The sequence below is a fragment of the Pseudoliparis swirei genome, chromosome 18 (genome assembly GCF_029220125.1).
Source record: "Pseudoliparis swirei isolate HS2019 ecotype Mariana Trench chromosome 18, NWPU_hadal_v1, whole genome shotgun sequence".
Classification (NCBI taxonomy): domain Eukaryota; kingdom Metazoa; phylum Chordata; class Actinopteri; order Perciformes; family Liparidae; genus Pseudoliparis; species Pseudoliparis swirei.
The window spans coordinates 18672012-18800403 of record NC_079405.1 but is presented as its reverse complement, the minus strand read 5'-3'; the positions used below and the strand labels follow the sequence as shown (position 1 = coordinate 18800403).

Sequence of the window (128392 nt, the reverse complement as noted above, 5' to 3'; positions counted from 1 at the left end):
ACATTCCGTGACTCAACAACAGTAGTATTTAGAATGTACAGACAAGAATGCATAATAAACACTGTTCGTCTACAGGTCCAAGTGCTAGGGATCGATTGCTTCCGTCTTGCTCCACGACTTGACCAATCCTGTTTAACAATGAGGTTCGGACCACCCCAGTTCATTTGAATATACGGACACGTAAATGTCACACATAAATAAATGAAGAAATACGTGTGGACACATAAATAGAGATATAAATAAATGAAGAAATACAGAAATGTAGAAATACATTTATTTAATGTCCTGTTGAGTTATAACTTATATTTATTAATTTCTGTATTTATTTCTGTATTTATACATTTATTCTTGTATTTATGTATTTATACATTTAGTTAAGCATTTATTTATTTATTCCTGTATTTATTTATACATTTATTTAAGCATTTATTCATTTATTCTTGTACTTATTCATGCATTTATTTATTTATTTATACTTAAGTCATTTTAAGTCCTCCATACAAATAGGCTACACCCCATCCCAAACTTATTTTTTTTATGAGCAGTGAATCATCCGTCCTATAGGTTTCTCGATCTTTCCTGTCTCTTCATTACCTTCGCATTGAAAATGCCGGAAGGTTATGTTTTGATCGCCGTGTATTTATTTATTTATTTATTTGTATGCGTGTTATTCGCAAATCTCAAAAAGTATTGAACCGAATCGCATGAAATTTGGTGGGATGATTGTTTATTATCCGGGGACCAGTTGATTAGATTTTGGGATCGATCGGGTCAAAGGTCAAAGGTCATGAACAGGTCAAAATCTTTCGCAGAACTCAAAAAGTATTGAACCGAATCGCATGAAATTTGGTGGGATCATTGTTTATTATCCGGGGACCAGTTGATTAGATTTTGGGATCGATCGGGTCAAAGGTCATGAACAAGTCAAAATCTTTTGCAGAACTCAAAAAGTATTGAACCGAATCGCATGAAATTTGGTGGGATGATTGTTTATTATCCGGGGACCAGTTGCCTAGATTTTGGGATCGATCGGGTCAAGGGTCAAGGTCAAAGGTCATGAACAGGTCAAAATGTTCTTGAATCGCCTGAAATTTGGTGGGATGAATGGTTATTATCCGGGGACCATTTGATTAGATTTTGGGATCAATCGGATCAAAGGTCAAGGTCAAGGTCATGGAAAGGTCAAACTCTTTTTTTTACCATAGCACGATACATTTTTGTCCAATTGGCATGCAACTAATGCCAAAATGTTCATAATTCAATGCCCAATCTTGTGATATGCGAAGGTATGCGCTCTACCGAGTGCCCATTCTAGTTCACACTATACTTTGCTTCAGACTTCTGTGCTGCAGCTGACAGGAAACTACAGTCAGCAGTGATTGTGCTTCCTCCAGGCTACAAACTAGTTGGGCTGAACTATACTGTCATATAATTACCCCCTTAACCCAAACCAGGCACAGCACTAACACAGGGCAGCTTTAGCAAAGAATTATGAGCCCATGAACCTTATGTTTTGTCCTTAATAATAGAACAATGTAACAATTGTATATACTCACTCAAAATCACTTGGATGTATCATATACATATGTGCCCAGCTATAGTTACCTTCGCATTGAAAATGCCGGAAGGTTATGTTTTGATCGCCGTGTATTTATTTATTTATTTGTATGCGTTTTATTCGCAAATCTCAAAAAGTATTGAACCGAATCGCATGAAATTTGGTGGGATGATTGTTTATTATCCGGGGACCAGTTGATTAGATTTTGGGATCGATCGGGTCAAAGGTCAAAGGTCATGAACAGGTCAAAATCTTTCGCAGAACTCAAAAAGTATTGAACCGAATCGCATGAAATTTGGTGGGATGATTGTTTATTATCCGGGAACCAGTTGATTAGATTTTGGGATCGATCGGGTCAAAGGTCATGAACAGGTCAAAATCTTTCGCAGAACTCAAAAGTATTGAACCGAATCGCATGAAATTTGGTGGGATGATTGTTTATTATCCGGGGACCAGTTGATTAGATTTTGGGATCGATCGGGTCAAAGGTCATGAACAGGTCAAAATCTTTCGCAGAACTCAAAAGTATTGAACCGAATCGCATGAAATTTGGTGGGATGATTGTTTATTATCCGGGGACCAGTTGACTAGATTTTGGGATCGATCGGGTCAAAGGTCAAGGTCAAAGGTCATGAACAAGTCAAAATGTTCTTGAATCGCATGAAATTTGGTGGGATGATTGGTTATTATCCGGGGACCATTTGATTAGATTTTGGGATCAATCGGGTCAAAGGTCAAGGTCATGGAAAGGTCAAACTCTTTTTTACCATAGCATGATACATTTTTGTCCAATTGGCATGCAACTAATGCCAAAATGTTCATAATTCAATGCCCAATCTTGTGATATGCGAAGGTATGCGCTCTACCGAGTGCCCATTCTAGTTACAATTGTAGACAGGGTTGTGTGCCTAAACTGTAACCACCGATGGTGGCGCTAACACCGGCCGTTGGCTTAAATAGTAATAACCTCAGTTAAGTTTGACTGCCTTTCACAGGCGGGAGCGCTGTCTTGTGGCTGCACAAATATGATTATTTTCAGCTTGCATGATTTGTTACGTACAAAATAAAAACAAGTAAATGAAGGCGCTTGAGTGGTTATTTTAACACCAACAACAATCTTTTCCTGAACCTAACTTAGTATTTATTTTGCCTAAACCTGACTAAGTATTTCACAATCTATTCCTAAACCTCACCAAGTAGTGCTGTTGCCTAAACCCCTCCTTGTTCAACCCGCAGGTCTGTCTCCATATACATGTTTCATCCAAAGCTCTCTCAAGATCTCACAGCTAGGCGTTTTCAGATGGGAAAAGGCTTTGGTGGACATGGCACCCAAAGAGGCGATGTCAATCCACTACAACTAATTTGAGGGAGGGGGAATCAAAACTAAATCTTGTTTAGGGTCACCAATATCTCGGGGCCAGCCTTGATTTTAGCTATATCCATGCCATTGTAAGTCTCTTATAATAATATAACAATGTTGTTTGTCGGGGGAAAGGGTTCATTGGTTACTTGTTGTCATCATTTTTTGTTACTTGTTGTCATAATTTTTTATATCTCAACTGTGAAGAGATACATGTTACTTGTTGATGAACTATCTTGTAGTTATGTCACTGTTTTCAGTTTACATGTCGCTGGCTGTGACTCACTGTGGGAACATTTTCTTTATTCATTCTGGTGTTCACGAGACCTTTTAATATTTCATAGCACAAGACCAAACAAGATCATGATTCATAAATCATCCTAATGATGGTAATTGTGCATTCAACAGAAATGACAACCAAACTTATAAAACACCTTCCCACCTTATACCCTGTATTTGCCATTGACATCCGCTGTAATAGTACATTTTCATGTCAAAAGCAGAGGTAGTGACCCAAACTTACCATGCATCATTCACTGAAAACTTTGTTTCAGTAGCTTCAGTGTCATGTGTATCAAAGGATCTGGTATTCAGTTTTTAAGACTCTTGATACAACATAAATAAGAACATGACATTTCTAAAAATACTAGATGCATGTAGTGCATTTTAATTTGTAATAGTTTATATTATTAGGTTATTAATTTGTATAGGTTGTTAGCCACCACTAATGATTGTATTAAACCTGTTTGTCTAATTTGAAGCCAAATGTTTTTTGTCACTTTTTACAATATTCTTCTGACAAATTAAACCATATTGTACATAACTTTGTGTCGGGTATTATTGGGAATAGTCAACTTATTGATATGACAAACAAGAGGAATATAGTACATGACTGACATGCCTTGTCTGGTCGTGCCATGTTGACACCTGGATGTTTTGGCTGATGAGAGTGTTTTCAGTGATTGATGTTTTGGGGCGTGGCAGCAACATGCGATAATTCACAGTGGTGACTCTTCTGAGGCCTTTTCTGAGACAGGCTTCCTTTTTGCAAACAACTAGATGGCCTCCTATTCGATTTGTGTGGACAATCACTCATCTGAGACAGATTGTTGTATGATTCTTGCCATGTGGAGGCTGAGCGTCTGTCTGGTCAAAGCAATAATTAACAGTTAGAGAGATGGGAGTTCCAGTAGGATTGTGTATTGTCTGTTTGTCATTTTGTTTGTGAAAGATATTTGGACATACTGTTCTTTACCAGAACAGCTGGGTACTACAAACCAACATCACTTTTTGATCAAGGTATTTTTGTTACATTGAATTCTTAAAGATATCAAAACAGATATTCTTGAGAGGATGTCCAAGTATAAATGTTACAGTCGCATGGATGATTTTAACAAAGCCTACCGCTATACAATAAATGAGCAATGGTAGCATTTTAAAGTCTCTTTCATATCAAAAAATTTCAAATACATGCAGAACTTTCTTCTTCTTTGGCTCTCTTCGAAGGCGGTCGCATTTTCTCTCCCTCTCCTCCCCATGACCTTCCCTTCCCTGCTTGGCTCCTATCGTCATGTCTTGTCTTGTTTTATACTTGAGAGATTCTCTCCTCATCGCTCTTCGAACTAAAAACCATGGACCGATCAACTGATCATCTGATCAACTGGTCTCTCAACGCAATTGACACCGTCTTCTCGACGAGAAGCTTGGGTTCGGGGGAACCTGCCCGTCCTGCCGGGACAGTTGCAGCTGGTTACATGATGGACGCGTGGGAGCGTTGGCATGTCGTGTGCCTAGCAGCCCTTTCCGTGGAGGACGTAGAAGACATCTACCTATTCGGAAACATGATTACAGGATTTCTGCTGTTTGGATTTGCCGTTGCCCTGGCTAATCGGAAAATTGAGGAAGCGGTGACAGCCGTTAAGAGCCCCCTATGGCTGCCCGACGAAATTGGATCGATTTGAAATCCTATTGGGAAATGGGAGGAAAATGGAGGAATAGTAGTTGCGCAAATTGAATGCAGCTACTGGAAGACCAAACAATCCCAATCTTATCTGCTTTCGGCTCCCTCTACCAGAACGGGACTTGGCCAAGGCCGTTACTGGAACAACAACTCCCCCGAAGATCACTGAAGTTAGAATCTCTCTCATTCCCTTCCCCCTATCCACAGACACCTGTGGTTGTTTTCTCCCCAGGACCCTTCAAGGCTATCTCCATGGCAACGACCATCTTGCAGACTGAGAACTCTGTCCGTTGTGGCTTGGGGGAGGACGACGTACCAGGCCACTCACACACGAACTTCAACACACTGATATGCATTCACTACCCCCCCCCCCCCCCCCCATCCCACGCCTTCGCCTGCTTCTTAGCCCCAGTGTGACAGGACGGGGCTGTGGCTGGCGCCGTGAAAGGCTGCTGGACCGGCTGGCTGCTTGTCGGTGCTGGTTACCTTCTGCCCCCAATGGATGGGCTTAGATCACCCAGTCTTTGGATTACCTCCCCTCCCCCCTTCCTACTCGTTGCAAGTCATGTCTAAAATGTATGTGCTTATGTGCTAAGGTGTTTTTTTCCTGCTCCCACACTGTACCCCTCTCGGGGCATAGTCGGGGGGTTGTTGTTTTTTTCTCGCCTTCTTCCCTCATGTTATGCTGTAATCTTTCATCCACCCTTTCTTGCAATTTCGATGCTTTTGTACCTGTACTCTAGCAAACGACAAATAAACCATCATCATCAGAACTAAATCTTCTTTACAGGATCGTAAAGACTACTCCCAAATTGTATCAACTTAAAATCCACTCTAAATTCAACTAATTTATAGGATTCCAATTTGTTGAAAGTATTAATGAGATAAATTATCATCTCTAATCTGATATCATCACATCAACTCGAACTGATGCCGTACAATTATGATAGAAATAGAAGACCCACATATATAAACTGAATAGAAACTTCAAAAGACCCTGAAGACCATTTAAAATTACATTGTGGCTATGTGTGGCTGTGTTTGTACAGGATTCACTCGCCCTCCTATTCCAGCACTGAAAAGTAGAGGGATATTATTGTCATCAGCATCCTGAAAAGCTTATGCTTTTTATCCTCTTACATCTGTTTGTGACTTCTTCGCTAATGGCTCTCTGCAGTACAGTCCACTTAAATGTATGTTGATTACTTGGTATTCATAGAATTACTTAAACACTTCTGTTATTCAATGATTATTTAATTTTAAATGTATTTAATGGTTATTTAATGTTTTTAACACATTTGTCACAGAGTAAATTTGCTGGTGGCCTTTGTTCTAGTTCCACAGTAATTGGCAGTTTTCTGTCGTGGTGAACGTCTTTGGAACGTCCAGAGTCTCGTGTACCAAGCATGACAGTGTCCTTTCACATTCCTTACCTCCAGTGCTATCAACTATCAAATCAGCTGTTAATGCACACACAGGCACATACACGTACACACTCACAAGGAATACCTCGACATTAAAGTACAGTAGTTTTCTTACGGAGTTAAATAGAAGGTTGCCACTCTGACTGCAGAGTAGATATGAAACAGCTTGGCTTTATCAAAAGGTAACAAAATCCCACCTACCATCACCTCTTTGTTTAATCCATAATCCATAATACAGAACAATTCAGTGTTTCACAGAGGGGTTATGCTAGGAAGTAAATGAAACCCGGTGCTGGTGTTGTTTTGTTGTTAAGCTAATTTTTCTAACAGTATATGGGCCAATGTTTTCTCTCTCACACTCACCCACCTCACTTATATTAAAGTTAAATGTAGTCATGGTTAAGGCCGTAAAAGGTTGCTAGCTGCTAGTTGTCTCCAATGCTGCATTATCCAGGCCAACCTCAGCTAAACCTACTATCTATCTCTTTGCCATTTGGAATTAGCTGGGCGTTATGCTGGCTCGTCTCTACAAAGATGGCAAAGGCCAAACCTAACCACTTTGAGCTTTCAGAGCCCAATGGGTGACTTCATAGAGACTGCGTCCATGTTCATAAAGTCTAAGTACGAGACATGACAGTGATATTGTTCTTACAATGACAACTGAGTCTAGCTCTGACTCTAGCTAAAAGGCCAATTTTAAGTACTAATGCATACGGAAAGTTATACGGGCAACTTTTCCTCATAAAGGCAATCAAGTCAAGCTTCACTAAAGTTAAAGCATTTCTACCTTTGTCACAGCACGCAGAACTGTTATTTGTTTGGCTTCAGCCTCTGAGGCTTCACTGGATTTCCAGTCCACTGAGATCCGGCAGAGAAAGAGCAGGTTGCCTTCTCAAGCTCGCCAGAACTGGAGACTTGAGGTGAGAGCTGCTCCACTCCTCCAGGACTTCTGCCCAGACTGCATTAGATACGACATCCAGAGCTTTTACCCAGCATCAGATCAGCAGACAGGCAGGGTGGGAGTGACAGGCAGAGGAAAAGTAGAGATTGAGAAAGGGAGAGAGTCCAGCCAGAGGAAGAGAGAGAATGTGTATTTGCAGTGTGTGTACAGTGTGTGTAGGTGAACTGGAGCCACATGCATATGCACGAGTATCTGCGTAGACTGTCTCCGAATATTATTCTAAACCTTTGACGTTGATTGTTCAGTGGTCTTCAGAGAGAGAGAGAGAAAGAGAGGGTGAGAGAGAGGAGGCTGAGAATGTGGTTCCAATCACTCACAAAGATGCTTTTGTTCCATTGCTGGGGCCCTCTCTCTCTCTCTTGATTCAATTTGGTTCTTGAGACCCAACCACTGAGAAGCTAGTTTAGTTACCTTTAAAAACTACATTTTTTTATATTTCTGGTGTTAACCGCCTACTGTGCGGATGGAATATCATTCCTGCAAACGAGAACAGTCTCTCAACTGGAGCTGAAGAGGGAAGGGTTGTGTTGAATCGAACAAAAAGGAGCTTGATAAGTGGGTACTGCTGCACTCTAAAAAACAAAAAGTTGAGTCAACTTAAAAAAGTGAGGCAACCAGCTGCAAAGCCTTTTTGAGTTCACTCAACGAAGGGCTAATGCGTTGTGTCAATTTATGATAAGAAGTTCACTCAAAGTGATATCTTAAGTTTGTCAAACGTAACATTACTATTCAGACGTACTTATGTATTTAAGTTAACACTACTTAAAATATTGCATTTGATAGTTACATCTAATCATGTACTTAAGTTCAGAACACTTATAAAACTTATACAAATATTAAATTGGAGAAACTTTAAATTGTGTGTTCGTGTAGATTAAAAACATACATCAAGAGCACTTAACATTTTTTGTTGAGAAATGTTTTGTTGAGAGAACTTACTTTTAACTTAAAATGTTTTGTTGAGAGAACTTACTTTTAACTTAAAATGTTTTGTTTCTAAATTTCACTGCCCATTATTTGAGTACACTCAACATTCTTTGCAACGTTGCCTTCATTTAAATTAATTAAAAATGTACACCGTTTTCTTTGGAAAAGTCAACAGTTAAAGAAAACAAACTTCTTCAAACACAAAATGTTTATTAACAATAACTAAACATTTGTTTGCATAACTATATGAATTCCAGGTGTCAACACTTGAACATAGACAGCAGAGGGTCAACATCCTTAAAAATCAAAATGGCTGGAAAAAAAAGAAAAAAATCTGTTTTGTGAATCCAAAATCAAGGCCTTGAAACAAGCTTTGGAACATGGTTGTGACACGTGTGTAGCCTTCACGAGTAGGTCCCCACCCCCCCTAAAGCACCAATAAGCAACAAGTAGCCAGAGGGATATTCGGTAATAAGGTTTATTCCAACAGCAGACTGTGTCTCTGCTCTCCACGCTCCTCTCATCTCCTGTCTGTCCAGCTCCTTTATGGAGACAGACTCAGATAACCAACACAGATCGTTATCAGCTGGACTGATTTCCAATCTGATTACCAATTAGTCCAGCTGATGACAATCAGACACCGTTCCCTGAACCACACCCCCGCTCCACCCACTCTGCAGTATTCCCAGTTCAACTCCTTTCACGTAAGATTCCTCCGGGTCTGTATTCTACACAAAAACAAGCATACAGAGACTATAATAAATATTCACCGCCTCTTTTAAATTTTCATTTTTTTTCTTCCCATTCTGTAACAATACAATTTAAAAGTCAAAAGACATTTTTATGCAGATTGTAAAAACTCAAATATACCACTTTCATACAAGAGTCACATCCTACACATTAGTATTATAGTATTTCAATCTTCATAGTCTGTTAAATTAAATAAATAAATTGAGCAAAATACAGGGAAACATTTGCTCTCACGGTACAGGCTCCCTTTAATTCAATAAGTGACAAAAACCTGAACTGGAGCAAATCTGCAATTAAACAATGGACAATATCCTTTCAAATCTAATCCATATCTTAATATAATAAACAAACAATGGTATCAAAAACCAATGTATTTTAAACAGGGGCTAAAGAAAATATTTTTATATTATTTTATTATTTAAAATATAGGATTAAAGTAGTATATATATGTATTTACATATATATATGTATTTATATATGTATTTGTATATATATATATATATATATATATATATATGTGTGTGTGTGTGTGTTTACTGACATACATGCGCAGTGGCCTTAGTTACCTCAGCAGATGCCCAAACCACTATATTAAGTTTTCTCAACTTAACATTTTAAGTGGATTCCACTCTTTATTAATGAAATTGACATTTTGAGTCAGCTCAACTTTTTTCAAAGGCATTTGTTGACTCAACTTTAAAAAATGTGTTAGGACAACACATTTGAAGTTGGGCTTTTTAGAGTGTGAAGAGAAAGCAGGTCTTTTCTGGTGTCCTCCAGAAAACGAAGGGTCTCTAACGATGGCTTTAGACTGTTCCCATAGCTGTTACAGTTCAAAGGCGGGGTTTTAGACTATTTTCAGGCTCAAAATGAATGACATACAACTAGGAAAGTGAGGGAGACCCGGAAAGAAATTAGTCATCTGGTTATATTATATGACGATTTGAGGACTAAAGTTATTATTTTGTTGTATTTTACTGCTTTTGACTGCTGTATATGGATGTATTGACAACCTTTAGTGATATTAAGTGAAATAAATAGCATGTTGCATGAGAAAATGACAATGTTACACACAAATCAGTGATGCTCCATTTTTTTATTCGCCTCAACTAAATAAACTAAACAGGAAAAAAAATTCTACTTCACTTAATCAAACTCAAAATGTTCAGAGAGACTGTTAACATCGTCTTGTAGGTGTGTGGAAAGAACGAAGAGTCGAGTAATTCTGCTTGCTCGTGGTCGTTTATTTTCCTTTCCAACACCTGTGTTGTTATTCTCTACTTCCTGGTGCCCTTTAACCCCCCCCCCCCCCGTCACCAGGGCAACGCCCCTTTCCTTAAAGGGCCCTCGTGAATTCGTACATCCCTACAGTCTGATATTTTACAGTAGGAAAATAAAGCTTAGCTGGAAGTTTTTTCTAAACTTTTAGCCTTCTGTAATTTTTTTCTTATTTTTTTCTGTGTTCTATCAACATCCAATAAACCATTAACATATATACTGCTATATACACATCTGAACTAATCACACACGTGTTTTATGTGTATTATGCCATTTAAATTATTCAAATAGGCCATAATTGGAAGTTAGCATGGGTATAATAACCATTTGTTGTGGAAAACAGGCTGGGGTTCATTCTGTACACATTCAATTCAATTCAGTTTATTTGTATAGCCCAATTTCACAAATTACAAATTTGTCTCGGAGTGCTTTACAATCTGTACACATAGACATCCCTGCCCCAAAACCTCACATCGGACCAGGAAAAACTCCCAAATAACCCTTCAGGGGAAAAAAAAAGGGAAGAAACCTTCAGGAGAGCAACAGAGGAGGATCCCTCTCCAGGATGGACAGATGCAATAGATGTAATGTGTACAGAAGGACAGATTTAGAGTTAAAATACATTCAATGAATATGACAGAGTGTATGAATAGTTCATAGTAGGCATATTCCACGATGGAGACCTCCACGATCCATCAGGCAGATGGCGGTGGGGAGGAGGAGTGGGCGGAGTCTCAACAGTGGGCGGAGTCTCAACAGGACAGTGGCGTAGTCAGGAGCAGGAATTCCACGACCCAGACCTCGATGATCCATCAGGCAGATAGGATCTATGTCGTCTCATAGGGTCCGATGACCCCATGAGACGTGAAGTCAAAAGGACTCCGGGGAGAAAGCAGACATGACATATAGTGCTTCTGTCCACACGGGGAGAGGGATTCTTCTCAGAATCAGAATCAGAATTTATTAGCCACATGGCCAATAAAGCTGATTCCATGTACGTGCACACATATGTGTGCACGTACATGGATGTGTGCACGTACATGGAATTTGACTCCGGTTACACGTACGCTCTCGTCGTACATACATGTAATTTACAAATAGCAGGATCACATCGGAACAGGAAAAACTCCCAAGAAATAGAAAAAAAAACTTTTACAGGGTAAAAAGGGAAGAAACCTTCAGGAGAACAACAGAGGAGGATCCCTCTCCCCGGATTGACAGAAGGAATGGATGCCATGTGTACAGAAGGAAGCATTTCAGAGTTACAACACATTAAATGAGTATGACAGAGTGTATGAATAGTTCGTAGTAGGCATGGACCACAATCCAGACCTCCACAATCCTTCAGGCAGATGGAGGTAAAGAAGAGGAGTGGGCGGGGCACATGAGCAGGGCCATGGCATCAGACCCAGCCAATGAGACGTGAAGTCACAAACACTCTGGGATGGAAGCAGAGTTACTAATGTGCAATGGAGAGATGACAATTCATCCATAAGGAGAGAGAGAAGAGGTGCTCAGTGTATCCTAACATTTTCCAGAGCAGCCTATAAGCCAGGGGTCTCAAACTCAAATTACCTGGGGGCCGCTGGAGGTAGACTCTGGGTGAAGCTGGGCCGCATCAAGTATTCCACAAAAAAAGGGTTTCAAGTATTCAAAAAAAAACGGACAACTGATCCAATCTTCTCAATCTTTACTAATAATAAGTCAGAACGTGCAGAACATGAACGGTTCTTCAGAACATAAGCTTAACTTACTTCCTCCTACTCCTTGCTGCCAGAGACTTGGCAGCGCTTCCTCTCACACAGCTGATCCACATTTGGCTTGAGGGAGGAAGCAACTGAGACCCTCAGTATGGCTTTAAGATGGTCATCTTTAAGTTTGGACCTGAACTTTGACTTATTAAAGTTCATTGTGGAGAAGAGCTTTTCACACAGATAGGTGCTGCCAAAAAGGCACATGATCCGCTTAAACATCCTGGAAAGCTCAGGGAAGGTGGGGGGCAATTCTCTCAAAAATTGTCCAAGCTTGTCTGTTTTTCCACTCACCTCTCTGAACTTGGCTTTGAGTTCAGAATTGCACTGCAGGTCAATTAGCTCCATCTGAAGCATCGAAAGAGAAGGGGTCAGCAAAAATTTGAAAAGTGGCTCTGTGTGTCTTGAAGTCTGCAAACCTGTTGTCAAATTCATCCTGTAGCTTTCCAATGGTATCAGCATACTTCTCACCACTGAATGTTGTGCCTGAATCCATGAGTGCCTTGCATGCTGGGAAATGGCAGAGGTTTGTCTGGGAAAGCTGGGCTTTCCATAATACAATTTTTGTGGAGAATGCTCTGACATTGTCATATGCAGCACTTACAAGCTGGCCCTGGCCTTGTAACTTCTTATTAAGTACATTCAGCTCCTGTGTGATGTCAACCAGAAAAGCTAAGTCCATTAGCCATTTGGGATCACTTAGTACAGGAACAGTCATCCCATCCTTCTCCATGAAGGCTTTCACTTCTGCTCTCAACTCAAAAAACCTCTTCAATAGATAGATAGATAGATAGATATATACTTTATTAATCCCCAAGGGGAAATTTGTCGAGTCAGTAGCAGCAACACACAAGAATAAAAAACCAAAACACAAAATATAAGAAGGGTTAGGGTGATCTGGCAAGAGGTGAACTGTTGTAGAGCCTCACGGCAGGAATGTTCTCCTGTATCTCTCCTTGTGGCAGCGGAGCGTGAGGAGACGTCTGGAGAAAGTACTCCTCTGTCCCTGTAGGAGGTGGTGGAGAGGGTGGTCCGGGTTGTCCAATATGGACACCAGTTTCTTCAACGTCCTCCTCTCCACCACCTGTTCCAGGTGCTCCAGCTGGCACCCGATGATGGAGCCAGCCTTCCTAACCAGTTTGTTAAGACGGCTGGTGTCACCGGCTCCGATGCTGCTCCCCCAGCAGACAATGGCAAAGTGCAGCACACTGGCCACAACCGACTGGTAGAACAACTCCAACATCTTGCTGCACACGTTGAAGGATCGAAGCTTTCTCAGGAAAAAGAGTCGACTCATCCCCTTCTTGTACACAGCGTTGATGTTGGCCTTCCAGTTCAGTCGGCTGTCGATGGAGACGCCCAGGTACTTGTACTCCTCCACCATGTCCACGTCCACTCCCAGGACACTCAGAGGTGTAGGAGCTGTCGCCTTCCTCCTGAAGTCCACCACCATCTCTCTGGTCTTGGCCACGTTCAGCCGCAGGTGGTTCTCATCGGCCCACTTTACAAAGTCACTCACCACTGCCCTGTACTCCTCCATCCGTCCATCCTAATACACCACTGCAGAATCATCAGAGTACTTCTGCAGATGGCATGACTCCGTGTTGTACTGGAAGTCACTGGTGTACAGGGTGAAGAGGAAGGAGACAGAACAGTTCCTGTGGGGCTCAACATCACTGACCACCGTTCCAGACAGCACACGGCCCATTCTGACAAACTGTGGTCTGCCTGTGAGGTAGTCAGTGATCCAGGAGATGGTGGACAGCTTCTCACTCAGCAGCAGTGGCTGGATGGTGTTAAATGCACTGGAGAAGTCAAAAGTGACTCTCACAGAGACACCGGTTCCATCCAGGTGCGACTGAGCTCGTTGCAGCAGGTAGATGATGGCGTCGTCCACTCCCACATGAGGCTGGTAAGCAAATTGCAGAGGGTCCAACGATGATTTCACCTGCGGCGGAGGTGGGCCAAGACCAGCCTCTCCAGCACCTTCATCACATGGGAGGTGAGGGCGACGGTCGGTAGTCGTTGAGGCCAGATGGTGCTGACTTCTTTGGGACAGGGACCAGGCACGACGTCTTCCACAGCACGGGACTTCCCCAGCCTCAGGCTGAGGTTGAAGAGGCGCTGCAGGACACCAGACAGCTGGGTGGCGCAGGTCTTTAGGACCCTGGGGCTGATGCCATCAGGACCTTCAGCTCTGCGCTGGTGTAGTTTCTCCAGCTGTCTTCTCACCTGGTCAGTCGTCACAGAGAGAGGGGAGAGGAGCCCATTGTTATTGAGGGCTCGGTGGATGTGCAGCTCAGCAGGGGGGACAGAGGGGGAGGAGGTGTTTGGGAGGTGTGATGTGTGGAGAGGGCTGTGAACTGAACCTATTGAAAAACAGTTCAGCTCGTTGGCCCTCTCCAGGAGCCTGGCTGTCTCCCTCCCACCTTGAAGCCAGTTATCTGCTTCATGCCAGACCACACCTCCCTTGTGTTGTTCAGCTGGAGTTTGGCCTCCAGCTTCCCCCTACTAAGCCAACGTACCTCGGTGAAGTAGAGCACGTCCTCATATGCTGAATCTATTTCCTCCAAAAAAGCGCGAAACTGCCGGTGCTTTAAACCCCTGGATCTGATATGGTTGATGAATTTCACAACGTCAAACATCACATTGTCAAACTTCAGGCATTTGCTGCAAAGGGCCTGCTGGTGGATAATGCAGTGCAGAGTAATGGCCTCTTCCACACCCTCCTCTTCCAGTTTTTTTTTAACAAGTGCCACCAGTCCATTTTTCCTCCCTGTCATTGATGGCGCTCCATCAGTTGTTATTCCAGCAAAACGCTTCCATAGTAAGCCGGCATCCACAATGGAATCACACAGCTGGCGGAATATTTCCTGACCGGTGGTCTGGCCATGCATTGGAATCATTGTGAGCAACTCCTCCGTCACTTCAAAATTATCATCAACACCACGGACATATATTGCGAGCTGCGCAGTGTCAGTGACGTCTGTGCTCTCATCAAGAGCGAGTGAGAATGAATGGAAATGTTTAGCTTTCTCACGCAGTTGATCGTAAATGTTTCCTGACATGTCAGAAATGCGCTCTGCCACTGTGTTGGCTGAAATGCTAATATTACTAAACTGTCCCTTTTTTTCCGGGCAGACTATACTTGCAGCCTGTAACATGCACTGTTTGATGAACTCGCCGTCTTTGAATGGCTTTCCTGCCTTAGCGATCATCTCACTCACCACGTAACTAGCTTTGACAGCCGCATCACTCTCTTTGCTTGCTTTCTTGAAAAAATCTTGTTGCCTCAGTAGATATGTTTTAAGTCTGGCGACCCGGTCCTCTCGCTCATCTCCCAGGTATTTTGCATACTCCTCAGCATGTTTAGTTGAGTAATGCCGTCTGATATTATACTCCTTGTGCACCGCAACTTTATCCGTGCATATTAGACACGTTGGGATGCCCCTGTGCTCAACAAAAAATATTCCTCCCACTTCTCCTGAAATTGTCTGTGCTCATCGCCAACTTTTCTCTTCACAGCAGGTTTAGAAAAAGACATGACTGGGGCTGGGTGAAAAAAACCGTATAGCACTGGGTGACAGGATATATTTTCCCTCCACTCGGTGACAGTCCCGAAATATGTTACAAGTGACCAATTGCTAATTTGCATTGTTGTCACGAGCCTGAGCTATGGTAGCCCACAAGTGTTAAAAAAAATAGAAAACGCCCAGATGGATGTGAGAAAAAAACGCGCGAGCTGCACTAACACCAAGCTTTGATTTCAGGCAGGGGGCCACAAAATATCGTTCCGCGGGCCGCAATTGGCCCGTGGGCCGCGAGTCTGAGACCCCTGCTATAAGCCAATAGCAGCATTTCTAGGGGCTGGACCATGGCAAAGAACAGAGTAGCAACATGTATGTACAATATACTAAATACTTCCAGGCCTCTCCAAACAGACAAGGGTTCGTTGGCTGAATTTTGTCAGTGTATTCGTGGCCTGGTTGATCCTGTCCCGATCTCTGTAAGCCTCCTCTTTAGCCCGATGAAGCTGCCTGAGTCTTGCAGTGCACCAGGGTTTATTGTTGTTGTATGTGGAGAAGGTTTTAGTCGGCACACATACACTACCGTTCAAAAGTTTGGGATCACCCAGACAATTTCGTGTTTTCCATGAAAACTCACACTTTTATTTATCAAATGAGTTCTATTTCATCCTTCCTGACCGCCAGAGGCGGTGCTTAGCACTGGATATCTTCCGTCTTGCGCATAGCAGGTCGAGTATTAATAACGACAAAGTCACCCGTGACCTCGGATGACCCGCCCACCGGGTATAAGTTCCGGTGTCATCCCGAGATCAGTTATTTTTCATCTTCTCGCAAACGCAGGCTAACGGAATTACGTTAGCATCAGCTAAAGCTGAAGTTTAACTGAAGCTCGTCGCGGGGAGCCTTGTGACCAAATGGTCGGAGTTGCGATCCGTCGCCCTCCAAAGGCGTTGCGTTCTCTAGGGCGGACCGTCGAGGCGGACCGGAGAACGCACGGGTTTTTCGCGGTCTTCACCAGAGCACCTTCACCGCGAAGCTTCAATCGGGTGAGATCGAATACAATTGCTGTCTATGACGGCATATCCCACAGGAGCAGAGCTCGTTCCTGCTAACTGTGTGCTAACGAGAGCGCGTCCGCTCGGTGTCGCCAGGCTGCTACACCGGCGCGACCGGCTCTCTGTAGCGATTGGGATAGCGTGTGTGTTGACTTTAGTAGCATTGCCGCCGTGCATAGCTAGCAGAGTGTGTCCACTCAGGCTAACGGAGCCTACGCTAAATCCGACAGCTACCTCCTGTTCCACAGGACCTCGGCCCAAGTAGTGGAGTGCTCTCGCGCAGGCTACTGTTGAGCGATTACAGCGCTAACGAGAGCGCGTCCGCTCGTTGCGGCTGGATGCCACACTGCTACACCGCGACCGGCTTCCAGTAAGCAGAGCGTCCCGCTCAGGCTCACCGGTGGGACGCTAAGGAGGCTATAAGTCGATACTGATGCATACGTGCATGTACCTCCGTGACATCGCTGCTGTTGCAGCTAGCAGAGCGTCTCCACTCAGGCTAACTAATGCCACGCTAATGCTGACAGCTACCAGATGAGTGAAGTGTGTCCTCACTCTCTCATTAGACATGCTGTTTTCGTGCTCACGGGATCAGCGTCTACACTAGCGTAGAGCTCTCGCTCAGGCTTACTGGGAGGACACCAGTAAGTACAGTGGTCATACTAGTGGAGAGGGTCCTCGAAGAGACCTGCCCTCTCACTACGACTGTTTTCACAGGACCTGCTCCCCCGTAGCACAGTGCTTTCGCCCAGGCTACTCGTGGGATGCTTGTAATTACAGCTACTGTACTAATCAAGCGTGTCCTCACTTCCTCTCTCTAGAGAGGCTGTTCTCTAGACCGCTTTCTAAACTGTCTCCACGGAACCCGTTTCCACAGTAACAGAGTGCTCTCGCTTAAGTTTACTGATAGGACACCAGTAATCACAGCTACTGTATTGAAGAGGTGTCCTCGCTCTAGACGGACTGTCTCTGTCCTGCTCGACAGGACCTGGGCCACAGTAGCGGAGTGCTACTGCTGCGACCCTAGCTGCTACAGCTACTGTACTAGCGAGGCCAGCGTCCGCGCTCTACCCTCGCTAAACGGGCTGTCTCCGTCCTGCTCCTCAGGACCTGGGCCACAGTAGCGGAGTGCTACTGCTGCGACCCTAGCTGCTACAGCTACCGTACTAGCGAGGCCAGCGTCCGCGCTCTACCCTCGCTAGACGGACTGTCTCCGTCCTGTCCTACAGGACCTGGGCCACAGTAGCTGAGTGCTACTGCTGCGACCCCCAGCAGCCACAGCTACCGTGCTAGTGAGGACAGCGGTGGTTTTGGGGCACCCTCACTTCACTAGACGGACTGTCTCTGTCCTGCTCCACAGGACCTGGGCCACAGTAGCTGAGTGCTACTGCTGCGACCCTAGCTGCTACAGCTACCGTACTAGCGAGACCAGCGTCCGTGCTCTACCCTCGCTAGACGGGCTGTCTCCGTCCTGCTCCACAGGACCTGGGCCACAGTAGCGGAGTCATACTGCTGCGACCCCCAGCAGCTACAGCTACTGTACGAGTGAGTGCAGCGTTACGCTCTCCCCTCACTAGACGGGCTGTCTCTGTCCTGCTCCACAGGACCTGCGCTGCAGTAGCGGAGTGCGCTCGCTCTAGCTCCTGCTAGGACGCCAACAGACAGGTCAGGTCAGCTCCAGGCCAGCCGACCAGTTGCAAGCGCCGGCTAGGAGCCGCAGGGGCTCCCCTAGCATTTCAATCGGGCATGCTAGCTTATAGAGTAGGTCTGCTGACCGCAGAACTTGGTCAGATAAGTCGCCACCCTAGTCTTCAGGGGCATTCCCGGCCCTGCCACCTTTTCAGTCTCCCCTCCAGAGACTATCTGAGGGGTTACCATCTTACGACAGATCACCGAACCCCGGCGTCCATGCAGGACATGGCCAAATATGGCCTTCGTCCCATGCCATCCATTGAGCTGACTATCGCATCCATCGGTTTTTCCCCAAAACCATTTTACCGTGCTTACTACACGGCAACTCCCCCTCCTATGTCATACTTGACTACATCCTCAGTGATGCTTCGCTGCAGGCATTTGCACTTACGTCAAGAGAACCTGGGCGCCTAATGCTCTCCAGGGTTCAGACCAGCTGTTTGGCCGGCGCAGGCACCCTTGTCGGAGGCATGTAGGAACAACCTCCCTACTGTCCCAGTGAAATCAGGGGACCTGCTCTACAGGCGCAGCAGCGCACGGTGCAAGCCGGTTAGACCAGGCAGCAGTTATCTGGTCTTCGCAGGACCGTGTCCACACCCCGCAGACTCGGGGGTGCCACGTCTTGACTTTCTCATGCTGAGCACAGCAGACATCCTTCGTGTGGTCTCCAGAGGAGATCGGCTCATGTCTGTCGACTTAAAGGAGGCCTTTTGTCAGGTTCCTAGAATGCTTCACAGACGGTTGCTCTGTTATGCTTTCCAAAGCCGTTATTCCCAGGCTTCTTCCATGTGGACTTCCCAGGAGTTTGTACAAAAGGCGTTACTGCCGCCTGCAATCACCAGGGCGTGAGGAAACTGCCATCCTGGGCGATCTGGCTGATATGTGTGCCATACCCATTTAGGGCCACACAGTGCATTACTTGCACTCTCTCACGCCGCCCGGTTGGGCCTTCGTGAACAAACAACTGTCTGAGCCATTCTCAGAGCATAACCTTTATTGGTGTAGCTCTAGATGCAGCCACTAAGCGGGCCTGGCCGTCACTCAGACAGGTGGACAGCATCCTCTGCAGCCTTCCCTCTCTGAGGGGGCAGATGGCTGTCTTTTATCCTCTCTTCTTGCCTATCGGGTAAATTGACAGCAGCATCAGCTGTCTTACACTCTTTTCTCACGCTGCCCGGTTGGGCCTTCGTGAACATAAAGAGTTTTCTGAGCCATTCTCGGAGCATAACCTTCATTGGTATAGCTCTAGATGCAGCCACTAAGTGGGCCTGCCCATCACTCAAGCAGGTAGGTACTCTCTGAGGGGGCAGGCAGTGGTCTTTTATCCCTTTTTTCCTTGCCTATCGGGCAAATGCTTGGGCTGCTGTCGCGGCGCCCTTCGCATGGAGGGCCTAACAGCCTTCGCCAGGGGCCACAGGCACAAGATGGGGGTCACAGTGGTGCCCTCGGCTCTATCCCGTGAGGGTGAGAGCATACCCGTCAGAGGGTATCCCCAGGAAGGGGTCCGCCCACGGAGTCGCCACAGCAGACTCCCGCCTCTCAAGGTGGGGCGCAGTCTGGCGGTACAGGACTTCCAGAGGACAGTCTATTTGCGACACTTGGGTCTGGAGCCACAGGCCATGCACCTAGCGCTCAAACAGTTCCTGCCATACTTGGGAGGGAATATGTACTTGTTGGGCGAGACATCGCCTCAACCACGCGTTGGCTTGAACCTCCAGGGGTCTCTAGGGCTGCAGAGCTGCTACGGAGCTCCCGTGCCCTTCTGACTTTTCTTACTCCAGTAACCCTTCACCTGACCAATTGTCGGGCGAGGTATCGACCAGGAGAACGGAACCAGGGCGTTCTCCACATTTCCGCTGATCTTGCAAACTACTCGGGGTCTTCAACAGGGCCACCGAATTTTGCTGGTAGCCCCCTTGCGTCCAGCCAGGACTTGGTTCCCCTGGCTGCACATACTTCGCTGTGAGACGCCTCGCTGACATGCGGGACCCTAGCACAGCTAGATGGTGGGACCTGCCATCCCGATCCCGGCCGTGCCCAACAAAGGGCTTGGCCGCAGGAGAGCAGAAGCAGCTGAACAGGATCAGTCCAAAGGACTATTCTAAGCGCCAGAGTGCTATCCGTCTACAAGACATGTGCAGACCGAAGCCGCTTCCCGACCAGCGGACGGAGGGACCAGTACGGTGCCTTGTGCCTACGGTACTCACGCCTCCGTCATCCCTTCTAGTTAAGGGCATGTCTGCCTCTATCCTGAGGGCCTACATAGCTGCCATTTCATGCCAGCAGGCTAAAGCCGACAATGATGCGGAACAGCCACAAGCTGGTGTCTCTCTTCATAAGGAGGGCCTCAGTGACTATCCCCTGAGCCCCCCCCCCCCCCCCCCGAGGGCTCCTCCAGGGGACTCGCCCGTGGTACTGGACACCCTATGCTCGCCTCCCTTCGAACCCTTGGCAGAGGCAGAGCTGTGGTTGCTGTCGGCAAAGACCTTTCATCCTTGCCATAACTGCGGCAGAGCAAGTAGGCAAGCTACACGCCCTGTCGGTCAATGAGCCTTGTCTGAGGGGAACTCAGATGGCTCGGGTGTCACACTGCGGCCTAAAGCAGTGGCTTCCCCCAAAGGTGCTGGCACGCTCGGGTCTCAACCAGCCTGTCCAGCCTGCACAGCTTGACCACCATAACTAGTCAGTTACCTGTTTCCTGATGGCGCCGCGAAAGGTCGCCTCGGTGTGTTGGTGCGCGATGTTTTTTATTGTTTTCGTTTTAAATACTGTTTTCTGCTGGGATTCCCAGAGCTCTTTCACCAGAGAGGAACTCTTGAACATAAGGGGAACAACTCCAGCGGATTTACTTCCAACGTTTTTAACTTCTGTGGAGTTACTGGACATTTTTGTAAAAGGTGTGCTCACCGGCGGAGAGGGAAAGCGTCGGGATCTCGTACAGCGCTGCGGGCATATTTCTCTCCAACGTCCGCTCACTGTGCAACAAACTGGACGAACTCCAGCTGCTGGTGGGGAGACAGAGACTTCTCCTCATCCTCCGTACTGTGTTTCACGGAATCATGGCTTAGTGGCACGATACCAGACTCTGCGCTCCAGCTCGCTGGCTTCCAGCTGTTCCGGCGGACGGGCCACGGAGCTCTCCGGTAAAAAAGGGTGGAGGAATCTGCTTTTACCTCAACAACGGCTGGTGCAAGGTGATTCTACAGCACTGTTCGCGGACCTGGAATCTTTATCATCCACTGCAAACCCTTCTACTCCCCGTGAGTTCGCTTCATTCATCCTGGCGGAGTTTACGAACGTGAACGTGGCACAACAGACACTCGCTGAACAGATACGGCGTGTGGGCGGACCTTCGGACTCTTTGGTTATTGTACTGGGATTTTAACAAAGGAAACCTCAGCCACGAACTCCTAAATATAGACAGTTAATTAAATGCCCTACCAGAGAAGAGCATTCTGGACCACTGCTACACAACAATCAGCAGGGCCTATCACGCCGTCCCTCGAGCTGCACTGGGAAACTCTGACCACGTCATGGTCCATCTGATTCCCTCATACAGGCAGAGACTAAAGCTCTGCAAACCTGTGGTGAGGAAGTTCAAGAAGTGGACCAGTGAGGCTCTGGAGGATCTGGGCGTGCTTTGACTGTACTGACTGGGATGTCTTCAGGACTGCTACCAACAGCCTGGATGAGTACACAGAGGCTGTAACTTCCTACATCAGCTTCTGTGAGGACAGCTGTATTCCATCCAGCTCCAGGGTGAGTTATAACAACGACAAACCCTGGTTCACAGCGGAGCTCAGGAAGCTAAGACTGCAGAAGGACCAGGCATTCAGGAGTGGGTATTTGACCTGTACACAGAGTCCAAATACAGGTTTAGCAAGGCGGTGAGAGATGCTAAACGACTGTACTCTGAGAAACTGCAACAGCAGCTCTCAGCAAACGACTCTGCTTCTGTCTGGAGAGGGCTCAGGCAGATCACCAACTACAAGCCCAAATCACCCCACTCCATGAACAATGTGCTTCTGGCAGATGAGCTAAATGAGTTCTACTGCCGCTTTGAAAGACAATGGAGCAGTCCTGAGACCATCCTCCACAGCCCCACCAACAAGCCACAGACCATCAGCCCACCTCCCCAGCCCATCAGGGGCTCACACCTCTGGAGCACCCTCCATCAACTCAGCGACGCCTCGTCATCCTGGAGAGGCGTCAACAGGCTGTTCAAAAGCAGAACCCCAGCAGCGGGCCCGGACTCCGTCTCCCCTCCACCCTGAAGCACTGTGCCGACCAGCTGTCTCCGGTGTTCACCGACATCTTCAACACCTCCTGGAGACATGCCACGTTCCAGCCTGCTTCAAGGCCTCCACCATCATCCCGTCCCAAAAACCCAAGATCACAGGACTCAATGACTACAGGCCCGTCGCCCTGACCTCTGTGGTCATGAAGTCCTTGAACGCTGGTCCTGTCACACCTCAAGACCATCACCGACCCACTCCTGGACCCCTGCAGTTCGCCTACAGAGCCAACAGGTCTGCAGACGATGCAGTCAACATGGCCCTTCACTACATCCTCCAGCATCTGGACTCCCGAGGAACCTCGCCCAGGATCCTGTTTGTGGACTTCAGCTCTGCCTTCAATTCCATCATCCCGTCCCTGCTGCAGGACAAGCTCTCCCAGCTGCACGTGCCCGACTCCACCTGCAGGTGGATCACAGACTTCCTGACCGACAGGAAGCAGCACGTGAGGCTGGGGAAACACGTCTCAGGCTCCCGGACCACCAGCACGGGTTCCCCAAGGCTGTGTTCTCTCCTCTGCTGTTCTCCCTGTACACCAACAGCTGCACCTCCAGTCACCAGTCCGTCAAGCTCCTAAAGTTCGCGGATGACACCACCCTCATTGGACTCATCTCTGGCGGGACGAGACCGCCTACAGGTGGGAGACTGACCACCTGGTGACCTGGTGCAGCCAGAACAACCTGGAGCTCAACGCTCTGAAGACAGTGGAGATGGTTGTGGATTTCAGGAGGAATGCAGCCCCACCCGCCCTCTCATCCTGTGTGACTCCCCGTCGCGCTGTGGAGTCCTACCGCTTCCTGGGCTCCATCATCTCCCAGGACCTCAAGTGGGAGCTGAACATCGGCTCCATCTCCAAGAAGGCCCAGCAGAGGATGTTCTTCCTGAGGCAGCTGAGGAAATTCAACCTGCCAGGGAAGATGATGGTACAGTTCTACACGGCCATCGTTGAGTCCATCATCTGCTCCTCCATCACCGTCTGGCACCCTGCAGCCACAGCCAAAGACAAGCGCAGGCTGCAGAGCATCATCCGCTCGGCCGAGAGGGTTATCGGTTGCAATCTGCCTTCCCTCCAGGTCCTGTTCACTTCCAGGTCACTGAAGCGGGCCAGAAAGATTGTCGCCGACCCCTCCCACCCTGGACACTCCCTGTTCGAGTCCCTCCCTTCGGGAGGAGGCTGCGTCCATCATGACCACGCCCTGCCGCCACAGCAATAGCTTTTTCCGGCGGTCGGGCTCAACAATGGACCCGGGACTGACTGACTGTCACCCCCAGGACTACCACCTCTTCTTCCACCTTCCTCTCTCCTCCTTCTTCCCGCTCCTTCCTCTTCCTCCTCCTCCCTCTTCCTCCCACTCCCCCTCCCTCCTTGCGTTGATTGTTGTTTGTCATGTCCAAATGTTGCACCTTCCACCAAAAAAAATTCCTCGTTTGTTTGTGAAAACATTCATTCTTTGGCAATAAACCTGTTTCTGATTCTGATTCTGATTAGGGTGGATCTAAGAAGGGCTATGCCACTGCAGAACAGTGCCTGTTCCACTAGATAGTGGAGGCCATTGCCTGTGCATAGGTGGTGAACGTCCGTGCTCTGCCATCTAGAGCAGGGTGTTCAACAACAGCGTTCCCACATCACGGGCGACCCTGAGAGGTATGCCCGTAGGGAATATAGGTGCATATGTATGCAACAGCCTCAGGGGCATCGTTGCGCACAGACTGAGACTACAGAGTGAACGGGAACACCCTCCATGCATTGCAGGTGGTTCTCCGTCCAAATCCTCTGCTTGAGTCATATGAGGTAGTTTCCTTGGGATTCCTCGTGACTCTGTTGATATAAGTCATCCAGTGCTAAGCACCGCCTCTGGCGGTCAAGAAGGATGAAATAGAACGCAAGTTACGTATGTAACTATGGTTCTATGAATCCTGGATGACCGCCAGAGTTCTTAGTCACTCGGAATCTCGTGAGGTCGCGAGAAGATTCCGTAGAACTGATCTCGGGATAACACCGGAACTTATACCCGGTGGGCGGGTCATCCGAGGTCACGGGTGACTTTCTCGTTATTAATACTCGACCTGCTATATCCAGTGCTAAGCACCGCCTCTGGCGGTCATCCAGGATTCATAGAACCATAGTTACATACGTAACTTGCGTTGCAAAATGTATAGAAAATATAGTCAAGACATTGACAAGGTTAGAAATAATGATTTGTATTTGAAGGATTAATTTTTTTCTTCAAACTTTGCTTTCGTCAAAGAATGCTCCTTTTGCAGCAATTACAGCATTGCAGACCTTTGGCATTCTAGCTGTTAATTTGTTGAGGTAATCTGTTGAAATTTCACCCCACGCTTCCTTAAGCACCTGCCACAAGTTGGATTGGCTTGATGGGCACTTCTTGCGGACCATACGGTCAAGCTGCTCCCACAACAGCTCAATGGTTGAGATCTGGTGACTGTGCTGGCCACTCCATTACAGACAGCATACCAGCTGCCTGCTTCTTCCCTAAATAGTTCTTGCACAATTTGGAGGTGTGCTTTGGGTCATTGTCCTGTTGGAGGAGGAAATTGGCTCCAATCAAGCGCTGCCCACAGGGTATGGCATGGCGTTGCAATATGGAGTGATAGCCTTCCTTATTTAAAATCCCTTTTACCTGGTACAAATCTCCCACTTTACCAGCACCAAAGCAGCCCCAGACCATCACATTACCTCCACCATGCTTGACAGATGGTGTCAGGCACTCTTCCAGCATCTTTTCACCTGTTCTGCGTCTCACAAATGTTCTTCTGTGTGATCCAAACACCTCAAACTTGGATTCATCTGTCCATAACACCTTTTTCCAATCTTCCTCTGTCCAATGCCTGTGTTCTTTTGCCCATACCAATCTTTTCTTTTTATCGGCCAGTCTCAGATCTGGCTTTTTCTTTGCCACTCTGCCTAGAAGGCCAGCATCCCGGAGTCACCTCTTCACTGTCGACGTTGACACTGGCGTTTTGCGGCTACCATTTAAAGAAGCTGCCAGTTGAGGACCTGTGAGGCATCTATTTCTCAAACTAGAGACTCTAATGTACTTGTCTTCTTGCTGAGTTGTGCACCGGGGCCTCCCACTTCTCTTTCTGCTCTGGTTAGAGCCCGTTTGTGCTGTTCTCTGAAGGGAGTAGTACACACCGCTGCAGGAAATGTTCCGTTTCTTTGCAATTTCTCGCATGGAATAGCCTTCATTTCTAAGAACAAGAATAGACTGGCGAGTTTCACATGAAAGTTCTTTTTTCTGGCCATTTTGAGAGTCTTATCGAACCCACAAATGTGATGCTCCAGATAATCAACTAGCTCAAAGGAAGGCCAGTTGTATATCTTATATCTCCAGCATAACTGTTTTCAGCTGTGCTAACATAATTGCACAAGGGTTTTCAAGGGTTTTCTAATCATCCATTAGTCTTCTAAGGCGATTAGCAAACACAATGTACCATTAGAACACTGGAGTAATAGTTGCTGGAAATGGGCCTCTATACACCTATGGAGATATTTCATTAGAAACCAGACGTTTCCACCTAGAATAGTCATTTACCACATTAACAATGTATAAGAGTGTATTTCTGATTGATTTAATGTTATCTTCATTGAAAAAAACAATGCTTTTCTTTGAAAAATAAGGACATTTCTAAATGATCCCAAACTTTTGAACGGTAGTGTACGTCCTTACAAAAACTGATATATGATGTCACAGTGTCAGTGAGCTCATCGATGTCTATAGCAGCCCCAAAAACACTCCAATCATTGGAGGCAAAGCAGGGCTGTAGCTCCAGCTTAATGTGCTTGGTTTCTTCTCTTTTTTGGGGACTTTTTTCCTGATCCGATGTGAGGTCATGGGACAGGGATGTCATATGTGTACAGATTGTAAAGCCCTCTAAGGGAAATATGTAATTTGTGATTTTGGGCTATACAAAATAAACTGAATTGAATTGAATATGTTGTGTTGTTTTGAGTGAGTCAATATACTGTATGATGGACAGCCCACTCCTTCAGCCACAAATACGGAGGAGAAGAAGTGCGAGGGACAATGACAGTGTGTGAATAGGTAGAGGTATGCTAGTTCTAGTTTGGCTCTCAGTAAATTTATTTTATGACTCACAGGGTCTGCCTGGACCTCAATGCTCTCCATGCTAGAATGAGCAGCCTCCACCCCCCCCCCCCCCCCCCCCACACACACACACACTCACAAACACACCTACAAACACACACACACACACACGCGCATATTGATTTAGCGTTGCAAGTCAATGCACATGCACAGACAAGCAGATCATAAACATGTATACACATCCAGGTTTGCAAACGTACACCATAACACACATACCTGCAGAAAACTATTGCTTACTCTGTCCACAAAAGCATTAAGAAATATATTCAGTGTTTAATGTCAAACACTACTGTCATGCCAAGAATAACCTCTTTCTGTGTTGTTCTGCACCCTGGTACATGTATATCCGTTTCTGCTTAGTATTCATGATGTGTGCATGCCAGTGAGTGTGTTTCTGTGTGCGCGTGTATGTGCATGTGTGTCTGCATTAAGATTAAGATGGGGTCTATCCCAAAATCAAATGTCACAGGGATTTAAGCGTCAAGAGTGAGTTTCGTCCCAACTGACTAACAGAGAAGTTCACTAAAAGCACAAGATTAAACAAAGTTTCAGCTTTCCAAAATACATCCAGCCAGTTTCCATTTTTTCTCCCTGTGGCAACATATCCACCATGTATGCAGTGCACAGGTTTAAAGATAAGCTGTAGGGCATGTGCCAAACCTACGCGCTAGACAGAGGTATGAAGGAAAAGGAATAATGAAAGGAAGTGAGTACGAAAAGTACGGATAGGTCACAAAAACTAGTTTCTACCATATACAGCACCTACTCAGCCACCACCTGCAGCCATGTAATTCACTCCATCACACATACTACATGTAGTTCATTCAGCCTGCCTGTTCTTCACTCTCTGGCCCACCCTGTTGGTTGGACCATGTCAATGGACCACAGTGACGTTTGTTGCTGGGTTTGTGTTTATGAGATGCTGCTTGTGTTGTCCGGTTTGTTTACTCCTCCTGGTGGCCACTTTATGTATCACAACACATGCTGACCTCTGAAGGCTCCGCATGGCTGACACAGGCTGAACTTGTAACTCAAGGAAATGTTACCATTTGAGCAGTTTGTCATCAAATAATGGTTATATAGGCTTTATTACCTACTTTAAGGTGATGACACCACACACATTATTTTACTATTATTTATTCTTTAAATGCTATAAATGTTTGTATATGTTTTTGATATCAAGAATATTAACTAAAAGAAGAGAAGTTTCTTAAAGAAAAAGCTCACAGCCTTAGCTAATATTATGGAAAATTATCAACTGTCCTCAAGACAACTCCGTGCATAATGAACCTTCACCAGCAAACAAATTAGGACAGTGGTTGTAAAAAGGTAGAGGACAGCTGTTTGGATGAAACTCTTACAGTTTTTACAATAAAATAATTTTTGGGGTCACATTATGAGGTGTAAAATGTTAATTTAATTAACTCACCATCTGCAAGGCTCTCAACAACGTGGGCCCCCCAAGCCTCTTTGACCTCCACAAGCACACACGTCCTGATGCCAACATCCTGGAAATCTCAAGGACAAAGCGCCAAACCCGGGGTGACAGGGCATTTTCAGTGGTCGCCTCTTTTTAGTGGAAATCATAAACAAACCACATCATAAAGTCCCCCATATTGTCATTAAACAATAAACCTAACTCTTTTTTTTATCACAATTGTATTCTAATCTTTTCTTGCACTTTTATGTCCGTATTAAGGAGGTTAACAATTTTGGAGTGATTCTTGAGAGAAAAGCAAAGATTAGAGGAAAGACGGAAAAATATATAGAATGTTGTGTAGCAGAAATGTATCTTTTTCTTCCTTCCTATTCTGCTATATACCTCTGGAGAAGAAACAACATGGATGCAGCAAACAACAGTGTAATAAGTATTTTATTGCATTTTATAATGCCATTGTCAATAATTAGTACAGATTACATGCAACTAGACCTACTGTACAGTTTTTTATTGTCTGCATGGACAGACACAAGAAGATTCAGGTTACAAATACACAGATATATGTGTGTGTTTTTATACAGCATGAAGGAAAGGGCAGTGACTGGCATTACATGGCTACCCGGGGTGGAGGGTCAGAGGGCTGGGCTCCACTGTCTGTCTAAAGCCACCACCCAGTCCTTGTCCCCGCCTCTTCCTCAGGTCACACTTTCAAATAACAATAAACAAAACAAAAACCAAAGGATAAAGAGAGGTAAACAGTTAAACTGAAACTAAGAAACGATACAGAGAGTCACTGCTGAAAATGTACACACATTCCTTAGGTTTGACCAGAGGAGAGCTGAAGTGGTAGTTCCATCGGATTCTGGCTGTCTACTTGATAATACCGTCAGGCAATGCATCCACTTTGAGAGTCCTTTCCCCTCACATGACACCTCAGAATTGTCCAATCACAAGTCAGGATTTGGGCTCCATGTGTCCTTTGAGTCAGTCACCAGCCAATAGGATGCAGGCTGGTCCTACAACCCCATTAGGTGGATGTAAAAGAGATAACAGCTATCAGTAAAGGTGATCAGTGAAGTCGATGGAGACTTTTGGAAGTAGCTTGGTTTTTGTTTGGTTAAGATTGTGGCATTGGTTTGGTTGCAGTTTGGTTACAGTATAGGAGTTTGGACTAAGCAAATGGTTGCTTTCAATGCCTTTGGTAGTCAGAGGATGAGCTGCATCTCTGAGTGCCATTCCACATTTTGGTATTGGGACTATGCAAGAGGTGGAGTATCAAAAAATGCAAGTGTCAGGCTTTGATCTGCCTCTGTGGGAATGGGAGATGAGGTTTGTGACTGGTCACTACCAGCCAGGTGTGTGACTCAGTGACACCCCCATGGCGCCTGCAGATGATTGACAGCTCCGGGTCAGAGTTCAGCACAGGACTGACAGGGTCAGGGGTCAGAGGGAGGGGTCACAGGGAGCTGGGACACATATTGGCACCTGAGAGGACCAACAGCAATATCTTTCTAGAGCTCCGCTGTTTGTGTGTTGTTGTTGCTTTATTTAAAGCAAGAGAGGGGGTACATATTCTTACATTTTTTCTTTTCAGAGGTTTTGGTCCTGTCTTTGAGAAAAAGTCCTTCTGAGGTATCAATACATAATTAAGTAACTTTTTAGTTTGTTTTCCATTTGTTTGTTTTTCTTTCCTTAAAAATGCATAAATGCAGTACAGAGACAAAAAAGTATCAAAATAGACCTAGCTAAGATAAATATACAAACAGGTGTTACCTAAACCACTGATCTAACTTTTATTCTTTTCCATTTTTTAGAGATAATACACTTAAAAAATCAGCGTCCCAGACGTTTTATGAAGAACTGAAAAATGGAAACAAAAAAACAAAACAAAAACTAATAAACCAAGATACCTGCAGCACTTAATATGATAGATACATATAGTTCAGCATTAGCAGTACAGTATAGGAATCAGAGCTTAAAGCTTTACAATAGCTAAACAGGTGCAGAAAATAAAAAGAAGAGACAAAGGTCAAAGGACAAAATGAGAAAAAATGTCCTGGAGAGATAAGTCAAGCATTATTATACAAGAATACATTGTGTTATGCCAAGCTGGAGAAAGAACAGAAGTGTTACATGGCGACCTGTGAACAATCTACATCTTTACAAAAAAAGCTTTGTTTACAGGTGTACCTTAAAACACAAGTCAGAGATTATCTATGTACTGTATGCAGCAGTTCCTCTTGGTTTGGATATTACTAGTAGTGACGAGTTTCATTACTTGTGTGTTTGTCCTCTCAGCGCCTCTGCGAGTGTTTTGGCAAAGCGGGTGCTGCTGTGTTGTGGGTCTTTGGATATCTGGATGGTCAGCGCCTCCGTTGTAGTAACCCATAGCCCTGCTTCTATGCTTCTGTTGTACCCCTTTGTGTGTGAGTGATGTGGCACTTATATAGTCAATCCACCATTAACCCCTACAACAGCTCCCTCTAACACCACATAACCATTACTGTTGGTGTAGATGATAAGTATGTACACATACAGTCAGAGCAGACAGTTGAGAGGCTGCTCACATAGCTCAGTGCTAATTGGGTGCAGGAATATGGTCAGTTTTTACACAGCTGACAGAAAACATTTCATTTTGACAACACACTTTGAGACATAGAGAGTGCTTTAGATGTGGTTTAAGGAGAGGTAGTCATTTTTAATTTCATGGAAAGTGAAACATCTCTAAGTTTTTGGGCTCAAGCAGATGTGTTAGGGAGTCCGGATGGCTGAATAATTTTGTTTATGTCGGTAATAAAGTAAGTGTAACAACAGTTTTGGCATTCCTTATTATCATCAAGGAAGAATGGAGGAAAAGAAAATATTTAAGAGAGTTCAGTCTCCCATTGGCTATGCGTTGAACTGTTTTGAAAAGGAGGTAGTGTTATTTTTGGTTTTTATCTTGTTTCAAGATGTCTGTCTGCCACTTTGTACTTTGTTATAAATCAGTCTCTAATGTGACAGGAAGCAGTCCTGTTTGAACACAAAGTTATCAGAAAGGTCTTTCATTAAATAAGAAAAATCGTGCAAGAGATAGTATGAAAATATGAACCCAACTTTCAATTACATGATGTCCCTTGGTTGTTTTCCTCTTACATTGGAATATTTTTTCTATTATTTTGAGTTGTTCCCTCTTTATTGTCATATATATGTTTTTGGAATAACTCCTCCCTGTCCAAAGATGTGACCTTTGAAACCACATTACAGTACAGGTCCTCTTCCTGCAAATACTACATACAGACCAAGAGGGTGGGTTTGTTCCCTAGTTTGAAAAACTCCAAATGTTTGTTATGACAGCACCAGAACAAGTATCCTGTAAAGCAAAAAGTGTTCAAATGCCTCACGAGTGCCTGCCTCATTTTTAGGCCTGCTCATACCGTAAGGCCAGTCCGAGGATTGTGTTTGAAACACAGTTTAGCCTGAGCTTGGGAGAGATAGGATTTCACCTCTAAGTGCTTTTTTCTTTTTTCTTTCTTTTTCTTTTTTTCTGAGGAACTGTGCGAGGTTTGATAATACTAGTTTGTGGCCTCATACCAAATGTGAGTCATTCGTAACCAACCGCTTATTATGTAAAAACTTTGATGTCTCCAAATTCAAGTTTGCTTTACACACTTTGGTTTTTCGGAATGGTGTGCACTGTAAGTCATGTATAATTTGAACACAATATTGAATACAACACGTATTCAAACTCCTGGTTTGTTGTCTTTTGGCCAATTCTTTAAGAAGAAAAATAAGAAGAAACTCAAAAAGGGCAAAATAAACTACAGGGTTTTTGGTTTTCTACATATTTCTTTGGTTACCTGTAACACAAATAAAATGGGAATAAGCAAATAATAGATTACATTTTTTTTAAAATTTGGTATGGCACTAGAGAGATAAGTAATGCTTTTATGCTTACGGAAAACAAAAAATAAATCTTACGTGCTATTTCTTTAACACAAACTCACACAGTGAATTGCAGATAGCTTCTACACAGTAACTATTACAACCATAGAGCTGAGCAGAGTTGCCACATTTGGTATCCCACGGAAATAATTCCCCCTTATTTGTTAATCAATTTGGACAGAGTTCCAGGAAGAACCTTTGTGGGATGAGGTATTCTCTGACTGAAGTAATAATATATATATTTTTAAAGCATTACTTATATTTCTCAACTAAATACACAACCAAAAACAAGTGAATGAGAGATAATTAAAAACAGGATTCAGCTGTTAAATAATCTGTCTGGATAATGGCAACTTTAAGTGCTATTTCCAAATTTTTTGCCTGCTACACTTGGGACAGAAAGGGAAAGGGGCAGAAGCTGAGGGGGTGGGGGTGGGGGGTCGGGTATCACAAGTTGGGACAATACTGTGCTTTCTCTTCTTTTTTTTGCCAATACTCATTTGGAATGGTGTGAACAGCCAGAGTAAATCAAACAGTTTATCATAAAAAACGAAAACAGCATCCTTAGAAAAGGTACGTCAAAACAGAACGCCACCATGGAAATATTGATCCTCAAAAATAAACAATGATAATAACATCAAATGAAAAAAGGAAATGACAAAAGCTAACACACTTTTTTTTCTTGTTATATTCCATAATCATGAAAAGATTTCTTTTTTAGTCACAATATTTCTGTAGACGATTCCATCCTCATTTCTCTCTGCTTCCCCTCGTCTTCTCGTTCTCAAAGTGTTCCAAGCTTATCGCTACAGCCACAGACGGAGGAGAGGAGAAGGACAGCACCAAATGGTCCTATTCCTGCAGTCTTTTTGGGAGGGTGTGTGTGGGGGGGGGGGGGGGAAGGGGGTAGGAAAATGTATTTTCTTTCTCTGAGAAGCAAAGAGTTTAAGAGACGTTTATCGCTAAGTGTCTTGCTGGGGGCAGAAGTATGGACAGGGACCAGGGCCAAAGCATAGCAATTGGCTCACACATGGACTTGAAGACAGGAGCCAGCTCTGCAGAAGTGTTGGAGCACTGCTGAGCTATCAAAACACACTTCCTTCCTTCCTTCCCATCTTGTAGCCCGACAGTTTCATTTCAATCCAATAAAAAAAAATGAAAAAGCAAGTGATTGACTCAAAGAAGGGGAAGAAGGAGACGTACACCTCTGCACATCCCCTGGTGACTGCTCCAAATCTATATACATATGATCCTGTGTGTGCGTCTTTGTCTTTCGAATACACAGACACATACTCACAGGCACCCACACTTGTGTGTCTTCTCAACTGATGAAATGGCTAGCCAGGCAGCCCGCGACAACAGCAAGGAGGACAGGGCGTGTGCCGAGTGGTCGAGCAAAGAGTGTATATCCTAACCTCGAAGGATCTCTACACAGAAGCTGATTTGACCAGGGAGGATGATAATTATGGGTAATTATTGTAAGTGTGTGTGTGTGTGTGTGTGTGTGTGTGTGTTTGTGCGTGTGTCGGTATGCATTGAGTGGTGTTACACCTCTGAGCCAAGTTTTGGAAAAGAAACACATGAAGGTAAAGCAGTGATCCACAGTCTTGTTTTTGGGTCTCAAAGTAACGGAGGTCATCTAACCCTGTTTGGAGTTCCTCAATGTTGTCCTTGGTTGCTTGCATTTTCTTTTTAACAAAAAAACCATTCTCTTTTTTTTCCTCTTTTCTTTTAAGTGTACTGGAGCTATCTTTTCTTCTTCACGCTGACGAGAGGGCTCAGGGATTGATCTCGCTATGTCTTATCCCTCTGTTCCATCTGGGATCTGTCCTACTCCAGGTCCTCAGTGGGAAGATCCTCATCCAGATCACGCTCGTCGCTCGGCAATGGCAGGTTGTGTGTAATGCCAGCCATTAGGGATACTGAACGACTGTCCTCATCCAGATCAGTGGGCTCCTCCTTCACATGCACCTGGTGGCTGAAGGAGAGTGCAAACCGCTGTTAGCAGGGCAAGGGGTAGAGTTTTAGAGGAAGTTGCCAATTGCATATCTATAAATAATTATATATATATATATATATATATCACTGATTCGTTTAAGTGTCCATGTGTACCTGTACTGGTGAGGGCTGAGTGTGGGGCTGCAGCTACCGTTACTGTTGACCTGCTCCACAGTAGAGCTAACATCATCGTGGCCCACATGCAGCATGTTGAGGCTGGCCGCAGATGGGCTCATCAGGGAAGGGCTGTTCAGCAGGGACAGACTGCTCTCTGCCAGAGCCGCCTACACGCAAACACAAAGTGTTGTACAGTCACATTAAATGATGACTCGGTAACATTCATTCAAAAAAAAGAAATAAAGAAATGTGATCCATTACATAAGAAGAAGCTAAATGATAGTGGCATCGGCGGTATGTACCAAAATACAATAATCTGTTTAATGTTCTCTTTCCAACCAGTTACGGTGAAATCTAAATGTTACTTATACATTTAACCTGTAATGCTCATAGAGTTTTTGTAAGTTCACACATTGTGAACTTACAATGCTGTAAGACACGTTAATCACAGTATAATAAATGTTCATCGCCACAATGAATGATGGATAGTTTTTCTTTATACACTCTTCCATATTCATTGAATGTGCTTTAACTCTGTCATGATTCCTTTTGTACACATGATATATTTTGCATCTGTCCATCCGGGGAGAGAGATCCTCCCCTGTTGCTCTCCTGAAGGTTTCTTCCCTTTCTTTTTCCCGTGAAAGTTTTTTAAAATATTTATTAGGAGTTTTTCCTAATCCGATGTGAGGTCCTGGGACAGGGATGTCGTATGTGTACAGAATGAAAAGCCCTTTGAGGCAAATTTGTAATTTGTGATATTGGGCTATACAAAATAAACTGAATTGAATTGAGAGCTCTTATAGTACATTGTAATCCAATAACTTGCTAGTAAACTTGACAAACCACTAGGGGGCACTTATATACAGTGCCTTTCCCCCATCATGGCTTGTGCTTGTGCTTTTAAGTCAAGCTTTTAAGTATTCAAAAGAAAGTCTCAACAGGTATGTTAAGTAAGACTGATCCACAACCTCAATTTAGCCGCACACGCAAAAACGGCGAAGCATCAATGTCTGCATAAAAGGAAAAAACTGAACCAACAGGGGCAGCTTCTGTCACAGCTCACATCCAGCCATTTGTAGATGAGGCAGGTTAGACACTAGCTGAGACTCACCCCACCTCCCTGCTCCCACAGGAGAATAAAAGACAAAAGGAAGGGAATTCTCACTAGCTAAGAGATGAATTTTCTGGGACAGGCGATAATTTTATGCGGTAACCTTAATTGACAACTACTTGACACTATAAATCATCTCAGTGGCAAAATTGCATGTGTGTGAGGGTTGGAGTGAAGAGATGGATCGAGTAAGTCCTAATGTTTGTGTGTGTGTGTGTGTGTGTGTGAGTGTGTGTGTGTGCAGAGTTGGCACATGCAAAAGTGAGGTGGGAGGTGAGAGTGTGTGTTGGAGTGGGAGGAGGGAGGTGGCATGAACGTCGTTAGGGAATCAGCTAATTATAAGAGGGAATTGATATTAGTGCCCTTGATTGCAATTGGCTGCTATGTGTGTGTGTGTGTGTGTGTGTGAGTGAGTGGATCGAGAGATAGAGAGAAATGGGGGAAGGAGAGGGCATTCTTTACCTGGTAGCTGGCGTTTAGGGATCCAAAGCCCAGGCCCGAAATCATGTTTTTCACCAGAGTGGGACTTCTGCAGACACACACACAAAGAGAGAGAGAGAGAGAGAGAGAGAGAGAGAGAGAGAGAAAGAGAGAGGGGTGAGAATCACAGTTTGAGCGCACATGTAAAACGATCTGCCAAAGCCCTCTGACAAATCTCACAAATATGTTTGTTACAAGTAGAAACATACACAGACTGTAAACATATGCTAAAACACACACATGTTAAAGTGTCTAATATCTGGCGTGCAGGTGTGTGTGCATGTGTAATTGTCATTGCTTTCTCTGGCGGTTGGAGAGAACATCTGTTTACATACGTTAACAAGGATTCTTTCCTCATCTGACACAGCTGCTTACTAATGGTGTGGACAAACAGAGAAACACACACACACGCACACATGCATGCAGTAGAGTAAAGTGCGTACACGATAAGCCAATAGCCCTTTTTCTCTTTTTTTATTATTGCTGAGTTGGCCTCTTGGTAATAATAGAGGGTCCATTTCGGCAATCATAGTGCCAGCACCCATAAGCTCACACATCAACCTCAACTGTGCACCAAGAAAACATGTGTGTGTGTTCTTACCCGGTCATCTTTGGTGGTCTCCTCTTTTGGTATTCAACTTCATCCACAGTCCACACAGCCCCTTTCACGTTCTCAACGCGAACAAAACACTTGTGCAGACTCAGGTTGTGGCGCACAGCATTCTGGGATAAGGGAGAGAGAGAAAAAAGCATTAACATAAATAAGATAAGTTAACAACTCCTTAGCATGGGTATACAAGTATTATCTCATATGTATTATTGTTATACTTATATATTATATTTAACTAAGTTTTTACATATTTCATTTTATCACAACCCTTTCTTCCTTTTCTGAAGAGTCTGGCTTGTAGCGATGAAAAACACCTGAAAACCAGCATGCATACATTGCAAAAGGCATTCAGATATTAATCTGTAAAGTGACACATATTATCTGGTGTCTCTTGTTAATTTCAGACATCTATTATCTTAAATAGTCTGAGTTTCACATCTTAAATTGCCATAATATTCCATGACATCCATGAAATTCCAGCGTAACCTTGAAAAGAAACTCAACACCAGCTCAAATTGTTTTTTTTGTTCCTTAACTTGAATTCTCACTTGTTTGGAGGTACAAACACTCACTTATGTTGTTTTTAGAACAAACACTTCTTGGTGTTAAGATGCCTTTTAAGTAGTGTGACCTGAGGGGCATCTCTTTTATCAACGCACACATATTGTAGCTCCATGTATCCAATACAGTGTAACTGTTCTCTAGTAACGTTATTTTAGCAGATTATTTTTCTAATCAGTCACCATCAGGACACACACAGAAACACACACACACACACACACACACACACACACACACACACACACATACACACACACACACACACATCCACAGGAGCTCAGACAGGCATGGAGGCAGGCATACCGCTATCTCCGTCTCACCCCCCAGGGACAGGCCTCCCTTTTCATCTGCTATTTGTAGTTTGTTCATGCCCAATTTCATTACCAATTTTAATTCGTCTATAATTAAATCCTGCATATTCTCCCTGACACGTTGTTCTAAGCCGAGAGGGAGGGACAGGCCATGCATGCATCACTCCTTTCCGTAATTACACAGGCAGATACACACACATGCACACACACACACACACACCAACACACATACACGTAATTACCCAAGCCATAATCAGCGGAAGAACCCTTTCTCCCCCGCATCCCCTCAACCCCCGAGCCGTGATGCTAAGTTTTGTAAATGAGTCTGACCCCAATCTGTGCCCGCCACCCTGACAGTGCAAACACACACACACACAAACACACGCACACACACACACACACACACACACACACACAGACAGACTAGACACCATAGACATCAGTGCTATTTGCATTCGTCTCCGTGATGAAAGCATAATTCTCCCAGTTAAAACATTAGCAGTCATTTACAGTGGGTCACAAGTCACAACACATGTGCCACTCATCTTCCCTCCCTCTTGCAGAGAAAAAGGAGGTAAGGGGGGCAATTGAAGGTAGAATTTTGGAAAGAAAGAAAAGAAAAAAGTCACAAAACTAAATGTATTTAAGTTGCTACTAGAGGTGTGGATATCTTCATATTGTAAATATTTGAGCATCATGATTAGTCCAGTTGTGTGTCTGATGCTGCCTGATGCATATGCGGGATAGGCTCCTACCATATGATTCTGTGTATATATACTCTATTTGTGAGCACATACGCAATTCATTTGTGAGTATGTATGTGTTATTATTAAAATGTACTTGAAGTATCTAAAGTAAAAGTTTTCACAATGCAGAACAAATGACCCTGTGAGTGTTGCTATAATATATTACATAATTGTATAATTAGTACTTATTATTATTGTTATTATTATTATAATACAATTAATGTTGTAGTTGGTCAAGTCAAGCTAATTTTAACAATTTCATATTATGTTTGGCAGTTTAATCACATCTTTTACTAGAACATCTGGGCCCTCTCAAAAATAATGTCCACCCAACCATCAAAAACCTCGGTATTCATTTTGACCAGGCAATGCTGCTGGATAAACACGTCATGACTCTGAGTCGCAATTGCTTTTTCCACCTGCGAAACATCGCGAAATTGCGTTCCATCATCGCCCACTCTGAGATGGAAATGGCTATACATGCCTTTGTATCCTCCAGACTGGATTATTGCAACTCACTGTTCACCTGTCTAAACCAGGCATCCATAAACCGCCTCCAACTGGTTCAAAATGCAGCTGCCAGATTACTCACCAGGTCAAAGAAATCGTGTCACATTACCCCTATACTGGCTGCCCTACACTGGTTACCAATCCAGTACAGGATCCAGTACAAAGTACTTCTCTTTACCTTTAAGTCCATACACGGCCTCGCCCCCAGTTATATACATGACCTCATCATACAGCACACCCCCAGCCGGTCCTTACGGTCAGCTGACCAGGGGCTCCTGGCAGTGCCGCGCACACGATTAAAAACAAAAGGCGATCGGTCCTTTGCTGCAGTGGCCCCACGCCTGTGGAACACACTTCCGCAGGTGTTGAGAGCAGCTCAGTCCGAAAATAGCTTCAGAAATCAGCTAAAAACACATCTCTACAAACAGGCATTTCTGGGTTAGGTTTCTGTGTGTTATCGGTTTTCTGCTCTCTATGTTTAATTTATTGTTTGTTGGTTTCTTCTACTGCGTTTGTGACTGCTCAAAAGTCTTGTGTACTGGAGGTAATGCACCCGCAATTTGTGATGTAGCACTGGCTTCAGCACCTTGCTGCTATGCTTAACATGATGATATTGATGATGTTGTACTGTTTTTACTGTTTTTATTGTTTTTATTGTAAAGCACTCTGTGTATTCGTACTGCGAAGGGCGCTATATAAATAAACTTTTACTTACTTACTTACTTACTTTTAAAACTGGCAAATAATTTAGTAATTTAAGCTGTAAAATAACTGCAGAGTAATATAATGTATAATATTTAGAGTGAAAATATAAAGTAGTTACTTGAGTACATTTGTTACATTCCAAGTGAGTCCAAGTGAAGCATCTAATAAATAATCTATATTTTCTATTTTCTATTATTGTTATTTGTTATTCTATTCCAATGTGTGTTAGATCACCCCACAGGAAAGATGTTTTACCAGGCATTTGAAGAAAGAAAAACAGAAAAAACTAATCGGACACTGCTATTATCGTAAGTAAACCAAAAATAAAAGTTATTCTTTAAGGCCTCCAAATCATCATGCAGCACCTTGAAATAACTCGGCACTCATTTCTCACCCTCTCTCAATTATCCCTTAGTTATTCTCTCTCTCTCTCTCTCTCTCTTTTGCTCTCTCTTGTCTCATCCTCATTCATTGTCCCTTTCATTTCCATGATCAATGACTTCCATTCCTTGACAATGCTGCTCTCCTCATGAAATATAACGATGTATTAAAGGACATTCATCTCTACGGCCCTATTTGACTCACAGAGCTGCTATATAAATACATAAGGCCATGCCGTGCTATATTTAAAGGTCTGCGAGGCCAACGGCACAGGAAGCAGACACCAGACATTAATAGTTAAAATTCATAAAAGTCAGATCAGGAGGTAAAGATATTCCTGGCTGCCCCATCTCTTAACCCTCTCTGCACCTCTCCCTCCATCCCTCCATCATCACCCCATTCCTCCCTCCTTGGTTTAGGCCAGGGCTATTAGAGAATGGACGGGGTCTCTCCTCACCCTCCTCACATAGCCTCTCCCACTCCTCCTTTGCTCATTCCTTCACTTTCCCTCTCTGGAGGAACGGACACTCAAATTAGCGTGAGGTTTCTGTAGAAATGGGTCAGCACCTACAATGGTGGGATCAGGCCAGGTGTGTGTGTGTGTGTGTGTGTGAGTGAGAGAGGGAGAGAGATGAGTAGGGCGAGGAAAATAATTCAATGTGTGTGATCATGAGCAGCATGTGTGTCAGCTTTTTATGTGCATCTCTATAATGAGACTGTATAACGGCTAGTTGTGGCTCTAAGTGGGGCCGACCCTCCACGAGCGAAAAGGAGGAGGCGAGAGAATTGTTCACGGCTGAGAGTGATGAAGAAGGAGAGAATTAGAACAGTAGTGAAGTGTCTCATAAAGGACAAAAAGAGCCAATACCTGTCAAATTTGTCATATTTTTAGGACCTTAGAAAAGTCCGCTTTAAAACCTATGTTGTCACGTGTGTATGTGTTTTGTACATTGTACACTTCACTTCAATAATTAATGCTAAATGTAGGCCTTCAAAGTGATTTTCTGAAAAGTGAGGTCATTTGGCCAAATCCACAGGTTTCAAATAACACAAAATCCTGCCTGCAAATTTAGTTTCTGTCATTGTGGTCCCAGTCGGCATCTGCTCTGGGTTGAGGGTTTCATCAGTGGGCACAGACCACAATAACTTTGCAGTCAATTAGATAAGCTTTTATCCAGTCAGAGTTGTTTACCACATTTGAGTTTGAGTCAAAAATATTTTGCTTTGATTGAATCAGCTGAACCAGTCAGAGCTGCAGTTGAAACTTTCATTTTTTAAATCCTGGGCTGTTTGTTTTTGCCATCATCTAAACAGTTTGCTAATTGGTCTGTTTTCCATCTTCCGTCAGTTGAGTTGAGTTGAGTTTTTACATTTAGAATATGCCATAGTGAGATCCAGACAATGGAATGTCCTAAGAGGGGTAGAGTACAAGGGAGAGTGTGTACATCGTAAGCTTTTACCTTCCATGTGGCTGTGTTTCTCCTGAAATAGGCAAACTTGCGTGTAAACCAGTTGTAGATCTCATTGAGAGTCAACTGTCTGTCTGGGGACTCCAGAATGGCCTGAGGACGGGGAGAGAAGACACAACAAGATTTAGAGGAGGAGAAAACAGATGGAAAAGAGATGGTGCAACTGGATCATTGGAGAGACTTACATGACGTATAAGAGAGGCGTAGGTAAAGGGTGGCCTGACATCAGCGTTCTTGTAGAACTCACAATTCTGAGCCAGCTCTGAAAAAAGAGGCATGACCATATTAAATTAACCGATGTGTGTTGGTGACACATGTAACATTTATTACAAAAAGGATGTACAAATTTAAATTAGAAGTGTGAATCTATATGTTTGATATTATTCTCAATGTTAGTATTAAGAATTAACATTATAATGGAAAAAAGTGGTGAGCACAGCTTTGTAAGGATGCTACATTTTATTTTAAGAATATTCTTCTTGAGAAGCCAATCATATATTCCTTACTTTTTACCATTTAAAGGCATGTAATTGGAACAAATGAAATTTAATTCAAAACCACATACACAAAATAAATATTTGATACCTGGATTTAAAACTAAAATGTTCTATTGAAAGAAAGTTAGGAGATGGCAGCGCTTTAAACTATGAATGCAAATGGTTTCTGAGGCTATATTTCAGCACTTGCAGGGGAAACAGATAATAGCAAGAAGAGCTACTTGAAGAAAAAACTAAAGCAGTCATTGGATCAAAAAACTAATAACATTTTAGTCAATTATAAATGAATAATTAGATAAAGCATACTAATAATAAAATAATAAAATGAAAAAGGCAGGCACTGAGTGTATGTTTCAGTCTACCTGAGGCGATGGGGGTGCAGTACTTGTCTGAGTTGCGCCGACGTATGGGCCCAACACCGTGTGTGTGGGAGTGGGAGTGGGAGTGTGTGTGCAGGCTGGAGGAGCTGATGACTGAGGGACCCTGGCGCAGTGGGGTTATAGGGGTGGCAGCTGAGGTGGGAGGGTGAGGAAGACCCTCTGGGTAGATATCGCTGTCCCGCTTTAACAGAGAGCCACTTGAAGCCAGGTTCAGCTAAAGAGAAACACACATAGATGCATTACGGTTATTAATTCAGCTTTGTGGCTTTTTAGACAGTTTTGTTCACTTGTGAGGTTGTAATTTTTGACACATTACATACAACATATAACCCCCAACATTCCCAATGTATTTATGCCCCTACAATTTACCAAATGCATTCTTGCACAGAAACACACACATACACATGCACGCACGCACGCACACACACATACACACACACACACACACACACACACACACACACACACACACACACACACACACTGAACATGCACACTGAACATGCACATATACTGCATTTATACACACAGCACTGGCTGCAATTAACCCTGCGTTTACAGATACAAAACCACAAGACAGCATGTTTGTAAGAAGGAAACACACACATGCACTCTGTGGTGACCAAGTCTTCACGGACCAATACGGCCCAATTAGGCAGAGCCCTGCACAAATACAAACACACGCGCACATGCACACACACACACACACACACACACACACACACCAGTACTCCCCAGTCTCTCTGGGACAGCCGTTGCAGGGTTGCTAGTTTAGGACTAATTAAAACCAGTGTGTGTATGTGTGTTGTCTTAATGTTTGTAAAATGTGTGAATCGTCTTTTTTCTACTCTCTTAGATTGTGGACCATTTAAGTAGACTTGAGGGGGCGGGGTTGTTTAACAGGTACTTCATTAATGCTGCAACCCTACCACATCACCACGGCAACAGTCGAACCCCGTTAATTGAGGCCAAGCTTTGTTTCCATTCCTTACGCTCCTCCCCCACCCGTCCTCCTCCAATCCCTGACCCCGAGGCTCGTCTCCGATCGTGACAAAACACGCCTCTTCCTGATTTCCCATTAAATGTTAATAGCAGCTGATCCCCCAGCGATCAACGCATCATTCAGACACACAAGAACACAATAACACATAGCCACTCGGCTGCACCCATTTACAGCCCCTTAAATTAAGACACTCTACCTCTAATTGACAATTAATTTAAACATCTTCATATTTTAATAAGAATCCTCGTCAATCTGAATAATGAAATATTCATTAGATACCTAATAACAACCAGTGCGGGCACACAAATACACGCACACCTACACTCACTTACACACACACACACACACAAACACACACACACACACAGACACATACACACCCATTGCATCAAAATGTTAACCCATTTAGTTCAGACAAAAATAAAGAGAGAGACCACTTTGGCTCTCTCTCTTTGTCCAAAAACCTGAAAAATTGCAATTAAATGCTGAATGAATACAATATTTACATTTTCTGACTTTCTCTTTAGGATAAGAACATTATGAAGGGGAAATGACAGACGGAAAGTAGTCTATGAATTCTAGTTAACACATTAACCCTCAGTGGTCAATAGGGGGCGTAGATACCAAGCTAGACAGTAAAAGAGGAACTTGAAATCCCAAGAAGGTTTAGGGATAGTGGGGGAGGAGCATCAGGAATGGAAACAAAGCTTCAAGTTTGTTGGTGACAGGGTAGAAGAAAAGGTCATGTAATCTGGGATTTTGGGGTGCCAGTGTGTACTCACAGGTTGGTTAAAAGGCTTTGGCTCTGAGGGGCGCATGTGCAGGTGGGTCATCATGGCCTGGAGTCGCTCGCTCTCTTTCGTCAGCTGTGAAACAAACAAGAGTGGTTATATAATGCGGTATTGACACTGAATTACGATTACAATTACACCTCAGGCAGAGGAATGAATATTAAAGTCAGCCACCTCAGCACCCGGAGCTCTCTCAAACACTGACACTAGCCTGCAGACACACTCGTTCCCGTTTGACATTGTTAACTGCCTTTTAATAGGTGCTGCTACAGCCTGTGGAAACGCTGCATCCTGCGTGTGTTTGTGCATGAGTACAGGCGTACACACGTGTAGCCTCCAGAAACAACGGATCTACTCTAAAATAGATAGCGCCATTAACATACTCACACACTGAGATGTGCAAATATGAGACATTTACACAGTGACTGTGCTGTTGTGTGTCTGTGTGTTTGTGTGTATGTGTGCTGTTGGATGGTAGAGTGGCGGGCTGCCTGTGGACTGCCGAGGGATGAAGTGACATGTCAGAGAGACGGCCGTCCTGATGTGATGTGACATCAGCTGCCTCTCTGTCACTTTGTGTTCCCTGGCGATGGCTTCAGGGGCTCAGCTAAACGCTGTTTTCCACCACCACCAAACACAATGCCAACCCTAATGCTGGACAGCACACACACACAAACGCAGTAATGTGAACGGCTTATTCTGAAGTGTTTCGGAAACTATGTCAAGACGTGAGTGAAGAGGCATCCTTTGTAGTTTCACTTTTCTTCCATATAACATTTCACTTCTTGTCCACTGTTCAGATGTTTCAAGAGCATTGCGTGAACCACTTTGAGAATAAGAATGGCCATGCAGCCTGGTCCTATGCTTTCTATCTCATGTCTTTCTCTTTTTCTCTCCTTCTTCCCCTCTCAGCCGTGCTCTATCTGTTGCTGGTGACCAGAGGAGCTTTATAATTAGAGCAGCGATGGTGGCTTCCCTGCCGACTTCTCCTTTTAAATTACAAGCTCCACTGCTTTCCATAAACTCTGCCCTACATTAGACATGTTATTGACATTGAATGGCTGAAACGGTTTTCATGAATTTGCTTGTGAGTGAAAATTAAGTGTGCTTATGTGACTCACCTGAATCTCCAGTTGTTGAACCACCTGCATCTGGACTCGACACTGAGCAGTGCTGCGGTCATCTAGGGCGTGCTCATTGTTCAAGTGCCTAGAAGTGAAGAGAAAATGCAAGAGTGTAAATTGCTATCTACAAATAAGAAAAAGATCAAAGCACTGATAAGTTCCAACTCAAAGATAATTTCTAAGCTTGAAGAGAATACTTTTGAAATAAATTCACAGGCCATGAATAATAGAGTAACTAAACCCAGCTCTTTTACTTCAGCGCTACAAAATTAAATCATAATCTTGGAGGTTTATTGTGTCTAGTGAAGAACGCAGCAGCTGTGTTTTGTGTGTGTATACTTCATTGGTGCTCAGTGAGCCACGATCCAAGACAACCACCTGGATATGAGCTCATGTGTTATCGCACAAAGCCTTATCTTAAGACTTTCTGTTAGCTGAGCTCCACTCCACTTATTAACACTGGTGCATGTGTGTGTGTGTGTGTGTGAATGGTGGCGCTGTTTGTTTCCTCCAATGTGGGAGGACCCGGGACCTTCTGATCTTTCCCAGCCCAATCCCCCCTGTCTCCCTTCCTCCATCCCTTTCTCTTTGCTCTGTCATCGCCAAGGTTATTCACAGGTTGCTGCTGCCTGCTCGGCATGTGTGTATGTGTATGTGTGTGTGTTGAGTATGTGTGCTCGGTATTTGCTGGTGTATTAGAGTGAGTTATATCCTGTTGTGCAAAGATAAAATCTTTTTTGACTTGTTTATTGTGAAAACGTGTATTATTAGCTATGTTTGTATGGTGTATGGTTATTTGAATGTTTCTAACGTGTGTGTCTTTAACAAAGCGGAAAGTTAGGCAATACCAGCCAGAGACCAGAAATGAAACAAAAACAATGATGTCATGGCATGGCTAATCTTGTCAGAGAGACGGCTCAACACAAGTGGATGATAATAATAACAAAAACATGATTCTCCCCCACCCCCTCTTTTTAAGTCTTTGTTAAGCTCTCTCGCCCTCACTCGCACTTTTGTCCACTCTCCCCTTCACACTCATCTTCTCCCGCAACTCCCCAAATGCCTATGATTCACAGTCATCCCAACCAAATCGGCCCCCTAAAACTCTCCCCTCTCTCTATAGCTGGGCCATAAACAGTAGCAGGTTTTTTTTTCAATGTGTCCCAACAATGAGGCTCTGTTTACTCCTCTGAGTGCTGGCAGACAAGGCTTTAACCCACATTACACACAGCTCCACCGACCACAGCCAGAGTATTATACCAGAGGACGGGGAGGGAGGGGAGGTGGGAAGAGAGAAGAGGAGAGAAGAAAGGCCCGAAATAGTGGAGTGTCTCCCTCTGTTCTTCTGCTCTACCCTTTTCCCTCCTGGGGCGATGACTAAGGCTGGCTGGAAGGGAGCGCACTGTCGGACTGACGGCATTATCTGTCACTGCCTCTATTTGTTTCCATCTGCCTCTCTCTCTTACTCACATACACACACACACTCTTTCACTCTATCTCTCTTTCTCCTTCCATCTGCCCCGGGGCTATGTGAAATGAGACACCAAACAACAGCTTTCCTCTCCAAACTTTCCCAGCCTGCCTACACGCTTTGATCTGACTGTTCGATGACATCACAATCACCATGCACACTTATAGGAGTACATATTTCATCACCGCGGCTTATTAATATCTCCATTGCTCAAACAGCTAGGAATTCCACACCAAAAATGAGAGTGAGTTTGTTTAGGGCTTCATTAAAAGTCTTGTGAAGCCTTCATTAGCAGCCATAATGCCACAGGGAAGTCCATTGTACTTTATGCGACAGAGAAGGAGATGGCAGAATGTCAAGGCCATCGACTGCACTGATATTTCCCAGTGACTCCAAACTGGCAAGCAGCATAATGGAAGCAGAGTGGGAATGAGTGTCTTTACTTTTGTTGTGGAAACAAAACAATGTGCATGCGGATGAGCCAATTAAGAGTCATTTTCTATTTTAACACAGAAACAATGTGTCTGATCCTTCAGAGGAAAAGCATTACAAAATACAAACAAACACCAACCAAATGAAGGAAAATACTTTGTGACAAATACTAACACAGGAACAAAGAGGAAGAATAGTGTTTTAGGAACCCAAAGGATTCCTCGAAAAACTGACACTGAGTTTATTTGTGGTGTGTGTGTGTGTGTGTGTGTGTGTGTGTATATGTGTGTGTGCGTGCGAGAATATGCCTCGGAACAAATGTGATGTAATAGATTGCAACTGATGAATTAGTGAGCCAATGCAAAACACCTCTGATGTTTATGACTGACACTCCACATTTAGCACAAACTATAGCATCCCTTTTCTCTGCTTCATCTTTTGTGTATGCTTCATCAATTTCTACCATGCTACTAGGGACTAGCATTGTTGAACCTATTTAAAAACAGGTGTGTTTCTTATCAATTAGGGAGGACATTTTAGGGAAGTTTCTAATTTGGTCTTAAACCAGGTTTGTGATCAAAGAGAGACAATTTGCATATTTGCTTCTGAAATTGAAAAGTAAGAAAGTTTTGAACTTAGAACAATGGTCTCTTGATCCCTCTTAATCCCTGGAAGTCCGAGTGAAATGAAAAATGTTTCCCAGTTGTAATCCTGTCATAATTGTTAATTTATCTCTTGATATAGGCTAAATATATGTAAGACAAAAGATCACTGTATGAGTATTTTTACATTAAAATCATGATTACATCCTTGTATTTTCTTTTTTGTAAAACGGTTTAAAATGTTTCGTGACTGATCCTGCATTTATAGAAACTCATCCAATCAAATGATTCTTTGGGCTTCTAGCTCCCCACACCTGTCATATAAAACCCCACTTTTTGATTGTAGTATGTAGCAAACATACTCTACATAAATTTGAAGAGAGACGGGAAGCGATGTATGTTTGGATATCAGTGGGCAAAAACGTTGTTTTAATTTCCTTATTCATTCATGAGACTTTCCAGATGTTCAACTGGCTCTCTGTCACTGCCCTTTTGGGTGGTTAACTTACTTGATGAACTGTCCCATGTCCTCACACAGTGCTTCACAGCCAGGCCACTTGCACTCTCCATGGCCGTAGAGAGGATGGGAGCTGGCATGTTCCTCATGACTGTGTGGTGGGAAAGGTAGTAAAACAGATATTACATTTTTCATATGTTGTTATGGACATGAAATATACAGCACATAAAATAAATTACATAATGAGAAGCAAAGCCTTATTGAGCCACACTTTCACACGCAAATGCAAAACTAACTTTAGCAGCAGAAGCAACAATAGAGCCATCTGAGTCTGGTTAGCAGTCATTAGTTTGTACAGTTCACGAAGCCAAGTGCAGAGAGAGGAGGATAGAGCAGATTGGGGTCAGTTACAGAAGCCAGGCAAATACGGGACTTGGTCCAGGAACCTCAGAGGCACATTCTTAAGTCCATGACCTGTCTGTTTCTGTCCTTGGCATATGTGTTGTGCGCGTGTTAGTGTGTGTTCTTATGTTTCAGGAGTTGACACAGAGTCGGCACAGGACCAACCAGCCATGACTGATTGGCGGTGGCTGCCGTCATGTGCTGGTTGTTCTTTTGTGGTGTGCTGACGTGTGCGTGCGTTTGTGTGTGCATCTGTGCATATTTATGAGTGCTTGTGTGTTTGTATGTCTGTGTGGTAATGAAAGACTGGGCCAGGTTTGGTTTAAGCCCAGCGTAAAATAACTGTGACTGTGCATGCATGTGTGTGTGTGGCATGTCCAGTAGCAGATGTGGTTCAGACCTGGAACTTCGCTGGCGACTGCTGTCTCCCCATATATTTACTTGACTGTGTGTATGTGTGTGCGTGTGTGGGTGTGCACGTGTGAGTGGGGACTGGGATGGGGAATCTCCCAAATCAACATCAGAAGGTTGTCTAACAAAAAACATTTGTCTCGCAGATGGAAACATGTCTCTCTCCTTCTCCCTTTGCCTTTTAGTCTCTTCCTGATCATGTGTGCTGGCTGAAGTTGGAGCTTGCTTGTGTGCGTGTGTGTCTTTGTGTGTGTGTCTTTGTGTGTGTTTGTTGGCTGTGGTTGACTCAACTCAGAAGCAGTTCAGACAACAGACATGACAAACTGCTGGAAACCACATTCTCCTGCACATCAGCCTTGCATTAACTTAAGGCTAACACACAAATGCAAACCTCTTTATGTTTACTGAAGCCAACTCTGTAGCTATAGTGTGACAGCATGTCACGTATTTTGATCAGCTAATAGAAGCTCTTGATTGTAGTACGTAGCAAACATACTCTACATAATAGTTGTTGCTTGATAGTTGCACATCCTCACTGAACCCCTCTAAAATGAGGTGAGTGCTCCTGAAGCAAAGACTGAATCAGTGCCACAGTGACACCATCTAGTAGTGTGTCTTTCTGGCTCCGTCTTGTCCACTCATGTTTGTGTGTGGATGGAATACTCACTGGCTGCTGATGGGATGGCCGCCTTTGGGGTAAAAGGGGACATGGTCATCTCCGCTGTCTGACTTGGTGAAGCTGGATATCCACTCAAACAGTCTGGCTCTTAAAGACAAAGACAAGCCTATGAGCAGCCAACAAAGCCATCGGACAACACAACCCTCAAACATTTATCCCCAAAATATTAACAAGGAATTTCTGTCCACATCTATTTCAAATCCAAAAATATATATAACGTACAAATAATTCTCAAGATGGCCTGTATCCATCTTCTTCTCCTCTACACTACATTAGCATGTGGTTGACAGCATACTGGCAGAACATAATGAACCCAACACACCTCCTATCAAATGAGCTGAGAGACGTTTACACCCTGGTGATGTGTGATATGCTGCATGTGCATGTGTTGTGTTTACGTGCTTCGGTATGGAGGAACAGCTAAAAGCTAAAAGTGAAATGCCAGAAAATGACATGGCAGGAGTGTGTCATTTAGAAATATTGCAGGTCACACAAAGGACAGATATTTTAATCATTTCGACATCCTGCACATCACTGTACCTGTCTCGCTTTGGGGTGTGGCTTTGTCCGTTGATCAGGCTGTGCAGTGGGATGTGAGCGCTTGCAGCTTTGGGGAAGGCTGAGGTAGAATTGGAGCTGTTAGTGCTCAAGTCCAGGCCCTCTGCCTGTTTCAGGGCTTCCTCACTGCTCTGCACCCCCGAAACCTCCTTCCACAGCTGTTGGAGGTCTGACGGACACATCGCTGCAGAGAAGGAATGCACAGTTAACTGTACAGTTAACTTGTCAACCTTACATAGTGGCTCGATTTCACGTGTTCTGCACAAATACGATTATAGGATATTTAAGTTAAGTCAAGCTAATTTAAAGATGAATAAATGTAAGCAATAATACCCACCTAAAGACACACTGTAAATCAACTCAGGTCACAGAGAGCTGCGACTAACTATTATAAACACACATGCAACTATGATAGTCCCCTGGGTGTGGTTAGGAAAATAGGACAAACTAAAACCGACAAGAGGTTACATATTTTTGTTTTATTTCCAGATATCCACTATTCCTCAACTATTTCTTAATCTCTGTTGGCAATTGCTACTGTTTACCAGCCCCACTGCTCCTGTTACTACCACTATTTGTCTGAACAGGGTGGGTGCACACTTTGAGTTCTTTCTTTGTTATTTCTGCTTCAATTTCACAGTAAAAGAGACGCCTAAAAAGCCACAGCCTACTCCAATGGTTTCTTATTGTGCACGTAAGCTTGCACGCACGCAGACCCCCCCCCCCCCCCCCACACACACACTTTTGCACATACACACATATGCACAGACCTCGCAGCAATCCAAATATTATGTCTGCTTTGTCTGCATTCTTCTGTGGTCCCGCCAAAACAAAAGTTCTCACTCTGAAGAAATGAGGCAGTGTGTGCAGAGAATTATTTACATGTGTGTTTGTGCGTGTGTGTGTGTGAGTGTGTGTGTGTGTATGTGTGTATTATCCAAGAAAGCTTACAGGTTTGTGGACACTTTCAGGGAGTGAAAGTGTAAAGTAGTAATTCCTAAAAAATACAAGAAAGAAAAGGAACATTTCTGGATTCTGGTGAAAGACAGCTGGTAACAAAGGAAACTAAACTCAAACTGTAAGTAGCTGAGAGCAGAACGGATTTGTGAACAAAATCCTCACTTTGTGTGCATTCGAGAGAATGTATATACTCATAATTTCCCTTAGCTAGTGTTAACACATACAAAGTATTTGCGTGGATGAGAGTGCTTTTGCTAATTGCTTAATGTACACAGACACATCTGGCTGCTAGGGTCATATTTATTTTGCATTACTGACATACTAGGAAGTAGCCTTATGTTACTAAGAAGGTGGGGTATAACAGGATGAAGTCAAATCTAATGGATTTATTTTTATATACGAGAGTGAAGAGAGTGCGGAAACACTCTCTCAATGATTGATCTGTGATTAGAAAAAAAGCAGTTAAATTATCAAACATAGTGGTTTAGTGCTCTGTTTTTTGCCATGACCTTAGAAGAATGGTAGTCATGAGATTCTACAAAGTGCCTCCGTCTTACAGTTAAAGAAATAAACAAAATCCACAGCAGGATGCCCCCTCAGGGTACCCCACCCACCAACTACCCACCGGACACAACGGCCCTTTGAGGCAGGGCAATAATGTGTGAAGTTGTGTGTGTAGGTGCGAGTGTTTATGCATGTGTGTTTGTGTGTTTGTGTGGCATGGCTGGTCAGAGGAATGCTCTGGCTCACGCCTGGCTGAGCCGTCACAATGGACCGGCTCTTTCACACTGCAGGGAAATTCCACTCTGATACGGAGGGAGAGAGAGAGAGAAAGAGAAGGAGATGCGAAAGCCAACTGTGCAAATGTCTAAAAAACAACACTCTTTTATGCAAAACTGTGGCCTTCTTCTTTTCCTTTGTTTTCAATTTGTATCTACTTTTTTTTCTCCACTCTCTCTGTGAACGGATTATTCCACTTACCATCCGGTGGACACACACACCCTCCCTCTAGCACAGGCCTGGCCAATCCGTTTCTCCCGAGCCGCATGCCTGGTTTCATGTGGCTCTTACGTTCATATCGAAGGTTGGGTTGTGTTTGTGTTTTTTTTAATGTGCGTGTTCAGAAACCTGTCTGGTTAAATATGATATTTGCATAAAATGCGCATGTGCGTGAGATGAAAATACCGCAAAGTTTCCCAGTAGGGGCAACATCATTTGAGTAAACAATTTGTGTCTAGATCGCTCTCAAAATGTCAGGGAAAAAATGCACAGCAAAAGGAAAATATGAAGATAAACACAGGACGTTTTTAACAGAGAGTTTATATTTTTTTGTTGAACATAATGGCAAGCGATTCTACCTTATATGTTAGCACATTTCAAAGCTTAAAATCTTCAGCTCACTCCATGCTAACATCAACTAGGGATTTCCAACAGGGCCTGAACTATGAACTATTCATACACTCTGTCACATTCATTGAATGTATTTAAACTCTAAATCTGTCCTTCTGTACACATTACATCTATTGCATCTGTCCATCCTGGAGAGGGATCCTCCTCTGTTGCTCTCCTGAAGGTTTCTTCCCTTTTTTTCCCCCTGAAGGGTTATTTGGGAGTTTTTCCTGGTCCGATGTGAGGTTTTGGGGCAGGGATGTCTATGTGTACAGATTGTAAAGCACTCTGAGACAAATTTGTAATTTGTGAAATTGGGCTATACAAATAAACTGAATTGAATTGAATTGAACTTCGTAAGCACAAGTTGGTCCCTTTGAAAAGTCAGGCAGAAAAGCAGATACAGTTTTTCCAAAAATGTACGAAGCACTCAGAGACTGTAACGCTTGCATCGTATCAACTGGCTTGGAACATTGCACAAGCTAAAAAGCCATACATGAAGGGGAGTTTGTTAAAAAATGCCTCTATGACGTTGTTGAAATCTTGTCTCCTGAAAACGACAAACTAAAACGAATGGTATCAGACGTCCAACTGTCCCGCCACACTGTTGAACACAGAATATCGGACATTAACACGGCTATTGAATCACAGTTGCACTCTGACCTTCAAGCATGTGAGTATTTTAGTGTCGCATTGGATGAGAGTTGTGCCATACAAGACAAGCCTGAGTTGGCAATATTTGCACAGCCTGTGTCTAACAATTGTGTGATCAAATGATAACTCCTTCACATTGTGCCATTAAAAGACAGAACCCGTGTGATGTGAAAGAAAGAATGATGGCTGCATTTACGAAAGCAAATCCGTCCATCCCGAAACTAACTGCAATAGCCACGGATGGAGCGCCAGCCATAATCGGATCTGTGAACGGACTTGTGGGTCCGTGCAAAGCTGACCAAACATTTCCCGAGTTTTGTAATTTCCATCCACAGGGAGCAGCTCTTGTCTAAATTATTGAATTTAAATAACGTCATTAAGCTTGTGATGGAAATCGTCAACTACATCCGCACACATGCGCTTAACCACAGGCAATTCAAGAATCTCATCACTGAGCTGGACCAAGGGCTTCCAAGTGACCTGCCGCTGCACTGCACTGTGAGGTCGCTGTCGAAAGGCCAGGTACTCTCTCGCTTCTTTGAGCTTTTGGATGCCGTGAAACTGTTCATGGAAGAGAAGGACAAGGACTATCCCGAGCTCTCGGACTTCGAGTGGATTATGGATCTGGCCTTTTCGGTTGACATGCTGTGTCACTTGGACAGACTGAACCTGACTCTGCAGGGTAAGTTAAAAATGCTGCCAGACCTGGTGCAAAGTGTGTTTGCGTTTGTCAACAAACTAAAGCTGTTCAAGGCACATTTTCAAAAGAGAGATTTATTGCATTTTCCCACTCTGCTAAAAGCCAGCGGGCAAGTCACCAGCGCCGCCCTGAATAAGCAAAGAACCAGATATGCAACACTGATTGAAAACCTGCACGAAAGCTTTCTGACCCGGCCACAGATTATGTTCCTCGTCGACCTATTTAATGCGGAGACGGACTGTTTGAAAGCCCAGCTAGTCACAGATGAGGCCGCGGCTGAGTTAGAGATGATCGATCTTTGTGAGGAGGACCAACTGAAACCTGCTTTAAGGGAAGGGACCAATGAGTTTTGGAAAAGTGTGCCAATGGAAAAATATCCCACGGTCAAACGGGCTGCGCTTAAGATACTGTCAATGTTTGGGTCAATGTCTGCGAGTCTGTGTTTTCTACCCTGAAACACGTGAAATCAAAGCATCGATGTGTTCTGACTGACACCTATGTGAAAGAATTGTTCAAGGCAAGGAATGCCAGAAGTCCCACTAAGCAACATGCATAGTAAAAGAGAAACGCTATTGTAAATTATTATATTGTTGTTTGTGGACTTGGTTGAACTGAGAGTTTGTGTGTGTGAGACACGCACACAATGTTCATTGTTGAAAATGATTGGCCTGTGGTCTTAGTACTGTAGAAGTCAATTTCTGTCATTATCATGTTGGTGTGTGACATTTACAATAAATCTGGCTGAGCAGAGGTCTGTATGTGTGTGTCTGTGTCTGTGTGTGTCTGTGTGTGTGTCTGTGTGTGTGTCTGTGTGTGTTTGTGTGTGTGTGAGTGTGTGTGAGGAAGGGATGGGGTGATGTTCATGTGTGCCCATGTGTATGATGTGGCTCTTTGCACCGGTAACACAGTAAAAAATGTGGCTCTAAGTCTCTGACTGGTTGGCCACCCCTGCTCTAGCACATGAACTCACAGATGCAAAAACCAAACTTAAGTTGTAAAGCAATTCGTGAGTGTTTAGGTGAAATTACCTTTTTGAATTACATTGATTTGATTGAGTTTATTCTAGTGTTTTTCAAATTCAGACTATAAAGACAATAAAGTTCACACTATGAGAGTGTGAACTTTTCTATGAGAGTGTGAACTTTTGAGTGTGACTGCGCGTGACTGCTCATGAGAGAAAGATCGAGATCAGACGAAGGGAAGGAAACTGCTCTGTTTGCTCAACTCAGTCAGCGCTTTAGCAATGTTACGGCCACTTTAGAGCCCCTAAAGCATTCTCTGCGTGTGAGGTATTGTGTATAAGTGTGTGCATTTTACATTACAGTGTACAGATAAAAGGGGAAAAAGACACACATAAGCACACACGTTTAATAAAGGCGAGACAGTCAACATTTATGTTTTAAAACCATGCTGACAAATTGAAGAGACTGTGGGAGAAGTTACATGCAAGAATAAAAATAAATCTTGTGGGCACAGCAATAGCAAGACGATGATGTTCTTGTGTCTGGCTAATCTCAAGTACAAACACACACACACACACACAGGCTTACACACATTCGCGCAAGCACATGCACACACCTCCAAGCAGGGGGCTTAGTGGCATATTTTACTTATTATCCAAATGAGTACCTTCCACAAACCCACCAATCAGGTTCCCTTTTATCTTTTATTGGCTGATTAACTTAACAGGCTTAACTGTGGGTACAGGCCTGTGTGTGTGTTTGAATATGCGCTCAGTTATGACCCTGTGTGTATGTATGTTTGTCAAGGTGTGTCTGTGTGACTGAGTATTGTATGATTAGGGTTGTGCACTCCATATTAATGTGTTTGTGTGTGTGTGTGTGTGTGTGTGTGTGTGTGTGTGCATGTACCTTGCTGCAGAGACTGCATGGCGGCGGTGGGCTGCAGTGGGACCAGGCCTTGTCTCTGGAGGTTGAGGATGTGCTGCTGCTGAAGCTGCTGCATCTGGATCAGCTGCTGCTGGAAGGCCAACTGCTTACTGCCTAACTGCTGGGGACCAAAAGACAGAGGTTAGAACAGTTTTCAAGTCATGTATTACTGCATGGTATCTTCAACCAAATCTTTATCAAGTTTGTTTGTATTCAATCATTTTATCTAATCTTTTAATTCTTAAATTATTTATATTTCTTTTAAAAATAAATCGCTAAAAGCAATATCTGTAACATTTCAAAAAAAATCACCCACTGGTCCTTGTTCAGATAGCAACCAACTAATTTGTTCAACATTTTTTAAAATAATCCCTCTATCAGCCCTGCTAATTTTGCCACAAAAACAGGTTAAGCCATGAAAGAACACATGCAGATATATGCTTGCACCCATTACAAACTCTGACAAGAATCACATTTTGTGAAAGTGTCACATTTTATAATTATAGTTCTGAACTAAATGCCATATTTAGACAGCTGCCCTTGATTTTTTCTTTTCTCTTTTACATCTAAAAGGGAGCCCTTCCCTGTTCTGTTATTATAATTGAAATTGGTCTGCTTGTCCCATTACATCATTCAGTGTCAACAAATTCAAGTATAAAGTCAACTAACACCATATCAAATAAATAAAAGTCCTGTATTAAAAGGGAGAAAATCCCAAAACCAAGCTGTGAGGACCATGAGGATAAAGAGAAGGAGGGAGGTTGAAGGGAGAGTGGGAGAGACTACATGGCATTTGCCTTTCCTGCCCTCACAGTCTGAGGCAAACCTGGTCTGTGCTGCGCTGTTTGAAGTCCCACTCGACAAACCCCCAAGAGAGATGGACTTTATCTCTTACAGATAACTTGTGGAGAGGAAAAATAAATAAATACAACTTGAGGAACTGCTCATTGTGTTTGCATGTGTGTGTGTCTAAGCGAGAGAGAGAGAGTTGCAGCCTGGAACTCTTTGAACAGAGAGGATCTCACAGGAAGGGCATATAAGTCACTTCCTTTCAGAATTGGTGCCTAGAGAGAAGAAGTGTGATGGCAGTGTGTTTGTGTGCGAGAGTTGTGCCGTTTGGGAGGTGTGAGGGGGTGGAGAGAAGAAGTACACCAACTATTCTTTCAAAAAAATTAAAAAAGGGGAGAACACATTTTTTTTCAATGCACTGGTTGAAAGGCATTTGGTTTCACTGTACATTTTCATTTTAATAGAAAATGTTTACTGTATTTTCTGGATATATGTGGCTACAAGCAATAATCCACAATAAACTAAAAGTGGTGACAATTCTAGGATCACAGAAATATTTTTTTGAGGGAACCCACCATATTGTGTACTCCTTTGACCAGTGCAAAATTTGTCAAAGGCAAGAGATGTTGTGGTTACAGACATAATCTTTGTCACGCTTACATGATTCAGTTCTTTGAAGTGTTGCAATAAACGGTCTATCATGATCAAAATGTCCTGACTGAACCGTTTCCTCCCGCTTTGCTATTTTTCCTCTCTTTCTAGTCGTCTAGCCCCTCCTTTTCTCTATTTGTCTGTTCATTTTATATCCTCCACTCCACCCCCCATTCTCTCTTTCCCTCCTGAGATATTGCTACGGTTCTTTAAAACACACATTGTGTGTGTGCCTGTGTTCTGTTTACATTAGCTGTGGCTGAGTGGCCAAAGCTAGCGCAGTAACAGGCTGTCAATGTGATTTATGAGCACATCACACACTGTCTGAGCCTGCCAGTCACACAGATCCACACACATACACACACACATATAGAAGGCCACTCGCAGACAGACACATACACGCACACACACACACGCACACACACACACACACACATGCACACATCTCTTGTTGTGGTCAGAGTCACTTCATTAAGCTGACTCCTGACCATTCCCGAAAGCACTGGCGACACACACAAACACTGACTCAACATGCACACATATATACTCTTTCTTTCAATGCATCACTTCCACACAGACAAGAAAGTGACGAAGAATTGCAGAAAATAAGGAAAAGTGCATAAAGTCACCGCCACTCAAGCACAATTGGCAAGGAGACTTTTTCTTATTCATTCTCCTTCCTTCCTCCACTATCTTCTTTGTCTCTTCCAGTTCTCTTGTATTCTGTGTGTGTTCAGGCCTGCTGGAAGTTGGTTAAAATCCTTATCCACAAATGGGTCTGCGGCACTACCAGCAGTTTTTAGTTTCAGAGACAATATTCTTAGCTGAGTGCTGGTTATCTTGCACTGTACGACAGACTTACAAACAGAAAAAAAATTACGTGAATGAAACACACCCCCTGCTTCAATATCTGACAGCACCTGCTTAACCAGGAGAGATACGAGAGTTGACTAAAAAGGTGTTTTTGGTTTTGATTGAGGGTTTGCTGCGACTGCTGGAAATGGCCTTAGTCATATCAGCTGTATGCAACTCTGTGGGGACGCACATTCCCTCAAGTGTATGTGTTTGTGCAGTGAACCGTCACACATCAAGCCTCTCCATCTCTACATGTATGTGTCGTTGTGTGACCAGTATTTGCACTTGTTTAGTTGTTACAGTACAATAAACCTGAAAACTGGGACAACAGCGAGAGGGAGAAAGGGAAAGCAAATCAGACACCCTCTCAACATGCGAGTCAACCACAACTGGTTTGCTTTGGTCACGGTCGAGTTGGTCGACCGCTGTCGACGAGGTGTTTGTGGGGCGGGTTGTGGGGAGGGGGGGGGGAGGATCTGCCCACTGGGAGAGGGGGGATGAGCAAGAGGAGAAGATATCTAGGATGTGTCTCCTCATGCGTCTATCAGAAAATGACTCACAAGGCCCTTCTCCCTAAGTCGGTCTTCTGCATGGTTGTCATCTGTCTGTTCGGTAATTTTGGTGAATGACCATTTGTGTAACACACATTTTTTTTCTTATACGCATACAGTACACACACACACAAACAGATAGACACACACACAGAAACACACACAGACGCAAACACACACGCACAGGTGATGATTGATTGAGATCCTCTTTATTTGATCCTCTGATATCCTACTGTACACCAGCAGTGGTTAAACATGGTACAGTGTGTGAGTACTTATGCATATTTGTTCGTGTGTGTGTGTGTGTGAGAGAGACAAAAAAGAGCAAGGGAGGCTCCTAATGCTGCCAGGGTTAATTGACAATTAAAAGAGTGGCAGACCCTTCCTGCAGAGAAATTTCTCCTCAGGTTGAGAGCTGAAGGCATACAATGAATGCTTTGGCAGGGTAGTGTATGGCTTAGCCCAACACTCCATCGCTGCCTTGACATGGCAAGCTGTTGGAAGAAATTTAAATCCATATTCACTAATTCTTGTATTAAGACAAGCTTATACACATAACACTAATCTAGAGAAAAGGAGGTTGAGGAGAGAGAAGGGAAACCAGAGTTAATATATGTATTTTATACATTAATTAACTGCGTTTAAGGGCACTTGTGTACTTCAGAGTGTACTTGAGCTGAGTGAGTGTGTACTTGATGAAGTTCACCTCTTTTGCCGCTTGCTTCCCGGCCTGCTGCTGCTGTTGTTGCTGCTGCTGCTGCTGTTGCTGCTGTTGTTGCTGCTGCTGCTGCTGACTCAGAAGCTGGAGATGCAACTGCTCTTGCTGCTTTTTATAGTACTCCTGTAACTAGAGACATACAAAGAAAGGGGGGAGACAGGGGAGAATAGGAGATGGAGAAATATGAGGCGAGTGAGTCACAACACACTTTGTATCAAGCTCAACAATACCAGTCGTGCAACAGTGAAACGCCCAGCAATTGTCAGACATTGTAACTTGAATGTGAGTCTCAAGGAATTCAGTAGCTTTCTATTCCCCTCAGTGAAGGCTGCAGTTTATTGTTGTGTGACCGCGTGCGATTTATTGACAAACAGACCTAACAAGGAAGACTGCTGAAGAATATTATGACGCTATTATGGTGTGTTGATTTGTGTTGGAAAGGGATCCGGTGTAATGCTTAACCTGCTTGGATTATTTAGCTCAAACACACACACACACACACACACACACACACACACACACACACACACACACACACATTGGCCACAGCTTTTCTGTTTGTTTGAGCTACTAATCACTAATTTATCCAGGAAACTCAACAAGATTATAATCTTGTTGAGAGGACAGCAAGGCTGACAGGAAAACTCACACTGACCACAGTGTGTGTGTGTGTGTGTGTGTGAGAGAGGGGTGGGTGGGGGTGAGGGGGCATCCTCTTGAGAACAGCCTGTACATGTGTTCGTCTGCAGTTTTTCTGTGTTTCATGGTGCGTCAAATGTTCAAAGAGGCTTTTAAGCAGAAATGACTTCACAGTGCTGCAGTTGTTTCGGTCTCTCATCCGTCTAACCCAGACATGGGCAAACTACGGCCCGCGGGCCACATCCGGCCCGTTAGGCTTTTTAATCCGGCCCGCCGAACTTGTCCAAATCGCAGCTTTGTTTACTTCCGGTGTGCGTTGGCGCGGAAAGTACTCGTCACACGAAACCCTTCACCATGATTTGTCAATCCGTTTGTCTGTCAACATTTTGCAAAAAAAACAACCAATGAACACTCAGTAAATCACAAAGGACCCGCCCACCACACAGGTGAAGCTCATTTAGAAACAGCCGCAGTGATTTTGGCGAGCAGCACGGAGCCTGGAGGAGCTGCGGAGCCACGAGGAGGAACACGCAGCCAGAAGAGAGCCACTTGGACCGGGTAAGAGTCTTTACATCGTTACGTGTCCCGTCACGGTGTCCGTAACGTGTGCACGGTGCTGACTAGTATTGTATTTTACAGAGAGGATTCACCAGCGCCTGCAGCTCCACCTGCAGCTCCACCTGCCCGGCCAGCAAAGAGGTCTCGTGCCCCGGAGGACCACCAGCATGACACGATGACACGATGACATGATGTTATTATAGTGAAGCCATATTGTAAATAGTCTGTGCCAATAGTTGTGTTCTGTTTTCTATTTTTCAACATGTATATAATGTAGTTTTATTTATTTATTTATGTACAATACATATTTATTTGAAGAAAAAAAAATGTAATGGTCATTTTTTATTTGCACACACCCCATGAAGATTTATCTGCAATATGAAGTAATTTCTCAGTCCCATCTTTATCATTTTGGTGAATGTGTGACGGACCACATCATTTTTACTCAAAAAATGATAACTCATTTAGTTTTCCACATTTATTTACATGTATCTAGCATTGTATTCAGATATTTCACTGCTTTTGTGAACCTATGACCTTTGGTAAACCAATTTCAAACACCAAAACAGTTCGTCCACATGATTAAAGGTGTGGTTTCAGAAGAGATATGAAGAATTTTTAAAAATCGAACTTCAATTTTCAGCTTTAGGGCCATATTTTCTCTTTCCACTTGTACCTGAGGACAATTGTGCCTCATTATATAGAGAGCTGAGACAATCCGTCCATTATTTTGTGGGGTTTAAAACAAATAGAAATTATTGAGCTTGATTATTTTGTTGGGTAAAAATATGTTTTGAATGTTGAAAGTGCTTCCATTGATCTTTTTCCAGTAAATGTCAATTTCTTTAACTTTGCACCTTCAATTGAAATGTATAAAAATCAGACGCAATCTCCAGGTTTAATAAATTACATTGCGTGTCCAAATGCTCCTGGCCCGGCACCTATGTCAAATTTTAGAACCGATTGTGGCCCGCAAGTCAAAAAGTTTGCCTACCCCTGGTCTAACCCCACAGTGAGCAGACTACAAACCGCTGCGCATCCACTCACAGTTGTGTAATATGATGGTCCTCCTCTTTTTGTGCAAAGCTGTTTCACATTTCCAGTTTCAATCTTAACCCAGCCATATCTTAAATTTAACAACATTTACTGTTCTTTTTTTCAATGTTTTCCTTCATTTATTTAAATGCACAACTCCTTCCTTCTTGCAGCTCTTTCTGTTCTTTTCTCTCTGTCTCTAGTCTCTTTTATCGCTCCTTAGGCCTGAGTTAATCTCTCTTTTCCGCGTCACTAGCCCTGATCGCCTCCTCATCACAAAGACAAATGCATATGCAAGCACACACAGTCACATGTGCACACACAAATTCTTGACTGGAGAGTGGTGAGTTGAGGAAATAATTAAGTGTTAAGGTCTTTTTAATGATTTGATTCAGTGGCTCTGTGCATTAAGAGTATGTTTAAGTGAGGCACTCACCTCTCCAACCTATTACCATGACCTTGACTTTAGTGAAAACACTAAAAAATAAAGGCAGATTAGCTGTAGCATAAGTAAAGGTTAGAGGAAACTTAAAGGTTAAAGCACGCACACGCAAATCCACAAATGAGTGCCCGTACAAACACTGCTGCTGTGCTGCAGTGAGCCGTAAACCATACTTACACACTCTTACACAATGCTGTATTGCCATGGGATAATAAAATGTAATGCTTCAGTGAGTGATATGTTGGTTGATGGTTCTGTGTGTGTGTGTGTGGGTGTGTGTGTGTGTGTGTGTGTGTGTGTGTGTGCGGTTAAAAGTGCCTGATTTGCAGATATACACTAAGAACAAGTCCATACTGTGGTTAATTAAGTGGTAGAGCAATGTATAACTCGGTGGTGTAATGTGTGTGTGTGTGTGTGTGTTTTTGTGAGTGTGTAAGTGAGTGAGTGAGCATTATAACCCCCCCAATCTCCCTTTTCCTCATTAGAGAAGAGCTGGTGAAGAGGTTCTTAGCCATCTGCATGTCTGTTTCCAGAAAGCCAGCATGCTTCACGTTTCCATTATTATGATACACGTTGTCAGCTCTTACCACTGCAAATCATACTTTCTCCTTATTAAATCTGGCCTCGCCTGCATGTGGGTGGACACCTTTTCTAGACATCCCCTATGCGGTAATTACTTCTATATCCCCACTTTGTTAATAGTCCTCTTCACAGCCTTTACAAGGTTGCATGAGTGTTGGTGGAGGCAGAGGTCACAAGTTGCTGCGGCTGGGTATTTGACAGATCGGTTGCAGATGAAGAGTGTTTATTGGTTTGTGTCAACATAGCAACCCCTCTCTCACCTGCATCAAAACACACACACACATACACACACACACACACATGCCTGAATCACTGTGATTCACTGAGTAATGCTAAAAAGTGTGTGTGTTTGCATATGTGTGCAAATGTGTGCCTGCAAGCGGGAGCATGCACATTCTCCTAGCAACAATGCAAAAGAGGAGGGACTTGAAATTAAAATGTGTGTGTTTATAAGTAGATATTGGGATGTGTATTCATCTTCAAAGATCTCATAGCATTGAATAAGTTACAATCATGCCAAGTGTGTGTCACACATCCTGACATGTCGGTCTGGTAACGGATCCAACATGAGTGTGTGTGTTTGTGGGGGGGGGGGGGATTACCTGCTGTAGCATTAGAGCCTGCTGTTGCTGCAGAAGGGCCTGAAGCTGAGGGGGAGACAGGATCTGTTGCATCTGCTGAGGAGTGATCATCTGTGGACTCATCATTGCCATGGACACAGGCACCTAAAGACAGCACACAACATAGACATTTTAGATTATTTACACTTACATTCTAGCTTGCAAAAGCAGGAATTCTCAATCAATGGGATGGGTTAAGCTTTGTGTGAAAAGGCTCATACGGCACAGGGAGCTTTAAGCATGACTGTGCCTGCAAATGATTGCTCCTCTCAAAACAAACACTGTGAATGGAGTTTGTACAGTATGCTGGTATAGACAGGTACATTTGTGAGTGCTGTCTCTTATTCTATGTTGTTATTCACTGCTAAGAAAAGCTGACGACATCATACACAGCTAAATAGACAGACACATCTCAGCGACACATATTGTTGACACTTTCCTCCACAAGGCTGTCATTGTTACAAAAAAAGAAACTGGCAATTTCTGTGACAACAGGGAGATAAAAGGACAGCTATGCAATCTTCCAATAAAATATAAAATCTTATCTGCTTTTATAAATACATGATTAGGACGGCCTCCGATTCTCTTTCCACACAGTCAAGGCTGGATAAGAAGAAAGGAACAACAAATAGACATCTCATCAGACAGAGCTGCAGGCAGGCAAAGCCTGAGCAACACAGGAAGAGAGAGAGAGAAAAAGAGGCAGTGTGAGTATAGAGACATGTGGAGGATCTTGCACATGTGTTGTGCAAGCACTCTTAATGCACATGCATTCTACACAGAGATGGACATCAGAGATGCAAATCTGATGACAAATTAACCACATAAATCCCAAACTGAGACACTCACATGAATGCATAAATACAGACCGTATGAATGTAAATCCACCCAAAAAATCCTGCTGAAAAAGTGCGTCTGTATTTATTAACTAAATTCAGGTTTGAAAAAACAATACAGGATATTAAAGAGACAGAGAAGTTCAGACACACAGAGAGATATTTAGGTAAAGAAAGGGAGTGGGACTGACTGAGTCTGTCTTCTCCCTCTGCCGACAAATCAATAAACTATCCTGCCTTCTCAATACAAATACTCCTGTCTGTTAAGAGGGGATGGCTACTTTACAGAGAAGTACAATAGTGAGTTATAACCTCTTAAATTGGCCATTTATCTATGTTCACTCTGTGGATAAATATCAAGCTCTCTCATGGTCAAATTGTGTGTGTCTGTGTGTGGGCATGCACAGGTGCCAGCATGTGTAGAAGCTCTGTTCAGAGCAGTCTATCTACTCACCACCTACGGAGATGGCAGGTAGGGAGGGTGGTGGGCAGAGGGAATTGTGGAGTGCAGAGAGCAAGAGAAAAGATGAGCTGTCACTGGTAAATTAAATCTGTAAAGAGCTGATTTGACTTTGTAAACAAGATTGGCCATAAATACTAACACCCTCTTTCCCACCGGGCCTTTCCCCCCCTCCCTGCCTTCCACCTCCCATCCGTCTCTTTTTCTCTCTGTGTCTGTCAGTGGATGGACACTCTGCCTTCCTTAAAGCAGGCTTCCCAACTAAACATCCTCTCAGCTACTTGTAACGGTGAGGGATAGACAATAAGGTATGAAGATGAATGAGCTGAAGCACCAGAGTGTGCATGTGTGTTTATTTTTGAGCTGAGGGAGATGAAGAAAAGAGTCAAAGTGAGGTGAGGCAGGGGAAGGGTGATGCCGTGGCACTTGGTAAAGGAACAGGCAGAGGGGATGGGGTGGTGAGGTGTAGTGAGAAAGGTGGGGGTGGTGATGGGTGCCACTTGGCGTCATGCCAGCTTTGCCCCCGCCACCGGGCCCTGTCAGTCTAAGCTGCCAAATGAAAAGCTGTAATTAATTGCTCTTGTGCATCCCATTCTTCCTCCTTGACAACTCATACATTCTATTTTATACACACCGCCATTGACATTTTCAAGTCACAGGCATAATAATTACAGGAGTTATAGCACCTTTCTGTGTGTTGGCTGACGCTCTGACGCCAGAACCAAATGCGCGTCCATGTGTGGAAGTGCTGATATAGTTTCATGCATGTGTGTGTGCCTGTGTGTGCAAGTGAGCATGTGTTTAAGGGCTGAATGTGTGTGTGGCAGGCTGAATGCTGAGTAGTTAAGGTTTGACGCCATTAATTGCCCCTATAATCTAATATCACAAAGCGTGGTGATTATGGGGCACGTGTTGCCACCGCCATACGACACCGACAGCCTGAGAGCGCCGCCACAAAACAAAAGCCTCGCCATTAGCGATTTGACGGGCCAGGACAAAAGCGCTTCACATTGCGGAATTATATTTTCATTCGGCTTTGTCTCTCCCGGTGAATGATTTCTCCCCTTTCATTGGACTGTGAATAGGGACAGTCTGAAAAGCCTGGCGATTTGAAGTCAGCCATTTATTAAATGCATTTAATTTTTTTCCCGCTGTCGTCCCATTTTTTTCATGTTGCATGTTAATTTAAAAGAGAGAGATGAGTGGTAGATTAGTGGGAAAGAGGTGAAGTGAATGGAGGGGTGAGCAGAGAAAGAGGAGAAGGAAGGATACCATCCACACTCAGTGGAAGACAGGACAGGAGGCAAACGAAAGAAGGAAGAAAAGAAGTAAAGATTGAAAAATACAGAGATGGAGAGAAAGCACTACCCTGCAGGTTTGACATGTGGCCTAGAGTCTGAGATGATTGCGACAGCAAAGACACACACAAATGCAGGTAAACAATTGCACAATCGTGTACAGTACATTTTTATAATTTTGAAAGTTTCACCACTAAACCTAAGATATCAACCCTATCGTTAAAATGCAAGAATTAGTCATAAAATATAGTACGCTCACACACACACGATCACACACACACGGTCACACACACACACACACACAAACACACACATTGCTGAGGGGTCGGCGGCTGACAGAGGTCAACCCGTGTCTTGGAAAGAGTGAGCTGGGGGTAGGGAGGGAAGGAGGTGAGGGGGCGCAAGAGACAGCCTTGTCGTTTACAGTGAGTGGAAGCGTAATTAGAGGGGTTGTTTGAAGAGGGAGTTTAACTGATTAACAAAGGAAGAGAGGGAGCGAGGGAGTGCCCTGAAGATGGGAAGGAGAAGGAGGAAAAAGGCATGGCGTCCCAGAGGAGCGAAAACAGAGAAAGAAGGGGGACGTAACTTGCATTTCAATGAGCCTCAATCCCTCTCTCCTCTCCTCCCTTGATGACTTTTCATTCTAACGAGGAGGAAAGCCCCATTTTCCATTTCAGATGAAACATCAGGACGAGAGAAAGGAGGGTTATCTGATATTAAACCAGCATGCAGCCGGGGGAATAAGCCCAGTGTGGCTCAGCACTATGTTTATATAGAGACAGGCTAGTTTTACGATTGCATCTTGTCTAATTTAGGTGCAAACTTTGTATTTCACACCTTCTCCTTCTTTCAAATTTAATAAAATGATACCATACTTTACTGTCACTTAATGCATGCTTGCGCACACCAAATCATCATCACATTTAAAATAAAAAAGATGACACACAAACTGTGTAGCAGTTTCTAAAAGTGCAACATCCAGTGTGTCCTCAACAGATACAATTACTGCAATAGTCATTCACCTCATTTATGCTGGCTCAAAAATGTACAGCCAGTCAGTGTTTTTGTGTGTGTGTGTGTGTGTGTATGTGTGTAAGAGAGAAAGAGAGAGACAGCAGTGAGTAGTGAGAAGAAAGGAGGCTGTAATCAGAATCTAAACAGGCTCTCAGTCTAAATGATGCGGGCCCTGCCTCTGGGTCTATGGGGACACGCAGGGGAGAGGGATAATTGAAAAAATGACAGAGGAGAAAGCAGGAGGAGGAGAGAGAGGTTGACACAGACCTCCTCCACCCCTCCTCCTTCTCTTCCTCCTCTCCTGGTAGGAGCAAACCCCAGTGCTGTTTATCCTTGTCACTGAGTATTACCACCTCACCCTCGAAAGGCCGCTGCCTCTCTTCCTGTCAAAAACACACACACACACACACACACACCTTCATGCACATACAAACCTGTGCCTCTTTCTTCCAGTCTTTTGTTCACTCCATAATAACCTGCTATAGCAATTTATTTTCTGGCATCCTTTTTTATAAATATCTAAATCCTTCTCGGATATCACTATTACCACAAACTTCCCTTCTTCTGGTTGGACAGTGGAACAAGTTTGACACAAAAGTAGCAGTGTCTTCTTCCCCCATAGCTGCCTGCAGGCTGGGGGGGAATGAGAGCCTCTCATTTAAAATACAGCTATCGCTGTGCTGTGTCTTGGTGTGTACATGCTTTATTGGTGTGTAGTGAACTTCCCTCCTTTTTGGTTGTTTATTCAGCACTATCACTTATACTCTCTTTAGGTCCCTCCAGATAAACAGCCTGTCTGTGCTCATCGTGCCAAGAAATGTGGGGAGAGCATGTGGTCGGAGGGGGTAGAGCAAAGGGGTAGAAAGCGAGAATCAGAGGTGTGAAGGAGAATAGCATTTGAGTGAAAAAGAGAAATAGGAGTGCCCACTGTGCTGAGAGCGTTGTTTGGAGCTCAGGGCCAGGCCTCCATTGGAAGTAAAAGGGCCCCATTGTGTGTGGTGAGTACCCCTCCTCCAGCTAATCTACAGCGGGGCCAGGGGCCACATTACTCTGGAGGGAACTGATGAGCGATGCCAGGTGGGGTTGGGGATGACACAGGGATCCTACTGCCAAATTGTCATGAGTCATGAGCCAGTCGGTATCTACAAACAATGTGTATGTAAACTGATGCCAGACAAAATCTCAATGTGTCAAAGGAGATTTTAGTTTTATTGTATGTTTGTTTGTATGTTTATATCTATTACTAATTGCCTTCACATCACATGTATTGTTGTGCTCGCCATAAGTGCAAGCAACTAAAGTATATGTTTTATGCATATAACAAAACAATCAGACAGAACTGTGGCACTAAAACGCCTTACACTCAATAGAATCAGAAATAACCATACAATAAAAACAACAGAGACAAATGAACACAACGCTACTGCAGAACACAACAAGCAGCTCACTCACCAACTCCCTTCACTTAAAGTTAAAGTCCATCCTCCTCTCTTTGCCAACCAACAACTCAATGACGCGGTCGTAGAGTTTGTCGTTGAGCTTTAAGTCCACTAACAGCACCTTCTCGATGGAAAAGTCGAGCCTCCCCAGTTGCATTTCTGGAATAAATCTTAATCCGTTTCAGGGATGAAAATTGCTGTCTTAAAATAGCTAGCTGTGGGGTCGGACGACCGTTGGTTATAATGTCCCTCTTTTCCTGAAACAGCCTCCTTGAGAAAGGCTTCGAGATTAAATCCGCCACCAAGTCCGCTTCTCCTCCTTCCACCATTAAAAGTTAAAAGCAAAAAACTAAAACTGTGGTGACTTCTTGAACCCCGCTAATCTATCTCCTTCTCCTCTCAGTTGAACTGCATGCGGGCCCACTATCCAATCGCAGCGCATGTTAATCTGACGTACTTTCATGGGCTTCCAGAAGGCCAAAGGACCTAAACAAATACACCCAGTATGTTAAACTAACGATATGATTGGTCGAAGATTATGTCAATCAACGATAAGTTCCCCATGTACTTCAAGCAGGCTGTACTTGTCTTGGCCTGTGTGAAGGCCTGAGATGAGTTGTTCTTCTTCCATAGAGAGTGTGGAGGTGAAATCCGATTGGATAGAAGCTCCCGTTAAAATAAATTGGAATGGAAGCAGCGCTGCCGGATCGAAGCAGAGCAACAGAGGAAGACAATAGTGCAATAAGAAAATAAAAATTAAGAAAATAAAAAATGTTTAATTTTTTTAATTATAAAATAGCTATAACTTTGTAATTATGTTTAGGCCTTCAGAGAAGGTTTAGAAGGCCCGGACGGCCCGCCACTGGTCGTATGCCACTATTATAATAACAATGTTGCATTCAATATTTGGGGAGTTGAATGTTATTTTGCATAAAAGGTCCATGTAGCAGATAGCATATCATATGTTCAGTAAATAAACTATGTATAGCTAAATGTGGTGATTTGGAATTTGTCCTGACTGCAATTTATTACATTGTTTTCCAATTTGCTTCACACTTCACATTAGACATATTACTTTTAAGGAGGGGTTCGTTTTTTTCATATTTATACTAACTATATTTTTAAATATCATAATTTTATCATAAGAGTATATCTGGCATACACAGCTAGACAAGTGTGCATTTTGACAGGTTTCCAAGACCAAACTGAATTGGAGAAAAGGAGGATGGATGGTAGTGTGGATGCATGCATGGAAGGATGAATGAATAGATGAAATGATATTGTGAGGGCAGCCAACATTGGTGAGCCCACAGAGGAAGGCAGGCTGCTGAGAGAAGGGAGTTGGCTTGCCTGAGCTGGGTCTTGTTCTTTGCTCACATAGGCACACATACACAATGCATTTCAACGCACATAACAGTCAGCTCTCCCTGACACGGCCAGACGAATGAAAAAAAAAAACGAGAAGAAAAACTTCAGAGAGGACAGTAAGGGGGAGCAAGTTCAAGTGGAACCCCCCCCCCCCCCCCCCCGACCCTCTCTCCCCTTGTCCGCCACCTCCCTCCATCTAACGCCCGAGTGGTTCATAATAAAAATGACAACACATTTCAGAAACACACACACACACACACACACACAGGGCATTTCATTGGGAAGTGTGATAGGCCATTATCGACCATATTTCATTACTGATTTCACTCATGTTTCAAATCACAAAATAAGAGTTTCACACTTCAGTGGCCAGACCCAAACCTCTCCTCTCCATCCTTCCCCTCTGTCTGTTCACCCCTCTGCCCAGAGCCAAACCCATTCCACTGGCTGCTCAACCTCCTCCTGTACACCCTTCACAAACTGTCAAGACCCCATACTACCCTCCAACACACACATGCACATGCACATGGAGCCCCAATTCCCTCCACATCAAATAGAAGAAACTGCCAACTAAGCACTTGTATTGAGTGGACAAAAGAAGTGCTTTGGAAAAAACACTTTGAAAGGAAATAAAAGAGTAGGAGAGAAGGAACAGCTTCAGTATCGCAGACTCTGGGGCCTAAACACTCATCTTTCCACATACTTTTGTTGATTAGTTAACAGACTGAAACCTGCCTCAGAATCCTTATGTTCAGTGTTTTATTATTATTTTGAAGTGGTTCAAATACGGCAGTTAGGGAAGGCAGAAATCTATTCAGCAGCATCCAGCATATGTATAGAAAACTGGTGAATTAAGGTTGTAATATTGATTAAAGTATTTTCACTGAAATAAACGTTTAGCATTAAGACTGACATGACTCAGTTTCTTCCTCCTGTCTTTCCAGTGTGACTCCCTCTCTTCCTCCATTCCACTGTGCTGATGCCAGCCCTCTCCAGAGAGCAAAGAGGCAAGCTAATTAACATATTTCTAATGAGTTTTTTCATTTTTTTCTAATTAAACGAGCTCCTCAATAATACATGAAAACAGGACACCATGCTATTCAATTACATAGGTATGGGCCGCGGCCAAGCATGTGCGTTAATCTCTATGTGTGTATGCCAAGTGACAGTGTGTTAAGTGTGCCAGGCGTGCGTATGCCAAGTGGGTGTATATGTGTCTGCTTGTGCCCACCCAGTGCATGAGCATGTGCCAAGTGTGCCCATTGTAGAGAACGTGTGGCAGGTCATGGAGGCATGCTATGCATCATGCTGGGTAATCCGCCAATTGGCACTCTGTCTGCCAACTGTGTCAACTATTTCACTTGGTCGTACGCGTGCCTCGACCAATTACAGTAACTGTGGTTAACTATTTCCAATATATACGAAAAACACATAGCTAAAGAGAGAAATTATTCAAATACTGCAGAGGGCACAGATATTTGTAGATTTCACAAAGGAAAGGCCTTTTTTTACTCAGAAAAGACTGCTGAATGAAGGACATAGAGTTGCCACTATTGATTTGTTTCACCTTTTTATTTAATCACCAATTTGTTTAGCAATAGCCGTGTCTTGCGTGAACAACTTTAAAAATCAAGTTTGTTTATTCCTAAACTATAGTCCAATAGTGGGTGACAGACTGAAAAGACCATAAGCATAAAAGTCTTTGTAACATATCCATTCAAATGGTGATTTTCTCATCTTAAATTGTTATCATCCACCAAATTATTATTATTAGAAAGTATTATTCATATATGTGTCAAATTGGTTTCCAACCTCTAATTAAGACTCTTCTTTGGTCTTGAATAATCAAACTCCCAAATAATCCCTCACACTACTCTGATGATTGTGCTTTTAAGCAACTGTAGCTAAAATGTTGTTGCACACAATAAATTGTTCCTTCAATTGCCTGTCTAGAGACTTGTTTCTTCTGAATGTGGCACATGACAGTGACACACGTGCAAGCACAAAGTGGATTGATACCATCTCACACAGCCAGACAAACAAAGAGACCATCTCTGAACAACCAATCAAAAAACAGATATAATCTGAGTTTCTTTTGCTCTCAGCACAGATCCTCCCCTCTATTATAAGTAAAGAAGAGAAATATGATGGGGATGAGGAAAGAAATGGGGAGGGGAGAGACGAGCAGAGGGGAATTGTAAGCGCAGACCAAGGCTTCTCCAGAGAAGTCAAGACACAAATAGAAGTCTTCCCACTCTCCCTGTCGGCCTCTGTCGTTCTCCCTCAGATAGAAGGTAAAAATCTAATTATCGAGCTCCTAAAGATCTCATTATTGGCTGAGGCTCATTTGCATGTGTGAGAGCTGCCCAGCAGGAACCAACTTGAGGGCAGCCATTTTGTGACTGATGTGAGCATCTGTGCTACTGTACAGTTTATTTCTGCTACCTTTAAAAAGGACCAGATTAAATGTCTGGCTTCTCTTACTTCATCGCTCACTCACCCTCTCCGTGGCCGATGGATGATTGCTTCAATTACAGCAACTACGGGAAGTTGCTTCAATTTGAAAATAATCATAAAGCTGGAAATTACAGTAATCAAGATGTTTCTGTGCGCCACCTTGGTTGTCAGGTTTGTTATGAGTTCTATTAAACAACTTTACTGCAGCTGCACACACATAATGCGTTGTGCTTTGTTGTTTGTGTCTGTGTTTCTGACTGTGAGGATCCAAGTAAACACAGACACACACACAAATGTAAATCCCAAAGTGTTTGTGAGTGTATTGCCGGGTATGTGGGGCCGTGCGATCTGACAGCTCAGACAACAGAGATGTAGCGTAGATGCCCTGGAGAGTCCAGAGAGGCGAGCCAGGCCAGGCAACAACAAACATGACAGATATGGAGTGAGAAGAGGAGGGGTAGTATGATGTGTGTGTGTGTGTGTGTGTGTGTGTAGGTGTGTGTGTGTGTGTGTATGAGAGCGAGTGTTCAAGACAGAGATAGAGATAGAGAGAGAGAGAGAGAGAGAGAGAGAAGGTAATTCATGTACAAAGCACTTGTGCTTGACTCCATCCATGTGAGAAGACTGTCACAGGTTAATCCATTGTCAGTGTTCACAGACAGTGCGTTTACATGCAATCGAATTATTGGCTTAGTCGGACTGAAATCGAATTATCCGTTTCATGTAAACACCTTAGTCGGACTATGTGCGGTCCGACTTCGGTCCGATTAACACCCCTGGATAGCTCGGTCCGATCCAGTTGATAATTCGACTATCGCGGCATGTAACTCTGAATTCGATTCGGAACTGGACTTTGCGTCTTTGCGCATGCTCGAGATCCCGCCGCCCTCCCTCCCTCCCTCCCATGTCGTGACCCGGAAGTCGAAAGAGACGATAAATTAAATTCTCCGTGTACCTTCGGCGACGGCGTCTTCTCTCCGTTATCAACTCAGCCAATAGCGCCATTTGCATTCGCTGTACTCCTATTAACACCATGGAAGAATAGTAGAGGGATGTAGCTTCGCCTCGCTCTCTGTTCGCCATCTTTCTCGAAATGTTGTTGTTGGTGGTGGTGAAGAGGTCAAGCGGAAATGGCTGTATCACCACGAGTTGTAATGAAAACAGCGCCACCTATCGTATCGGATATGACATGCTTTCGGCCAATGATTCAAATTACTCACTGCCATGTATATTGGGATAACAGCAGATCCCCAAAAGATAGCATAGTCCGACTAAAGCAAGATTCGAATTATACCATCATGTAAACGCACTGAGTGATACAACAGAAGTTCCTTACACTTCATTGCTAAACAAAAATATGTATGTTACATGTTCACTTTCAAGTCACTTTACGTCCTTGTTTTCTATCTCTTTAGTTATTTTTAAGATGATCCAGAGTTTAAACATGAGCAACTATTAATTAAAATCTCATCCTACAGCGAAGCAGAGTGGTGTTCCATATGCGTTTGACCAAGGACACACAGTGACCCATTTGAATCGACCGCAAATGACGATTTAAACCACGTGAGTCGGTCTGATAAGATTATAGGAGTGCAAGCCAAAGGAGACCACACTTTATGGTTGAACTACTGTGCATGGCACATATATTAATGTTAATTTAGGCCACAGTGCACCAGTTTGTGTTGATTTACAAAGTAAATGCAATTTTAATCTTTGAAATCTTTAACAAAACAGATCTGATATAACACCGTATCTATGTTATTCTCAGAGTCAACATGTAATGTATACAACTGTCAGTTGCTATCCAAGGTAAATATAGTGATTCTGATTTACATTTAAGTTTTGATTAAAGTGTGATCTGTAAGATCCCCCTTTAAAAAAGATATTTTCTTTAATTTCTGACATTCACAGCCTCATTAATTCTGTGGCATTCTTGCACTTTCGAGGGGTCATTTGGCAATTAAACTGTATGCCAGACACTGCAAATCAATTTACTTTGGTCTTTCTGTTGATTAGTTCTAGGTAACAATCTTTTTTTTCTTGTTCTGCTCTGTCATGATGGCTACTGCTGTTCATATTCAACACCCAGCTCATCCTCTGTTTATTTCAAACAAACCCTCCATCCTGCTGCTGGACATATGAAAGGTAGTCTCTTGGCACAGGAGGAGTCTTCCTGGAAAAACATGAGCCAACACCAAATATGTATGTGACCAAATGAAAATACTTCCATGAAGCATTTATCTTATGTTTACTCACTCACCCTCTAAAAATAAGTGTTTTATCTAGACCAGAAGATATATTATCACCTTTTGATGTGAAAAGTTAGTCCTAATTTTTTGCTGAAACTGCAAATAAAATCTGACCTCATCCTTGCTTCTGACTCACATCTGTCCAGCTCTCCCTTCTATGTATTTCTTTATTCCCCATACTGTGATGATCCAGCTGTCTGTTTAACATGTGGCAAGTTAACGAGAAGAGCAGGGCAATAGCCAGACTGCTTGCTGCTCTAGTAGACCCATGGCCCCACTTTATTGATATGAGACATGGCTACAAATCATACTTCTGCATGTTCTCTGCACAGCACATAAATGCAAAGAACTGCCAGAAGTAATGTCATGTGTGATATTCATCAACCTACACAGGTATTAATGATGTGTGTGTGCGTGTACTGTGTACTGTCTTTGAGTGTGGATGTGTATGTGTGCGTGTGTGTGTCCTCCTCAAATGTCTTTCAGTGAGGATCCTGCACTCCAGCTAACCCCACTGACTCTGCTTTCTGTGGAATTCAACTCTGAAAACAGCTCACTACCCAATCACTACAAAGATTTCCTTCTCTCACACACACACACACACACACACACACACACACACACACACACACACACACACATGCAGTCCTCAAATAAAGAGACACAGACAGAACGAGAGAGAGAGGGAAAAGTATGCGCCTATATAACACTGTGTAGTTGACGTGAAGTTGGTGAATTCAAAGCTGCAGCAGTCAGGGGCTTAGTACTATACAGATTCTGACAAAGCAACACTTGGGTTGTGCGCGTGTGTGTGTGTATGTGTGTGTGCGTGTGTGTGCGTGTGGGTGTGTGTGTATGGATCTGTGTGTGTGTGCTCTGACCTGCACAGGGCTCTGTTTGACCTCATTGCCAGGGGAGTTGAGTCCAGAGGCCTGCTGGAGGAGGAACTGTCTGGCTGCCTGGAGTGCCTACGAGAGACAAATAGAGATGTTTATCATGCACATATGGTCATACAGTGAAACAACAGACTCTTAAACTCTTAAAATGGAATAAACTTGTTTTTCTTTAAACAGTTTTAAAAAATTCATGTCTGTAAATTCAGTTTCAAGTAACACATAACCATACAATCCATTTAGAAAAAAAGAGAAGCACAAAAACTCTCATGTCCACCTGGCCTTCATACACCATGCTCGACTATCTGGGTTTGTGTGTCAAATATAGTCTGCTTAACTGTATTCCTCTTAACTTATTCAAAATCTTCTTTAACCATACATTCTGATCATCTCCTCATTTCCATTCTTTTCTCTGCCCTACTCTCTCTCTCTTCCACATCTCTTTCATCCTCCTCTTTTTTCCTAGGAAGGTGAAAAGTGGGTTTTCCACATCCTCTGAGGTAGAAGGTTGTCAGCATATCTTTGTGTGTCCGTTGCACTGTGTTTGTGCGTGTCACATTGATGTAAGGATCCGTTTGCCCTGATGTGCCCTAAAGAGCTGTGACTAACCACCACCCACTTCTTCATTCCTCCCCTCTTCCCATTTATCCTCTTATTACCCTGCAGTGCTGTCCATTCAAACCAGTGACACCATCGCTCTCTAGCTCTCTCTCTCCATTCCTTCACTCTGCCCTTGAGTGTTGCCGATTCATCCTTTCGACACAGTGACCTCAGCCATCCCTCCCACTGACTCTCCTCATATCTCCTTTTTTTCCTCCACTACCTTGCTTCTCACCCCCGTCTTTCTTTGTGTCATTACATGTATCTCTCCTTGACTGTGTTGCTTGTTGTAACATTCAAAGTTCAAGCTTTCTATCATTAAGACAAATCAGTCCGAGAGAAACAGACATTCTTGTTGGAATGTCTGAACTTCTGATAAAACAAAACAAGAAAACACCCATCTCGAAACACAAGAGTCGCCTAGCACTTACTGTAAGCACACACACACGCACGCACGCACACGCACACACACACACAAATACACAGGCACAACCTCATGACAGAGGGTTAGAGAGGGGAGACAGCAGGATGCACATTTGCTTCCTCTGACTCAAAGGGGAAAGGTTATTTAGTAAATATTGATTTATGAAAGTCTATGTGTGTGTGTGTGTGTGTGTGAGTGTGAGGATACGCCGCAAATTAACGGTTCTGACTCAATCATCCAGCAGCAAAAATCTGTTCTACTGCATCATTTCACAACCACAGAAAACTGTAACGCGGTGAAACAATGCGGCACACACTTAGAGTATAGTGTCACTTATTTAATGAATTGTCAAATTAGAAGCCTGGGTACATTAAGTAATGTTTAATTACAAAAACAGAGAGGAGAGATTGGAGGGAGACAGAAAGAGAGAGAAGCCCGCTGTGCAGTCAGAGTGATGAAAACCATCTGTTTCGAGCACACTTGCTACTTTTGCTGAGACCGCAATTAAAACACACACGTGGCTGTGGATGTGCCTATTCACACACACACACACACACACACACACACACACACACACGCACACATCTTGGGAACCCCCTCCCATTTACTGGTTTGACCTCAGCATTAAAGCAGGCACAGACATACACACACACAGACCCAAAAAAAACACAACCGCCCAGTTTGTTGGCATGTGGTGTGAATTACTCCTTGAACACCCTGTCTGCCCAAGAGTGAGCATGTGTGTTTGTCTGTGTGTGTGTGTGTGTGTGTGTGTGTATGCGTGTGTGTTGGCAGGAGTTGGGGAGGCATGTCTGGCAACAATAAGGGACAATTCCACCCAAATTACCACCCTGATTACCACTATATTAAAGAGCCATTTATGGCTTTCATAAACGCTACAACCAAGCAGAGGTGATGCCTGTCTCCTCTCCTATGGCTGTATTCATGGTTGTGGGTGAGTGAGAGAGACAAGAACTAACAATAAATAATGTGGTTCTCTAGATATTTAAACTAAGTCTGCTTTGTGGATTTAGATCCCGCTTAATTCCAATAGGCAAAACTGTTTGAATTAAATATTTTTAAGATTATATTTTTAAGTATAGTTGTATACATAACTACAGGATTTGTTTTTATTATTGGTTGACATCTATATAAAGCATATATACACATTACTATATATGTTTCTAATGCATTTACTGTGTCCCACTGGTCACACACCAAATATCACAAAAAGCTCTCTACCTTTATACATATAATTAACTGAACTACATGATTTTGTGAAAGTCTGACGTGATGTGATCCTCATATGATTCCAATAAAAGTAATTTTGTGGTAATATAGAGTTATTGCCCAAGCGAAGCGCAGCTCAAACACAAAAGTTTAGTCACTGTTCTGAATCAGTGTGCAAGAAATAGGAAAATGCAGGTAACCATAGCAACAGTGCTTTTATATTAATGTACAATACCAGACTAACAAATAATATAAATAAACGGGATACAAATATAATTTGAAGGTTTTTTTTCCATCGGTAACGGCGAGAGTATATGAGGAATAATTCACTATAAAGAGTTACAATATAGAAAATAATGCACTAAGCTAAGGAAATAGTTATAATAATATATAATAATAATAATGTTCTTATATCTGGGCATCTGGTTGTGCATCGCAGTTTAATATTACATTACATTGAACAACTAGCGTATACAAGTCACTAACCTATATGCAGAAGCTGGGTTCCACTGAATCTAAAGTTATATTTATGGGCACTGATTGGGAGGGGAGCACTGTTATTTCACAGAATTCACAGGTGTTTGAATTATATCTTGAGCTTTGAATATTTGAAGTTAAAAAAGGGTCTGTTTGGTGCAGACACACCAACACACACAAATAGGCACACAAACACACACACACACACACAAACACAGGCTCTGATATCTACGTAAAGAAGCACTCTTCTGCTCTGACCCTTCTCGTTTGTTTCTCCTCTTCACAATCACTCTTTGCCTTTTTCTCTCTGTGACCTGGGTGAGTTGTAGCATTGTAAAGCACGCCCCCAGAACCCCCCCCCCCCCCCCCCAACCTCCTCCCTCTCCGACCCTCTTCATCCACACACCAGCTCCTCCTAGACTCCCCCAACCCCAACTCCCCACTCCCCCTGTGGCATTCTTGGGGGCGCACTGCACCTTTAAAGAAAATATGAGAGAGGCCTAAGAGGGAGGCCCAACAACAGAGTCTTTGTGCTGCCGCGTAACACACACACACCAAACACGCACACACACATACACACATCAGTGGTGTCAGACAGGTTTTATTAGAGTGAGAGAGGGAGAGAGGAGGAGGAGGAAGGGGAAGGAGGGTTGAGGAGGTCACTGCTCAGCTTGGAGGCCTGAGAGCACAGTGTGTGTGTATGTGTGTGTGTGTGTGTGTGTGCGTCAGTACGGTGTGTGAGTTCTTCTGACTTGTCATCGCTCCCCTCTGTAAATCATCGCCTCTGACACAGCCTTTAATAACAGTGCATTTTTTAATTCAGCAGGGTCACACACACACACACACACACACACAAACACAAACACACACATACACACACACACATTCACAAGTTAAAGGCTACTTTCTCACCTTAACAGGATTTCTAAAAACGGCTGACTACCATGTTTCTGAAAGCAAGGCAGTTAGAGGATCCATTAGAAGAAAAGGATGGAAATGTAATGTTGCTACGTGTGTATGATGTGTATGATGATGTGAGTGTGGGTGGACATGCACATGTCCATACTTTATGTGTGTGTGTGTGTGTGTGTCTGCCTGTGTGCCCGTGCCTGGTTCAGGTTGCTAAAACAAACAGGTCTGTGTGTCTAATCCGCCCAGTGTGTTTGGGTGAGACAGGCAGAGAGAACTCAGGAATAAGCAAAGAAATCTAAACAGAGAGCTGTAACAGGCGAAGCTAAAGAGAGAGAGATAAAGAGAGAGAGAGAGAGACAGGTGGGTACCATATGTTTGAGTAGTCCGTCACCACAGACTGAGGTCCATTGTTGACGGCCAAAACGAAACAAACTGTTCCCCCGCCTATCCTCACCTCCTCATCTCCCCCTGTAGATAAACAGCCCACAGGGCAGATAGTGGGCTGTCCTTGAGGGAGGAGCAGGAGGAGGAGGAGGAGGAGGAGGGAGTTTGTAAGGGCAAGGGGCAGGCAGGTGGTATCAGATTTCGTTGCTCTTAAACCAAGATGTGGAGAGTACCAAAAAAAGGAATGGCGCACAAGCGATGGTGAGTGAGAGGCTTAATGTTGCATCTGTCCGCGACACACAGCTGAACCAGGCCAGACGAAGCAAGTGATTCAGATGTTTCAGCAGCACCGGACGCACCAGATATCCTCAGCACCAAACAAGTATACCCTCTACACCTTCCAAGCCCAGCAGCCTGGAAAGAGAAGCATGAGATGCACAGCTCCCCCATACCTAAAACCCTTTTCTTCCCAGGGAGAAAGCGAGAGATGACGAGAGGGGTAGATGATACAGGCTGTAGATGTATAAAAGAGCTTGTCACACCCAGCTGCTTCTCTACAGGCCTGAACGCTCTCTGATTTTTGGATCAGTGAGAGATACCAGGTTCAGGAGGGTTGGATCTTTTTTCCACACTTTTACTTTCCTCTCTTTCTAACTTCTTTCTGGGGTGCTGTCATTGAAGCTGAAAGCCAAGCTAAAGCTCCGTCGATGCTGCGTCCTCTTAGGTCCCCCCCTGTGATCCCTTATATCCATTTGCACTGCGCTTCCTCAAAAAGAAAAAAAAACACACCTCCAAATGCCAAATAAACCCTTTTCCTACTTTAATTTACTCCCTCCTTCTGGCTTGGTCTGTTCTATTCTCTGATAGCTTTCCTGCTTCTAAATATCTCTTGTCTTTGATTCCTTCTCTTTCTATGGCTGGTCAGAGCAAATCATGATCAGAGAAGATGATCAAACAAGACTGAACAGATGTAACACAATCTACAAAGTATGTACATTTGTTTCTAAGAATGATGATACGACAGTACCACCAGCTCACCTGTGTTCAGAAGCTGGCTGAGTATTTACACCCACACACATAGTGGAATTACTGGAGAGGTGACAGTTAGTGGGATTGCTATATGACTTTGGGGCATATGTGAGTGAAGGCTTGGTTACAGCCGCGGTGGAATCTCACGTAACAAATGCATCACTGTCACTCACCACAAAAAACAGATTGCTTTCCCAGATCACTCCTACTTTATTATTCTCTGTCTATATCACCCGATCTGTCTTTTGCCTTCACATGCCTTCCATATGTATACAGTTTGGCTGGCATTTCTGCAAGTACTCTGTCTTTCTTGTGCCCTGCCCACTATCCTCTCAAGAGATCTGTTACCCATACCCTTATTGGCCACAGTAAATTCTGAGAGCAGATATGACTTAGGTGGAGGCCTAAAATAGATTGCACAGGCCAAAGAAACCAAGCCTTGTGAATGCAGCTGTTGGGCTCATGAAAGGACTTTCGGCTTCTCTGTGATGGCAGCTGTGGGTCTGAGATACCTGGTTTAGGATGAATTCATGAATATTAAAGATTCGATAAATTGCATTTTAAAAATGAAAATAACTACCTCACACAGTTTAGTATAAACTGTTGAGAAGTTTAACTCATAGCTCGTTGTAGTTGTTAACAGAGTAACCAAAGAGCGGATCTCACTAAAGCTCATGTATTCCACCAGACATTAAATTTAATAGGAAATTTCTAGGATTGTGTTTGGTCAAAAACTTAAGTTGCTATGTAGTTAATGTTTTTAAAATTAGGTTCTTGAAATGGCCTGCCAGATAACAAAACTGAAAATCCCTTGGTGGCCGAAGTTGTCAATCCCGGGCAATTAAATTACAAAGAGGAAGACGGAAGAGAAAGCAATAGCTATAGAATGACAAAAAGTGGAAAACAAACAAGTATGAATCAAATTATTGACTATATAATAATTTTAAAAGCAGTTTTGGGGGAGGGGGGGCCTTGTGGAGGTTTTGAAACAAAATGTTGGTCATGATCGGTGGTCCCCAAACTAAGGCCCGATATTATGGAATCATGGCCGAAAAGGTTAGGTAAGAGAAACATTTATTCAGAATGCAGGGTATTTAACCTGCAGGGTCAAACTATTATTTTTTTGTTCAATGCAAAGAAAAGGTTGTTTGTCTGCTCCGGCAAGAGGCGGTGGTGGTATTCAAAGAATACAATCTGCGCCGACACTATGAATCCTGTCACAAAGACAAGTATTTATTTGTCATTTATTTCCTGACTTTTTTTTCGGTGAAGATCCCGGAAAGGGTTATTAATATTTGGTTATGTGTGGCTTTCTGGAAAACATTACATGTTTACATTTAGGCACCCCTGCGATTGTCACACTTTTTCTGTTACAAACTGACCCCGGCCACCATCAGAGAAGGGAAAAGTTATGTGGCCCTCACAGGAAAAAGTTTGGGGACCCCTGGTCATGATTAATAAACCCAAAGATTCTCTTGCAAGATTTTTGTACATATTAATTACAGCAACAGCTGTATTTTTACTTCAGTTTTACGGTTTCTTTTATCTACTTGCATAATCTAGTTGTGATCGTACACTGTATTTTCTGGCAAGACTGAGACTTTTTTTGAGATGTCAGGTTTATTATAATTGGAAAACAAAAATAATTGATTTGCAATAATGGAACAATGGTCTTAATAATTACATTACAGGAACATTTTATTTTTAAAAAATACGAAAAATTCTATTAACTAAAAGAAGTTAATGCAACTTCCCTAATATTGGTCAAAGGTGTCAAGGAACAGATTGGTACATATATTTAGTGCAGATCAGGGGTTTAAGGGGTAAACATACAGGGGCAAGGGGCAGCCTGCACCAAAGCCTGCTAAAGCCACTCAATTTCACGGTGGGTTACAAATAAACTATGCTCTGCCAAGACTTCGCCCCTGAGTTTTCCTCACAAACTCTTTTTCTGGTATTAATCAGGTCTTTCCTGCCTCCCTTCACCAGCTTTCCTGCCATTTGTTTTCGCTCATAGCAACGTCTACTTCAAACCAGTTGTCCACCAATATAACTGAGCTTAAACAACGCTGAATACCTCAATCAGTTTAGGCCGCCGCCGAGCTAAAACTATCTGGGACACCTTCAGAAACACAAGCCAGCCGCGATCCCGTTCAGCTATTTAATGTAATGTTTCCGCAATATAAAGGCACCGTTCGAGAGCTGAGGTTTTAAAATGGCTGAAGCCAGCTTCTTTGGGCCCAGACTGACCATTAAAGAGAGGAAAGACCGCGTTCAAGAGCCAACGCAATAAAAACTCACAAACTCCAAAAGAACTTCAAAATATGCCGTAATGTTTGAAAACCCTAGCTGATTTTAGATTCTTTTTTCACATCCTATTTTTCACAAAAGGGACCTGTTCTAAACTCCGGGGACCCTGCCGTTTTCCAGATGGTTCTCTTCAGTTCAAAACTGTTTTGTGAAACGAGAAAACCTCTCCCCTTTAACTATGTCCCTATACTCATCTAATGTTTCTATTGATTCACAGGGGTATACAGGACTGTCTCAGAAAATTAGAATATTGTGATGAAGTTCTTTATTTTCTGTAATGCAATTAAAAAAACAAAAATGTCATGCATTCTGGATTCATTACAAATCAACTGAAATATTGCAAGCCTTTTATTCTGATTTATTGCTGATTATGGCTTACAGCTTAAGAAAACTCAAATATCCTATCTCTAAATATTAGAATATCATGAAAAAGTATACTAGTAGGGTATTAAACAAATCACTTGAATTGTCTAATTAACTCGAAACACCTGCAAGGGTTTCCTGAGCCTTGACAAACACTCAGCTGTTATAAATCTTTTTTTTTACTTGGTCTGAGGAAATATTAAAATGTTATGAGATAGGATTTTAGAGTTTTCTTAAGCTGTAAGCCATAATCAGCAATATTAAAAGAATTAAAGGCTTGCAATATTTCAGTTGATTTGTAATGTATCCAGAATGCATGACATTTTTGTTTTTTTAATTGCATTACAGAAAATAAAGAACTTTATCACAATATTCTAATTTTCTGAGACAGTCCTGTATGTGCAGCCATAAAAAGGAGCTGACTGAATACCCAGTACTGCTATCATTACACAATTCATCATCGTATACACACATATCTTAAACACATACACAGGGAGATATCTATCTATCTATCTATCTATCTATCTTTCTTAGGAGATGCTGTCAGCCTTTCTCTGTTAAGTGAAGGGAAAAGGGTATAAAGAGACAGACAATGAAAGATAATGATGAGGTGAGCGAAGACAGAAAGATAGAGGAACTCCCTTCCTGAGATTATAAAAGCAGCTCTCTCTACTGCAGGCCTCATCTCAGTCCAGGCGGCTAATTGATGGCAAATAGCTCTACAGCAGTTTCCTTCCACACGCACACACAAATACACGTCATACATTATATACACATGCAGTTTCCCTGCGGTTTTCAACACAGCTCGTTTGGCAAGAGAGGAAGGTCTCACTCCAGACAGACCCAGCCAACAGCGGAAAACACACACACTCACATAAACACACAGCGTACCTTGTAATATTTAGCCCTCATCTCGTATAAGGTAGGACAGGTAAGTAGTTTGGTTATGCTGATGGGAAGACAAGGCCACTTAGGTGGTAGGTCCTAGCTGGGTGACCTCCAGAGTTTAAGCTGCTTCGCCTGCCCAACAAGAGCAACTCCTAAGAGGCTAGACTGTGAGAGGCCAGCCCATGATGAGGATAGCACTAGCCTGGCAACCAGACCTCACATATGGAAACCGTTTAACTGTTATTATTAATATCCACCCCAAAAATTAAACTAATAACACATGCAGACACTGCCAAGACTCGGCTCAGGAGACATAGGGAAAACACATACATACACAAACAGAGACCGTCTGCCATATGCACATGCATACACAGAAACATACACACATGAAGACACATATACACACACAGACGCTTATTGGTTAAACAGAAAAACACACTCCTAGTCAGTGGCCTGTAAAATTATTAGCGTGCCTGCCCGCTTCGATGGAAATAAAACTCTTTCATGTTTTTGGTTCAGAGGGTTTTTACACCTGGTTGTGGCTGTGGAGATGGTGATGGACACACCCTTGCACCCACCCTTACCACACACGCACTCACACACACGGAAGTGGGCAGGCACAACAAAGGCTGGCTGCTGTACAAGATGTTAGAAGTTTTAAACAAGAACAAACTCTTTAACTTTCCCAAATGAGAAGCAGGGGCGTGTTCCAAAAAGGGGAAATGGGAAAGTGTGTGAATGTGTGTGCACGCTGGACTATGTGATTTAGTTAGAGGGTCAATACAACAGGCATTTTTTTCTTTGTTAAATTTCTCATTGAATGAGCATAAATAAAGAGCAGTATTTATGACATTATAATTTTAATACATTTTGCATGACAACAGAGAAAAAGCTTCTAATTAAGATTTCATAAATAATATACACTTTTATTAATCCCCAAGGGGAAATTAGTTCTCTGCATTTAACCCATCCTTAGTTATTAAGGAGCAGTGGGCTGCAGTGATTCGCCCGGGAAGCAACTGGGGGTTCAGTGCCTTGCTCAAGGACACTTCGACTTGCAACTAATGGGGAGAGCAGGGAACGAACCCACAACCTTGCGGTTGCAGGACGGCCATCTTACCCCACTGAGCTACAGCCGCCCCATACCCATATTAACATATATTTGGATAAAGAAGTTTGGACAAAGTTCTACCATACTTTATTTCAAATGAAGTTTCAATTAATGTGTCTATGTTTTTGTGGTTGTTGTTATGGAAAACTTAATTGACAAGACAAATCTTCTGTCTATCAGGTGAAAAAAGGCCATCACACACACTGTCCCAGAGCTTATGAAGAAAGCAGGGAGAGAGAGAGAAAGAAGAGCTACATTCCTCTTCTCGTCCTTGTTGACTCTAATCTCTTCTTTAAAATGGCTTACACAAAGAACCAGCGTGGATTAGCTAATTATCAACACTTTAGGTCTCTGCAGCTATTGTGTCTACGGTGTGTATTTGTATGTGTGTGTTCATTGTGTGTACTGCCGGGCTCTTGACTGTTTCCAGGGTAACTACTTGGCTAGCAGCCTTTTAAGTGTTGCACATTTTGTCTTTATCCTTCACATTCTCTCCTTCACCTCTCAGTGTCACCTTCTGTGAGTCCAGAGTTGGGGGATAAAGGAGTAAGGGTATATACTAGGGATGCACCGATCTGATCGGCGCCGATCCATATCGGCCGATATTCCCATTATCGGTTTTGATCAGCGTTCTCAAAACGGCCGATCAAACTTGGCCGATCAGATGACATAAAATCTGCAAGATCTATCAGAGACGTTTCAATCGCGGCGAAGCGCAACGGAGACAATGCGCCCGGCGAGGGCCGGCAGAGGTCGGAGGTCAACGAGGGGATCCTCACGCACCGAGCGCCGTCCCTGTCCCCCGAGTTGAATCTCTGGGTCATCTCAGCCGACACTTACATTTCTGTGCCCCTATAGACTGATGTTCACGGTAAACGCATTCGATCGGGAGCGTGCGAGGGTTTTGATAAAGTTAGCGGAAGGATTTACGTGACAACATCCGGTTTTGCAAAGTTAGCGGAAAGAACCACATGAAACAACATCCGTTTTTCAAAACAAGATGTCGACAAATCATACACTAACATATAAAAGTAAACAATGAACTGATTTTGTATCTTTATAGATCGTTTCTGAGATTTAGCTTAAATTATGCTAACATTAAAACATTTTTACTGTACCAAGGAAGAGTTTATAAAAATAAGTCAGACTTTTGTATGTTAAAAAAAGTCCTGTATATAGATTTCCCCAAGAGTTCCAGAAAATGAATGATGCAGATGTGTTCCATACATATCTGAAATCCCCATCACTGGCAATCAATCAATTTTAATGTATCAATTAGGACATTTTTCAAAATAAAAGTCCTAAATGTTTAAAGAAATCGGTAATTTCTTTTATGTTTGAGGTGCTTTATATATGTATTTCCGCATAGTCCTAGGCAATAATGCTACACAAATGCTTCAATCGACACCGTGATCGGTGATCGGTATTATCGGATCGGCAGATACTGATTTCAGTGGTCGGTGATCGGCACCAAAATACCTGATCGGTGCATCTCTAATATATACAAAAAGAAAGGAGACTTGGACCAATATATGAGAATCTTTTTGAGGAATAAGCCCCTAGTGACCTCTGAAACACTGTTTCTGAACACACGTCAATTAAAACCGATTACTAGTGCTACTTTTTAATATAGGGGGCAGAAGACGACGACCAATATGAACAGCCATCCATGAGCATGCCCCCCGACCCACACACTCACACCCCAGTGTCACTGACCAGGAGTAGTAATGAGGTTGTGCAGCTTTGCTCGCTGACCTATGACCTCTAAAAAAGACCTCAGTCACCGTGGCAATACCGTCTGAAGAGCGAGAATCAACAATCAACTTTTTCACCCTCCAAAATGTCTCTGAATAGTGTCTGTCCCTGCTCATGTGTGTAAGTGTGTACTTTTGTGTGTGAGTGCTTCCAAACACTTCCATGGCAACCAAACCAAAACTAACTCCTCCAGGTGCTCGGGGATGGGTGTATAACCCAGTCTCCACAACAGAGGACACACACACACACACACACACAAACACATACACATGCACCCTTCTTCTGTTGATATCCGTCTATTCTTGTCCCTTAACCTCTTGGCTGGTTGGGTCAACAAACCGTGTCCATGCAGGCTGATCTGGCCTGGTGGACCATGTCTACTGTCCGTCTACTCTTTATCCATAAGACATGTAGCCTTGTAGCATGCTTTTTTTTAGCCTCATTAAGTTGATTTTTTAGTTCCTATCAAGTCAATGTGAAAATGATGGCGTATCTATCAGTTATGATTTCAGAAACTGTTCAAACCATAGCTGTCCCTCAAGAACAATAAATGCTATTTGCATTGTGTTTGTTTTTACATCTCTGGTGTAAAGGAATGCGTTATGTGTGAAGTACATATGCCTCAACCCCCCCACTCCCAAACCCCTAACAGTAAAAGCAGTTTAGAGAATGAACGGATGTCTCTATCTAAATATTGAGCATGTAGTACACTATAATAGTTTGTATCAATCAATACGAGCAGATTGATAAGTAGAGAGATCAGCAGCTCAAGAAAAAAACGGAAGTGAAAGTCAAAGAAGTTGGATAAAAGGACCTGCTGGTGCTTTCAAGACTCCTCAAGGAAGTTGGTGTTCTATAGGTCTCTTTGTATTGCCTCGATAACAGCAGTGGGTGTTCTGCGATGCTAGGCAACCCAACTGGCCCCTCCTCTGTCTTAGCATGACCTTTGGTGACCTGTGAACTATACTGACCTCAAACATAAAGAGGAAGGCCTGGCTGAGACCGAGGGGAAAGCTTTTAGGAGGTGACAGCACTCAGAGAAAGGCCTGGGACTGATTTACTAGCCCGCACACACGACCGACGGACACATGCACACAGACACTCACACACTCACACACACACACACACACACAAAGAGACGGATGCAGACAGACAGCAAAACAACACATATAGACATACATGGGATATAACCTGTCCTGCAGATGCCCAAAACCGGAGTATAATGTAATTAATATATATCCCACTGCTATGACAAACTGAAAAAAGTCTCTGGAAATGTGTCTTCACCTCGTCCTAGCACCACTTCACCTCTGTCTCCTATGCACTCCTGACCTGAAAGTGAACTTTGGGGTAGAGCTGGAGGTCAAACGGGACATAACTGTCCCAGTGACCAAAATTCACCTCCCATAATTTAGCAATGGCCGAGCAGCCGGACCAATAGAATCACATGTGTCTTAAAACCTCCCCACCTCTAGCCACACAGGTCATATTGACAGAGTCTAGCTAATCTAACAGAAAGCCATACGTTATTTGAATCATCCAGCATCAAACACAAATGCCCACTCATGCACATGCACGTGCACACAATCTGTATTTGTGTATAGCTGAGATCTGTATCAGTTCCCCCTGATCTCCAGTCATCATTGTGGCTCCTTAATTACACCCTTCATTACCTCACATCAGCTCTGTACATGTGTGTAACTATGTGTTTGTGCATGAGAGAGGGAGAGAAACAAAGATTGCCAGGATGTGTGTGTGTAGCTTTGAGAAACCAAAAAGAAGAAACATAATTGATTAAGAGAAATCAGAGTAGGGAACAGAGCTCCGAGTCAATTTCTAAAACTGACTTTTTCTTAACCAATGTGTCTTTTAAACTCTTGGGTCAGGGAGACCGCTACAATCTGTCTCTCACTTTCTAAATTGAGTAATAGCAAATTAAAGGCAAGAGAGAGAAAGTGAAAAAGGGGGAATAACCCTCCTTGAGTGTTTTAGCTGACCGGCAAGTGGCACAGAGGAAACGGCACATTTTTGTCACCATCTCTCCCTTTCCTCTCCCTCCTACTTTCCCCTCCCCTCTTCCTGACATCACTGGCTGTGACTACTGTAGCTGCTGAAACACCAGAAGTGACTCACAGATGGCGAGGGAAAAGAAGGAGACATAAAATGGGTAAGAATGGAGGGGAGAGGAGAATTGACAGCAAAGTGCAGACCCACATCTCCATAAAATGTAAAGAAAAGGAAAGAATTGAAGACACCTGGTTTTTGTCAGAGCACCCTCCACCCACCCACAAACACACACAAACAAACACACACACACACACACACACCTATGTGTGTGTGGCTGTAGCTCAGTGGGGTAAGGGGGTCGTCCTGCAACCCCAAGGTCTTTGGTTCGATCCCCACTCTCCCCATTAGTTGCAAGTCGAAGTGTCCATGAGCAAGGCACTGAACCCCCAGTTGCTCCCCGGGCGCATCACTGCAGCCCACTGGTCCTTAATAACAAAGGGTGGGTTAAATGCAGAGAACACATTATGTTGCCTCTGTACCTGTACTCTGTGCAATGACAATAGATTGAATCCAATCCAATGCACACACACACACACACATACACACACACTTTGAGGTTTGTTAGGATTTATCCTGCTTACATTTCTCCTCTGTTATGCATCATTTCATGTCTACACAAATACCCAGCACCTCAATAAAGTGCCTTAATACACTCTCCACTACACTCTCCCTTTTCCACCTCTCCTTCCTCTCACCCTGTAACTCCGCTCTTTGTTTTTCCTCTTCTCCCTCCCTCCTCTCTCTCCTCGATGATGGGGCAGAACTGGTCTTTGCCCTTTCTTCCCTTTCTTCCCTCTCGCGGCTCCCTCTCTCCTGCTCTGTTCTTTCTGGAGAGGCAGACAGGCCACATTCCACTGGGAGGCCCAGGCGCCCTTTTTTGACACGTCTCAGCGTTACCCCCATGTTCTGCTTCTGTGCCCCTCCTTTTCCCTCTGGCTGTATATCCCATCTCCCTAATCCCTCTTCTACACTCACCCATTTCCTCATGTGTCCACTGACCACCTACAGCATCTACCTGTGACCATATATATATATATATATATATATCTACCGATCCATCAGAAAGACAAAAAAAATAGAAAGAGAGAATTAAAGAGTCAGTGAGAGATGGAGAAGCTGAGAGAGACAGAAGACAGAGAGAGGCCAGTAGGGGGGTTTGATGGCTGGAGATGGCTGAGATGTCTCTCAAGTTCCCAAGGGGCCAAAGGAAAAGACGGCTTTGTGTTCTGACAACACCGTGCTGTCAGGAGTTCTCTCGTAGTGTGTGAATGTGTCTTTTTTGCTCCAGTGCACACTGGCATGGTGTTTAAGCACCAACACTAGTCTACACTACACCTTCAGGAGAGAGACTCAAGCGTGGAAGAAAAATGAACAAGAGGAGGAGGAGGGAGGTAGACAAGTTCTTATACAATGTTGTCAGGTGACCAGTGTCAATATTGGGGCCTTCTTTGTCAGACAATATTGATTTGTTATGAGCAGTGGGCACATGTTAAGAATCCAGCCTCTATTATCATCCATTACAACACCAATATTGGATTTAATCAAAAGGGTTTTGGAAATAATGGATACAAAAGTAACAAATAACCTTTCGGACAAAGCATGTGCAGGTTTGAATCTTTTAGAAAAAGAGATGTACATCTGGCATTTACCTGACATACAGGTTTTAAACTAATATAAATAAAACAAAAAAGTGGTGAATCTCTAATTTAACTTAGCTGATGAAAGTTTTACCAACTAGACATTGTCAGCATAAGAAACAGGAAATACATTGTGGGGGTGTAAAACCAAGGATAAAAGAAAAGTAACAGTCTAGGTTTCTGATGAGCACACTCAAATTGATATCTGATCATACTGTATACTGACTCTCAACTGTACAGTAAAAAAGCCAAAGGCTTAGTGGCAAAATGCACAACGGACCCAGAAAAAAATCCAGGAAAGACCCACAAAACGCTTGATCTTAATGGAAAGCACGATCTAAATAGCGAATAACTACAATACATTATTGTGTAGTTACTGTTACATATGTGGATGTCATATTTTTTGTGGGGTGAGGGCTGGGATCTGGAGGAAAGGTTGTGCTTGTATTTCATGGTCCACAGCGGGTAGAAGGAAAAAGAAGTACAGTGAGAGAGGAAGAGAAAAAGATGGAAAGAGAGAGGGAGGTATGTTTGTGGTTGGTAACCCGCTCAAGAGAGGAAATACCAGCGTGCACACACACATACACATACACCGACACACACATATACACACACACAGGTGCAAAAACATAGAGAGCAGAGTCACGTCCGAGAGAATAAAGACCTGCTTTGTATGAGCTACAGGTTTGATGTTTATGTGTGTGCATTTGTGCGTGGCTGTGTGTGTCCTCGGATGAAGGTTGCTGAGGAAGCAGGGTGAGGATGCAGTCAGGGGAAGGAGGAGGGAGAGCAGGACAGAAGTGAAGGGCCTTGAGTGTTCTTCATTCACCTGAGGCTCCATCATTATAATTAAGGGGAATAATTTTAGCAGCAAGGAGGAAACCCAGATTTCCCCCTCTGGGTTTCCTCAACTCAGCTGGTGTTGGAGAGCCCATGCAGAACTCACAGTGAACCTCTGTGATGGGCGGATACTACAGGCACGCAAACCCACACAGCAAGGGAGAGAGTTATACATATTGCCCACATGCTTATTCATCCAGTGCATATAGTAAAGAGGAAGACTTCTTCTTTTCTCTTTTTTCCATCTCTTCATCAATTGCAGCAACTGCCACATCAATGACTAGATCATCATCAATCATTAGATGACGACACATTATGGACAAATGACTAATGTAGAGACCTCTAGATAAACATCAAAACAAAATCTTGAAACTATCTGTGTGGTTGTGTACATTGGAGAGCAATCCGAAAAAGAGCTATGTGGATATTTAGTGAAAAGTGAAATAATATTGAAGAATTTCATCAAAGAAGTTCTGTGAAGTTTGAAAATTCCATTTGACACAGTGACACAGTGGTGTGTGTGTATGTGTGTATGTTTGTGTGTGTATTTGGAGGGATGAGTGTGTGTGTATAGGGAGGCAGGATAAATAGCATAACTGGAGACACTACACAGTAGCTTGTCAAACACACAAAAACAGCACTTTATGGATCGGTAAAAGAAAAGAAAAGAGACTCTCCCACACACACTCCTTGGACACGAGTGTGTGTTTACATTGTGAGAATGTACAAGTGTAAGTGCGCCCAGGACAAAATGGCTCCTCTCACCTCCAGAGCTTAGACGGCGGGTCTTATATTTTCGAAACCAGTAACGTGTAATAGTATATTAGCAAGAACCTCCTGCGTATGAATTATTATGGTGGACTTTGTCCCAGTTTAATTAGCTCACACATTATGAATGGTGTATAATTAAAGCACCTACCAGCCAACCCGTCAGAGCCTTTCACTGTTCGCTCAAGCAAGGCTGACAATTACCAGAGTATGGCTGACTATGTGTTGTCACATCTGTACATTATGTCAGAGTCTGGTGTGTACATGCTGTTCCCAGACCACTGTACATATGCACATGAGTTGCACAAGAGGGAGGTGTTGCAAAACAAGTCTTGCGAGCACATATATATATATATATATATATATATATATACAGACATACAGCTACATATGTAAACATAATGTCTCCCACACACACACACACACACACACCTGTTGCTGCTGCAGGTGCAGTAAGTCGATTTGGCTGATCTCTCCATTGGTGTCTCCGTTAGAACCACCCTCTCTACCGCCCCCTCCATCTGATTGGCTGCTGACTCCATTTTGGTTGGACGGCGTCGTTCGAATGGTCTCAGAGGCTGATTCCACCATCATCACTGGCACCTGAGAGCAGATAGGAAGGATGGAGGTGGGGGTCGGAGGGGCAAAACAACAGACAGATTGAACAAATGTGACCTGGGCAGTTTAAGCAGAAAGCCTGCTCCCATCTGAGTGAACAAACAAGGCAAGAACCTAAAGTAAACACAAGCAGAGATAGGGAAGTGTATTGTGTGTTTAAATGTGCATGTGTGTGTGCACGTGTACTTTGTGAAAAGGGCTTTTGGTCATGAACCACCCACCCACACACACATCCACACACACATGCCCAAGTGGCCACAAAGCAACACCTGAGGCAGACACTTTTTTGTCTGTACGTAAATGGGTGCCTAGGTGCGTACGCATGGATTAGGATCAGACGTGCAGCAAATCTAAACTGACAAGGCTGTTAATACTCTGCTATACAGTTAAATAACGCAGACATTTCTCCAATAATCAGAGGTGGCATCTGTGCGCTGTGCGAGAGCCATGAGCAGGTTGGTCTTTGAGCAAGATCCGTTTGATGCACCTTCATAGGGCCTCTCTAATTAGAACTTGTTCCTTCCACAAAACCTGACAAAACGAGTCGTTCCTGGATGTGTTGTTGTTTTTGAGAAACAAGGCTTTGCAAACACACAGGCGCATTTGCCATCGTTAGGAGCTTGAGCGTGGGAGAGAGGAGACGCCGAGACACACACATAGGCGTGTGAAGAACACATACAAGGCAGCTCACACAAAACAAAACAAACCCTCATACAAGCACGCAGGCTGTGAACTGCTAATAACAAGCTCAATCTCGTCTTTCTGCCTCATCCAGTTTTAGAAATTAATGCACGCACACACATACACACACACACACACATACATAGTTTTTAAGGGGAAAGTTCTAATGCTTTTATTTCAGCAAACCAGGGTGGGTACACAAAACGCAATCGAGGCATTGTACTGTGTGCGACTGTGTGCACGTATATGTGTGCGTTTTTCAGAAGCGTACAACCCATGCCTTCTGGGGAAACAATAAAAGGCATTTCATGAGAGAATCTCACTTTGAGGCAATAGCAGGTGAAGCTATGTGTATGTGTGTGTGTGTGTATTTTTCTGAGACTGACAGCAGGTGAGGTTGTGAAAAGGTGCTGGTGAATGAGTTGGTGGGTTTGCTAGTTAAAGGTTCAGTTAACCCAAATCCTTCAAAATATATTGCTGTCTGCCCATGCATATGGTTTTATTTTCCAAAGTTTCAGTTTACTGCGACAGAATTGTCTGCTGTTTGCATTTATACAATGGAGATGAACAGAACATTGTTTTATGCAAGCCAATGCAATGAAAAAAAACATGAAATAATTCTTCATCAATTTGTCCTTTCACAAAATACTTAGTGTATACTCATAAAAAAGAATTCTTTCAGCAGCACAAACCAAATTTCTTGCAATAGTATTGTATTAGCCTCGTGTTTGAAATTTCAGAGGCGGCTTTCCCAAGGCCCATCAAATAAAAAATCTATATAGCTTGATACCACAGAGAATACATGATACACTATGTTTGTTAGTTTTCACTATTGACCTTGTAAAGTGCAGGGGGCAATGTTTTTTTGGTTGAACTAAACCTTTAAAAGTACAGGGTGCCAACAGACATATTTAACTAGTCCTCCTTAACGAGCAACACCATTTGAAAAACCACAAATCACACTGCGGTATTTTTCCAACCCATTAACTCTCTCCTGTCTCCCTCCTGGCACATACGTTGAGTGTTATTGTGACATTTAAAGTTAGTCACTTAATCTCGAACCTCATTCTTCTTCCTAACACTTCCTTCTTCATTCTCTTTCTTTTCTTCCAACTCCTCCTGCCTCTGCTTGGTCAAACTGCTCCCTGATACTATATTATGAAGCAAGGCATAGTGCTGAGTGATCAACAGATCGCCACACAGGTCTACTGGCTTTCCACTGCATTAGAAATTCTCACATCAACACATGTCTGGCTAAGCATGAATCACCACCTCGCTATCGTGGCCACACTGTACTGCGCTGTGCTGTAATGTACTGTACACCCATCTGCTTCTAACTTTTCCTCATTGACCTTATTAGCAATGAAGGGAAGAGAGATAAAGACAGACAGAGAAATAGAACTCACAGGTGGACAAGGACCTAATGGGAAAGTGGGGAGTATGAAAAAACATAAGCGCATGCCCTCTTTCTCTCTCTCTCTCTCTGTCACGCACACGCACACACACACAGGCAGTGTGGTATGCTCTTCTAAAGGGTGTGTACCCTGTCATATCCTGTAATGGGTGTATATAAACTGGTGTAATGGAGGTCGGGAAAAAGGCAGGGGCATAAATCTACCCTGAAGTCTCTGATTAGGGCTATGATACACACACAGTGCTTTAAGTTTAAGTGTTTCTGGCAGTGAAGAGGAGCTGCCCGTGCAGAGGCCTGTCTCAACCCGCTACTCACTCTTTCAGTGTCTCTTACTCGCTTTCTCGCTTTCTCTACATGCTCAGACCCCCTCCAGCTGAACCCCTGACCTGAGAGTGTGTTGGGAGAGATATTCCCACTACCCCGAGGGGACCAAGCGAGGGAGGGAGGGAGGGGCGCAGATCTGAGAGATAAAGAATGTGTTTGGAGGAAAGGGAAATAAAAGGTCTCCTTTGCCTTCTCATTGGGATGGAGAAGAGAAGAAGGGAAATGGGACTCAACATGTTTCTGATGACTCTGGTGTATATGTATGTGTGTTTGTCTAAGAGGCTGACACCTACCTTTGTACTGTAATAGATTAGCTCATAGCCAACACTCAGTGCATGGGTTTATATGAGTTTCTTGTGTGATTGATGCACGGAGAGGAGCTGGGATGAGTCCTGTTTCGACACGTAGGCTTGTTCAGATGTTCTCCAAAATTTAACACTAATAATAATCAAAACTCAGTTCTCCTTCTGTTTCTTCCCACTGCACTTGGTGTGTGTGTGGAGTTCAAACAAGCCGAGCCAAATGCCCAATGAGCTGGCTCACAACGGCTGACTCCCAGGCTTTGTTGAAGGGATTGGCTCTGTCAGATTCCTCCTGGTCACAGCTCGTCAGAACCATAAAGCCGGACCAGTTTCACTCTCTGTGAATGTCTGTTTGTCTATGTAAGAGGGAGTTGTGTACAGTGTGTATTTATGTGTGCATCTGTGTTTACAGCAGCTTAGTGAGATAATAAGTCTTTATCATGTTATGCCTCATGAGGGAATATTTCCAGCAGTCCCAGAACGCCTGTTCTGTTTCCTCCGCCTTGCATCAGCTCGCAGGAACGCTGCTTATTAGGCAAAGAACTGAGGGAATAAGGGTGGGAGGGAGCGAAGGGGTAGGGGGCAGGAGGGAGGGGGGAACGGGAAAAAAATTGTCTGTACCAGTATCTACACTCCATCATCTATCTTCTACTTTCATCTGACTCTTGAATTATCTGTCTTTCCCCAACTCGCTGCATGCTAACTTTCTCCATCTGGTTATTGGCAGGTTCAGCCTTGGAAAACATTAAAGTTTTCACCCTGAAATAGAATCCACATAGGTTACTTCTATGATCTCTGATAGTTCAATCAATATTTGTGAACAAGAAAAACAGACAAGATAGAAATCTGAGGAACTAGTGCTCTAACCTGTTTTGTAATAAGGAAACAGAATTTGGAGGAGCCTCTGTTAACAAAGAATGTCTGTGTGTATTCATACAATATTTGGTTGTTATAGTGGATTTTATTATAAATGACAGTTATGAACTGAAAAAACACACTGTAAGAAAAATTTACTCTGGTTACTGTCATTGTGTCCACAAAATATCCTATTTACGATCTGTGGAGCGGTTCAGGATTTGTCTCTTGAAAGCATCAAAAAGTGTCTCAGCTGTTTTTTGTCAATACATGAACACTGACAGACACGTACAATTATCAATTTAGAAAACACATACAAACCCATGTTCTCACACTTTCACCCAAGACTCCAACACTAAATATACCATGATATTGACTTTAAGGGAATGTGTCCCAAAACAAATCCAACTATCAGGCTTGTGCTCCTATGTGTCCATTAATCACTCCTTCAATTCACAGAGAGAAACACAAAGCAAAAAATAAATAACAAGGTGAGGCATTTAGAGATTATTTGTGATAAGAAAAAAAGAAACAAGTAAACATGGTTCGTGTTATTAATGTTTCAGTCGTGATTCTGCAGACAATGGGAGAGACAATATTCTCGTGTCATCATAGTTTCAAGGCAGTTTCCAGCACAGTAGGCCTACTGCACCTCCTATATATATTACTTTACCTTTCCATGCATGCAGATATTCAAATATCTTAATAATGAGGTTACCTTGTGCGTGTTAAGACATGTTGATTCTGAGAACAGCATCAGCTTAAATACATTTCAGTGAATTACTGTCAGACACAGTTCATGAAGTATTTCTGAGCTGACGTGTATTAGCTTAAATAAAAGAGAATAAGGTCAGGCGAAAGCTAAAGAAATAACACACGTATTCTCAAGCAAGCACACACACATAGCAACAACATAGGCTACTGCATAGGCTAAGTTATTTTTCCATCACTTCCCTGTCCAAGTTTGGTTATTCCCTCAACAGCTGGCCGTTTCTACATGCTAGTTAGATTGGCAGCAGGGTAGGCTACCATGCCGGAGCAGCCAATTGTCTTCCACACAGAGCTAAAGCTAGCCCCTAACAGCAGCTCTGCTCCAGGCTACTCTGGCTGCAAGCCAGCGCTAACAGGTTGGCTAACAGCAAAGAGCTAATGCTAGTCTGCGGCTGCCTTGGCCATACTCCAGCGCTAACAGGTGAACTCCATTATCCCACAGATAGTCAGTCAGATGTGGGCCAATATCTACTACCGGCTGGCTTGCTTGCTTTCTTGCTGGCTTCAAAGAGCATCATCAACCCAGATAGAGAAGCTAGCTGCCCTGGCCTATAGCCTGGCCTACGGTGTGCTGTGCAGCTGACTAATGAATAAGCCAATACTGTTGTTGGAGAGTGGAGAGAAAAGGAGATGGGTTCAGACTGCAGATGATAAGAAAAAAATCCCCTGCTATATAAACACAGGGAATTCTTCTATAGGCCTACTTCTGCAAGACTGTCTGACATAGCCTATGGTGTTCAGTTTGTCTGACCATTTAAGTGAGTGTTTGCGTGTGCTTGTAGCCTCTGCACGTGCATGTGTGCTTTTCTCTGTATTTGCTGTACAGTATGTAGCCTACCATATATGTTCATTCCCCCTCCTCTCTGGAGTGTATGTCTGTAGGCGCGCGCGTCCATGTGTGAATTGTGGGTCTGCTTGCCCGCCTGCAGTTCTCTGAAGACAAAGTCCCTGTTTACAGAGCCCATAAAGATTAGCCTCCCTTGGTCAGGTGGGTTCTGGAGCCATAGGTAAACACACAGCACATTCCACACCGATGAGATCGCTCCGTATGTGTGTATGACCGGGGCAAACATACACTCCTGCCTTCACCTCGACCCTTCCTTTAGAGTGCAGTAAGTGATTTACCAGCTTGCAGACTGCTGTCTATTCGAAATACTGGAGATAGACACAAAGATACACACACACACACGCTCACATCACACACACATATTTGTAGAAGGAGCGGATTTCATGCACACCTCATTTATCTGAGCCTAAAATCACGGGTTGTAAATTCCAAAAGAGGTAAAACTTGCTCATGTGTTTGTGCCTGTGTGCCGGTTGGAAAAACATCCTGTGGATCATGAGGATGAAAAATCCCTGCTTTCCCCTTCATCTCTTCCCCCTGTCCGGAGAGGTAATGGAGGCTGAGGTCCGGCTATGACAGTCCACACTGCTAATACTCTGATTGTATTCAACATGGTGGAACAGAGGTGAAGAGGGGAGGTGGAGGAATGGAGGCCAAGAAAGAGAGGAGCTTGGAAAAAGGGGACGTGCCTTTATTTGGATCTGAAACCAGCTAGTGCACCGCGGAGCAATTAGCAGCTCTGTCCTATGAGAGCTCTTTATTAGAATGACCTTCACTGTGAGGGGGGAGGGAGATGGAAGAGACATTTTGAGAGACAGATGTATGGGTATCAGGAGGTAAATTGACAAATGACATGAAGGTGAAATAGATGAGTAAACTGATACAGTTTACTCATCTATTTCACCTTCATGTCATTTGTACATTTTTAAGTACATTGAGATTTCATTGTCTTATTTGTGCGTCGTGAAGAGGGTATGTGATGAATTTGATCTGCTTGACCCTCAGTCCCCCACGTATTGAAAACTAGGTTGACATGGTTGACAATAATTAATAAAATGCAAACACAGCAAACACAATTCCAGCCTTCAGTCTTTGAGCCTTCTCAAGTCTGATAGTGTGTGCGGGCACGTGCGCTCGCACACATAGGTGACTGTTACTATATGGACTATTCCTCAATACATATTACGAGAACCTATCATTCAAACAAGAAATTGCTCCATTCCTGACACTGATATTCTCCACCTTTAGCGAGTTACTAACTTCTTAACTTTAATTACAAAAGGTAATTTCTACTTCATTGCATCAAAGGACAAAATAATGGCAAAAATAGAAAGAAGAAGTATCTTTTGCCTTTAGGTAAAACATAATGTCATTTATGATCAAAATGTATACTACAAGAATGATAAAGTGAATAGATTTAATATTACCTGAAAATGAGCAACAGTGACTTACAATAATAAAGGGTTATAATGGATACAACATTTTTTTAATAAAAAATGTAAGTTAAATAAATATCAAAGTGGACATGATACAATTTTAGACATCAGCTTTCAAGTTGGGCACTTTGTATTTCCTAGTTAATTAATAGATTGGATCAGAGCGGGTTTAATCAAATATAATTGAATAAGTCCACAGTAAAAACAGGCCAGACTTTAAAGGAGACATGTAGAGAAAATGATAGCATGTCCACTTTTCAAATTAATTGAATTTTAGTACTTTTGAACTTGGTCCAAGCTGTTACATGGGTAATTAATTTACACCCTATCCAAAAGTGCTAAAACAAGATGATATCCCCCATTCAGTTTGGGTGCACATACACACACACTCGCATATTTCGTCTAAATAAAAAAAAGCTAAATAAAAGTCAACACTGTTGTTCGCCAATGACAGTCTATAATGTATTTCATGTAATTGTTTGTTTTCAGTTCCTCTTGCTCTTTTCTCCTTACTTTTGTCTTACAGGCCGCAACTATAATATTCATAATTTCTCTTCTGCTTCTCATTGTATTAAAAAATTTCTCCTTTATAATTTATCAGTGAAAGAAAAATCGTTGTTATAGTGACAACCATGCTAATTAATAGAAGTAGAAGGAACATTGAGAGAAGTTATATTAATTTGAAACATGCTAATATTAATAGAATAATTTATGACGCAGTATAAATAAATTAATAGAGTATTTCGTTTGAAAAAGGGATGCCTTCATTTGAAATTAGGAAAAAAGAGCAAAACAAATTCTGCTTTGGAAGGAAATTAATAACAGTGCTTTATCACCAAAAGAGAAAAGGAAGAGACAAACTAAACATGGACTGTTCACTTTTATCACACATCAATATTTAAGTCAGCCAATGAAAACTGGATAAGGAATACTTGTATTTCGTACTTTGTAATTTTCATTTGCTGTTTAAGGATTTGAGTTGTAAATGTGTGCTGATTCTGCGAAAGGCAAAATATTTAGTTATGTTTTTTTAATTTCTTTAATCATTTTAACAAGATGCCTCTCACTCTTAACTTTGGCTTCATGTAAACTAACAGCTGTGTGCCAGTCAGTGGATGAGAAAGGCAGAGAGTAACACAAACTGAGAGTGAGTAGAGAGAGAAGTGGACTGGGTCATTACCATCCTTATTACTCCTCATTAAAATACACCCATCACAAAGACATTCTGCTGTGTGTGTGTATGAGTGCGCCTGCACGCATATGCATGTCAGTGTATGCGCGTTTCTGGTGTTCCTGATGTGCACATGTGCGTCCTTATGCAAAAGTGACAAAAAAAGAACAATATAATTGGAGAAATGTACGCAGTAATAATAGGTATTCAGAAAATGATAATTCATATTAAACAGGGTGCACAAAGTCAGCCTCATTTGCATGTTTTAGATTATATGCATTTCAAAAGTAATTTCCGCAGGGCATATGAATGACATTAATTCCCGGGCGGGTTCTGCTATAGACCTCAAACTATCAAACACTCAAACATTTAACAGATGAAAAAAAGAGGGAGCTGATGCCTTGGCAAGGGGAGATTTCAAGGTTAAAGTATTTGAATGTGATTTTTTAAACTTCTGTCTTGGTTTGTTTAAAGTTGCTCCATAGCTAGATGAAGAGTTTCATTAATTTGGAGATTCAGTGAACCACAAATGCTGTGTGTGTGTGTGCGTGCATGTGTGGTTGTGTGTGTTTGCGTGTGTGTGTGTGTGTGTGTGCGCAAGCGAGAAAGTATGTGCCTTCCAGTACCAGTACGAGAACGACACATCTCCTAATCCATCACCATTTCCTCAGCAATGAGCCTGAATTGGTCTTACTCACTATGTGAGTCATGTGCTTATGTCACTCCAGAACCAGACTATCACAATGCAACAGTGGGAAAGTAAAGACCAATCCAATAGCCCCACATTAACTGATCGCAAGTGATGGAGAAAAAGTGATGAAAAGATGAGAAAAAGGAAGTGGCGAGAAGGGGGGAGGGACAATGGCAAGTGTGGGCAGAGAGGGAGACAGAGGGTTCCCTCTCGTCATTTGTTCATGCCGAGAGGAAGGCACTGGGGCAGGAAACAGGCTGGACGAATGTGTGATTCCAGTGGAAAACTCTGGATGCCATGGACAACATTCTTCTCATATTAGGGAATCTGGTCGGCAGCCATATTATAGCGCCTGACTAATTATTCCGTATGTGTGTCTATTAGGCAGATACACACACCTCATCAAGATGTTCCCCACCTGTTATTCTTGTAAACCTTTGGCCAAGGCACACAGTCATGGCTACAGAAAGGGCGATGGGGTGGGAGTAGCGAGGAGAAAGTGTATATGAGGGGGAAATGAAAGTACTCAGCATGTCTGTGTCTTGTTTGTGGTTTGTTTTCATCTGTAAACAGAGCTGCTGCTGTGAATACGTTAACATGTCATTATCTCATTAAGAATTGATGGCTTCACAGAGTTCAAACTGTTTTGTTTGTGAGTGTTCAACGACTGATGTTGTACAACCACAACAACCACAAAACCCACATGTACTACAGTGTAGCGGACACAGACAGATGTGAGGAGTAGATGGTACACACACACACACAAACACACATAACACACTTAACAGAATCATTGTCAATGTGTGTTAAGTTTAAAAACACAGATTAAAATGGTAAAAAGCTAAATACATTGATGGATAAAACTGGCACGTGCCCCTCATTTTTCCTGCCTGCCTCCCTTGTCACTGTGTCCCCTGACCACCTGTTTTTGTTGCTGATGTTTAAGCACTCCCAGTGATGTGAAGCAATTTGTGTAAGCAGACTTCAGAGAGTGAATGGGGCGAGTGAGGAGGGTGGGAGAGCTATCTAGGGGCAATAAAAGTGGGCTAATTGGGGCATGGGAAACATGTTTGTTTTCTCACTTGGTCTTTCCCCCCCCCCTCTTTCATTATTTTTCCCAGCCAGTCACTGCAGATTTGTTCATCTTAGATAGACGAGTGGAGAAAGCAAAGAGGATGAGATTCTGTAAAACACAAATCGTTGCATGCACATGCACGTATGGATGTGCAGCTGAGCTCACATGGACACATACACGGACGGATTTAACATACCATAAGGTAGCCGTGGGGGTGTGTGTGTATTGAACACGATCTGTCTGTCTTAACCAAATGACCAACAGGGTGCACAGGGTTATCCATTGGTCCACTCTGCTTTATCAATAAACTGCTGCTCAGCCTATTCAGCAGCAAAGAGCTTTCCTATGGCTGCAGCTCAACACTGAATCAATGCTATGAGCAATGCAGACAAACTGCTGCTCAACAGACTGGCCCCTGCCTTGAAGGACCGTCACCATATCGGCTCTCCCAGGCTCGGATCGTTCCACTAATGGAGGTCTCCGCTGGGGCCCCCGAGGGCCCCTTAACACCAAACAGGCCCCCAAGGATTCACCCCCCTTCTCTCCTCAATCTCTCTCTCTGTCAGCCCCTCAGTCCCTCAATCGTTTCTCCATCCACATGGTTGTATTGACCTCAACATCTTTAATCAGGACTGCTGACTTGTGCTCATGTGAGCATTTGCGTGTGTTTCCAACATCCATAGTAGTATGTGTTTCAAGTGTTGACTGTAAAGTCCAGCTAGACTGTTTCAGGTAGTGAAAAACTGAGAAAAAAACATCCCCTCCCCCTCCCCCTGAGCGTTGCTGGGATCGCTAACCGCATGACTCCTGACTAGTCATTCTCCTCGCCCCTGCATTTGTCTTCTTTAATAATAATGGAATTAGCAAGAGATGAAGAAAGAGCAATGGAAAGAAGCTGCATATTTGTCATTTCCGATTATTTACCTTTTTCATGGCAAATTGATTTTTACATCTCCTGTTACTGAAAGCTCTCTGGGCTCGACTGCCAGGCCTGTCCGACTCTGGCCTCCGCTGCCAAACCCCGTCTCTGGGCTTTATGACCTGGCTCTGGGGAGGACTTTTAAGTCTTTCAACTCACAAGTAATTTCAATGGTACAATACTGCTTTTGTCCTAACCAGCTTTGTTGTTTTCTTTCTCTCTCTGCCGCCTCCGACTCTCTCTTTATTTTCTTCTCTTTTCATCCCTCACTCCCAAATCTTTTTTTCACTGGCTGCTGTGAGTGTGAGTCGACAAAAAGACTCAGGCCTTTTTCTTGTTCATACCTGTTTGTTCCCAGAAAAGGTGGACTTGTTGCATCATGATGGTTTGACTGATCAAACTCAAAATTCAAGTTGTTGGACACATACTAAAACCCTCTAGCTGACATTTAACGTTCGCCGTGGAGCGGGTCTGGTTGAAGCAGACTTGAGTTTCAATGCGGTGGCAGGGCGGTACGCTGTGGTTCGGACCTTCCTGCGTTCTGGTAGGACTGAGGTTTTCCTGCATGGACCTCCAGTGAGCCAGGCAGCAAGCCTGAGCTAAACTGAGGCCAGAGACCAGAATAGTCCTCAGTACAGAGAGCACGCCTAATGGTGTGTTTGTAAGGGCAAACCCAAACAAACAACCTGCAGTTTGAATTGAAGGACGGAGCCTTTTAGGCCAGATGATGTCGAACGGGAGAAACACACACAAACACACACAAAGTCACGCAAATACATGGTGTGTATGTATACACAGGAGCAGGGGCTAAAATAGACTGATGGCAGAAGAAGTGCACCACGTACCTCCATACTAAAGCCATGGCATCCACACTGCGCACATGTCTGGACTTTGCACACAGCCTCTGTGTGTGTTTTGTGAGAGTGTGTGCGTGCATACGCATGCTAACGAAGGTTCTCTCCATATTCACACTAATGAGAGAAAATGGCCAGAAAACCTCTCTAATTACTCCCCAAGGAGCCAGGTTTCAGCATGGCCATGGTATACAAACAAATACACACTCTCTCTCTTACGCACGCACACACACACACACTCACACGCACACACACACACACACAGTATGCTGATACATCTAAAACAGGATGAGGCTGACATTTAAATGTGTTCACCTGTTGAAAAATGTGCATGGGAGATTGTGTGAAAGTGAAAGAGAAAATAATATAGGTAATATCCTAATATTGGAAGTTAAGGACCTCTGACAATTAGTCCCTTCTCAACTTCACCTACACAACGTGGTTGAAATCAGTTCAATCTCTTGTAATGGCAAATCTAAATCGAGCTTTGCCATAACAATGCAGCACGGTGGCTCAGTGGTTAGCACTTTCGCCTCACAGCAAGAAGGCCCTGGGTTCGAATCCCTGTCGTCCCGGTCGTTCCAGGTCCTTTCTGTGTGGAGTTTGCATGTTCTCCTTGTGTCTGTGTGGGTTTCCTCCGGTTTCCCCCACCATCATAAAGACATGCACCGCAGCCTCACCCCAGTCGTATGGATGTGAATGAATGTTGGTGGTGGTCGGAGGGGCCGTAGGCGCTGATTGGCAGCCACGCTTCCGTCAGTCTGCCCCAGGGCAGCTGTGGCTACTGATGTAGCTTACCACCACCGGAATGACTGTGTGTGTATGACTACTGGACTCTGGACTCTGTAAGTGACTTTGGGTGACTTGAGAAGCGCTATATAAAATAAATGATTATTATTATTATTATTATTAATGCTAGTCTTGCTTTATCTGAATATGTGTGGGTGTGGGTGTGTGTGTTGAGAATAGTGAGAGAGGAGATTGAGAGAAAGTTAATGGGGCAGAGTACATAAGGTCAATGTTTTATATGAAATCAGGATTGTTGTCAGACTGTATCAATTCTGACTTTCCTGTATTTAATAGTGATTTTATTTAAGCTCATGTTAGCCTGCAGCAGCTTTTAACAACTAAATTAGTCTTATGAGCAGAGAGAAATATGTCAAACTCATGGAATAATTTTATCTGTCAGTGAGTGTATAGTTTAGTTGTTGAGACTCTCAAACACACACACACACACACACACACACACACAGACACACACACTCCCTGTCCACTGTTTGTGGTGGCTGAGCACAGCTGGAAACATCTGGATGTATTTTGAAAGAGTTTACATTTCCAAAATGCTAAAAAACTACACAGAAACAGGATTCTGAAAAACATTGCAGGTGCCAGAAGAGTAATAAAGAAAAGAGCAAGTCCCAAGTGAAGATTGTTTAAAATCTATCACACACACACACACACACACACACACACACACACACACACACACACATGCTCATAACTGTTGGCCAATTGCAGTTATTGCTATAATCCTAATCCAACAATAACTGACATATGTGCACTAATTGGCAGACTACATCTTCTCTGTCTGAGTTTTGTCCCATCCAACTTCCCTTACTGTAGCTGCTCGAATGAAAACAGAGAGACTTTTCCCATCAGCTTCTCCACACACCATCTTTACTGGTCACCAGCTGACAACCGCTCTTACGCACTCAGCGCCTCACGCAACACAGCAATTTCTGTTGACACGCACACACCTATCACTCATGTGATGCATGACTACATACACACACACACACACACACATACACACATACATACACAACACAGCTGCATTTTCATTTGACTTCTTCTAAATGACGAAAACACAAAAACAGTTGGACTTCATTCTGTCTTATCAAAGTTGACATCAAGTACATCTCTGTGAGATGATATCAACAATGGAGAGCACACAAACAGGCAGGCACCACACACACATACACACATACACACACACACACACAAACACGCACACGCACACTCTTTAGAATGTAATTTCAGTGATTGGGTGTAATTTACCATTTTAATTTGAAACCAGACAGGACAACTGAAATGATCCCTGCTTATTTGTTTTTACTATACTGTATGTGTGGCACTCTGAGATTCTTTGAAGGAAGAGTGCGATAAAAATGAAATGCATTATTATTATTATTATAATTATTATTATTATTAGATCAAATCCCAACCATACATATTGGGATGGAGGGGGGGCATGCTGAAAACTAAACACACTTATTGTGACTTGTGATCTTTTACATAGAAAAAGGCCCAGTTTATCTTAGGTGTTACCTTTAATTTGCTTTAATTTACAAGCAATTCTTTTTTTTTTATTGTCCCATGCAAAAGTGTCCTCTGGGATCTCTCTAATCTGCTCAGGTATGCCACTTTCCCATGGTCCAACCTAACCTAAGCACACACATACACAGGGGAGATTATTAAAGCAACCTCGTGGCACATAGAGGTTCCTGATGGATTTAACATCAGGAATGATTGTTAACTTTTAGGACTAAAAAGACTTGGAGTGACTCCTGAGAAAAACAGAGCTCTTAGCCAGACAAATGGATCACATGACAACTGGGCTGCAGAAGCAGGGACCCCTGGGAAAACGGCACAGTGCCATCCCTCAGATCACACAGACTCAGGGAGCCAAGCTGTAATGATGCTTTGCGGCTCTCAACCATATTTAGGTATGAATATACCATTCAGCTGTATGGGTTAAAGTGGAATTTTTTTGTGTGAATATGTGCATCACAGTCTAGTGGTTAAAAAAAAGAGAAATTAATCACCGTGAAATAAATTAAACCCATTAAGAGGAACATATGCTCAAGGTGACAGAAAAATTAATTTGGCTCAACTATTGAGACCCATACCTCCACCCCACTATAGGATTTCTAACAAACTAATTATCACGCTCCACTTTCAGAAATAATAAGGAAAGTACTTAATAGGTTAGGATTCACCCCTGCATTCATATGTCAATTTAACATCCCTGCTTTCATGCCCACACACTCTTGCCTTAATGCAATTTCACATCCATGATTTAAAATAGAAGAAGGAATTATATTTCAAGTGGTGTCAGGATTAGAATATACAAGTAGTGATATTAAAATACTGTAAGGTCTTCTGTGTGTGCACCAAGCATTTTTGAGTGGCTCAAGCCGAGGTAAAGATGTTAAATAATGTTTTTGTCACAGTTTAAGATGATGGAGGAATTACAATGAAACCACAGATCTCTGATTGGTCTTCTCTCACTGTATATTAATTTAGCTCCCTCTCTGCTTTATGCTGGTTTTAATTTTTAAACACAGCAAAGATATGGAAAGACCCCCAAGTGTGTGCTCCTACGCCAGCAACCAAAGTCTGTTTATCTAGTCAGCCATTTGCTCCAATTATAACAACATCCAAATGCAACTATTGTTTCATTTCAAACATTCTTTAAAATTAAAATCACTTTTTGGTGTTTTTATCCCCCTACTTGCGCACCACTGAATTAGCATTTCAGCACCCCAGGCTATGGGGAAAGTGTGAAGTCAAAATGCAGGTTAGGCCAGTTTTGTTCATTATCAGTGCAACACAAGTTAAGCATAAAATACATGAATAAAAAAAAGATTAAGCAAGCCCTTAAGACAAGTTTTATCAAATTTATGTTTTTCATTACTTATTTTTCAAAGACTATAAATGCAATGCAACATTAATCATGCATTTGCGAGGATCTTTCTGTGAACTACAGTTCTTTTTATCTCCATTTAAAATGTACCCTCTTTTGCATATTTCTCCATTGCTTATTTCTCCATTTCACTCGGTAAAAGGATGCTAGTCAGGGAGAGAAAAGGAGTCGATATCCTGATGAAGTCTGAGAGGATTACTATATGTCAATTCTTCTAAGTACAGCTCACAGACTATACTCGACACATCCAGAGCATCAATATGACCACTAACATATTCTGTCCCCAAATGAATCAGCTGACTAACATAAAAATAAGAAAATAAAGGAAAGAAACACAGAGACTGTGAGGGAGAGGTCTATTAAGAGTTGTGGCTTTCTATTAAACTCTAGCTGAGGAGGGGGAGAAAAGGGGAAGAGGAGTTCACATTATCTAAGAGAATTTCATTTAACACTCTCCCCCTCAGTAATTAGCTACTAAAATAGCTAGCGAACAAACCCAAAATCCCAAGCCTGACGCCACTACGCTGCCTAATTAATTCTCTAATCAGGTAATCTGATGCAGAAAAGAACCTGATAGTGTAGATGACAGGCAGACCGGTCAGAATAAACCATGAGGATAGGGTTTAAGTGTAACTTAAAAACATAACAAACAAAACAACATGTTGTAAGCTTAATGTTTTTTGTTCCTCATTATATCTGAATGGTTTTGTGATACTTTTCTTTTGGAATGTCTTCATATTTTAACAGAGAATGTGTTAGTAGTTACTGTAACATAACTAAAATAGAGCTAATTAGTTGATGCAAACACGATCAAAGATAAAAGCAAATGCCATTGATGTATCTCAATGCTGGGAAAAAGTAAAAGAAGTGGGATAAAACAAGAGATACAAAACAAAAGACAAAGTATATTGAGCGATCTAGGTCGATTAAAATGAGGAGAATGAGGGAAAGAAATCTGAAGCGAGAGACAAAGCCAGAGAAGCATATATCTTTTAGCCGTCTGCCGCTCATTTGCTCATTCACTGGTCAGTTCTTCCACTGTTTAATACAAACAGATGAGGCCTTTTCTCGCTCTTTTTCCAAATCCTTTCTTTTTAACGGTGGCTTCTTGGCCCCTGCAGTAACGTCAGCACAGCGTCTATTAAAACCTCATGTGTCCCAGACTGCTCTACACACACAGAAACACATATCCATAGAAACACACAGCCTCTGCACTTGGACGCTTTTGGTGAACTTTTAACCTCTTTTCATGTGACATCTGGGACATGGAGATTAAGGTGTGGCGAACGTTTTTATACAAATTGCTTTGTGCACAAAGCGATGTATATGATATATATATATAATTAGAGGTAGGTATTATTCAAGTCATCTATCTGCAGTTCTGATCAGTGGCTGGATAACAAGAGAGATAAACTTAATCAGCCAACAACCCACCTGGCCACAAGGTGGGCTGTAAGATCTTAAGATATTAATACCAACCTAGTTAATCTGCTTTTCAACATGCACATGGCGGCCTCTAAAACACACACCTACACACACAAACACACATTTCATGGACAATACAGAGTAGCTCCGGCAAAAGCTTTTAATATATAGAGATAACCATCAGGTGGATTTTACACAGATTTTCACAGCCCACACACACCATACACACATACACATGCATGTAAACTAAGTAACACACCGACAGACAAAGTGGCACATACAAATTAAAAAACACCCTGTCACACGCTGATCTGTATCTGCAAGTCCAACTGTGATAGAGTCACTCTTCAACTACAGCAATCGATGGAAGTAATTTATTTATCTCACCAGGCAATTTCTGCTCTGTCTTCAGAGAGAAGGAGAGAGAGAAGAAGAGACAGAGAGAGAGATACAGAAGGAGATTTGGCAAGCATGTTTGAATGGTGTGTAAATTAATCTAGCAGCAGTGAAATCCAGAGCCATGTATAAGTCCATAAAACAAGAGTAGGTTAAGGCAGCTCACATCATACACACACACATCAGGCAAAGGTCCAACACCAAAACCACTTCTTTCAGAGAGAGAAGATACGTGAAATGTCATCTAGGTTCCATTAATGTGATGTGCTCTCCCCTATGCCACTAAAAAGAAGAAAAAAAGAACAGTTAAGAGTCCATTCTCCTCATTTTTCTTTTTTTCTTTCTCGCCATTCAAAAGCAACACACATGGAGAGAAAGGCCTGTCCACGGTCCTTAACTTTAACTCAATGAAATAAAAGGCACTTAACTAAGCCTCAATGATCGATACAAACTCTTCTGCTGGTTTGTGCTCACACACACATACACACACACACACACACACACACACACACACACACTTATCCCACCTCCTCAGATGCTCATGCATATGCATGTCCATTGTGATTTATGCATCCTGGTGGGGGTATGAGCCTATCTCAGAGCAAGGCCAACACACAGGTCAGCTCATTTGTAAATCAGTTGCCTATTTATGACTGTGTACGTGTGAGTGTTTGTGTGTGTATGTGCATATGTGTAGCTGTTTGTGCCTATCAATCTGTGTGTATGTGCATCTGTGTAGAGATCAGTATTGGAAACAGGCTCATAATCACTGTAGCGCCTTCAGTCATTATATTTATTGAATTATTTACAGCTTCTGCTCTCGGTGTGTATAAATCACACACGTTCTACACTATTGGTTGCCATATATTCAGTGCGTGTGTATCTATGTGTGTGTTCCAAATGATATCCGCTGAGTGCTCACTATTTCTGCCAACCGGCGCTCTGACCCCACTCTTTGCAGCAGGAAGTCACCCAACTTTTTGACCTCTCTTCTTATTCCCAGGGAAGGTTGGGGAAAGGCCTTTAGAATAACGCCTTCCCATCAGAGGGGCTGTCAGTTAATGGGGTCTCTATGGTCTCCTTTCTACTTTGCACTGGATTATGTGTAAAAAGAAGACAAGATCTACACCTGAAGAGATGCTGGGGGTTAAAATACATTAATGTGTGGTATAATTTGAGACCTGAGCCTTCTTTACACACAAAGTGAAGAAAACTGTGTGTGCTTTCCTTTGTGGAAATTCTGTGTTGTTGCTCCACCCTCCTCCCACCTCCTCTGAACAACAGATTTGGGCTAATAGGGCAGCTGCTTGTCCCCCCCTTAAGCCCTCACTACGCTGCTCCCCCTGCTCCCCTTGCAATCCTTCCACCCCATCTCCCTTCCCAAAAAAAGCCTGTTGTTTTCAACTTGTTTTTGACACAGCTCCAACTGTTGGAACGGTCCTCCAAGAAAAAAGCTGATTTGATTTGGCCACTATTTTCCTTAAGTGTTGAATTGGACATATTTCCAGAACATGTAAATGATAGCAATGAAAATAATAGAACTGTGTGCTCTGTGTTTATCCATTGATCTGCCTGTCTGACTATCTTTCCTTTTCTGTTTTGCTACGTTGTCAACACAGGCAACCATATCCCAGAAATACACCCTGCATTAGACCAGCCAGCAACCACGGTTTGTAACGTCATCACTTACACACACACACAACAGTTCTCTCACCAAAAAAATAAAATAAAAGTGTAATCTGGAAAACAAGTGCCTGGATTCACAGAAAAGGGACATCTAAAAATATTGCAGCCTATTGCAAAACAAAACAATTCTACCAGGGGAAACACTGGAGATAAAAAACCCTCAAACACACACGATCAGTCTCTTGTGGCGTGTGTAAGTGAGCTCATGGAGACGTTTCAATGAATTGAAAACTACTGTGGGTGCGTGCCAAATCACAGAAGAGAGCAGGGTCTTACCTCGATGTGTTTTTATTTGTGATTGTTTGTGTGTGTTGAGGGTGCCCATGTGTGTAACTGGAGCCAAACTGTAACCCATATGCCATTCTCCCTCTGGTGCAAGCAACACCACTCCCCAAATCAGACAAACATACACAGACACACACACATGCACTCACAAACACACTTGCATACGCATACACACACACACACACACACACACACACACACAGGCTGCCCTGTGTAAAAAAAGACCCTCCACTTCATTAGGAAAGTAAACACAAGTGCTGTCTGAAGTGGCTAATTAGAGACTAATTACTCCTTGCTCGTTAGTAATGCAAATTAGATTACGCTGCTTAACTTCCTCGTTTCCACAACGCTGCTGTTAATTGAGGCCTTTTGAAATTAAATTACCCGCTAATTAGCATATCAAAACCATTAATTCCGAGGATGGAGGGGGGGGGAAAACAACAACAAATGCCAAGTTTTGCTAATGCGTTTTGCTAATTGAATATGTTCGCTCAATACAGTGGGTTTGTGCCAGGAATACCTATTCAGCTGATCAGTGTGAATGTGTATTTTGTGTGTGTGTGTGTGTGTGCTGATGTGTGTAAGCAGCCAGACAGAAACACCATGCATCATAAGAGCAGCGTATAATTAAAGGTACCATTCCATCTCTCCAAGCGCTTTGTCAATATTTCCCTCTGAACGCACGACTCCACTGATGTTCAGCGTGCGGGGAGCGAGGGATATAGCAGATGCTCTGAGAGAAAAGAGAGTGAGAGGGGATGGATATTCATCTTATGAGAGGCAAAGAGCCACTGTATGAGAGGAGTCGTGTGTGCGAGGCAGTGGTATGTGAGCGGGGTTAACGTTTGTCCAGGCTCTTAGGCTTTTTTAAGTAAGGAACTCTGTCGCTCTGCCTCACTCCTGAAGCCCCAGCCTTTCTGTTCACCCCCCCCTCGCTCTTCAACTGGCCCCTCTTCACCTCCACTAAAATACCTGTCCAATCAGGGCAACACACACACACACACACACACACCTACACACACACACACACACTCTCTCAAACACACACACCTACACACACACACACACACATTTATATCCACATGTTTTGGCCACAAGCAGATGAACAGCCAAATCACTCCTCCAATCAAAGCTGAATCGATTTTTTCTCTCTAAATAGATGATTTCAAACATTGTAAGTTAGAAATGGTGAGCATATTCATGGCTCGGCCTACCTCCTATTGAATAAGAGGAGACACACAGAGAAGCCAAGAGCTATTAGCTACTTAATCTGCCGACGAAATAAAAGAATCACACATCTACAGATCTATCTCAGCTTCACATTTAAAACCAGCAAAAATAATGTCATTCTGAACAACTACCCTTTCCCTTTGCCTAAATATCTATCCAATCACGGTGCGTGAAAAAACCCATTCAGGTTGGTCCTTATAAAAGTTTCATTTTATTACACTTTCAAACTTCTCATTTCATTATCCCTATAATGGCAGATGAAAAAAAACAGATGGTAAAATTGAGAGGTAGCCATTCAAAAAAATTAAATAACCAAGATAATTAGATGTAAAGATATTATAATTCCTTTAACAGGATGCATAGAAACTGCTGCTCGACAATATTTGCCCTAATTGCTAGAATTATCATATTAACCAGTTACCATTTGAGTAAGTTGATTAAAAAAATGATTATTCGTCTATTTCTTTTAGGAGTTTCTTAATCAAAATCTTACATCCTTGAAAAATTAATTTGAAGCCGTTTCTTATCAGTTAATTAAATCGGGTTGGAAGTCATTTTTTCTGCGCGGCATGATTAGAACGGTTCTGTTCTCTTCTGTTCAGACACCATGACGTTAGAGGGGGAACTTTTCACTGTCTCATCTAACATTCACAACCACAAGAATGGGACTTCTTTGAAGGGTCCAAACCTCTGACTTCCTGATAAATTGTGCTATACCAAATAGATCTTTCTTTCTCGTTAACACATTCTCATTAACGATCAGAGAAAGTGAAAGGAGAGGGGACGGGGAAAGAAAAGGAGAGCGGTGAGGAGAGGCGTAGGGGAGTAAGGGGGGTGAACAAGGCAGAAAAACACAGAACTAGTGGCAGAGATAAAGTCAGAGGGAGAGATGTATACATTGACAAGTTTTAGAATGTACGATGAAGAAAATCAAATAGAAAAGACAACACAGGCACACACGTTGCCTGGGTGACAGCCTTGGGGTGGTCTGAACTGAGACTAAACAACTAAGCCAGGAGCTAAAATAAGACCTGCTGTTACTACAGGAACAAAATGTAATTTCATTTTGGTAATACAATTTTCCAAAGAGACGACTTGGCAGGTGGTCGTGGTGATATAGACGTGAATTTTACTTTGTGCTGTATCAATTCAAATTTGCAGCTTGAAAAACTATACATCAGAGGGTGACTTCACCTCAGAAAACTAGTTTTCTATTTCAGGAAGAAGACTAATTATAAAGCTCTGCCCCTGGGAAAGAAAAGCCCCTCTTAAAGGAGAGAGGAAGGCAGAGAGTCCATTCAGCACTGGCATCAGTAGAATATAAGTTTGTCTCTCCCTACGTCAGCGAGCAGCAGAGCAGAACCGAACAGATACAGTGCGCTCCACTCATCTGTCCATCCCCGACTCCTCAGGGAGGTATGGGAGGAATGGAGAGGGAGGGAGGGGGTTCAAAAGGAGAATTAAAGGGAGAATCAGTGGGATACAGAGAAGTATGGTGAGACGCTCTGATTGGATAATGAATTGAATTATTATTAGAGCCCAGCTGGTAAAGTTACGCAGAAATCTCTGCTTGTCTTTAGCCAATCAACACGCTCCCTCATCAACCAATCAAACCCCCACCCCCAGGGGTGCAGGGAGGGGGGGTGTTTTTTTTGTATTTGCTCCTCCATCTGCCTCTCTCCTCATTCCTCTCTCTCTTTATTTCTCTCTCGTTCTCTTACGACACACCATCCTGTCTTTGGTACAGCTGCCCTTATCTTTCTCCATGGGAGACAGAGAATTCTCAAAGCCACAATTACAGCACAGAACTATCAATTTCCCCTTCAATTAACCCAGTGGGAAAAGAAGGGACGAGGGAGAGGAAGGAGAGAGCAGAGAAGGGGGATGAGAGATTTAGATTTGTGATGAAGAGGGCCACCTTGGTCCGCTCCCCATCCTCCTCCCCCCGCGTCCTACCCTCAAGGTGGCTTCATGTGTTTGGGCTGAGGAGTGAGAGAATTACACCTCCTCTGATAAACTTGACCCCGCCACAAAAGGTCAAACAAGTTACTATACAGCACAGGTCCCCTATCCTCATTACCAGAAAATAGGCCCATCCACTGTTCCACTAATGCAGACTGTATGTTAATAACTAGTGCTCAAACCTTAGTGCAGAGCTGTCAAAAGCTAACAGAGAGATAGAGAGGAAGGAAAAGCGGCAATGGAGAAGGATGGAGGGAAATTGAAGGGGGAAGAAAAGGGTGAGGAGGGTGTGGGTGGGGTGGGGGTTGGCAGGCATGAGCCAGGAGTTGTGTTTCTTAGATCAGCGACTAAGGGCCTGCGCGCCGTAACAACGGACAACTGTAACGGCATGCCTGCTCCCCTCTCTTCGGTTTCTTTGCTTTACAACTTCTCTTCCCACCTCTTTCTCCTCCTCCTTCCACCCACTTTCTGAGCAAACCCCTGGGGGGAGCTGCTCAAACCAAACCCAGCCTTCAGCAAACTTTTTCAGGCAAACTTTTCACAAAGCCCCCAGAAGCCGTACGCCTGCCTGACACCACAAAGCATGCCAGGGTTTCATTGCCACTCACCCTCCCTTAAGTCTTTCGTTCCTCCCTTAGTCATGCATGCTGACTACTTTCCACGGCTGAGGTACTGTTCCTGACTGACCTTTAGACAATAGAAGCGTGCAGCAGCAGAAGTTGCATACAGGTTGCATACGGCATCACTGACCTTCACTGGGCAAATGGGCATTGTGGTGTCTGCTAATCCAACAAACCAATGGCTGCCTTTAAACCTGGTAATAAATATCATCAGTCCTTGAATAAAATATTTCTGTTCTTTCTACTCACTTGCTGATTGTTCTTGAAGGGAAAGTTGCATACTCAAAATAGTAGAAATCTGTTTCAAACCATTTATTGTGTTGGTCAGAGAATCTGGCTTACACCTGGTTTGTTTTTGCTCTGTGAGGCATTATCCTTTGGTCCATTGACAAAAACATTGCATTACAATTTGACTACGATCGTAAATTAACTGAACAAAAAAGATCCTGCATTGAACAAAATTAAGTAAGTAAGTAAAAGCAAAGGAAAGTTACAAATCATAATTATTAGTACTATGAGATAATTCAGGACAGTAATAATTATCTGCTTCTATTACATAATATTTTGTAGCAAAATAATTTACTCAACGAATAGATTTAAAGACTTCTCCGGGATTGTTAAGAGAATTACGGATTGGCCTTGCATTGAGTCTTGTCATTTCAGTCAAATCAAATAAATGATTCCTATTGAAATGGGGCCTGAGGAGAGGTAGCAAATGTTGGAGATCAACTGTGATGACAGCTTGGAGGCTGAGGGAACGCAGAACCATGATAATTAGAGACAACAGGCATGACAGCGAGAGGAGGAGAGCACAGAGAGGGGGGAAGAGTAGATGGACAGGAGAAAGTGTAACAGAATAAGAGGAGGAAAGAGGGACATCGAGTGTTGAGTCCTTCACAGCGAGTGACTAGCGGAGCTTCGACAGGGAAAAGAACACTTTCCGACCAACCACGGACGAGAAAGGAAGGCAGCCCTGGCAACTACAGGCACACACGAACGCATGCTGTGTGTGTGTGTGTATGTATGTGTGTGTGTGTGCGTGTGCAGCCTTAAGAGTGACACACAAACATCTTTCTCGATGCATACAAAAATAAAATAAAGTAAAATAAAACAGATACACATTTTCTTCTTGTCTTGTCATAAAATTGTCTTTGGAATGAAGAAAAAACATCTGTGTTTAGAACATTGTGTTTTGTCTTTGTAGATACAGTGGAACAGTGCGTGTGACAGCATTATATTTGAATGATGTTTTTCCTCTTTTAATCCAGGAAAAAAATGTTGTTAATTAATTGTTGAAAGAAAAAATAATGGCATTTTTTTATTATTCTAAAACTTGAATTGGTGTATTGAAGTTGAAAATGAATAACTATGACACATGTAAAATAACAATTACAAAACTTTTCTTTAATTAAAAGACAATCTGATTACAGTAAATATATTAGAGCGGTATAATATGCCGCCTGTTAGAATAATTTTAAAATTACCATTGCTTGAACGGTGAGCCAATAATATAAATATACATATATTAAAGAATATACTTCACCAGTCTTTCAAATTTTAATTTTAATTCTTGTTTTTTCAGAGCTTTCTACCTTCTTTTCCTCTCAACCTCTGACCAGCATTCTGCCGGCAAACAGCTAACGGTGCTTCAAAGGCCAACATCCCACACCGCAAACACACGTGCGCGCACACTCTGCCTTCTCTCTCCTCAGGAACATGAGAGCTGGCTCTAATTCACAGGCTGGTAAAGCTGTGGTGGACAGCAATCTTGATCTGGCAGGATTAGGCTACTTTTATTCCCCCAAGAGCCACGGGAAGGGGAAGGGGAGGGAGAGGGAGGTGAGTGTGCGTGTGGGTGTGCGGGGTGATGGGGAACTAAAATCCTTCTACAAATGTCAGACAACGACCGTGGACCAGGGGCCGGAACAGATACACACATGCAAGCTGACACACACTCATAATCACTCCTGAAAAAGCCCAAAGAGCCACCCAGAGAAGAGACTCATCACTCTCCGTCTCATCAGTGTGAAAGAAGGGATGTGCGGGGGCAAGAAAGGAGCAATGCAGGAGGAGGAAGAGGAGGAGGAAGAGGAGGAAGGAGTGAGGAAAGGAAGGAGAGAGTAGAGAGGGAGGGAGTGGGGGTGGGATTACACAATTATTCAGATAACAGCTGGGTATAATCTAGTGGCAGATGTCTCTCGGTCAACAATGCCCACCACACACAGGCGTGCATGTATGCGCATACACACTAACAGAGTTTCAATGCCCAGCGAGCAGCCACAGAGTAAAAAAATGGCTACTGATGAACTAGCACCGCATCTCTATTGCTCTGTCTGGAAACCACTCAAATGAAACAATCTATAAAAATAAAGAGGCAGAGCCTGTTTTTCTCCTCAACATTGAAATGTCTACAAAATAAGCAAACAAGATGGGAAAGCGACGAACTGTTTGCTTTTCTTGTTCTCCGACAGCAGTCAGAAAAACAAAACCTAAAACCGGAGGAATTCTGACCAGGGAGGAGAGGGGTGGAGGGTCACCGGGTGATTGACAGTTAATTGTAATTTCACACACACACACACACACACACACACAACACACACAAACATACACACGCATATACACACACACACACACACACAAGAAGTGTACACACATGCAAAACAGCATCCTGCATGTCTGTGAACAATCCCCAAGTCTCCCTATAGTGGTTCTAGCAGGCACCTTCTTCCCCTCCTGCCGTCCTCCCCCCACCGCTCTCTGAAAGGGCACTATAGAAGCCATAGAGTCCGCAGCACACTGGGCAAAGCCTGTGGAGTCTCTTCACCTTGAGAGCCACAGCAGGAGGAAGAGAAATAAGAAAGAGAGAGGGGTGACAGAAGTTGACAAGACAGAGACAAAGAGAGCATGTTGTCCTTCTCTACGGGCCAGATCATATTTACCCTTAGAAATTATCTCTGAATATTTCTTCCAAAAGTTTTTGCAAAACTTAATTCCTAAGCAAAGACATATTTCTGTGAGGTTAGGCATCGGGAAGAAGGAAGGAAGGGCGGCACAAGCAAGTGGTGAGAGCGAGCTCTGTCAATCTGTCAACCCAGGCAGCCTATTGTGATTTTGTTTAACACTGGTTAACAACTCGTCCTGTCAGGGGATGGATCATCCCACGGCGCCTCAAATGCTAATAGCTTAAGTAGGCGTCCCATGTCCCCCGGAACTAATACCATAAATACTAATACCATAAAAGAGCAGTGCGCGCCAACGCTCCAGCCTCACTTTTGCCTGCGTTAGCCAACATCCCGATACTTTACGGATTAGAAAACATAATGAGATGCATTTAAATGGTTATTACCTCCCCAGTCCAGGAAGGCAAGGGGAAATACTGCATTGCTAATTCCTATCATCATATGTTAATGTAAGTCATCCTGGTTGAAGCAATTCAAACACTTTGATGCAAATCAAAAACAAAAAAATGGTAAAAATAAATCTGATTAATGGTAAATCTGATAACTGCAGTTAGAAAGAGACATCAGGAATTAACCGAATGTGAAATGAGCAGAGAAATCTAAATAAGCTATGAGTTGTTATTAACTCATTGAGGAAAAAGACTAAACTGTTCAATCAGGATATAGTTGAGTTTATGGATATGAATTCCTCTGCGCTCCTCCTTCTCTTCTGTGAATCTCAGCATTTTACCGGAGTGCTAATTCGTCCGCTCGGCGGATTTTTACCGCTGCAGCACAACGGACAAACGAGCACTCGTGTAACGCTTCTCCACAGTTGGTTTATGAAATGTGCAAATTCTGTCCGCACGTCTCTGAGTGTGCATGTGTGTATCCATAACATTCTGAGTCTTGCGCATCACTGCTGTCACCTACCCTTCACAGCCATCCTTTCAATACATATTAAAGCAGTGCTGCAGGAAGTTTAGTCACATTGTTGTTCTGAGTGAAGCTTTCCACTGATCTGCTCCCTCGGTTCCCCCCGCTCGATTGACGGCTGCCCTGTCAGTTTGTCGCAGCGCTTTTGAAAACACCAACGGCTCTCTGATGAAGTGCTTACAAAAGGTCAGAGGGTGGAGGCGATGGAGAGCTGACTACTGAGAGAGAGGGAGGCAGGGGGAAAGGAAAGGGAAACGGGACAGAGTGAAGGAAAATCCATAACACAAATACAGCTGTCAGAAGCAATGCAGAGTTAGCAGGGGACACAACGACCGATGGGAGCTTTTTCATGAAGATGCTCTGCTTAAACACAACAGGCGTTCTCTCACTTTCTACAACCAACACTGCTCCTCTATTTTTTTCTGCTTCCGCCGACCATCTCATGTGTTCTACCTAGATGTGGCGCTGACCCTATGATCCTGTGTGACTCTTTCTATCTGTCTGCAAAATCAAACTGGATAGCTTCAGCTGCCTTTCTTCCCGATCAGTGCTCTCATTCTCCCAGACTCCACGGCCACAGCCCTCTCCTTCAGCTCCAGCCCCAGCCTCAGGTGCCAAGCACACTCTGGAGAGGCTGATCTAATGCTTCCTCAGCTATATTGACCGACGCCTAAAGAACCACACGCATGTCGCTTCCCTCGCTTCTACCAGCCTTTCACTCATATGTTCTATCTCATTCTGCGTCCCTCTCTTGCTTCCCTTCCCCTCGGTGCCCGTAGGAAACAGTCTCTTCCGCTCTTCAGCTGTTGGGTCACTCTTTCCCACATCCATCAGCTGTTAATGGGCCGGTGCTCTGCGGAGCTAGAGAATAATCTCTGAGCCGACTTGCACACACTTAAAGAAAAACTCATCTAAAACTCATGGATATGTTAATGACCACTGGTTACACCATTGTGTCAAGCAACAAGTATTACCTTGTCAATCAGAGGAAGAAAAGTACGTACATGTTTAAAGAATGATGTCGGGACCGTGAGTGCGGCTGCTGTCACCACGTATACAATGACAGCAGCTTTTTCTCACAGGTGGTCAACTTCCTAAAAACTGCCTCAAGACATCTTCCCACTTTCCTTCTTTACTGCCTCTGCAACTTTTCTGCATGACACCGCCTTCTGACCCATCATGAAAAAACATCTCATCTTTGAAAAATGTGTTGGATTTATTATATGAACACACAGACAGACAGACACAGACACACAGACACACACACACACACGCACACACACACAAGTATTCAGCCCTCAACTTCTCCTAAATAACAGGTTTAATTAGAGCCACATGTATAATCAGGCCTCAGACTAAAGCAATGTGGCGGCACTTTCACTGTGCAGTCAGTCACTTCAAGACACAACCAGAGAACTCCCTCACTTGCTGGCTACCCTGAAGAATAACACCTTCATTTAATCCATTAATTTGTCAATTATATTTCATCAACATATGTTTAAAGAGGCACCAAGCCACAATTGTTATTGTAATGGTTGGTGAATACATATGGAGACATGTGGATCTTCATTTTATATATTTTCTTATCACAAGGAAGAAACTGTTTTATTCCATAAAAGTTTAATATAGATTTCATTTTAAAACATAATTACACAATTGTATAAATATATAGAATATCTAATCCCATACTGTTTTAACATTTGAAGCACAAAACATGTTCAGCTCAAAAGCGCACAGCGTGCAGTAACGACAGCTTCAGGACAAACACCTAAAATGATTCCATTTAAAAAACGTCTTTAACTCCCTTCACAGCAACATTGTTCACCTTTCTCAAACGCTATTTAAAGGATATTGAAAATGTAACCATTTTAGCTTTTTAAGCAGGTAATGCACTAAGTGCTGCAATAGAAGTACACCTGTGAGTATCTATCAAGGGTCAAATCCTTCATGTATAGCGCAGTTGTATACGGGAGCTCTTCAACATCACTTTGGAGCCAAAAGCCCACTCAGACTTGTGGGCTTGGGATAGCAGGAGAGCTTTAATGAGGAGAGCGCAAGAGATGGAGAGACGGACAGGCGAGCTATCAACGCTACCGACGCACAGGACATTTAAAACTTCAAATACTGTCCATTTTCACTCAACCAGGACAGGTGAATTGAGAAAAAAGCACTCTCATACACACACTCCCCGCACACAGATATATACACTCTTCTACACATACAGTCACACGCGCTCATGCGGGAGGTAAGGACTCTCTAAGTGAGTTTATGGACGAACACAATCATGTTGCTGGCTTTTAATCCTGCTTGAAGGGTTTTTTAAAGCGCATGAGATTCACAGCCATTATTGCCCGTCTCTAGACGGTCTCATAAATGTGCTGGAGTCACACACAGGACCAAGATGAAACTCATCATCTAAGTAATGTGTCAGTAAGCATAACAGAAACAATTGTCTGGTGAAAAACAGAGTGTGAAAGTGATAAAAATCAGCAGCACATGAGCGACTCGTATAAACAATGAAACAAAACAGGACATGGAAAAGACACAGCTGTCGAGAGGGGGGGGGGGGGGGGGGCATAGAAGGAAAAGTGTTGAGGCAAGTCAGATAAAAATTGGTGTCAATGCTGAGGCAGACAGACACAAACGCACAATAGCGGAGAGAGAGCAGAGTCAATCTGTCTCTGACACCTCTGGCTTCCTGCACATGTACACTCTTCTTTTTTATTTTTACCCAAATAACTACTTCTGCCTCTCAAACACTCTTTTGTATCATTGTCTACCATTATATTTCCATGAAAAGCATGTCAGTGATCAATGAGCAATGCACATCATTGAAATGTTAACTTTACAGTGAGTTTATACTGTTAATGCTGCAGGGGTAAAATAGAAGTAGAAATGTAAAAAAAAGACTATATCCTCTCTATAGCAGTGCGCTCCATTGTGGGTATATTTTAAAAGGGATTATCAGTCAGGCAATTTAAATCAAAATGCACAAATATGTAAGTTGTGCAATAATGTGTATTTAGAAATTAACCTTAGATTGCAAACATTATTATTGTACAGTAACTGAGACAACTCCGCTGCTGTGCCTGAGAGATGAAGCGGTTGAAAGAACTGCAGCTATGACATTTTTTTAAAAGAAAGTCAGTCAAAACTGGATGAATAATTTGTTCCTCTCCATATTTCTGGGAAATGATTTCAGCAAATTAAGGATATAGAAAAGAATGACCTGAGATGCATAGGGGTTGCTGTCAGCATGCAATTATTGTCACATTATTTAAATGATACAGGTGTGCTAATCTGCAAATAAAATACATTCAGTTTCTTATATATTTGCTTAAATTAACAAATGGATCATGTACATTTATAATTTAATTTTGCCTATTTAAATAAACCGCATCGTGAGGCTGTGTGAACACTAAAACATGAATGTGCAGATTGTTATGAAGTCTACAACTTAAATGTGTAATTAATTTAGGTGAAATAAACTTTTTATTTATTTATTCTATTTTAATTCTGCATACACTTTACACCAAGGCCTCGGAGTCAACACAAAATACCTGCTTTCCTTTCTGACACCAGAAATGTGACATGGGTCATAAAACGTGATGAAGAGTGTTTTCCTTCCCGCTGGATCTTCTATTAAAGTGCAATTAAAAGTGTGTCATCGCGTCGCGTAAATGCCACCACAGAGGACAGAGGACAGGGGGGGGGGGGGGGGGGGCACACAACAGGAGAGAGAGGACACAGTAAATAAAATTAATTATGCCAAATGCCCCGGCGCCCATCAATCACGGGGCAATAATGCCCGTGTCAGGGTGTGCACCCACACGGCCTGTATGCTTTTCTCTCAGTGACAGACAACTTACAGCAATTAATTGTCGTTTCATCTCTCGCGCTTGTTTTGTCTGCAGCTTTCCATCACGCGGGACCTGAGTCCATCTGACATGAGGGAATGCTGTGCCCGATGTTTCAAATTTGATTAGATATATTTTTAGGGAGGGGGGGAAAGAAAAGCAACTTAATTTTCACAACAAAGTTGACGAAGCACAGGTTCTAGTTGCGCACACGAACGGACATTTTAACAGTTTATCTCATATGCGACAAAAAATGTATAAGGTCCCGGATTTATGTTTTGCTTTCCTCACAGAAAAATTGATAATTTTCCTCTGTGATGCAGGCCTGCTTTCAGTCGCGTTTATTATTGCAAAAAGGGAAAACATGGGTCATGTGGAGGTTCTGGTCCAGACTTTAACTCACTCAATTTCTAATTGTATAATATTGTTAAAATCAGCTTTGTACACATATTAAATATAGGTATATGTTAATCATCAAAAGTATAACACGTGAAGTTATGTATCTAATTTATGAATATTAAAAAAGACGCATCAGTGTTATAATGCACTAATTATCAGTCTACAATCTTACAGGTTAGATCAGTTTTAATATTCGACGTTACACTTTTATGGACAACTTCTCAACGCCTTTCCTTTAAAATCATATGGAAAATGCAACATAACTCAGGAGGTCACAAAACGCAGTTTTTTCAAAAGTCAAAATAGTTTGAAAAGAAAGTATTGTTCACTGACCTATGTCAACAAGAAAGCATTTTCTCTCACTTAAAACACAGAAGTCTATTGTCTTCAGTAAGGGGCGCTAAGTCTGGCTTTTTAAATTGTTTATAATATATATTTGTTTTTGTTTAAAACGTTATTGTTTTATTATCAATAACTAAATTAAACTATTGGGCATTTGTAACCCTTGTGTTGCCTTCGGGTCAATTTGACCCGATTCAATGTTTCACCCTCCTGTCGCCTTCGGGTCAATATGACCCGATTCAATGTTTAACCCTCCTGTTACCTTTATATTTACTAACATATTTTACCCTTGAGGTCAATATGACCCCAGCTATTAAAATCTCCAGAAAATTATTAGAATTAATATTGTTTTCCAAGTTTAAGTGTGAGGTACTTTATGTTTGTTTGTTGACTCCCGAAAGAACACCGACATTAAACATTGAATCGGGTCAAATTGACCCGAAGGCGACAGGAGGGTTAAATATTGAATCGGGTCAAAATGACCCGAAGGCAACACAAGGGTTAAACAGTGCTAACCGGCTGGGAACTAAACAGGGGGAAAACAACGATAAAGCCTACACACACGAGTGTAAAATTATCACCACATAACCAACGGCAGTGTTTATTATTAAATCCCTTAACGGGGGATATTTACGGGCACACAACCTTAGCCTTGTTGCCTCCTATCAAATCCACTCCCGACATCTTAGTTAGTCCCTAACCTGTAAAACAAACTTTGTGTTGCCTCATGAGCGAGGACTTCGGACAATGACAATTTCTAAAACCACCGGTCTCTCCTTCCACGGAACTATGCTATGATCATTTCAGAGTTCAAAGAAATAGCCCATTTAAACAAACGTCGATTTAAATAAACTTCAGTTTCCCCTCTGATCAGCTATTCACACGTGTGAAAGTAGCGAAGAAACAGAAGGAAACTTATTCCACCGGTTTCTTGCTATTGTAGAAATTGAAAAGATGAAAGCTTCAAAGAGGTTTTTAATACGTGGTTGATCAGTTTAGCGTTCAACAATCCGATGAAAAGAAAGTTACAATGAAACATGGACGGAAGGAAGTCTGAAAGAAGGAACACTCCGAGTGTGTCAAGCTGTTTATAATACCCTATTTTATTATTAGGCTCACGTGGAGGAGTTTCACAAACAATGTGCGATGAAAAAGTTGAAGTTCGATGTCTTTTTTGGCAAACTAACATGTGTATCAGAGAGTTTCAAAAGCACAGATCAAGGAAAGAGTGAGGAAGGCAAAAAGGGGGAAAGGAAAGTGTAGATAATGCATCAACCTGTTCTCTTGTTTTCTGAAGAAGTCAACTTTCACGGCAGTGGTTGGACCATGTGGACTGCCCCGCTTCTGCTCCTCAAACCCCCGGCGCGTCCACTCTCTCACAGCGACAAAGGGGCACACAACCGACGGGACGAAAAAAATTCAACAACAAAAAGAAAAATGGAAAGAAACAGAGAGGGGAGAGAGGGAGAGACAGAGAAATCTAGGATCTAAGACCGCAGGACCATTACTTTAAACGACAAAGCGTGCTCGTTAGTCCTTTCCTTTTCCCTTTTGTGTGCGTCCTCTCTCCTCGGAGTGGCCCCTCTGGAGTGAAGTCAGAACAATACTGCCGCTAAAACTCTTGCACTGTGCGCAAGTTGCCGTGGAGAAAGCGCGCAGCTTCTCGTCTTGTTTTGTTGTTTCTCCTCGCTATCTCTTCAAGAGGCTTATTCAGCGCGAACAACCCTTCCACCGGTCCTCACTTTTTGGCATCCCGTCTGTTGCTTGCTCGTTTTCTGGAAATCAGGGTGGAATCACTAGGGCTCTGTGAGTGTACGAGTGAGCAGTGTGTGTGTTGCGAGGGGGACAGTTTGCTGCGCTACCGTAATACCTCTAAAGCAGGTGCGCGTTTTCATCGCTTGCCTGGCGCACAAAAGGAAAACAGCAGCCGGTGAGAGGTAGAGCCTATCTCTCTCTCTCTCTCTCTCCCAGTGTATGTGTGTGTGTGTGTGTGTGTGTGAGGGGAAGGCATTGATCTTTTGACCTCTCTTTGCATCCCGGCTGAGTTGTGCTATTGTGGAGGCAGAGAAGAACAGATGTTACTTTGCACATATTTTGAGCTCAGAAACGGTCAACAAAGCACGAGCATCCAAACTAAACTATTAAACTGTTAAACACTTTGATTTTCTACATATTGTTGTTCATCTTCACATGTGTTGTACAGAACTTGTATTTTCTCATATCTTGTGTTATTGTTGCTCTGGACAGCCCATATTGTGATACAACTTTCATCATTTCACTCTGCATGGAAGTCTTTATTGATTCATGCCAACACAATGTCTGTCAACCTAAGAAATGCTGTATTCCACAAATAAAAAATAAGTGTAAAATTAGTTTAAGTGGGTTCACCCTTGTTTTACACTTACCTTGCAAATAGACAGTTATATTGTGATTGGAGAATTTCTACTGCCTTCATATCTTACTACGTCCTTTATGTATTTTGGAAGCCTGACAACTCCTTTTGCAGAGTTATTACCACCTTTTTCCCCCTCAGCGCCACATTCATTTACTAATTGACAGCATAATCAGTGTTGAGATTACTGTCTCAAATGAAATTTGGAAATTACATCATACCTGTCGCTGCAAAAAAAAATGAGTGGGGAAAAAAAGAGTGTCATAACTAAAAAAAAGATCTTGGAATAATTTTGCTTTGGCCATTAAATGGTATTCTGCCCTTTTGCCTTTTCTCTATCCAAGCTTTTACCATTGGAAAATGATGGCAGTCCATCACAGTACCACCCAACAATGGGCCACGACTGCAGTAAATTACAACACATTCATTAGCACGATCAATAAAATACGTGTGTCTGTGTGTGTTTGTGCAAATGTTGTGAATGTGTGTTTGTGTGCAAGTGAATGAGCACCCATCTATCTATCTATCTATCTATCTATCCATCCATCCATCTAATATATCTAATCAATATATATATACATATATATTCATAATAAATATTATTTATTTTGAAAATTACAACTTCAAAAGGCATTTGCAAATGAGAAGGTAGAACAAAATATAAACCTATATATATATATATATATATATACTTACTCACATCTCCTCTGGGCCTGACACATTTTTGCCAGGAACACTTTGTTATATATCTCCAATAAATCTCTGGAGAAGTGACAGGTGCTAATGTGAGCAACTGGATGGTGATGAGTGATGCATTTTTAAGTGGCTGTTATCATGAAGGTGCACTTTCAAGTTTGATCGCCAAAAGGAGAAGGTATTATTAAAAGAAAGTTTGTAACTGAACCCTATAGTGTGTATATGGTTACTTATAATTTATATAGTATAACCTGAATCCAAGATGTAGAGAAGCAAAATATGAGCAATGAGATTGGATCATCCTTGTGCTTGTTGTTGTGTAACTGTTGACAGGTTTACCAAAGATATTAATCACCCCGCCCTGTTTGCAGAATCATGATTTGTTAGTTTTTGTTTGTCTGTTTTGGCTCATGCTGCATACAATAACACGATGAAACAGAGCACAGGAAACTCAGAAGGAATCTTTGTTCTGCGCAGCCTGAATAAAGCCGAGCCGAGCCAACCTGGGCTGAAGCGGGTCAAGTAAGAAACCATAACAAAGTAAGAGCTGACTTCGACATCTTAAGTCAACACCTTCATTCTTGTTCTCGCTGGAAGGAGAGAAACGCTGCTCGGCCCTCTCACCCATCTCCTATTCCCATTTAGGAACCCTTCTCTCCTTGTTAATCAGGGGGAATAATTATCAAAGTGGACAGGTAATTAAATTAAAACATAAGTGGCTACATGAGCTGGGTTGGCTGTACTACAAGGTTTTCTCTGGCTTAATTAAAGAGAAATATGGGAGAGCTCACCCACAGTGTCAGAGCTGAGGAAAAAAAGAAGGGGAAAAAAGAGTAGAAAAAAGCTCCTGCCACTAAGTTGAATGACTCAATCTGGTCCTTTAAACACAGGATTTTAGATTGATAAAAAAGGATTGATTATGGCCTGTGTGTATATCCGTAATGGAATTCTTCTTCACTGCTGCTTCCTGAAGAAGTCAGCACTGCAGGCTATGTTGTTTGTTTGCGTATGAGAGCAAAAACACGTGTGTGGTGGTCGGGCGTGAAGCGAGGGAGCGTAGAATGTGTGGTACACGCATTAAAAAAAGCTTCAGCAGTCATCTGGGAATAATGTCGTAAAATAAATCCACAATAAAATAAAACATACTGCTGTTGATGTTTACAAATAACCCCCATGAAATCCTCACAATACCTTTAGAGTCAAACCCAAAGCCAAAGAGAGAGACACGCACACACACACACACACACAAACACACAAACACACACACTCACACATACACACGCAAGCACAAACACACACACACACACATACACATACGAATAAATAATAAAAACAGAGCGGGAAAGTGGCACAGAGACCAAATTATCCAAACATCCACAAACACACTCATATGTACCCACACCCATATTGGTACACATATGAGTGTGCTTGTTTGCAAATAAAGACAAAGTGAGAAGGCTGCATGCACACACTCACATAAACAAACACACAGGCATACCACTGCCGCCTCTGTGGTTATGCAAAGACAACAGAAGACGAGGCTGAAAAACATCACTGCTATTTCAAGCCTGGGTCTATTACAATACTAAATAGACCCTAAAGCTTCTCTTTATAGCTTGTTGTTCAGTACAAAATAATACTACTCTCAACAAGTCTCAAATCAGCTAGGATACCCTTGACAAGTTAAAGAAGTAAGTGAGAGAAAATACTTATCTTCCAAAACAACCTACTCTTTAAAAGACAATTGTCACAGTAAAAAGAAGAAAAAAAGACTTTCTTCACGGAGGAGAAGAAATAAATGTCTTTATGGATAAAGGATTAACCAACAGGTAGTTGTTGAATCAAAGATAGAGAAGGATTTGACTCTAATTCATATCAATTTA

General features: G+C 43.0%; 2 protein-coding genes across 3 annotated transcripts; both read right to left on the bottom strand.

The window, feature by feature from the left end:
* Positions 1 to 28523: 28523 nt before the first annotated feature.
* foxp4 (forkhead box P4) lies at positions 28524 to 125317 on the bottom strand. 2 transcript variants are annotated; one of them, XM_056436844.1, is made up of 18 exons: positions 124698 to 125317; positions 92113 to 92283; positions 74874 to 74960; positions 62854 to 62976; positions 58984 to 59124; positions 55414 to 55552; positions 49822 to 50023; positions 49270 to 49368; positions 47842 to 47940; positions 44825 to 44912; positions 43695 to 43778; positions 41892 to 42123; positions 41218 to 41294; positions 41024 to 41125; positions 36341 to 36462; positions 35722 to 35788; positions 34143 to 34312; positions 28524 to 34008 (listed from the first exon to the last, which is right to left on the bottom strand). In XM_056436844.1, the coding sequence occupies exons 2-18, from the start codon at positions 92272 to 92274 to the stop codon at positions 33861 to 33863; spliced, it is 2142 nt and encodes a 713-aa protein (XP_056292819.1). In that variant the 5' UTR covers positions 92275 to 92283; positions 124698 to 125317; the 3' UTR covers positions 28524 to 33860. The 2 variants fall into 2 exon arrangements, with proteins under 2 accessions (XP_056292819.1, XP_056292820.1); XM_056436845.1 differs by having other exon boundaries at positions 55414 to 55549.
* LOC130207975 (forkhead box protein P4-like) lies at positions 33861 to 50021 on the bottom strand. The gene is made up of 12 exons (XM_056436795.1): positions 49822 to 50021; positions 49270 to 49368; positions 47842 to 47940; positions 44825 to 44912; positions 43695 to 43778; positions 41892 to 42123; positions 41218 to 41294; positions 41024 to 41125; positions 36341 to 36462; positions 35722 to 35788; positions 34143 to 34312; positions 33861 to 34008 (listed from the first exon to the last, which is right to left on the bottom strand). Exons 1-12 carry the CDS (start codon positions 50019 to 50021, stop codon positions 33861 to 33863), a joined length of 1488 nt encoding a protein of 495 aa, XP_056292770.1.
* Positions 125318 to 128392: the final 3075 nt, after the last annotated feature.

Bases quoted from the DNA above. Each gene is read 5' to 3' on its own strand.
- foxp4 (XM_056436844.1), bottom strand. From the start codon at position 92,274: ATGATGGTGGAATCAGCCTCTGAGACCATTCGAACGACGCCGTCCAAC. The intron at 62,977-74,873 runs GTCAGAGCACAC...TGCTGTCTTTAG, and splicing joins TCAAACAGAGCCCTGTGCAG to GTGCCTGTGTCCATGGCAAT. The intron at 41,295-41,891 runs GTAGACTGAAAC...CTCTTTTTTCAG, and splicing joins CTGCACCCCCATCGCCTCAG to AGCTGGCTCAGAATTGTGAG.
- LOC130207975 (XM_056436795.1), bottom strand. From the start codon at position 50,021: ATGTGTCCGTCAGACCTCCAACAGCTGTGGAAGGAGGTTTCGGGGGTG. The intron at 44,913-47,841 runs GTAAGTTAACCA...CTTCACTTCTAG, and splicing joins GACATGGGACAGTTCATCAA to GCACTTGAACAATGAGCACG. The intron at 34,313-35,721 runs GTAAAGAATGCC...GTTTGCGTGTAG, and splicing joins CCCTAAACGCCAGCTACCAG to GCGGCTCTGGCAGAGAGCAG.